The following is a 144,179-nucleotide window of genomic DNA, read 5'->3' on the forward strand; positions in this document are numbered from 1 at the left end:
CTCATCAGGGAGCAAACACTGCTGCTATTCCTAATCACAAAAGGTAAGTTCCCTTTTTTTTAAAAAAATGCATCATATGAAAACTAAGAAAAAAGCACAATGTGAAATCTAGATAGAAGAGCATTTCCTTTCATTTTTATGTTACTATGAAAGCTTGAATATCAATACACCACACTTATAATTAAGATTGTTTTAAGAGGATGTGTAAAGATCCTAGTCTACCTGCAGCTGAAAGAAAAATGCAGTGCTGAACTTGCTTTTTAGATAACAGTGTAAAAGCAAATAATGATTGTTACTGTCTTAAACAGTATCCTGTGGGGGGGGGGGTCACTGAGTAGTCTTGAGTAGGATGTTGAGAAGATTTGCTTAGGATTGTACTCCAGGTGCCTATTTACTTACTTATTCAATTTTTATCCCACCCTTCCTCCAAGGAGCTCAGGGTGCCATACATAGGCCTCCTATTTTATCGTCACATCAGCCCTGTGAAATATGTTAGACCGAGAGTAGCAGAATAACTTTGCCCAAGGTTACCTAGTCAGTTTCATGGCAGAATGGGTAGCCTGCATTTCCCAAGTCCTTGTGCTATCACCATTACACCACACTAGTACTACATGGATGTAACCTAATCAGAATCACCAGTCGACACATTTACCCATAGCAGAGCAGAACACTGCAACATATATATGAATAGTATAAAATATGTAATCCATATTTCAAAGAAGAAACTCTTCAGATTGGGGGTTAGATCCAACTAACTTTTCTGTTGGTGAAAAAAAGGAGAGGTCTCCTTTGACTACCAAAAAGGTAGTGCTGGGGATCATGTTACCTACTTGGACAAAAACCATGTGGGATGACACTGTAGAAATGAGAACTTGGTGATACTGAGTGGAAAAGCTCAATCCTTTGGATTTATCATCATGATTTTAAGATGTAAATGTATAATTTGGGTACACGCATAAGTCTTAGGACAGAGACTCAGCTTCAACTTGTATTAAAATATGTTGAAACTAAAGCTTCCAAGTAATAAAAGTTTTCATATTTGATTTCACTTCAACAGAATAGAAAATAAAAGTTATTGTTGGAACCTTTATATCACAAATATTTATGAGCTAAACTGTAAATTCTGAACTCCTAATCTCCTCTCTTTCTGCCCAGATTCTCATACTAAGTACAGAAATGTAGAGCAGAACCATTCCAGATGTTTGTAGATGTTACAGGCTGTCTAAATTAGCTTGTTCTGCTTAAAATGCAAATATGATAAAATCTGTGATGGTATTGGAGATGCTGGCTGATTATCCATTGTTTGTTAATGGGTATAAATGATTAGTTGATATCACTTCAATTAATAATCCATTTTGCTCCTGAAAATAATTTTAATATGGCTTGGGATTTTTCAGAAGGTGACAGACACTCCTCCCTGACTACCCCGAGGGTAAAGCCAATAGGTGCACCATCTTCACCTGAAGCATTAGTACACCACACCTAAGGACTTTTCAAACAGGCTTTTTAATTTGTGACATGACAGCTTTTATTTAAAGAACGGGGGGTTGGTTTTAGAACAGGGAAACTGCTGGTTAAAAATAACGTGGCACCTCCCCCCGCCCCCCCGCCAAAGGTAGTACTTCGAACTCCACTGACCTGGCCAAGCCAGTTATGGTCACGCTAATATAGAGGTTCCCACCACCCCCGAAGTTTTTCACCCTAGGGTTCAGCAGTTTTTTCCCCACTAGCTAACTGTCCACCTTGTCATATTTAAATCCTGGAAAATAATTTTTAAACTTAGACCTTTGTTTCCTTCTCTTATCTCAGCGCAAGCAATGTGTAGATTTGAGATCTAAGGAAAGGCCTGCATTAACAACAATGGTTGTGAGAACAGCAGGGTATTTAAAGAAGATAAATTCAACCAATGTTTCCAACTTCTGCCACCTTGGGGCCAGATCGTCTCTAGCCACGGGGAACAGGAATCCCAGCCAGGGCACTACCACCATTCTACTTCTAGTGCCTACTATCTTGGAAGGCCCTGGCTCCCTGGCTGAAAATGCTGGACGTCATCTCATTTAGCATTGAGAGTCATGCGAGCCTGCAAGGAGGGAAGCTTGAGGGCAGTAGCAATGACAAGGGAGGGCAAAGTACTGAGGGATACCTGAATGTGCTTTAAGGCATCCCAGCTCCATTTTCTTTGCCATTTTTTCTGTCCTCAAGCTTCTTTCCCAGTAGACCTTCCCCCTTGCAATGAAAGCACACCCCAGAGGCTTCTGTGTAATAGCAAAGACTTAAACAGGCATCTACAAGTGGGCAGCACCTCCAGCTGCAAAACACCACACGGCACAGTTTCCAAAGGTTATGAGCACTCTGCCCATATGCTATTATCATATAGGGTGCTCATCACTTCAGAGTAGGATTGCCAACCTCCAGGTACTAGCTGAAGATCTCCTGCTATTTCAGCTGATCTCCAGCCGATAGAGATAAGTTCACCTGGAGAAAATAGCCGTTTTGGCAATTGGACTCTATGGCATTGAAGTCCCTCCCCTCCCTAAACCCTCCCCTCCCCAGGCTCCGTCCCAAAAAGATCCTGGTATTTCCCAACCTGGAGCTGGCAACCCTACTTCAGAGGCAACACTTCACAAGGTGCCTTGCAGCCTATGAGACACTGCTTCTCACTCAGCACAAAATGAGAAAATGTCCAAGAGTATATTGTCATTTTCACAGAAGCCCCCAAGCCTCACTCTCACCGGTGTGGGGGAGGGATCCCAGGAGGGACGCCTAATGGAACCAACAGTGGAGAGAGAAACCGAAGAGTGTGGTACTGACCAAACAGAAGTCAGCACACTCTGGAGCTTCCTTCCTGACTGGTAACTCTCTCAAATGAAGTAGGGTACACATCACAGAATATAGGCCATGGCTGGACAATCTGATGACAGGAGGGGAGAAAGGCCCCACCAGTGGGCAGGAGAAGACAAAGGAGAGCAAGGTGCAATGTTGAGAATTTATTTAGCTCTTCTAGATCCCTATGTGTTTTGCAATTTGCTTCAACATGGGACATTCTATAGAAATTTCTCTGGTTCCACTTGATTTAATTGTTCAGGGTGGGAACTGAGAAATTTCTACAGAAGATCCCCTGACAAAGCAAATTGTGAAATGTGTAGGGATCTAGAAGAGATAAATAAACTCTCAAATAAACTTTGTACCTTGCTCTCCTTTGCCTTCTCCTGGACAACCTGATGAGCGACCTGCACAAATGTTATTATCGTTTAATGCCAGTTCACCAGGCCACCATGGACATTTTTTTTTAAAAAAAAAATCATTTTAAGTTACCCACAACACCCCTATAATCACCACACCATACACATAGTGGGTAAATGGCAAAAAAGTTGATTATTTGTCAAGCTCACTCACGGTTGACAGTGATCACAAGGATGATTGCAGAATATTAAGAATGAAGAATATTGTTAAATATTTTGTTAGGACATTCATAATTAATTTTTCCATTTCACTTGACATTCAAACTGCCTGCAGAAACATCATAAAATTATCCTTTTTGTATAAGGTACTTTTTAAAGAAAGGTGTTCTGATCTTAAACAAAAGCAGACTATTCAGTTTATACAATTCTGACTCCAGCAATTCATAGGCACTAAAGTACACACATGCATTTGAGCATGGTTACAGAATTTTCTCTGGTTATGAGGTAGAGGAAATGCTCTCCCCCCTTTCAATTCTTTGAAGCCCCACTTAGAAATGTGGCAGCCTGTGTGGTATAGTGGTTAAGAGCAGAGGACTCTAATATGGAGAACCAGGTTTGATTCCCCACTCTTCCACATGAAGCCTGTTGGGTGACCTTGGGCTAGTCACAGTTCTCTCAGAACTCTCTCAGCCCCACCTTACCTCACAAAGTGTTTGTTGGAGGGAGCGGAAGGGAAGTCAATTGTCAGCAGGTTTGAGGCTCCTTAAAGATAGTGAAATCGGGATATAAAAAACCAACTCTTCTTTTTCTTCTTCTTCTCTCAGAGCTAAGAGGGAGGTGCAGAGAAACAGTCTGGAATGAGTTTGCAGTTTAATGTAACAGAGACTGCAGTCTTGTGGGTGATGCCAGAGAAGCTTTCTGGGGATATGACAAAACATCAATGGATTTATTGCCTGTTGACAGAGTGTCTATTTGTTTCCAATAAGCCTTGCTTGTATATTGGTAATTAAAGCAACTACTACGAAGTTACCATAAGACGCCTGGCTCTCTCATCCTAAGGAAACTAAACCCTGGAAAATATTGGTATGCTTGCTTTATTAGGGGCGTTTCCTTGCCCTCACATTTTACATTTCCCAGCATCTCTTCCTGCTCTTCCTGCCATTTTCCATCCACAGGTAATTTAGAAGGCTCCCTAGAGCTCATACATAAGATCACACTCTTTCATATATGTAGAACCACAGTGACCACCCCCACCTTGTTTATAATCTCTAACAAAGTCTGTAACGTGAACATCTATATGAACATATGCAGCTGCCTTATACCAAGTCAGACCACTGGTCCATCTAGCTCAGTACTGCCTTTTCTGTCTGAGGTTCACCAGGATCTCAGGCATAGAAAGGTCTTTCCTAATACCTGCTTTATTTGGAAATGGTGAGGACTGCACCTGAACAAAAATTACATGTTCTGCCACTGAATTACACCCTTCCATGAGCCCCAACCAACATGAATATGAGCAAGGAAAAATTAGCATTTTCAGAACACTATTAATTTATTGTGACTGTACCAGGCTAGTTAAATGTTCACTAAAGGGTGATTAATCTTCATGAAGGGATCCTCATGCACCCTTAGAATCGAGTGCTTTCCTTACCTTCCCCAGAAGCCTGGCACGACAGACAATCAGAGGCTTGATAGAACGTTCAATTATTCATGTCACTTAGAATTTGCAGCATTGCTGCTACAGCGCATTGCAAGAAAGGGCTCCAGTGCTGAAATGTTGTCTGTGGAAGTTCTTATTAAAAGACAAACCAGAAAAAAAGAAGGGATAACATCTAAGCAGGCACCACTGGAATCAGCATCTCACCAAGAGCCTTGAAAAATTCAGCCGCTTGTTCGCAGTGAGTAGATACTTTTCCAGAAAGACCTGCACATGTAAAGCTTTTGCTTAACTGGTACCAGACGTTTGTGGGGCAATGAAATTCTCCCCAAGGCAAAATAAGAATATTGTTGGAAAGATCAGACAGTCATTATGTGTCCTTTCAAAACCACTTGGTGCAACTAAGAGAGGACGCAGCCTTTTAATTTGCAAGTGTGGAATGCTGCTGGATTGACTTTAAAAAAACCTACTAGTGAGGAAGAGTTTATACACAAAACAAAGGTATGAAGCAAGGTCCAGGATGCTAACTGGTGGTAGGAATCTCAGCTGCGACATTTTCCTACTGAGCCGAGTGGCTTGGAGCATGGCAGGCATCTGCAGAGAAAGACATCAAGTTGGTTCCTCTAACAGTACGTGACTCAAGCCTCCTTCAGGGCATTCCCCAAATAGCCACAAGGGCTGTGTAAATTGACAGGCATCATCCCAATATGTCAGAGTCTGGGAGGAGCAGTTGTCCATTCTGCCCTAAAAACCATATGGCCAAACAAAGGAAATTATTTTATTTTTATTTATTTATTTTGCATTTAGCTCTGAACAATCATTGAAGGACCTCAAGGACCTACCACCCACCTCTGCACCACCTCATGGACCTACCACCCATCTAATCTTCTTCAAAGGCTTGCTTCTTCTTCTCTGTTATGACAGAGACATATATAATCAGTGAGAAAGAGCCATGTCTAGAAAGAGCTTGAGCCTGTCGAGCAACAGAAGAAAAAAACCACACAATTCACAGCGGATTCAAATTCACTTTCGGCATTCTGTCCCGCAATTGCACCCACTGCAAATGTGAAGGGGAGACATTAAATCACCTAAGCATTAATTCCCTAAGCATGGTAGCTTAGGGAAAGAAAATCTCTTAGCATTTTTAAAAAGAAAATGAGGGTAAGGAATTTGGTCAGTGCTCCTGCATCCTGAAATGTCTGCTGGTTTTCTCTCTAGAATTTGCATTTCCAGGATTTTGATGGATTTCAGATCTTTTGTCATGGCTTGCAAATATCTAGTGGAGGGATCAAGGCCTCTGTACCCTCACAGTAATAAAATCAAATGGAAATATTCCTAAGATTCAACCAGTGCTAGCTGATTCCTTCCTTCTCCATATACATTCCCCATTTTTCCAGCAAAACTGAGTAAACTCAAAACATTTTAAACATGGCTCCTTATCCCACACCATAATTCAAAGAGCACTGTCCTGGGCTTAGGAAGAGATTGACATTCCAAATAATTTGAAGTTTATAGATCACAAAACAGCAAATGGTATATGTGTGTGCGCGTGTATGTAAGAAAGGATTTTACTAAAACTTCTTATGTTTTTATTAAGATCAAAGGTTCAAGAAACAGTCACTATGCTGAAGGAGATCCGGCTGTACCTGTGTATCTTTTTCGTGTTTGCATTTGGGATATTTTATGAGCTGTCCATTGAACCTGGTTGCATTTTTGACTGCAAACCTATTTCCAAGAAGTTCTTGACTCTGCAAGAAGTAATGACCCAGGGCAAAAAAATCATCTTTCTGGAGACAACCAATCGTTTACAGCCTTCTCAACTGGTCTTATGTTCTGTGGAATCTGCTGCCAGAATCTACTTTGATAGGCCTGTTCTTTTCTTTATGAAAGGATTGGACAATAACACATTGGTGGATGTCAAGTCTTCCTGTCCGGCCCTTTCAGCCTTATCTGCTATGGATAATGTTTTCATTTTCCCACTGAAGATGGATATTTTGTTCCAGGACACCCCTCTACTGCCATGGTACCTTCAGGTGAGATGCACTGGGTAACAGTTTTGGTGGGCTGACGGAAATGGGCAGGTTTGTTTATACTAGATCACTGTGACAACACTGAGAACCAGTGTTGTGTTGTGCTTACAGTGCTGGAGTTGGACTAGGATCTGGGAAACCCAAGTTCAGACCCCCCACCCCCACCCTGCCATGGAGCTTGCTGGGTGATCTTGGGCCAGTTATACACTCTCAGCCATTGGAGACAAAAGCAAGGTATAAATGAAGTAAACCAATAAACAGCAATGACAAATATTGATCTTTCGGGGGGGATTGGTGCTTTATTTACTAGTTCAAAGGGGGGGGGTGTCTTTTTCTACCAGGATAGACCTTCTCCTGGCAAGAGTCATGGCTCAAGGCTGGAGCGTGTGCTTTGCATATAATAGGTCCTAGCTTAAATCGCTGGTACCTCCAGTTAAAGTAGCAGATGTTGGGAAAAACTGTGGCAGGGAGCAGCTGCTAGAGTTGGACAGCAACTTCTCAACACGTTCAGCCAAGCTGGATGTTAGGCCACAAGTTACTTTGGGTCACCAGCAACAGAGGAACCATGCCCCCCCCAAGTCCCCTGGGCACATTGGGGAGAAATGCAGGGGTTCCCGGGACAGGAGTGGAGACTGCAGTCAGTCTAGTGTCTGCTGATGGCTGTTGCCAGTGAAAATGGTTCAGTGGTATAGAATACCAAGAATCAAGCAGACCAGAAACCTGTAAAGGGAAGGATAATATACTCTCTGTGAGCGACACTGTACTATCATTCCTTGTAAGGGAAGAAAGGATAAGCAATGAGCAGGATAGTCTTTTCTGGTGGGATACGTGTAAGAGAGAATATGGGGGACGTCTGCATTGATGTTCCCCATATCTGAAGCCCATCGCTTTACTACTAGCCAGAGACACAACTCATGGCAGACATCTCTGCCTGAGCCATTGCCCATCAGGGCAAGCAATACTGAGCAAGATGGAATGGTCTAACTCAGTGTTGATGAGCAGAATGCATGTATCACAGCAGAATTTGTGTTTGGTGTTGCTGAGGAAATAAAGTTCACAGAGCCAGAGTGGTTAAGAGCGGCAGACTCTAATCTGGAGAACCGGGTTTGATTCCCCACTCTTCCACATGAGCATCAGATTCTAATCAGGTGAACTGAGTTTGTTTCCACACTCCTCCACATGAAGCCTGCTGGGTGACCTTGGGCTAGGCACAGTTCTCTCCAAACTCTCTCAGCCCCACCTACCTCACAAGGTATTTGCTGTGAGGAGGGGAAGGGAAGGTGATTGTAAGCCATCATGGTGTAGTGGTTAAGAGCGGTGGACTCTAATCTGGAGAACTGGGTTTGATTCCCCACTCCTCTACATGAGCAATGGACTCTAATATGGTGAACTAGATTGGTTTCCCACTCATACACAGCTGATAACCTTGGGCTAGTCACAGTTCTCTTAGAGCTCTCTAAGCCTCACCTACCTTATAAGGTGTCTGTTGTGGGGAGAGGACGGGAAGGAGATTGTAAACCGGTTTGATTCTCCTTAAAAAGTAGAGATAATCGGCATATAAAAAACAACTCTTCTTCTATCTTCAGTAAAGAAATATGAAAACTTTATTTCAAGGAACTCCATTCAGGATAGGACAGAGGAAAGATAGCATTACAATCAAACTAGCTACAGATTAATCTATTTGTTGTCAGATAGGGACCCGTATATTTCCAAAAGATTGGCACTGAATAGTCTGGCGGCCAAGAAAATTAGGGAAAAGCAAACTATGAAGGTTGGCAAAGTTGGTTAGAATCGACTGGGCATATTTTAATTTTTTAATTTTTGTATTCTTCTAAAGATTCTGGTTCTGCCTATTTTAACCTGTTACTATACTGTTTTAGATTGTAATGGCCTATGGCAGTGATGGCGAACCTTTTAGAGACCGAGTGCCCAAACTGCAACCAAAAACCCACTTATTTATCGCCGAGTGCCAATGCGGCAATTTAACCTGAATACCACCCCCAGAGGGGGCCCAGAGGGAGAGGCTAGGGTTGCCAAGTTCCTCTTTGCCATGAGTGGGAGGTTTTTGCGCCTGAGGGGGGGTTTGGGGAAGGACTTCAGTGCCATAGAGTCCAATTGCCAAAGTGGCAATTTTTTCCAGGGGAACTGATCTCTATTGGTTGGAGATCACTTGTAATAGGAGGAGATCTCCAGCTAGTACCTGGAGATTGGCAACTAGTTCCTTAGTGTTTTCTCTCTACATATCAAGACAAATGGAAAGGTGTTTGGAGGATGGCTTGTGGGCACTTCAAAGGTGGAATAGGACTGCACGCCCCTCCGCCCGCACAGACCCAGAGGGCGCCGGAGAAGCCGCTGGAGGGAAAGAAGGAAGGAAGGAAAGAAGGGAAGGGAGAAGGAAAGGGAAGGGAGGGAGGGAGAGAAAGAAAGAAAAAGAGAGAGAAAGGGAGAAGGAAATGGAGCAAGGGAGAGAAAGAAAAGTAGGGAAAGAAAAGGACAGAGGGAGACAGAAAAAGAAAGAGGCCATTTATGCATGGGAGGTTTTGCCTTGGATTTGCCACTCGGTGGGGCGTGGCGGCGGCGGCAGGCTAGTGAGAGGCGAGCAGGGTAGGGCAGAGGACGCCTCCTTCGCACCCACCGGCCAGCCACGCCCCTCCACCCGCACAGGCCCAGAGGGCGCCGGAGAAGCCGCCGGCCATGCCGAGTGTGGGCGCTCGGCTTCTGTTCCCCGCTCTCCCACCCACCTGGCCGGCCACGCACGCTCCAGTGGCGGCAATGGCGGCAGCTTCTGTGGGAGAGTCCGGGGGCCACCGCCAATGATGTCGGAGGTTCCCCACCCCTGGGCTACAGCCTCCCTTATCCGGGGCAGGGCAGAGCCGGAAAGGCCAGCGGCTTGGAGGAACCGCGCGTGCCGGCAGAGAGGGCTACGAGTGCCGGAAGTGGCACCCGTGCCATAGGTTCGCCAACACGGGCCTATGGCCTTATACAATAAACTTGACTTGAACTTGAACTAGCTACACTAGGATAGATAAGAGATGCACAAGGCATGTTCTGTCCTCATGGTTGCAAGATGGAGAGAAAGAGAGAAGGTGTTAGTCAGCAGTAAGGAAGTAAGCCTTGACAGTAGCAATTTACATATCAAAGGGACAGTGTCAGAGCAGTAGTAAGGAAGGGTTAGGATACACTAGTCCTGACCTGTTTTATCACTCTGGCATTCTATATTCCCCCTCTAAAATCTGAGCAAGGAGAAGGGGCAGGGGAAACATGATCCCATACCTTGACCCCTAACTCCTAGGTCATGCTACATCTACACTGAGCCTCAGAGATTCAGTTTCAGAATTTCTGTTTTCCGTTGTTTTTAAATTCTGTTAAACAGGGTACAAAAACCTAGTAAAATGGTAGCTTATCATTTGAGAAACTGTTATAAGTACTTACAAGAAGTAAAACATTTGTCTCAGAAACTAAAGGCTATTTGTGATTCTCTGTCCATTTTGAACCTTGCAGATCAATACAACAAAGGAGAAGCACTGGGTCTATATTAGCTCTGACGCAAGCAGACTTGCAATGCTCTGGAAATATGGTGGGATTTATATGGACACAGATGTCATTTCTATCAGACCCATTCCAGTAGCAAATTTCTTGGCAGCCCAGTCTTCCCAGTTCTCCAGCAATGGAATCTTTGGTTTTCAGCAGCATCACTGGTTCCTCTGGGATTGCATGAACAATTTTGTTGAGAACTACAATGGAGATATTTGGGGACACCAGGGCCCTTATTTAATGACGAGGATGCTGAAAGGGCTATCTAATCTTACAGATTTTCAGAATCTGGAGGATCAAATGTATCACAATATTTCCTTCTTGCATCCCCATCGCTTCTATCCCATCTCCTATCCAGCATGGAGGAAGTACTACGAAGTGTGGGACTCAATGCCAGACTTCAATTACTCTTATGCTTTACACCTGTGGAATTTCATGAACCAGGAACAGAAGAATGTGACCATTGGAAGTAACACACTAGTGGAAAACCTGTACAAAACATATTGCCCAACTACTTACCAGAGCCTCGTTCAAGCAGCAGAAGGAAGTGAAGCAATGTCTCTAAATCAAACCAGCTGAGTACTAAAACAAGACAAGGTGCTGTTTAAAACCCTGATAATATAGATCATCATATGGGCTTCCATATTAGCCTCTGGTTCCAAAGCACAAAAGTTATACAGATTACCTTGCAGCCAAGAAGTCAAAGCAAAACCAAACCCAAAAACAAGTTCATAGGCGTTTACTTCTCCCCCAGTGAACTGGAAGTGAACCTAAACCTAAAACCTCTCCATTGCTTTGCACCCAAGCTAGAAACAAACCTTTAAACACAAAAAGTGGTAGCAGGTTCAATATAAGAGCTTCAATAGACAGGGACTCAGGAGATTATGTTAAGGCCTGATTCAAGACAGTAGCACCATAGAGACCAGCAAGATTTTGGGAGTATAATCTTTCTAGAGTCAAAGCATTCCTTTCTGCTTCAGCTTTATGTGCAAACTATATTTCCCAGTGAGCCATCTGAAAAGAAGACTGATAAGCGTTACCCAGGATTGGTAGTCCTCTTGGCATTAATGTAGAGTCCTGACTACCCATGGTGATGGTTCAAACTTTAAGAGCAGCTGAAATATATTTGGCAACAGCCAAAGTGGTGTGAAGAATTTCATTTCCAGACAGGACATCAAGTAAGTGATAATCATCTGAACAGTCAGGGAGTGTTATAAGAGAGGGGCTTTAAAAATAAGAGGAATTTTATTTTTGTTTGGATATTGTTTTTTTTTTTTAATCAACCTGTAAAGAGGGGTGGCTAAAAATAAATAAGTTATGATGTAGAGGTATGAGCATCATTTTAAGTATTTACAAGAGCACTATTCTAAGCAGGTTAGCAAGAAATCCCTCTGTCAAGTAGAATGGTACAATTCCCCATTTCAACAGCTGCTTCTTGTCTCTAGGCTGGCAATGGATTTCGTTCTAGGACTATCAGTTGCTAATTACTACTCTAGACTATAGAGTTTTTAACAGTTATTTTTAATGGCCACAAAATGATGAATATTGCACACTTGACTTATACAGTGAAAGATGGCTAGTTTTCTAAACTGCTGCTGCTGTTGTTAATAATAATAAATAATAATAATAATACTTTTAAATCAGTTCACCAATTGGCACAGGCATGATGAATGAAATGGTTTAATAATGTCATAGGCACAATCTAGTAAATCATGGATGATGTCATAGGCACTATTCAATAAATACCTATTCCACGTGCACAATCGCATTTCACACATCAAATGAGTAACAAATACTTTTTTAAAAGGTTGTTTGCTTGTTTTTTAACTGGTAACCTTTGGGGAGTGGAATAAGAATTATCATTTGCTTCTCTCCTTTTTGGCTGCTGTTTCTACTATAATTACATATTACTTTGTTAAGAATAATATTGACTGTACTGATCAGATACGTTACTGGAAGCTTTTATGTTTTTCCAAGCCAATAGTCTTTTATACATCTATTTTGTATTATTTTTATTGCCCTGTTGTTAACTACTGTGAAGATCTTTGGCTATAAGATATATTGTAACGAAAAAAATAGGATCCAGGAATATTGTGCTTTGAGATAATGAACTATCTAAATTCCCCCATAAATTCCTTTTTCTCTTATAAGTGAGAAGATATAAACCTTCAACTTAATTTCACATATACAAATTTTCTAATATCTTGTTTTTCAGGGTGGAGTGAAGAAAAGAACTTCCATACTTTACGAAAGAGCACTGAAAGGACAGGATTCTTTTCAGACCCATACAGGCTCATGAAACTTGTACTGGTCATATTTAATGATGGCAGGTTGCCAGTTCTGCCATACTCAATTTATGTATTTTATTAATCAGGCTAAGGAAGCTACTTTAGCTACAGCAATTGAAGTCACTATTTGAACTGCTACATTAGGGCAGATCTTTAGTAAATTAGCTCACTGGAATGCCCTGAATCTTTCCAAACTTGATATTCCAATATCAAGTTCTATTTCATTTATTTTGTTAGCCCCATACTCAGTATTGGTAAGGAGATTAGTGAACTAAATGCCCCAATGAAAACAAAGCAGGCTCCTGGTGAAATAAATGGTACTGCGGCTCAGTGGCAGAGCATCTGCTTGGCATGCAGAAGATCCCAGGTTCAATCCCCGGCACCTCCAATTAAAGGGACTAGGCAAGTAGGTGATGTGAAAGACCTCTCCTGGAGACCCTGGAAAGCTGCTGCCAGTCTCAGTAGACAATACTGACTTTGATGGACCAAGGGTCTGATTCAGTATAAGGCAGCTACATGTGTTCATGTGTACTATCCATACAGATTGGTTTATCAATAGTATTATGCCACTAAGGTTCTTATTAAATCTATAGGACTATACTTAGCAACACCAGCAGAGCAATCCTAAGAACACTTTCCTGAAAGTAAGCCCCACTGAGTAGACTGCAATAGGATTCTAATTAGGACTGGCCAGTCAGGATGTAACTGTTCACCATATTTGTGGTTGGGATTTAGGAAGAAGAAGAGTTGGTTTTTATATGCCGACTTTCTCTGCCACTTAAGGCAGACTCAAACCGGCTTACAATCACCTTCCCTTCCCCTCCCCACAACAGACACCCTGTGAGGTAGGTGAGGCTGAGACACAATGACTTGCCCAAGGTCACCCAGCTGGCTTCGTGTGTAGGAGTGGGGGAAACCAACCCAGATCACCAGATTAGCCTCCGCCGCTCATGCGGAGGAGTGGGGAATCAAACCCAGTTCTCCAGATCAGACTCCATTGCTCCAAACCACCGTTCTTAACCACTACACCACTCTGGCTCTCATTCTCATGGAGAAACCCTCTCATATCTACTGAAGGAATTTCCCCCTATGCCAGTGACCACAAAGGAGGAAGAATGTGTTGCCTTTCTTTCCAATGTGTAATTTGGCTCTTTCAGAGGTCACCTCTAGGTTTTTTTTGAAAAAAATGTTATTAATATTACTGCTAATGTCGGCTGATGAAGGTCCAGAGAACTATAGGCAGACGAGCTGGAAAAACACTGGTTACCTTACCTACATGGTGTTGTGACATCCCTATTCTTCAGGAATTGACTACTTCCCCATTATGCAGCCTTTACACTGGCCTTTAACACTGTCAAAATATTGCAAAGAGCAATGGGTCTACTCCCACCCTGCCATTTTCTAAGCATTAGAGTGGGTTATCTGTGGGAGGGGGGTTGTAGGTTTTAAATTGTGATGCTTTTAGTTGTGATTTGTAAGACTCCTTGAACCACGAGGAAAAGCAGAATATAAATAATATAAATAATTTAATAAATACATTTCTTTTCCTTTTGGGAGGTCTTTTATAGATGATGTCTTCCCCCAGCATGATCTTCAACACACAAGGACCAGGAAGAGACACATGGACAAACAGCAGCATTAGTTACCCTTATCCCCATATCCATCATGTGCAGAAATCGTATGATGCCACTTTCAGTATTGTTTTCCCCTGAACATCACACACTTTCAGGGCACTTTCACCCAGCCCAAATAATGCCCTTCCCAAGACCACGGTCCCACAGCCCGGATAACCTACAAGAACCAACGAACTCCGCCCGTGAAAGCCTTCGACAATATAATGCACTTTCAATCCACCTTCATGATCGTTTGCAAGTGGATCTTGCCAGTTGGCACAGGAAAATCCACGTTCAAAGCACGGTTGAAAGCGGATCGGAAGTGCATTGTTTGGGCCGGGTGAAAATAGATAAAACTCTGTTGAAGGCTTTCACCGTCAGAGTTCATTGGTTCTCGTAGGTTATCCGGGCTGTGTAACCGTGGTCTTGGTATTTTCTTTCCTGACTTTTCGCCAGCAGCTGTGGCCGGCATCTTCAGAGGAGCAACACTGAAGGACAGGGTCTGAGAGACACTGTCCGTCAGTGTTACTCCTCTGAAGATGCCGGCCACAGCTGCTGGCGAAACGTCAGGAAAGAAAATACCAAGACCACGGTCACACAGCCCGGATAATCTAGGAGAACCAGATAAAATGCTGTTACACACAGGCCCTTGGGGGGGGGGGGATCAACCCTGCCTCCTCTCCACAGCTGCACCTGAAGGTCTGATTACAGCTCCATGGAGAACCCCTCTCTCATCCACGGAATGAAACCTGAACAGTCCCCCGGGTCTCAATGTTTGGAAACACTGCGGCGGCGGCCCGACCCTCCCCCTCCATCGCTGGGAGGCCATGACGCGACTCGCGAAGCCAGGCAAGCCGAGGCCGCTGGTCCCGGAGAGCCCCGCGGCGTTTGCAGAAGTTACCAGAGCAACAGCTTGCCTGCGGGGAGGGCTTCGCAGCGGCTCCCCACCCGCGCTCCAGAGAGACCCGCGAAGCCTCTCCGCGGCCAATTAGACGCAGGTGATTCGCCGCTGCGGGGAGGGGAGGGGGCGGGGGTTGGGGTCGGGCGGCGGTGCTTCGGAGGGGGGCCTCGGCCCGAAGGAAACCCGCCCGTTCCGGCCGCGGCCTTTGGGGCGGTCTGGTCTCCCGCCCCCACTTCCTCGCCCCCCACCTAAAAAAAAACATGACTTCTGAGGGCAGGTAAGGATTTCCTTTGTTTGGGCTCTGAGTTTGGGCTGAGCTGCGCGGCGCGCGATAAAGGGGCGCGGGGCGGAAGGGGAGGAGGAGCCGGCCGGCGGGGGCTGGGAGGGCGCGGGGCTTGAGCGGGAGGCCGGCCGGCCTCGCCTCCGTCCGCGTTGGTTGGGCTCGCAGCCGGCGCTGGGGGTCGCAAAAGAAGCAGTCGTGGAAAAGGGCACGAGCCCAGTGGCCCCTGAAAGACTAACAGAAATGTTTTCTGGTAGGGTGTGAGCTTGCGTGAGCCACAGGCTCACGCAAGCTCACGCCCTGCCAGAAAACATTTCTGTTAGTCTTTCAGGGGCCACTGGGCTCGTGCCCTTTTCCACGACTGCAGACAGGCCAACACGGCGACCCGCTGTGAATTCTCTTCGCCAAAGAAGCCTGCGGGCGTTGAGGAGCGGGCGCGTGAAGCCGCTCCTCGCCGGGCTCCGACGGGGGCTGCTCGGCGCCGAGCCAGGAGCCCCGGGAGGCGGCTCGCGCTGGAGGCGCGTTCCCAGCGCCCCAAAGCTCCTGTTGCTTTTCTCCGGGAAACCTTTTTTTCTTTGCCGGTTCAGAGCCGTAGGCAACGGCCCAGACAAATCGGGAGCGATGAAGGGAAGGTTGGAGGGGCGGCCGGGGGTGGGTGGGGGGGGAGAGTTGGCAAGGGAGCCGCGCCAGGCGTTCCCACTCTGGGGTCATAAAGGGGTTATAAAGGAGTCGGCTCAAACAAGCAAACAAAAAAAAGGAGGGGGGGAGGCGCTCCACAGAGCCTGGCTCGTTCCTTGTCGGCCGGCCGGTCTCGCTGCGCCGCGACGGCTTGGGAGCCAGACGGCTCTGCAAGGCAGCAGGGCCCGGGGAGTGGGCCGCGTTCCCCCGGCCTGAGTCACCGACGTTTCTTCCGCCTTGCAGATTCGGGGCCAAGTTTCCACGTGATGGGGGGCTTGGGAGGGAGGAATGCAAATAAAGGTTTTTCCTGGCGCAGAACCGCTTTCCAGTTGGGCGCCTGGAAAGGGAGTCGGGATCTATCTATCTTCGCAAGGGAGTCGGGATCTATCTATTAGGGACGGAAACCAATAACGGCTAGCTTTTACATTTTCAAGACTAGGGTGGAAATCACCTTTGTCACTGAAAGCTTTTGAATACAGCCTGGGATTGATTTTATATATATATATATATTGCCATAAGCAATACGTAACTCAAAGCTCCACAACATATCTTCCATAACTCTGTTTTAAGCTAATTTGTTACGACAGTGATGTCCTCTTGCCCTACAACACCCTACAACATCCTTCTTCTAAGAGGCCCCATGAGGAAAGGGCCTTAGCCTGTGTGCTCTGTATATTAGCCCTCCAGGGCAACTGGTTGACAGCTGTGCATCAGGATGCAGGACTTGGGCTGCTGGTCTGATCCAGCAGATATTGTATGTTCTTACCATGTCTATCCTTTTCTCTCTCCCCCCCCCCCATCCATCCTGGTTGAGTTTTGAAAAACTCAAAAATTGGCTCACTGTTCTTTGTAACGCCTCATTAGGTCTAAAGCGATGCTGTGATTAACCAGTAAGGTAGAGAGCTGCCTGTTTAATACCTTTGCTTTGTTCAGATGACAGCTTCGTTTCAATTTTCTGCCATTCCCAGTCTTTTTACTTTGCTTATTAGATGTATCAGCCTATTGATTGCATTGATTTACGTTGTGTAAACTTCCTTGAGTCTCAGTGAGAAAGGTAGACTATAATAACATAAATAAAAATATAAATTTCTGGCGAAGCTCCCACAGCTTGGAAGAAAAGCAGCATGGGTTTGCAGTTACAGGAAATTTTTCACTTGGCAACTCCATTATAATTGACTCTCCAAGAGAAAGGTGGAATGTAAATGAAAGGAGGAAGTAAATAAACAATGAATACAGTAGTATTCTATAATAAAGTAAAGGATATGCAGCGTGGGAATTATGGACACCAGTATCTATAAATTCCAAAATGGGATACATACTATCTTTTTTACTCAGATACCATGAGGTGGGTGAAATTTTGTATCCTGTATTTCCTAGTCATCCCAAGGCAACATGCAAGAATAATGCAAAAATTGCAGTATAGAACCCAAAATACAGCACAATATGGATTTGTTAACTGTCTGAAAAAAAAATCTAAATCAGTGTCCTAATTTTGAGCATGCACTCTTCAAGCGTGAGCCTGATCTCCGGCAGAGGTCTTTCACACCACCTACTTGCCTAGTCCTTTAACCGGAGATGCCAGGGGACCTTTTTGAATCTGGGACCTTTTGCATGCCAAGCAGATGCTCTGAGCCACATCCCCTCCCCTTCTGGGTTGACTTTAGACCACTTGCTTTGGACTAAACCTCGCTGAATAGACATGAGTAGGACTATGAATTGACTTGCTCTTTATTTAAATTCTTTATCACGCTTTTCTTCTGCAAAGCAGGACTCAAAACAGTTTACAAAAACAAAATAAAGAACCATAATATAAACCCACAATTCAGTAATAGAAGAGGGCCAGTAGCCAGGGGGTGAACAGGCAGAATTGCAGCGACCTTAAGGTGGCTTTCGTATTATTATAGTTCTCTTTTTGGTCTTCTCAACTATGTGACTGCAGCTAAAATCCTATTAACATTTTTTTATCTAGTGACTTGTGTTTAGGGTTGCCAGCCTCCAAGTGGGGTTTTGGAGAACTCTCAGAATTACAGCTGATCTCCAGACTACAGAGCTCCATCTCCCTGCAGGAAATGGCAGCTTTGGAGAGTGGACTTTGTATCAAAGCAGCTGATATCCATTTTTGTTGCTGGTGTGTTTGATTCATTTGTTTCGTTTCTGTCATTTACATACCACTGATGCAAAGCCACGGATCATTGTTAATGATAATCTTTCTATCAGATGTTGTTAGTATGGTCAGGGAAAAAGAGGTCACTAGTTTCATTCCAAGTGGAGAGAACCCATGTCAGAAATGAATCAAAACAGTATGTTCACAAACTTCAGTAACATCTCTACAGAAAATCAGAATAGTCAAGAAAACAACAGTCTTAAAAACCTGAAGTAAACAAATGGTTTAAAATGCCTGAACAGATGGAGATAAATAGATTTCATTGGGAAGAGCATTCCAGAGTTTTGGGGTGAATACAGAGAAGGCTCCGTTAAACAAGGAGGCTGATTTTGCCTCCCTGTGAGATAGAACTCAAAGCTGGGTCTGTCCAACTGATCTAAAATATGGAATTTTCTCGGTAGTAAGACCCATTAAATTCAGTGGGATTCATTTCTGAATAAATATTCTGAAGATGAGGATTAGCCACGGTCTTTAAAGAACCACTTGCACCCATATGAGCATGCCCATCAGTTACGAAGTTCTCTGAAGTCCCTGCTCGGTGTGTCCCCAACCACCCGAGTTGGGTAGCTATATAGACAGGGCATTTTCAAGGGTAGCATTTTCAACAATGGAATTACCTCTACAATACTGTTTGCCTGGCACCCAGTCTCTATATCAGGGGTCCCCAACATGGTGCCTGTGGGTACCTTTTCTGGTGCCCGCCAAGTGTTTGTAGGAAGTGGGTGGAGCTAGGTAGGGCTTTTGCCAAGCAGAGCTTCTCATTGACTATTGGATATTTGCCTGTGTAGTTTTTTGAAAATCATAGAATCAAAGAGTTGGAAGGGTCCTCTAGTCCAACCCCCTGCACACTGCAGGAAATTCACAACTACCTCCACCACACACTTCCAAATGTTGCTTCGGTAGCTGCTGCAACCATAGCACAAGGATCTGTGCTACTGTGTTACTGAAGTTAAACTGTGGCAATTATTTTAAACAAAAACACACAGATACATGGTTCCTCCTCATACTCATGGTCACACTCATGGTCTTCTAACATCATCATGATGATGATGATTTTATTTGTATCCTGCTCTCCTCTGGTAAACTGGGCTCAGGGTGGCTAACATCATATAAAATACAACACAATTACAAAAGATTTAAATACAATACACCATAGCCAACCTAAAAATTAAAATAAATTCAATCCCACCCCCGATGACACCTAGATTTTGCATTTTTAGGGAAGATGTTATCTTGAGGTGGCTGTGCATCCATGCCCCTTTATCAGCCTCAACAATCCTGGGGGGTGGGGAGAGGATGGAGATGGAAGAAACATAGAAACAAGGTAATATCACACAAGAAAGGGAATGTAAAAAAGGAAATCAAGTCCTATAATTGGTGAATGTTTACTTGTCTGTTTAGTTTCCAATTTGAAATAACTCAAGCCAGAGACATAACATCAGGGCCAGTAACTTCAGAGAGAAAATAGATTTGATATAAACATTTTATATGTTTTCTTTATATACTTCAGGCAGTAAAAAAACTGTAAGTCCAGAGACAATAAAAAATATTTCTTTTGTTAGACTTCTCTGAACATTTGTTTTGATTTATTTGCAATTTTCTGTTTCTAAAATGCAACAGATTTCTATCTATATGAAAGCCACTGCATCTTAGAGCAGCCAAGAAATAAAACCTAACTTTCCCAAGTTTATTGAGAGATGTCTATTTCTCATGCAGAAGAAATAAAACCCAGCATTGGGCATTGCAGATATGAGGTGGAAGCCTCATACATAATGGTTGGGATCACATGGGAAGAACCAGATTTAGTTCCAATATGACCATGCTCTAATATGACCAAGAAATAAAGCTCAGACTATGCAGATGATGAAAATGGGTACTTAATTAGTGTTGTGCACATAGGAGCAGAGTCGATTCTCAGTGCCTCCAGTCCCCAAAGTATGGAATTAAATCTACAGCGTACACCCAGTTAGGATTTCCAGTTCCAGATTGGGAAATACCTGAAGATTTTGGGGGTGGAGCTTGAGGAGGGCAGGGTTTGTGGAGGGGAGGGACTTCAATGCCATACAGTTCACCTTCCAAAGGGGCTATTTTCTCCAGGTTAACTGATCTCTGTCACCTAGAGATCAGTTGTAATAGTGGGAAATCTTCAGCCACCACCTGGAGGTCGGCAACTCTATCCCAGGTGGAAGGGTGCTTAATATTTGATACTGCTGTGGTAAGAGCAATAGAAATGTTACCTATTTTCAGCACTCAGCCATTGAAAATGATTTTCTGTCCACAACTGACACTGAATATTCTGGCTGAATGTACATAGATCCAACAACAGTGGGACAGGGAATGAGTTCTTTGTGGTGAGTGCCCTGTGGTCGTCCTCCTACAATATAAAAGATTTCCCTCCCTTTCTTGTCATAATGGTTAACATTTTACCAATTAAGATATAAAGGAAAGTTTGGACAAAAGCACAAATGGATGTGATGTGCAAATGGATGAAAATAAAAATTTGCACAATATAAAAATTAATTTTTTGTACACGTATGGAAAGGATGGATATTTGACTTAACTGATTTTCTCATGGCAGTAGTGAGCATTTAAGTTGCCGTTGTAGCTGATGGCTGTTAACATATTATCTAGCTTGGTTTTTAATTTTTTTTAATGAAATTAATTGTTTTATGCCAGTGCTTGTGCTTGAATGGTAGCATAGAAATCTCAAATTGGGACTAATTAAACAGTTCTGTTTATTTTTGCACTGTCTCGTAGCATTAGGGAGTGATAAACAAAAGAACTTTGTCCTGTATGATATATGCTGACCCCCATGATAGGCCTGTGCCCCCAGGTTACCTGGCATTCTCCACCTCTTGGTAGCAATTCAAAGTTTATCTGACATTAAAGTAATGGGGCAGAAATAGCAATTCCAGCATATTTAATGATATTAGAAACAGGTGATTTTTAATATTTTCAGCTGATGGTTATCTTAAATATTATCTCTTGCATTGCAATAGCTGAAGGTAGTTCAAAGCTAGATTTCTGTTGGTACGATGTATAATACCTCATATAATGACCATTGCTCAGGGATACAGTCAACATAGGGCACATGGCAGGGGAGATGGGGAGGATAAGCCCATATATAGGCCAAGATTTGTTATCCAGCCAAACAGATGCTAGGGTTGCCAACCTCCAGGTGGGACCGGAGATCTCCTGGAATTACATCTGACCTCTGTTCTAAAAACAGTTCCCCTGAAGAAAAGGGCAACTTTGGATGATGGACCCTAAGGTATCCCATTCCTGCTGAGCTCCCTCAGCTCTCCGAACTCCACCTTCCCCAGGCTCTGCCCCAAATCTCCAGGAATGTCCCAATCTGGAGTTGGCAGTCCTAGCAGATGTTAAAACTGAGATAGTGTGTCGCCAGTAGACCCTCTACCAGGAGTTTTATTCACAGAGGTTTGCATACTTAGCCTAATTTCATTTGTGCAACTAATACTGAACATTATGGCTTAATTAGACTATTACGGCAGAGTTCAGCTTTTCTGAAATGCATCCAGAAATATATCACTCAGTTGCCTGTCTTGATAATTGTTTGCTCACACTGGAGTCTCAAACAAATGCACACAATGCAGAGAATGAATATTTAACCACTTGGAGCTTTCTGCTTAGCTATGGTGCATTAAATCTACGGAAGACTAAACTTTGGAGTCCTGTTACCATCTCACAAGACACACCTAGTAACATACTGTTGTTCAACACAACTGTGTGTTGTGAATATGCTTCAGGTCGAGATCATATCGAAATGCTGTTCTAAATTGAAAACATGGTATGTATAATTTCACAAATAATATAATTTGTAAGTAGAAAAGAGCAAGAGTCCAATAGCACCTTAAAGACTAGCAAAATTTCTGGCAGGGTATGAGCTTTGTAATTTGTAAGTGACTTTATACAGTTGCATAATGTACATTAAATAATAGCTGTAGTAAAATATTAAAAGCAAATATTTAAGATAAAGGTGCAGTATTTTAAAACTTATGTTTCCTGTAACAACATCTCAATCTTTATTGGGCAATAACAAAAAATTTTCCCTGAAACGGGTTCATATGCCAACATATTACTATTTAGCTAAGTATGCCTGTTTTAAATAGAAGTGGGGAAAAGAATGATGACAAGCATTAGTGTCAAATGACAATTAGAAACAGGAAGTTGTTTTAATATGAAATAAATTGAAAATCTACACAACTGTGAAATATTTATCATGCCCTCCCAATATTTATCATGCCATTGTGAATGGGGAAAACGCAGCCCTTGAACCTGATATTGCTCTCAGGGAGATGTTGTCATATTGCCTTTGTCACAGAGTTAAAGATGTTAATAGCATTGAAGTACAATTTGTTTCTTAACAAGCTGTTAATCTTCTACAAATTAAAGTAACTCTGTCCTCAAACTGAACATAACCCGAACGAGATTCCTTTCAGTACTTTAAAAGATCCTTTACCTCCCAATGCCATTGAGGACAATCTATTATAGAAACAGTTTCTTCTGTGTATTAAAGAGGTTTCTCGTGAGTGTGTGTGTGTGTAAATTGGATTTGTGTGTGGTTGACATGGGTTGCAACCTATGGCTTAAATCAACTTGTGTGTATTATTCTGCACAGTGGTTGTATTAATGTGTCAGTCTTCATTCATATAATAGATGCAGAGAAGTGCTGTGTCTCTAGTGCAAAATGACTGGGTATACACATAATGAACACAAAAGCCAAGTTTTCCAAAATTAAGCTTGTAAAAATATATGATATAATCTGTCAGGAGATTGATTTTCTCGCTAGCTGTCTAATGCTATAAACCTGAAGGTAAGGGTATACACAGCAGAAATAATGATGTACATTTTTATAGTCTTTTAAGCCTTTGAGAGATCAATGTAAAGATCTATGGACAGTGCAAATATGCTTTGTGTATAACTGTTTACTTTTTTCAGGAATTGCCACACCCACCTGCATTTGAATTTGAAAGTAAATTTTGAATTCATATCATTCATCAGCCCATTCAGGTATCAAATGACACACAATAATGTCATACTAAAGAACTGAATACTATCTGGACCAGTATCGAGGTTCAGCTTCATTGGGCAGCTACTGAGGCCTGAGCATGCCAGGAAGGTTTGTAGGGTTGCCAACCTCCAGATACTATCTGGAGATCTCCTGCTATTACAACTGATCTCCAGCCAATGGAGATCAGTTCCCCTGGAGAAAATGGCTGCTTTGACAATTGGACTCTATGGCATTGAAGTCCCTCCCCTCCCCAAACCCGCCTTCCTCAGGCTCCACCCCAAAAACCTCCCACCGGTTGCAAAGAGGGGCCTGGCAACCCTAAAGGTTTGCCACCTTCCCTTATTCCCAAAAGTACAACAGCACCTACCATAACCTGCTCTTTTTCTCTAGTTTGTGGTGGTGGCAGTGCCTCCCAAGGAGGTATAGAGCTCTGGCACTTTTACAGAAATCTGACATTTCCAGTGGTATGATACTACTATCTGAGGTGGCAATGTAGTACTTGATTAAGTTATCCCATCCTTAAGTCCCCTTTCTCCATTGTGACTATGACAAATAGATTTTCAGTATAACCAAACCCTGAGATGTCTGGCCAGCAATAAGGCCCATAGTGAGAAAGACAGATATAAAATCTCAGTAACATAGCAAAAATCTGACAGTTCAGGTACTTTACATCTGTCACTTGGACTGAGCATCAATATACTTGCCAGAAGTGCCAGGCACCGGGAACTTCAGGGGTAAAGCAAGGGGGTAGATGTGATATTGGGTTGATGCCAACATCACTGGAAAGAAAGCATCTTAGGGCAGCTCCAAAATTATATAAATAACTTCCCATGGAGGGTGTCTTTAAGCTCAGGAAAAAGACTGGGGGAAAAGAAGGAGACCCATCCTTCTTTATGAACCCAGAGCCAACTTGTAAATAAATGTATCATGCGGTTTAGCCCTTAAGATATTGGCAGTACTGGCTAGTTCTTATTTTTTTATGCTTTTATTTTATCTATTTTGTTTTTGACTATCAATTCTGGCCATTAAACCTGTATGTATTCCAAACTAGTATTTAAAACTAATATTATTTTTATCCCATCTCTTTTCCTTGTACATAGATTAATTTCTTAGTTTTTACTAGGAATAAGCACGCCACTTATTTTTGTATTGGACACAGGCAAAGGTCTAGAAAGCTTTTTAGGCAAGCTACTCAAATAGGCAGAATTAGGTGTTTGCTTACTGTGTTTGCTTACTGGGAAAGCGATATCAACAGCCATTGCTACCTGCCCTTTGTGTCCATCTGGCTGGGAAGTGGGCTCAGAGGAGGAGGAGGAACAACCACTTCAAGCAGTGCCCAGGGCCACCTAGAACCTAAATCAGCCCTGAATGCTACATTGGAATGCTATGTTTCAAATCTATGGAGTGTCAAATGAAGTGAAATTTATACACATCATAAAGTTTTTTTGTTATATCTTCAAATGTAGAAACATACTGTGTTGCAAACTGCAGATATCCATTTGTTTCAGCTCTAAACCACTTGTATTTCCTTTCCCCCCCCCCCAGCCTTTTGCTTATAATATTTACTACCCATTACTACCACCTGTAGCCAGATGCTACTGGTCTGGTATTCCAAGACCTGTGTTTCCTATGAACTACCCAAGCAGTGGAGATCTCTTTGGTAACATGCTGGCCAGTCCTGGTGGAATCCCAGCCTTTAAATTCCAGTCGCGGCGAGATGCTATTGATTGGCGACGTTTCAGTGCCATTGATGTGGAGCGGGTGGCTCGCGAGCTGGATCTTGCCACCCTACAAGAAAACATCAACAGCATCACCTTTTGCAACCTAGATGCAGAGAAGTGCCCCTACTGTCAGCAGCCAGTAGACCCTGTTCTCTTAAAGGTCCTTAAGATGGCTCAGCTGACTATAGAATACCTGCTGCACTCCCAGGAGTACTTGAGCATGAGTCTGGCACTACAGGAGGAGCGGCAGCAGGCTGCCCTAGACGACCTCAAGCATGTCAAACATGACTTGGATAAGCAAGCCGAAGAGCTGAAGTGTGTAAAAGAAGAAAGCAGGAAACGGAAGAAGATGATTTGCACCCAGCAGTTACTCTTGCAAGCTGGGGCTAATAGCTACCACAAGGTGAGTTCTGCTGGGGCAGATGGAATTCAGCCTATGCATGTATAGCTTCTTTCAGAGGTGGATTTATACACAACCTAAAGCCAGCATGGTGTAGTGGTTAAGAGCGGTAGTTTGGAGCGGCGGACTCTAATCTGGAGAACCAGGTTTGATTCCCCACTCCTCCACATCAGTGGTGGACACTAATCTGGTGAACCAGGTTGGTTTCCCCACTCCTACATATGAAACCAACTGGGTGACCTTGGGCTAGTCACAGCTCTGTAGAGTTCTCTCAGCCCCACCTACCTCACAGGGTGTCTGTTGTGGGGAGGGGGAGGGAAGGTGATTGTAAGCCGGTTTGATTCTTCCTTAAGTGGTAGAGAAAGTCAGCATATAAAATCCAACTCTTCTTCTCCTCCTCCTCCTTCTTCTCCTCCCCCTCCTTCCCCCTTTCCCTCCTTTCTCCCCTCCTCCCTCCAATTATGAGGGCCTTTTAATTTTTTAAAAAACTACTAAATTACAATTTTGGGGTAATGGTATGAGGTAGCATTGCCAACTCCAGGATGGGAAATTACTGGAGATTTAGGGTGATGATGGGGTTTGGGGAGGGGGACCTTGTGGGGTGTAATATCATAGAGTCCACCTGCCAAAGCAATCATTTTCTCTAGGGAAACTAATCTCTGTAGTCTGGACATCAGCTGTAATTCCAGTCCCACCTGAAGGTTGGCAACCCTAGATACTAAGAGACTTCTTAAATTTTGCATAGTTTAGAGTTAAGCATATCTTATTCTGTTCCTGGCTGCTTTATTCACAGTCAATTCTGATCAATGAAACATAAATAATTTTTGTTTCTCTTCTATCTACTCCAGTTGATAGGCCTAATTGTCCAAGTAACCCTGCAGTCTTTGAAGGGTGGAGGCTGGTGGGAGGTACAGGTTGAGTATCCTTTAACCGGACATATAAAAAACAGAATGACCTGAAAACTGGATGTTTTGAGCTGACACGCAGGCCACAGGACCTCAGCAGTGCCATTGATGGTTCAATGTACACAAAATTATTTAAAATATTGTTTCAAATTACATTCAGGCTATGTATATAAAGTGTATATAAAACATAAATGAATTTCATGTTTAGAGTTGGGTCCCATCCCCAAGATATCTCATTATGCATATTCAAATATTCCAAAGTACAGAATGATCCTAAATACGGAACACTTCTGGTCCCAAGCATTCCAGGTAAGGGATACTCAACCTGTAAAGGTAAACATGGAGAAAAGGCTACATCAGACTAGATGCTAACATTTCACCTGAAGCTGGAGTATCCTACAATATAACTGGGGGTTGGATCGTTGTGTTTTACTGCATTGTTCAGCCATTTAATTTATGGCATGTCTATAGCAATTTTGGAGCACTGGGTCAGCTTTGAGCAATAGCCAGTTGTTGCTTTTCTTCTGAAGGTCCAGGTGAGACAATAGGTTGAAAGACAAGTGGGAGTAAAACAAGCATTTTGTTGTTGGTTTTACTGCTCTGAATTTTTCCAGATACGTTTTTGTAAACAAACAGCTCCTTGTTAAGAACAGAGGAGTCTCAGATAATGTGTCTGCTGTTCCCATAACACTGATGGTGGTGGAAAGTGCCATCAAGTCAGAGCTGACTTATGTTAACCCCATAGGGTTTTCAAGGCAAGAGATGTTCAGAGGTGGTTTGCCATTGCCTGCCTCTGCATAGCTACCCTGGTATTCATTGGTGGTCTCCCATCTAAGTACTAACCAGGGCTGACCCTGCTTAGCTTCTGAGATCTGACAAGATTGGGCTAGCCTGGGCCACCAAGGCCAGGGCCCCAAATACATTGGCTTTGGGCCCAGTCAGTTCTATAGAAGCATGGAGAGAGGGGAAATGACAGAAGTAGTTTGGGGAGTTTTTTCACGTTGGGCTATTATACTCAATCATATTTTCTTTTCTCCCTCTGTCTTTGCCTAGTGCCAGCTGTGTGACAAGAGCTTCGTGAACTATTCCTACCTTCAAGCTCACATGAAACGCAGGCATTCTGAAGCCACTGAAGATGGTGAGCACTGGGGGCTTGCCCAGATATTTCCTCCTAAGCCCCCCTGTGGAGGGGAATTCAGGCCAAAGGTGGTAATGAGAAGTTGTTTTCCCTCCCTTCGATCTCACTTAATTCTGCTCCTTACTACAGCCACTATCCCACATGAGTTTTGTCTGTGCAAGACCCATAATTGCTGGCATAGATTTTTTTGGTGGTCAAAGGGATCACCTCCTCCCTTTTTCACTGTGGTGTGGAAAAGTGGGTGGATTCAACCCTGTGTTCCTGGAGCTATTTCCAGTGGTTTCCCCTTATTATTCTGTCAGATATTTTCTGATCTGAACTCATAGAGAAAGGGTTGGAGAAGTTATCTTTATTTATATTAGTTTTCCAAATGATCTAATGTTTGAACTGGTGCATAATAATAAGCTATCACTGTATAATAAGCTCTCACTGACTCAATTAGATATTGTGGTATATGATTCTGAGAAAATAGTCCACTTATTTAATTGCCCAAAGTTGGATTCAGGGATGTAACAGAGAATACCCCACTTTTAGATCAGCATACTACCTGTTGTACATAAGATCTGAAGATATAAACAGTTGAAAATGTATCTTGTAACTGAATTAGACTACCAAATGATAAACATGATTCTCATATTTGTCAAAACAAAAATTATAAACTTAATCACTCAGCAACAAAAACATGATTTACAGGAAACCTGTTGAAGTTGCACAGGGGTGGCAGGGGGTGGCAACTGACATCAACACAAACATACAAAGGTTAGGAGGAAATATAAGCATGATAGGTGTTTTCCCCAGCATAGGTAAACCACCCTGAAAGTTTTATATGTTCATTCACTATACGTTATGGTCACCGTCTAACTTAACCTATGTTTAAGTGAGAAAAATCAGTGGAATTAAACACACAACTCTGGATTGGATCCCATAAATCTGCTACCAGTGATGTTTTCCTCTGGCACAAGGAATCTCCTGAAGAGAAATTCTTAAGGAGAAGGCTCCTTAAGGTGGAGGAGAGTCTCGCCTCACCATTAGCAAAATAGATCAGCAGGATCCAGCTTTCTGTGGTGGCTTAGAGCGTGTTATTTATTTAAATCATTATGTTTTTGACATGAATTAGGACTTGAATAAAAAAGCCAAAGTTTGGAATTTCAGACTCATCATACTTATGCAAGCATTGAACTATTTGATATACAATGCCAAAAACTTAATTGATTCCCCCACCCCCAAAATGTTAAATTTAAAAATGGAAAGTGTGGATAATCTTGAGCAAGGTGCCATTTGAAATATAATATTTTTGTTTGCTTTTCTTGTCGTGACCAAATTTGTCCTGTCTTGGGTAAATAACTAATATTATTCTAAGAATGCAGGTATTCCATTCCAGAGGAGCTGTGGTACCAAGCTGATCGCAACATAAGCGTATGCAGCTGAGGCCCTCACTAATGGCCTTCTTTCTGAATCAATTTTGTAGAGCTGAAGAAGAAGAAACAGGTGGAGCAAATGGAAAATGAGATTGAAGCATTGAAAATCAAGCTGAAGGAGACCCATGCCCAACTGGAGGCTGAGAGCCAGCGTAGGGCCCAGGTATGAAACCATGAGAGTGTTAAGAAAACCCCTCAAACCTTAAGACCTTTCGGCTTGCCAGATTATAGATTTTGGCTTGCCAGATTATAGATTTCATAAGCAAAAATGTGGTAATTACCAAGTGGATTTTGCCTGTCAACCTCTGAAATCGAAGTAGTGGAAAAGAGTTATCCTTCTGTTCTTACAAAATGTCTGCTTGAATTCCTAAGACTGTCTCAGCTTTCCAACAACATAAGAATATCATGGCCATTCTTCTGCTCCCAGGTATTGGTTGGTGCCATACTGAGCACCCTAATGAAACCAACTTGGCAAGCACTAGCCATGACCATGAGGCTCCATTTATTACTCCTATAGGCCTTAGAGTAGTTATTGTCTTTTTATACAGTTTTGGTCCTTTCCTGCTTCTGGACGCTGTAAGTATAATATTTGTTTAGTATTGACCACTAGATCCTCCAGCAACATAGACATACATTATGTATCAGCCACTGGATATTTGATACCTTGGATAGGGCAACCTGTGCCTGCAGATGATTGCCATGCTATTCTCTTCTGCTTCTGGCTGTTGGTTGGTGCCCTACTTAGGATCAAACTAAATGTTACAGTTTTTTTAAGAGTTGGGTGCAGGTTCCCCAGATCCAGGTTTCCTGGACTCAACTCATGTTCTACACAGTGACTGCAAGAAACAGTTTCTAAAAAGAGGCGGGGGAGAGACAAGGGCTCCTGCCTGCCCCACCCCCAAACCAGTTTCCCATTTGAAAATTGTGCTGGGTGGGAGCCATTTCCCTGATTTTGCTGCTCCATGTGCACAGATACTCCACGTGCAGAAGTAAAATTGGGGGGAAGGGGAACTCCCCCAGCATGGTTTTCATACAGGAATATGATTTTGGGGGAGGCAGGAGTCCTTCCTCCCCATGCAGTGCCTTTTTAGAAGCTGTTCCCTCAACTGCTGTGTGGCTGCAGGTAATAGGATTTGGGTCCAGGGAACCCACACCCAACTCTTTCAAAACTATAATGTTTAGTTTGGTCCTGAGTACCCAAATGGAACCAACTTTGGAACTCCCTGTCCAGGAAGATTCATTGGTCTGTCTGTCTCAGTGTCTTCCAGCAGTGGATGAAGACTGTTTTCTTTCATTTGGCATACCCTTGATAACAGTTATTAGTCCTCCTTCCTGGTTTTGTTGTTTACATGTTTTTATTGGATCATTTTATAATTTTAAATGTTATTGTTCAGATGTTTCAATGTTTTTATGTTTGCCACCTTAGAGACCATGATCAGGTGGAAAGGCAACATAAAAATGTTTTAAATAAATAAAAAAACATAGTAAACACTGGCTCTGAGTCTCCATCCCCAGCATTTCCCTCAAAATACCTCCAGCAATTTATTTGAGTGCCTGTTGAGATGAGGTTTCTGGAAGCAGCTCCAAACTAGTCTATAATTTCAGTTCTTCCTAGCCCATTTCTCATTGTTATTTCCTTGACAGGAAGCAGAGAATATTCGCCAAAGAGAAGAAGAGGGAAGGAAGAAATTTGAAAGCTGGAAAGAGGAGGAGAGGAGAAAGTTTCAAAAGGAAATGGAGGATCTCCGGCAGCTGTTCCTCACTGAATTCAAGGACATTTCCAACAAGAATTCCAACTTGGAAGAGGTATGGTAAATGCATGGCTTTCTCCTTTCAGCATATTCTCCACTTTCCTTGAGAGCCAGCATGATGTAGTGGTTAAGAGCGGTGGTTTGGCTTGGTGGACTCTAATCTGGAGAACCAGGTTTGATTCCCCCTTTCCTCCACATGAGCGGCGGACACTAATCTGGTGAACTGGGTTGGTTTCTCCACTCGTACACATGAAGCCAGCAGGGTGACCATGGGCTAGTCACAGCTCTGTTAGAGCTCTCTCAGCCCTGCCTACCTCACAGGGTGTCTGTTGTGGGGAAGGGAAAGGAAGGTGATTGTAAGCCGGTTTGATTCTTCCTTAAGTGGTAGAGAAAGTCAGCATATAAAAACCAACTCTTCTTCTTTCAGTAAACAGGCATGCTGTTTTTAAAAATCAGGTTGCTACTAAAGTTCATAATTTAAAACTATTAAAAAATTTCTTTTGAGGAAACCTGCATTATAGGTTTTGAGATTTATGCATGGAAATACGGAAAATATATAAAGGAAGGGTTGGATTCCTATAAAGGGCTATGAATTCTCAGTCACACATAAACCACGTTCACTACAGCTTGGAAAATTTAGCACTAAACCAGAACTGCAAATGCAGAAGTCTAACAGTTTACTCCATAATTGGGCATTTAGCCAGTTTCTCTGCTGGAGTTACTACGTGGAGGAAGGCACCGGCCAACCTCCTCTGCTTGTCTCTTGCCTGGAGCTGCCCCGTGGATGGGCATGCTATGAGTTGGTTGCAACTCAACAGCACCTTCTTCTTCTGCTAATCTCCCTTGTGTGTCATTTGAACTAATAGGGATTAACATGGGCATGGAATGTGGCTATTGGGTACAATGAAATACCTGAGTAGTATTCTTCCTGGAAGGGCTGGAAGGTGCAGTCACATTATGGCTAGAATTGTGCTTCATTTAACATATGGCAGTTGCAATTCATGACTCTAGGGCCTGGCTTCTTGGACCTATTTTATTTTTTACTAGGGGCCACCCCCTGTGAGCTCCTCAGCCTAACCCCAAAATCAGCATTTGGCCATCTATATTTTTTCTGCTATATTGATATGTGTTTTCAACACAATTTTGACAAATCACTTAAGAGCCCCGTGGCGCAGAGTGGTAAGCTAGAGTACTGCAGTCCAAGCTCTGCTCACGACCTGAGTTCGATCCCAACGGAAGTTGGTTTCAGGTAGCCGGCTCAAGGTTGACTCAGCCTTCCATCCTTCTAAGGTCGGTAAAATGAGTACCCAGCTTGCTGGGGGTAAAGGGAAGATGACTTGGGGAGGCACTGGCAAACGACCTCGTAAAAACAAAGTCTGCCTAGTAAACGTCGGGATGTGATGTCACCCCATGGGTCAGGAATGACCTGGTGATTGCACAGGGGACCATTACCTTTTAAAAGAAATCAGTTACAACACCACATAGTAAAAACAAGCAGCATTTGGATTTTAATTTTATTCATAAATTTTAAACAAATATTATGGGGTTTGGGGATATAATTTAACATAACATTTCAGGTTAGCTAATATATTTATGCAATGTAAATCATTTTATTCAACAGTTTTGCATTTACGCAATATATGCTAAAGAATTATAACTAATAACAACTAATTAAATTAAAAATATGAATTAACAAATATCAAAAAATTAGCTATGGGAATGAAAGAGCAAAATGATTAATTATGGTAGTAACAGTGCATTCCTGAAGCTGGAGGCGTGGCGGCCAGGACAGCACAGCTGAGAAGCCTCCTCATAGGCTTCCCGGCCGCTGCTGAGGGAAAAAAAGCCTTTTTTCTTATATAAAAATCGGAAAAAAGGCTTCCCCCCCCCATAGGGGGTGTTTTCTTGTATAATTTTAGTATTACCGTATATACCCGTGTATAAGCCGACCCACGTATAAGCCGAGGTGCCTAATTTCTCCCCCAAAATGAGGAAAAATTAGGCACCTGCGTATAAGCCGAGGGTCGTCTTATAACCCCTCCCCCCCCCAGCAGGCTTACCTTCGCTCCAGGCCCGGCGAAGGCGGCGGGTCCCCCCCTGCGGCCGCAGAAGGCCCTCCCAGGCCTGTCCAGCCCGGGGGGAGCCGGCGGAGGTGCGGCCTTCCCGCGGCCGCAGGAGGCCCTTCCAAGCCGGTCCAGGCCGGGGGGAGCCGGGCCCGCCCGGCTGCGGCGGAGGCGCGGCCTTCCTGCGGCCGCAGGAGGCCCCCCCCCCCGGACGCTCCTGGCCGGGGGAAGCCGCGCGGGCCCGGCGGCGATAAGTTCCCCCCTCCCTCCTGCCTCCCTCTACTGTATTGACCCGCGTATAAGCCGAGGCCAGCTTTTCCAGCCCTTTTTTTGGGCTGAAAAACTCGGCTTATACGCGAGTATATACGGTATCTCAACATGACCTATTCTGTTAGTGTTTCTGGCAGTATTTTCTGTTAGTAAATGTTGTTATTTTATGTGAGTGATGGGTTTTTTCCCCCCTTAGCTTTTGTTTTTGGTTGTCCTGTTATGGTTTTTGCCTTGAATGTTTTTAAGTTCCTTTTGTTAGGAGTATCTCTGTTTATATTGATGTGTACAGTTCTGAGGGTTTGATAGCTTGGGATAGTTGTCCATTAACCGCTGCAAAGCTTTTTGGATACTTTTTTTTTTTTTGCTTAAGAGGATGGTTGCTCTCGAAATGTAATGTACACAAAGGTCCCCCCCCCCCGTGTATTATCTGAAGATGGTTTTTTGGCTTGTTGACTGCTTTCTTTTCAGGCTTCTGAACCACGGTAGAGATACAGGTTGCTGACTTTGGAGTGGCCTTTAGAGATCCTGTTAATTTAGTCAGGTACTGGTTATTTTGAAAGAAATGTCCCTAGGAGTCTCAGTTGTGGCTGTTCTTGTTGGCAACCCTGCTGGTTGTAAAGAGGAGACACAGGGTACTTTCATTGTACAGGTGGTGTCTATCATCTTTTTAAAGCTGAGGCAGATTTGTGACTGTTGGTGCTGTTTGTCCTGTCAGGTACGTTTGGTTTTATTTGAGACTGGTTATTGTGACAGTAACAGTGCATAGCACCCCTCAGCACCGTCTGTAGGAAAACATGTCTGCCTTAGGCACTTCTGTTTTCTTTCTTTTACAAGCCTTTCAAACAGCCCGCCATCTACATCTGTGTAGGAAGATGCAACGTACACCTCAAAGAGTTTCAGTGGTTGCCAAGACAACTGTTGACTAAGGACACTGTAGCAAAGAAAGGAGTGGTTTTTGAAGTATAACTCAGAGATTTTGTTAAACCCCCTTCGTTTTGTAAAGGAGGGGATATTCTGCACTCTCCCTGTCTGTGCTGCCTTTACCTTCTTGGCTTCTAGCAAGTAAACCACTGCTTCCACTGCAAATAACACAGGAACGTTACAATTCTCATTTTTGGCCCTGCAGCTCCTATGATCATCCTGAAAATGGTGGCCAATTTTGAAACTCGTAGCTTTACTCTCTGATTATTTATGCCTGTCACAAACAGACATGCACATCCCTTTATTATTATAGATTTTATTTTTTTAATATGGTTTGTTTTTAACATGTTTTTGAAGCAGAGTGCGGGCAAGTTGATTAAAATATGCAATAAATGCATCAGAAAAACTGTGATATCTATATTAGTCCAGCACCAGTTCTTGTTGTACTGGTGCTCTGTCCCTCAGGAGTTCTCAAACTTTGTCCCAGCAAACATCTCTAAGAAACAGAACCAAAGGAAGCAGACTGTATACTAAGGAAGCTTTTCCCTTGGTCCCTTACACCATTCCTAAGTACAGAAAACTGGGGAGGCATGGATCCAGTTATAATGATATTTGTGGAAGATATCTACATTCAATCTCTTTTCCCAATGAAGAGAGAACCTGAAACAGGCTGTGAAGTGCTTGTGCCCCCCCTTCTAGCAAATACATCCATAGTGAGGCCTGCGTCACACAGCCTCCCTGGCTGTTGTGTTTCAACTGCAAACCTACTTCAGAGATGCCCTCTGACACTGGCACTTTTTACATATACCATCTACACTTTCTCCAGAAACTTCATGAACTGCAGGTCAAAAATATAGAAGTCTCCAATCTGGGAATATTGAAGGAAGATGACTCCAATGACAAGCAGCAATGGAGCAAGACACAGAGAGAACTAGAGGAGGTGAAGACCAAGATAGAGCAACAGGTAGGAAGGCACAGTGGATTTGATCTACTATGTGGTCTACAGGGTATTCATTTCCTGCTTTTTTTGTGTATAATGATTAGCTAGGCTAATATATGTATATAAATGTCATGTCAGGGGAGACTGTCACCCTTCTGAAAGGGAATGTTACACAGCAGGCAAGTTGCCAGTGTTCTTCGTAGGGGCTGGATGCCATGGATTTGTTCCACTAATGGCAGCGGTTACCTCTGGCACACAGATCCTTTTGCAAACGAATGAGGACCTTCCACCTGAGGAAGGCTCCGTGCATCAGAGGAAGGTGCCAGCAATAGGAGAACCGATCTGCATGATCCAGCCCACTTTCTTCAGAAGATTGGTGTATCAGAAAGGCATGACTGAAAAAGATTATCTGACCTTACATTAAAGTAGCTTTACACTGTATGTCAGACTTCATTCATATTTCAGATTCAATGCAAAGACTGGAGAACTGAGGTAGCATATATTTACGCACTCTTAGTGACAGAGGATACCATGCCGTAGCTGTGAATAAAAATTGGGGCATTTTTTACTTTGTCAGAAATTACAGTGGAAGAAAAGGTTGAATGAACTTCAAAAGGCACACCAGATGGAAAAGGAAGAGGTATGTACACCATAGAGGATTTTACATAGCTTTCTCATCAAAAGGCTGTACCCAGGGCAGATGGGTCAATTTGCGCAGCTCGCTTTTTAAAAAGACACATCCATCTTGGTCACCATCCACATCAGACTCCCAAATGCAGTGCCTTTCCATCATTCTCTAATATGATTTAACTGGAATCTGGTGGAGAGGGAAGCTTAGTAACAACTTATACTTTTAACAATTGTAGTCTACCTTTTCATACTAAAGAAGCTCAAGTTTACAAAAATGAAGCTGAAAAGGCGTTTCAAAATCTAAAAGCAAATAATTCAAACATCCTCATAGTACATGTATACTAGTTGTTTATGCTAAATATGTTTATGCAAGGTGCATTGTTAGTGGAGAAAGACAGACTCAAGATATTATTTAATAAGTACATAGGAAATACATTGTATGTGTACATTTGGAATGTTGAATCCTCACTGGAAAACCAAATGCCAGTGCAGTCCTATTTAGCTGTGAATGTAGTAAATGTAGATCATTATACTGTACCAAGGAAGTTTTATTAATGCAAAATGATAATTCTCAAACCTCTATATTACTTGCTTTCTCCTTCCAGCTGACGGGAGAAAACGAGAGACTGCGGGCCTCCTTGTCCACTGACCAGTGGAAAATGGCTGAGCACAACAAGCAGCAAATTGCAACATTCACTGAAAAACTCAGGGAACAGGCCAAGATCATCCAGTCTCAGGAGAAAACAGTAAGTTTACTATGATCTCCTGGCCACAGCCATGTTAAAAGCTCTCTGTTTCCCCCCTTGAGGCTCAGCCATGCAGAGTAGGGCTTTTGAATCTTGATCTGCAACCAAAGTAGGTCATGGCTTTTGAGGCCCATTCTGCTGTGAGAGCCCCAAGCCACCCAGTCAGCAAAATCACATGATGCAGCTGTTGCAGGAATGAATCTGTAGCCACTTCAGATTACAGGTGGGGAACCCACATGTCTGAATGTTCCCTTGGTACAAATTTGTCCCGTATCAAACTGATTCTGGTAATCAGGTTGCTGTGAAGGAAAGAACATACCACACTACAATGGGTTTTATGCTGGAGCACCACTTAGAGATTCTGGCCCCTTTATCCCATTTCCTAGCATAAAGTATACAGCACACATGAGGATCACATGGGGCTCTGTTTTGAAATTATTCTTGATTGTATAAATGTTGATAATAAGTTAGCAGTTACTATTGTAAACAAAAGCTGGTCTTCTAATTATTATTTTTTGCCTTGCAGATTAAACGTCTGTCTTCTAGCAAAGCCAGAGGTAATGTCCAATAATGTGGAATTCCCGTCAACATGAGACTGTTCTTTCTGTCTCTTTATCAGGTGTATAATACATGGGCAAGTTTAGTCAGGTGGATAAGGAAATTCTGCAATGACCATATCTTCATTCAAAACACACAGTGGAGTTAATTATCCAACTCTTGTTCGAAGGCCATTTCACCTCTGATCTCAGTGTCTGAGGCATTAAAATTGAATCAGAAGCCTAGAAGCAAGAAAAGCCCAATTTATTCCAGAGTTACTTGCTGTTATAAATAGTGACAACTACAGATTGTTTTCTGGAGACTAAGGTTTCTTGCAGCACCAGTACAAACCACACATCGAGGATTAATGATTAATAGCGGCTCTACAGTTGCACACTATTGGCTGATTAAAAGGAGAAATGTCATTAGAGCAGAACTGTAAGGGCGAGTTTCTTTAGTCAGACTTTTCATTATGATGCTAAGAGGCTGAAAGTCCTTAATTGTCTCTAGAGGTTTAGTAGACAATAAGGATTATTTCTGGAATGAGAGCAACCTCTCCTTTCTTCTCTGTTATTGGTAGAGCCCAGCATATTGACTGGCAGAAAATGCAGTCCAACGATACATTAATCCTTGATTATTATTTTTTTGCACTGTAAAGAAAAACTGAAAAGTCTGGAAATAATTTCACATGTTGCCAATTTAAAAGTGTTTTGTGCCCTCTGCTGCTGGTGGTAGGCATGTATGAAAGACCAAAATATTAAATCCACTTGTATCAGGTTTCAAAATCAACTGATAGCCCAGCAAGGAGTTGGCTTTACACAGATATTTTTGTTTCACCTGTAGGCAAATGCATTTATGTTTGCAGCACAGTTTTAGTCCTCTGCTCATCATTTCCTTCCATACAACTGTACACATGTGTTGGGAGAGGGGCACCAAATGCCTGGCCAGCCTTCAGCTATGTCTTTTCAAGGTCCAGTGTGGACAAGAAAGAAAAATTCACGCCTCTGGTCTGCTCGGTTGGCCTGACTCTGTCAGCCTGTCCCACTATCATACAGCGAGCCAAAGGTGGTGGGGCTATCACTAGCAACATGGGACCCATGGTCATCCCTATCTTCTTGCTCCCCTCCTGTTAGGCCCCCTGCTTATTTCAAGGAGCTGGTTTTAACTAAAGTGGGTGAAAGTTCCTCAGTGATCATTAATGTGCTTGAAAAAGCATGTGATTTTTGACCTTGAAGAATTATTATTAGTGCTGTTCCCAAGATTATGTAATAGCAGAAATCAGGTTTGCTTACTGTGATTCTGTCAAGTAGGAATTTCAGTAAGAAGTGTTTACTGAAATCTGCAATCATTGTTTTCGTTCCTCAAAGTTCCTCATCTAGGAACTTTTTAGTTATTTCATGCCTGTTGGTGTTTCAAAACCCAGTCCTGCGTATTTGTTGCTTAATGATGAAGTGGTTTCATGTCATTGTGTTTTAGTTCTTAATGAAAAGAAGTGGATTTTTTCTGGAAGATTGAAGATGTGCTATGCTGCATCCAAGAACAGGTGTACACAGTGCTGGCACCATCAGACAGAATTTGAATAATGCGCTTCATCTTTTTTTGCAGAATTCCAGGAGGCATCTGAGGCTCAAAAAACTGAAGAGTCTACTGAAGAAGGTATTTTTCACCTGTTTTCGTTCTTGGTGTTAACCAGGTGTTTTATTTCAAATTCAGCATCTCCCAGCAAAGAAAAAAGGAAGGGTGCTCTAACTGTAGGGTTTCCAGCAACACAAGAAAAAGTATTACATGCCAAGGCTTCTTACAGATTGAGAGTTTTGCTCTGTGCTCCCCACTCCCCAAAAAAGGGGTAGTGGTTTTGGGGGGGATTCCACACAACATCTTCATGCAGTTGCCCACCTTTCAGATTTTCCCTGGCTTCAATGTGTTTTTTCCCACACCTGCTTTAGTACTACCTTTCCAGAAAGCTCATACTCAAAGCAAGTTTGGGGAGAGTTTCCATGAGAAGGTGTAAATTTCTGCACCCACCTGCCCACATCTGATGCCATTTTGTCTTTTATTTCCCCTCCTTCCCACCATTCCTCCCCCATTCCTCTGGTGGGCTTTTTGCTGGGTTGTTTTTAAATCTACAACCCCTCCCCATGCACAGTGTCAATGAGAGCACAATGGGGAGTTGTCCTTATATGGAAGCAAACTTAATTGTAATAGTCTTGCTCCCTGTTGATTGACTTGCTCCCTGTTGATTGACATTTAAGGGGTAAACTGATAGCCATATTTCTTTCTCTGAAGTGATAAAGCTGGCTGAAAGAGATCCAACCAACAGATATGTAATCTTCCTTTATATTAGACCTGGTAAATAAAAACAACTGTATTTGAGTTCTGTGGGACAAACAGCAGAACATTTCAAACACCTGGTTGCCTGAAATAAAATTTTAGATAGTAGCTTTTTTCAGGGATATGAAAATAATACCAAAGCTTTGGAGTATTACAAATCACTTGAGATTTCCCCCTCCCATTTTAGCCATTTTCCCCCTCTGTAGAACTGGAAGATACTCTGGATAGGAAGAAAAGGGTACTAGAAGCATTGAGGAGGAATCCAAACTTACTGAAGCAATTTCGGCCAATTCTGGAGGAGACGCTGGAAGAGAAACTGGAGAGCATGGGAGTGAAACGGGTAAGTTCCTAGACAGTGAGAAAGGATAGCTCTCTTCCCTTTGGGACAACTTTGGACTTCTAATGGCAAACTTTACCAAGGACCACAGTACCTGCTTAAGTATCCAGCAGTTAAGAGTGAAATCTTATTACAAGTCTGTCCCCTCCACACTGGCTGCGCTTCCTTCCTTCAGCATTAGGAATCTTCGTGTGTGAGATATGGCTTGTGAAAAGGAGACAATATGTCTCCCACAGACCCCCACCCCCCAAGCAGGAAATCAAGGGAACCTGATACTGCATAATTTATTTTCATGAAGTACTAATTAAGCAGCATTCTGTCCAAGTTCCTCTGGGGTCCAAGAAATGCTTTTCCTCAGAATACTTGCAATGACTGTAGCATAAGAACATGTTGTAATTTCTCCTTGTGTCTGAATTCATAGAATTATAGAGTTGGAAGGGACCACCAGGGTCATCTAGTCCAACCCCCTGCACAATGCAGGACATTCACAACTACCTCCCCCACACACACCCAGTGACCAGAAGATGGCCAAGATGCCTTCCCTCTCATCATCTGCCTAAGGTCACAGAATCAGCATTGCTGTCAAATGGCCATCTAACCTCTTCTTAAAAACCTCCAGGGAAGGAGAGCTTACCGCCTCCCAAGGAAGCCTGTTCCACTGAGGAACTGCTCTAACTGTTACAAAATTCTTCCTAATGTCAAGACGGAAACTATTTTGATTTAATTTCAACCTGTTGGTTCTGGTCTGACCTCCTGGGGCAACAGAAAACAACTCGGCACCATCCTCTTTATGACAGCCTTTCAAGTACTTGAAGATGGTTATCATATCCCCTCTCAGTCTTCTCCTCTTCAGGCTAAACATACCCAGCTCCTTCAACCTTTCCTCATAGGGCTTGGTCTCTTAAGACAGAAGAGTTGGAATGAAGAAACAGAAGATCAAGCTGCCAAAAACAGGCAGTGTCATAAGTATGTGAACTCTAGGGTAGTGATTCAGCCTCACAAATTGGCAATTATACCCTGATCCCCTGGGCTGCATACTGATGTTTGCCAGTCTTCCCTTAGGAAAGCGAAGAGCCTGGACAGAACTGTTCACCCATTCACTTTGCCAGGTTAATTCTGTTGATACAATGGGGCTGACATTTGGACACTTTAGATCATCAAGGCCTGAAGGAAACTAATGAACTTGGAAAACTATATCCCAGTACACTAAACATGGAAAGGAGGAGGACGCACAGAGAACTCTCTAAAAGTATATAGTTTGTGCACTTTATTGATCTGTTTGTGGATTGAGACTCCATATTGGAGGATGACAGCAATGACAGACCTTTGTTTAAACACCAACCAACCCAATCATGCCAACTACATTTTCGCTCAAATCCAAGGATCTGCTCACAAAGCATGCATGGCATAGCCTCCATCATCCAGCTTGGAAGGGCTTGTTCAGCAGTAAGTGAGTGACTCAGTTTTATATCCAAACCTATACTGACTGACTGCATATAAGTCATTAATTCCCTAGCAGTCAAATACAGGGGACGATGAACAACTTCTAAAGCTGTTTTCTCCAGGTCTTGGGAAAAGATCCTTTGACCCATATAGAACAGTCTTAATTATGTTCCCCAAAGAGCTCTTCATTCTGCTGGAGAAAATCTGCTGGTGATCCCTGGCCCGAAAGATGTCCAGATGTCCTCAACCAGTGGAATGCTCTTCTAAGTGAGATCTGGGCCCTGCGGGACTTAAATCAATTCCTCGGGGCCTGCAAAATGGACTTGTTCCGGGTGTATGGTTGAGTGCAGTAACAGTTTCTATCCTGCTAGCCTCCCTTCTCTTCCTTCCCTCGCTTCTTCCTATACTGCTGGGATGTATAAATGTTGATTTTAATTTATGTTTTAGCTTAACTTATATATTGTATTAGTTTTAACTGTGCAACAATGTGTAAGCCACTCTGAGCCCGACTCGTCAAGATAGAGCTGCCTAAGCATCTAATAAATTGTTGTTGTTGTTGTTTAACTGACAGTTACAGTCACAGATTCTAATTAATGCATATTACTTAAGTAATTGACAATGTATCCTATGCACAGATTTTTCAGGGTAAGCCCACTAAAATCAACTGGTTTAGACTGGACTAACTGCACAGGGTTGCACTGACAATTTATGTTAAAAATTTTGACTAGCCACAAAAACATTAAAATCTTGTTATCTGAAACAATCCACGACAGCTGTACCAGTTGCTAGCTCAAAAGACAAATACATTATTGTTGACTAAGGGTACATATAAATTTCAATTTTATGTTGTAACGTACATGAGAGGATCAATACGTGCGTTGTCAGGGACCAAAAAAGTTGTATGGAGGGAACCTATTATAAATTTTCCACAAATTATTTTTGAACATTTTTGGGGGTAGGAATTGAAAATAAAACTGTTTTTCTCCTGTTTGGCTATATTTTTATAATGGTGCATTTAACATATTTTTCAGTGGAACATTTTAACAAGCTTGTTTCTTAATGTTATAAATGCAGAGATAGCACTAGTAAACTGAATAGATGAACTGGGGTTGTATTTAATCAGTTAAACGTATTGTGAGAATCGGGAATGAAAAATAAATAAATTGTTTGGAAATATTCCCAGTCTACATAGCCCGGAGTCACTGAATTAAATGAAACATTAAGCTCAATAAACTGTAAATTGTACTTTCAGTTTGGAAGAGCAGGGGCAGATAATAGGTGGTCAGCATACCTGAAGCTGCCTATGCGGAGTCCCTCTATCTTGTGACTGTATAGAATGACTCAAGGAACAAAGAACCCAAACAGTGTCATTGTAGGTGATAAACTAATCCTTCCTGAATTGTCTTGCTATGCCTGAAGAAGCAGTAAGGAGGACAATTGGTGATTTTCCCAAAATAAATAAATTGAGTTTTGAGTCTCTTCTGCTGGTAATGGCTAAAACTTACTAGGTTTTCTCCAATGAAAGGTACCTGAAGTTGCTATTAAGTTATGTCCCTTGTGACTTAAAGGAGAATTATGCCACATGATTTATGTTGATCATGATTAGTTTTCTTACAGGGTATGAAAGGTATCTCATCTCAGAGCTATAAAAACTTGAAAGGTGTGATAAAAACCCAACAGCAGCAGAAAGCCAAAAATTTTCCACATCTCCTCACACTAAGAGGCAAACTTGAGCAAACACTGAAAGAGAAACTTCACTGGAGTCAGAAGGATGAAAATGGTATGTCAGTGCCATTCTCTGGAATATCAGGTAAAGTTTCATGATACGATTGTTAATTCCACAACTCTAAACACATTTTATTTTGTGTATACTACTCACTCTTCTACAGTTTTAAAGTGGTTTACAATATTTTTAAAGAATAAAAATGCTTTAATTGGTAGATTAATCTGTTCAGTGGAATCTAAAGATGCAAATGCTTCCCTGAATAATAAAAGTTGATGGTCCACCCTTTTTTATGTAAGTATTAAGCAGGACTAACTCTGCTTAGCTTCCAAGGTCTGACAAAATTGGGCTATCCTGGGCTATCCAGGTCAGGGCACAGAAATATTAAAGCACATAAATTTACTAATGTGGGAAGTACTCCAAAGCATTTAGGGTCAAATAACATTTATATTGTGGGATCTGTCATTGGATCTCTTGTACTTATACAACAACCATGACAGATGCTATTTGGATTGGAGCTACAACCCTAGGATTGGGAAGTAATGCTTTTCCTCATGCCATTTCTCCAGAAGATATTGGCTCATCCGAGTGCTGTTAGTCCCAGTAAGTGGGGGCGGGGGGGGGGAAGCAGATATGATATGGTAATCTGTCTTTTTCCTTATAGGGAAACAACTTGATTGTAGGGACAGTATTTATCAGGGTAGAGGAATTGGCAGAAAATAGTGAATATTGGCAGAAAATAATGAAGATTTGAAACGACTACTGCTGAAAGTTAAAAGAGAAAGTGCCAAAGCAGGACTACAGCTGAACATCAAGGAAACAACAGTAATTACTACAGGAGAATTACACAACTTTAAAGTTGACAATGAGGAAATTGAAATTGTTCGAGACTTTCTATTCCTTGGCTCCACCATCAACCGAAAGGAAGACTGCAACCAAGAAATTAGAAGGAGATTGAGACTGGGAAGGGCAGCATGAAGGAGCTAGAAAATATTTTGAAGTGTAAGGATGTGTCACTGGCCACCAAGATTAGATTAATTCATGCCATCGTATTCCCTATTACTATGTATGGGTGTGAAAGCTGGACAATTAAGAAAGCTGAGAGGAAGAAAATAGATTCCTTTGAAATGTGGTGTTGGAGGAGAGTGTTACAGATTCCGTGGACTGCCAAAAAAACAAATCAGTGGGTTATAGATTAAATCAAGCCTGAACTGACCCTAGAAGCTAAAATGACTAAACCGAGACTATCGTATTTTGGTCACGTCATGAGACGACAAGAGTCACTGGAAAAGACAGTCCTGCTAGGAAAAGTGGAAGACCCAACAAAAGATGGATTGACTCAATAAAGGAAGCCACAGCCTTCAATTTTTCAAGTTCTGAGCAAGGCTGTCAAAGATAGGACATTTTGGAGGACTTTCATTCATAGGGTCACCATGAGTCAGAAGCGACTTTATGGCACTTAACACACACACACACAGAGAGGAATGAGGAGAGAGAATTAAACCACTCAGTTATCATGGCACTGATTCAGATTGAACTCTTGTAATTGTAGCTGCTTCTAAAGGATAAAGCAAAAGACAGGAGAGCCAATCATGGATCTCCAGTGTAACATATAGCTTGGCCATTCTTTGAATACCTTAGGGGAAAGGGTACAATTGGTAAACCCTACACGATCCAGAATATTCACTAAAAAAAATACTTCATTTATACTGTGCCTTTTCCCCCAATGGGGACCCAATTTGGATTACATAGTTCTCCTCCCCTCCATTTTATCCTGGCAACAATCCTTTGAGTGAGATTAGGCTGAGAGAGTGATTAACCAAAGATCATCCAGCAAGCTTCCATGTCAGAGTAGGAATTAAACCCTAGGTCTCCTAGTTTTTAGACTGACACTCTAACCACTACACCATGCTTGCCTCTATTCTGGTTCTCTCTTTTACATTAATCATGACAGGATATTCTCATAGCTCAAGGGAAATGTAAGCTTTGCATATCAAAATACACTTGGCTCTTCAGTGTCATGATGACAATAGTCCTTTCCACTATGGTTTCTAATATACTCTCTTTCTTTTCAGTTAAAACCCAAAGGAGCCCACGTTCCCCACTTCGCGTTACATCTTCTAAATCCAAAAAGCTGCAAGCTGAATTGCAGCCATATGCCTTTGAAGTGCCTAAACCAGCTCCTCGGAGCAAAGTCAGCTCCATGACTAATTCACTGGAGACCCCCAGGCTATCTTCTCCAAAGCAAGTCAAGAGCAATCCCCTTTCCCCTCAACCCCCTGCTGTCCACCATCATAGGTGAGTTCCATGTTACCCTGTGCCCTAAAAAGAGCACTTCCCCTCAGACCTTGCACTTAGCCCTCTGGGATCTGACAAGTTGCCATCATGGCGTAGTGGGAAGGCCCACCACCACCAATCCCATACAGCAGCACAGTTGAGAAAATTTGTTTCTCTTAATTTTTCATCTGGTACATTTCTCCAGCACTTCACCTTTCAGCTCTGAAGAAGAAGAAGAATCAGAGGAAGAATCGAGCTTTACCTCTCCAAAGCTCAGAGCCCTCAAGACAAAACCAGATCCTCCCAAAGTGACACAGAATGAAGAAAGTGACTGGGATTCATCTGACATAGAACCGTCTCAGGGGAAAAGCAGCACAGGAAAGGTTCTCTTCACTGCAGCTACACCTTCAGGTGAATCATAATAGTGTCTCGTAAGCAAAGAAAGTCAAGACAACTCCCCATGGTCCCTTCCGCAGGGTTTGGTATTGATGCTGTGGCCTTATCACCAGTGTTTGGCCAAGGCTGTTCTTTAGTTCTGCTGTTGTTGCCTAGACGTTCTTTGGTATAGTCTGGTAGAACAAAGGCTCTCTGTGCTAAAGAGTTGGAATGGGATGCAGTTATATTATGGAGTTGAGTGGTAACTTTGTTGGAATGTTGGCAAGGTCAAGATTGTAGCATATATGAAATGCTGACGAGGCTTCTGCTTCTCTGACATATCTCTGATATGAGGTTTTTCTAGTGTGTGAACTTAAGCAATGGTGAGATGGTGCCCTGATGAAATTCTGAGACTGACCTGTGATAGATATGAACAATTTAATCTGCACAATGCTTTGCAAAGAGAGCAGACTGAGCTGCTATACCATCTTGGCTGTCATCATCCAGAACCAAATGTAGGTTCATGCTGAAAATTTCTGCTAGCAGGAGTGGGTAAGTTTTCCCATTACCTCCTCCTACTGCAGATCTCTGGCTTTTTGCTTATGCTCTTCCTGAGGATCCCATTTCATAGATTATCTGTGGTTGTGGGAAGGGGGGAGTTCTATTCTACTAACAGAAACCCTTTCTGTCAGAACATAAGAAAGGCCCTGCTGGATCAGACCAAGGCCCATCAAGTCCAGCAGTCTGTTCACACAGTGGCCAACCAGGTGCCTCTAGGAAGCCACTAATAAGATGAGTGCAACAGCACCAACCTGCCTGTGTTCCACTGCACCCACTAACAAGACGAGTGCAGCACCACCATCCTGCCTGTGTTCCACTGCACCCAAAATAATAGGCATGCTCCTCTGATACCAGAGAGAATAGGTATGCAGCATGACTAGTATCCATTCTAACTAACAGCCATGAATACCCCTCTCCTCCATGAATATGTCCACTCCCTTCTTAAAGCCCTCCAAGCTGGCAGCCATCACCACATCCTGGGGCAGGGAGTTCCACAATTTAACTATGTGTTGTGTGAAAAAATACTTCCTTTTATCTGTTTTGAATCTCTCCCCCTCCAGCTTTAGCAGATGCCCCCGTGTTCTAGTATTATGGGAGAGTGAGAAAAACTTTTCCCTGTCCACTCTCTCCAAACCATGCATAATTTTATAGACCTCTATCATGTCTCCCCTCAGCCGCCTTCTTTCCAAGCTAAACAGCCCTAAGCGTCTTAACCGCTCCTCATAGGACAGTTGCTCTAATCCCCTAATCATTTTGGTTGCTCTTTTCTGCACCTTCTCAAGCTCTGTAATATCCTTTTTTAGGTGTGGTGACCAGAACTGTACACAGTATTCCAAGTGTGGTCTCACCATAGATTTGTACAAGGGCAATATGATATCAGCAGTTTTATTCTCTGTTCCTCGTCTAATTATGGCCAGCATGGAATTTGCCTTTTTTACAGCAGCCGCACACTGGGTTGACATCTTCATTGAGCTATCCACTACCACCCCAAGATCCCTTTCTTGGTCTGTTGCTGCCAGCACAGATCCCATCAGTGTATATGTGAAGTTGGGATTTTTTTGTCCCAATATGCATCACTTTACACTTACTCACATTGAATCTCATTTGCCATTTTAATGCCCATTCTTCCAGTATGCAGAGATCCTTCTGGAGCTCTTCACAGTCCGATTTTGTTTTAACCACCCTAAATAATTTGGTGTCATCTGCAAACTTGGCTACTTCACTGTTTAACTAGGGCTGTCGATTCAGTTTGGCCCGAACCAAAAAACAGCCGAATTTCCCCCGATTCGGCGGTTTTTCGGTTCGGATTGAACCGAACTCAAAAAAGGGGGGAAACGGGGAGCCTAATTCGGCGAGTTCGGGGTGTTCCCGAATAAATTCAGCAAATACGGGCCCTTTAAACAGATCTGTGCCTTCCAGCTGGAAGGCGCAGATCTGTCCCCCCCCCGTGCGCCTTTAGGCCTCCCTGAAGGCGTGCAGGGGGCCCTTTAAATAGATCTGTGCCTCCCGGCCAGGAGGCGCAAATCTCCCCCCCCGCCCGCCTTCAGGGAGCTTCCCTGAAGGCGTGCGAGGGGTCTTTAAACAGATCTGCGCCTCCTGGCCGGGAGACACAAATCTGTTTAAAGACCCCCCGCGCGTCTTCAGGGGGCTTCCCTGAAGTCCCGGGAAGAGGGGCAGGGAGTCTTTAAACCCCTCTGCCCTGCCTGCGCAGACAGCGCAGAGGGGCTTGACAACCCATCCCCCCTCTTCCCGGGAGTCCCGGGAAGAGGAGCAGGGAAGCTCCCTGAAGGCGGGCGAGGGGGAGATTTGCGCCTCCCGGCCAGGAGGCACACATCTATTTAAAGGGGCCCCCGCTCGCCTTCAGGGAAGCCCCCTGAAGGCGCGGGGGGGTGAATTTCCCCCCGAACTCCAGATCTCGCCCGAATTTCGGGGATCCGAAGCGGGGGAGTTCAGACTTCAGCACGGCCCGAATCAAAACGGGCCGAATTTTGCCAAATCCGAATTATACCGAATTTTTTTTCAACAGCCCTATGTTTAACCCCAACTCCAGGTCATTGATGAACAGGTTGAAAAGCACTGGTCCCAACACAGATCCCTGAGGCACCCACTGCTCACATCCCGCCTTTGGGAGAACTGACCATTGATTCCTACTCTCTGCTTCCTATTTTTCAGCCAGCTCTCAATCCATAAGAGGACTTGTCCTCTTATCCCATGACTATGAAGTTTGCTTAGCAGTCTTTGGTGGGGGACTTTGTCAAAAGCTTTTTGGAAATCCAAATACACAACATCCACAGGCTCATTCCTGTCCACATGCTTATTGACGCTTTCAAAAAACTCTAATAGGTTAGTGAGGCAGGACCTACCCTTACAGAAGCCATGTTGGGTTTTGCCCAGCAGACCTTGCCCTTCTATATGCTTGACAATTCTATCTTTAATAATGCTTTCCACTAATTTACCCGGAACAGACGTTAAGCTAACTGGCCTGTAATTTCCTGGGTCCCCCCTGGAACCTTTTTTATAAATGGGTGTTACATTGGCCATTCTCCAGTCCTCTGGTACAGAGGCTGATCGAAGGGAAATATTACATATCTTTGTTAGAAGTTCAGCAGTTTCCCATTGCTTGAAGAACTTCAATTTCTTGAAGAACTCTAGGATGAATACCATCTGGTCCCTGTGACTTTTTTTGCATCTCTAATTAACTGCTTGCATTTCCTTTGTGCAAGTTTGTGTTTGCTTCTGTTCGCCTCGTTTGGGCAAACCTTCCAGTCTCTGAAGGAAGACTTTTTTCTCTAATTGCTTCCTTCACCTTACCCGCAGCCATAGCCTGCGGTATACAAGCTAGCTGAGCCTCTAGTGATGTGGACTTGAGTAACCCCCAAGCCTTTTCAAGAGATTTAACCCTGCTAACTGTTCCTTTCAACTTCCTCTTTACCAGTTTTCTCATTTTAGAGAAGTTCCCTCTTTTAAAGTCAAAGGTAATTGTGTGAGATTTCCCAGTAACTTTCCCATTTGCATATAAATTAAATTTGATGCCATTGTGATCACTATTACCAACTGGCTCAACTACATCCACATCCCGCACTAAATCAGTGGCAGCACCACAGAGTATTAAATCCAGGATTGCCTCCCCTCTGGTTGGGACTATGACTAACTGTTCGAGGGCACAGTCGTTTAGGATGTCTAAAAAATGTATCTCTTTGGCTTGACTGGAGCATACATTTATCCAATCAATGTGAGGGAAGTTGAAGTCTCCCATTATTACTACTTCATTACCTTTACATGCTTCCCTAATTTCATTCTCCATCTCAAGATCACCCTGAGCCATTTGGTCAGGGGGCCGATAGAATGTCCCCAGTACTAAATCTCCTTTGGGGCCCGGAATCGTTACCCATAAGGATTCTGTGGACGAGTCTGCCCTTTTTATTGTCTCTAGCTTATTAGACAGTATGCCTTCCTTGATATACATAGCAACACCCCCTCCAATATGCCCTTCCCTGTCATTTCTATACAGTTTGTAACCAGGGATGACTGTATCCCACTGGTTCTCTCCCCTCCACCAGGTTTCTGTAATGCTCACTATATCTATGTTTTCTCTTAAAACCATGCACTCTAATTCTGCCATTTTACTTGGAGGCTTCTAGCATTAGCATAGAAACACCTCCACACTGTTTCTCTCTTTCGACTTGCCTGGCATGTGCCTTTGGGCATCTTTCCATTCCCTTTCATGTCCAAGTAATTCCCATGTGGGAATCTGAAGCAATTTTCCCTTTGTCCGTGTGCACTGAGTTTGCCCGAACCGGATGCTTCTCAGCTCCTGTCGGCTTTCCCCCCAGGTTCAGTTTAAAAGCTGCTCTGCCACCTTTTTTATATTACGCACCAGCAGTCTGGTTCCATCCTGGTTCAAGTGGAGCCCATCCCTTTTGTATAGGCCCGGCTTGTCCCAAAATGTTGCCCAGTTCCTTACAAATCTAAAGCCCTCTTCCCTGCACCACCGTCTCATCCACGCATTGAGACTCACCAACTGTGCCTGCCTAGCTGGTCCTGCACTTGGAACAGGTAGTATTTCTGAGAAAGCTACCTTGGAGGTCCTAGCTTTTAGTCTCCTGCCTAGCAACCTAAATTTGGATTCCAAGACCTCCAGACTACATTTCCCCACGTCGTTGGTGCCAGCATGCACCACAACCACTGGCTCCTCCCCAGCACTACCTACCAGACTACCTATATGACAGGTAATGTCCGCAACCTTCACACCAGGCAGGCAAGTCACCATGCGGTCAATGCACCCACCAGAAACCCAGCTGTCTACATTCCTAAGGATTGAATCCCCCATTACAAGAACCCCCCCTCCCCTCTGAGGCATATCCTCGGTACGAGAGGTTATCTGTTCACCAAGGAAGAGGTCCCTTCTAAGATACCACATCCCCCTCCCTCAGTGAGATGGCCTCCTTCCCCAAGGGCTCCATCATCCGTGACTGGCAGGTTGCCATCACCTTGGGACTGGGATGTGACTATTTCATCCCCGGAGTCCTTAGTCACCTTTCTTGCTGCCTGCCTCAGCTCCTCCAGTTGAGCTACCTTGGCCTCGAGGAAGTGAACTCGCTTCCTGAGAGCCAGGAGCTCCCTGCACCGAGCACACACCCATGACTTTTGTTCAGCAGGCAGATAATCATACATGTGACACTCCATGCAGCACACTGGATAGTCCCCCTACCCCTGCTGGCTTTCTACCGTTATAACTGTTATTTTATTAATTAATTAATTATATTATATTATATTATTCTTTGGTGTTGTAACCCTGCCCTTTACTCTCTTGCACTCTTCCTGTACCAAATAAGAACTGAGTGTCGAAGTTCCTTGCCCTGCAGCTATCTGCTGCTAATTCACATAGATATTCAAGTTGCTCGGTACTCCAACCTGATGGAGTTACTCTGCCAAGATAAAAATATTTTATATTTACCTACAGCTCCCCAGTCAAGAGCCACAGGGCTCGTGCCTCTGGTGAGCAGGAGCTTTGGAATTTAAATGCTCACAGACACAAGCTCCAATCACAACAACCCCACTTAACAAGGGAACAATCAAGCTTTCAGGCAGCAATCAGCCTTAATCACCCACTGGCACAACAATCACAACCCTCTCCCAGCAAACCTCAATTAAATCCTCAGTTTAGTTAGGCTTCCCAGCGTTTTAAAAAAGGCAAAGTTTAAACTCACCCCTGCCCGTAGTCCTCAGCTCAGCTGAATCAAAATGCCAGAGATTTACTGTGCCAGAGATTTACTGTGGGATACAATTTGCAGAAGCCACCTCATCACAAGGTACAGCTCTGCTTTGCACACTTGCAAAAGTGATGTGCACCATTACCACCACAGAACAGACATGAAAATATGCTCTAGACTGTGGCTGATTATATCATAGAATCATAGAGTTGGAAGGGACCACCAGGGTCATCTAGTCCAACCGCCTGCACAATGCAGGAATTTCACAACTACCTTCCCCTCGCACCTCCAGTGACCCTACTCCATGCCCAGAAGATGCCCAAGATGCCCTCCCTCTCATGAACTGCCTAAGGTCATAGAATCAGCACTGCTGACAGATGGCCATCTAGCCTCTGCTTAAAAACCTTCAGGGAAGGAGCACTTACCACCAACCGAGGAAGCCTGTTCCATTGAGGAACCACTGTAACTGTTAGAAAATTCTTCCTAATGTCTATACAGAAACTCTTTTGATTTAATTTTAGCCCATTGGTTCTGGTCCGACCTTCTGGGGCAACAGAAAACAACTCGGAACCATCCTCTATATGACAGCCCTTCAAGTACTTGAAGATGGTTATCATATCACCTCTTAGTCTTCTCCTCTTCAGGCTAAACATACCCAGTTCCTTCAACCTTCCCTCATAGGACTTGGTCTCCAGACCCCTCACCATCTTTGTTGCCCTCCAGCTTGTCTACATCTTTCTTAAATTGTGGTGCCCAAAATTTACTGCAGGTTTTCTCCCGTTTACACTGGAGTGGTCTGGTAGCCTGCTTAATTGCCCACAACTCCTCAGTAAGCCAAGGAGAAGAATGGGCTCAGTGAGGTGATGGAGGATATCTGACTCCTAGTCTTAGTGCTAGTGTAACTAAGCCTAGTCATGTTAGAGCCATACAGCTTACAATGCAAACAAACCTGTGATCTAAGAGAAAAGTGTGGTTATAGTCCTGCCAGCAGAAGGCAGTGCCTGTTCTAAATTAAGTGTGGAGGTCACAGCTTACCAGTTCTTAAAGATCTTCACTGACTGGCTGTTCAAAGTGCTGTTTATCACCTCTAAAGCCTCACACAGTCTGAGACCAGGGTACTCAAGAAATCTTATCTCCTTTTTTGAGAAAGTTACTACCTTGCTGGATCAGGGGAATGCTATAGACATAATTTATCTAGATTTCAGTAAGGCTTTTGATAAGGTTCCACATAGTATTCTAGTTGACAAATTGGGGAAATGTGGGTTAGATCCTATTATTGTTAGATGGATCTGCAACTGGTTGACAGATCGTACCCAAAGAGGTGCTAGTTAATGGTTCCTCGTCCACTTGGAGAGAAGTGACTATGGAGTTCCTCAGGGATCTGTGCTGGGCCCTGTGTTGTTCAACATCTTTATAAATGATTTGGATGAAGGAATAGAGGGGATGCTTATTAAATTTGCAGATGATACTAAATTGGGAGGGGTAGCAAATACGGTAGAAGACAGAGCCAAGATGCAGGATGATCTTGACAGGCTGGAGAAGTGGGCTAGAACTAATAAAATGCACTTCAACAAAGACAAATGTAAAGTTCTCCGTTTAGGTAGGAAAAATGAAATGCATAATTATAGGATGGGGGAGACTTGTTTGAGCAGTAGTGTGTGTGAAAAGGATCTTGAGGTCTTAGTAGACCAAACACTGAACATGAGTCAGCAGTGTGATGCTGTAACTAAAAAGGCAAATGCAGTCTTGGGCTGCATCAACAGAAGTATAGTGTCCAGATCACGCGAAGTGATGGTATCGCTTTACTCCGCTCTGGTTAGACCTCAACTAGAGTACTGTGTTCAGTTTTGGGCACCACAATTTAAGAAAGATGTAGACAAGCTGGAACATGTCCAGAGAAGGGCAACAAAGATGGTGAGGGGTCTGAAGACCAAGTCCTATGAGGAAAGGTTGAAGGAACTGGGTATGTTTAGCCTGAAGAGGAGAAGACTGAGAGGGCATATGATAACCATGTTCAAGTACTTGAAGGACTGTCATATAGAGGAGGGTGCCGAGTTGTTTTCTGTTGCTCAAGAAGGTTGGACCAGAACCAACGGGTTGAAATTAAATTGAAAGAGTTTCCGTCTAGACATTAGGAAGAATTTTCTAACAGAGCGGTTCCTCAGTGGAACAGGCTTCCTCGGGAGGTGGTAAGCTCTCCTTCCCTGGAGGTTTTTAAGAAGAGGTTAGATGTCAGCAATGCTGATTCTGTGACCTTAGGCAGATGATGAGAGGGAGGGCATCTTGGCCATCTTCTGGTCACTAGGGGTGTGGAGGGGGGAGGTAGTTGTGAATTTCCTGCATTGAGCAGGGGGTTGGACTTGATGGCCCTGGTGGTCCCTTCCAACTCTATGATTCTATTACCTACTGCATGATCCTCCCTGCCTTTTTTCTTATGAGGTCCTGCTGTTTGCCCCTACACATAGAAGTCTGGTGGGTGGGCACCTGGGATAGGGCCTTTTCTGTTGAGGCACACTGAAATTCCCTCCTTCAGAACTTCACAGATCAGGTACCATGATAACTTTTTTACCGTCCAAAGTATTTGAATGAAGCTTCTAACTCCCCCCTCCCTAGCCTTGAAATGTTTTTATTTCTGGTGCCTACATGTGCAATAAACCCTTCTTCAGTTGTGACATAGCTACTCTTCTGAAACTACTTCTGATGCAGCCTTTCTCACTTGGTGCAGCTGTCAGTTACTCATTTGCCTGCAGCTGCCAGCAATGTAGACTGAATTGACATGTGACAAGACTGCATGGAAAGGATTTACCTAAGCAGACATTCCCATGGCTGCCATCTCATTTAAAAGGTTCTCACCATGTATTTTGAAGCAATGGGGTGCAGTGTTAGAATGCCAAAAGCCCATGACATATGTGGGTGTGCCACCAGTATGCTAACATTGCACATGAATGGCCTCAGCATATTTAAATCTGGCCCAGTCATTTGAAGAGTAGGAAGGGTGAATCTGTCTTGTGCTGTTGGCCACGGATTCCAATGGAACATCTCTTTGGTCAAACACAACCAGCCTGTTTCTTAGTTCTGTCCTGCTGGGAGCTTTTACTGTCACCATAGACCTTTACAGAAGCCATATGTTATAATAATCAAGCCTGCTTGTCTAGATTTTGAATGATTCCGTGCTTCATACAGAGACATTGGTGCAATCAATGGCTAAAAATCTGGAGAGGACTCTCGCTGCTCCAGGAAGAAAACCTGTTGGTGGAGTGAAACTCTTTTCCATCCAGACCAAAGAAGATCTTAAACCCAGCAACTCCATAAAAAAACTTCAGGTACCACCTATATTTCAAAATAGCTTGAAAAGTCAGATTGTATGTGGTATCCTTGATCTCTACAGTCAAACTCTCAAAAACACAGATACAGCTTCTGCTCATGTATTGTATGCTAAGAACTGTTTTGGTTGTGAGAACAACCTCATTAGTCGTTATTTCAAAAAGGGACTCCTTCAAAGAAAAATGTAAGAGTCAGTCTGCCGGAACTATTTAACCTCCAGTAGCATTCCATAGTAACTATTTATAAAGTACTTAGAAATAGAGTAGCTGTACATATTTGTGTAAAGCCTTGAAATGCAAGAGATAGTAAACTCACGGGGCAGAACACAAGGAGTCTCTTTAAAATACTAACAATGTTTATTCCAGCTTGAGCTTTCATGAGTCAGCACTCACTTCTTCAGGTACAAATTAGAGGGAAATCATTTTCTGCGCATTTATAAGGAAAATTACAGTGGGAGGAGATGGGGCAGAGAACGGCTTGGTGTGGAACCTGTTATCGTTATTTTGCATGTAATTCTCTATGTAAGGGACTGTAAAGGATTAGGTTGCTACACCTCATGGATTACGAGAGAGGTCAGAGGTTTCAGCCTCTCATGGGGTGCAAAGGAACCAGAGTGTAATTAAGTTGGATAATCAAGTAAGAAGCAGTCAGAAGCATTAGAAGACTGACTAGCCCGGATGTCCTGGCTGGGAGGTAAGCCTGATTCATCTCTCAGACAGAGAGGTCCTTATATAATGTAAGTGATATACCATGAGATACTGTATTTCAGTTTATTTTCCTATATTCTGCATACTTTTTATATGTCTGTAATTTGTCCTAAATCTCTGTTTGTGTATAAGTGTGGGTGGGTGTGCATGTATGTCTGTCAGCAATAAAAATAGTAAAACCTGATACTTGTACTGGAGAAAATTCCTTGATGAACGTAGCCATGTCCCTGCTGCTCTGAAGCACTCTTCCTTATAGTCCTAGAGAAAAAGAGGTGGAGAGTTCAGAGCCTTTTCTCACATGCACTCACTCAGTCATATATCCCGAAGTGGATCTTTAGAGTGAGCTTGGAGCAGCTTGTTTACTATTAACATTGAATACAGAATTTACTCATATGCAAGAATAGTTTTTTTTCAAAGGTATGCCATCAAAAGAGGGGGTCATCTTACATTGCATGCAAATTAGAGTTATGCCCAATAATAATTGTGTGTATGTGTATATATATAATACTTTTAAGGGGGTCATCGTACACTGAGTGTCGCTTTTCTTTCAAGTAAATACAGGTATCAATTTGTCCAAGTGGTGACTGCAGTTAATTAAAGGGGTTTGTATATCAAATGCACAGCTAGGGTCAGAGAAATACCCAGAATCTTTATAAAGTCCTCCCTCTGAGTTGTCTTCGTTGCTAGACAGGATGGACAGGCCATTCTTCCACTGCTGTGTTTACACATTGCATCTCTCTGCTGTCATAGTGTTTGCACTGATCTCTTCTCTGTTCTCTTCCGTTATAGTTTGTTGAAGAGGACAGTGATTTGGACATTTCTTCCTTTGAGGAAATCACCCCGCATCTGGACACCAACATCATGCCAAAGAAGCAGCACGCTGTCAGAGGTAGTGGAGACTCAGCTGGATCTCAGACCACCAGTGTCTGGGGTTCCAGCAGCACAAAGGCTGATGCCTGGTGATTCTTGGTTCTGTAGTTGGGCTGTGTCAGAAAATTCAAGCCATTTGCAATGGAACTTTACCCTGCAGCAAGCAGGAGAAAAGAAAAACCAAAGCAGCAAAAGGAATGCAGTACTTACAGAGGGATCTTGGGAACACAGGTCATGCATACTCAGAAATCATAGTGTTGACACAGATGTTTCTACTATGAGCTATGAGTTACTTTCTTCCTTTGCAATCATTCATATGATGAGCCTCAGAAGAACAAGATTGAACTACACTTTTGTCTGGGAGAGGTTTCCTACGTAGGCTTGTGCCCCCGTGATCCCTTGGGTGGATGCATCTCATCCCACATAAGCTGTTACCTTTTGGATAGAAGGTTGTGGCATCATTCTTCAATACAGAGACTAAAGAAATAATCCATATAGAAGAGGAGGGAGTAGATATTTTTCACCAGGTTTACAGAATTCGCTATAAGAGGATAAACCAGGTTCAGCATTTCTGGAGGAGGCAGTGAGCAAGGCAACATCTATCATAATTGCTGCCGGCAGAGTCCAAGCTGAGTGGCCCCTACAACTTGGTTTACTCCTGGCCACCAGTAGCCCTCCAGCCCACCAGTAGCCCTCCAGCCCAGTAAGTTAAAGGGCAAATCTGGCCCTGCAAGTGAAGGTGCACTCATGATTAACAGTGCAGTCCTTGGCAGCGTTGCACCTTTCTAAGTCCATTGAAGCCAACTCTGCTGAGGACAGCACTGGGCATCCACTTTCCAAAGCATTCATTGTATGAGCCCCTGTGTGCATTCTGAAATGTGATAGCCCAGGCATCATTTCTAAAAAAAGAAAAAAAAGAATGAGGCCTAGTTAATTCAGGGCCAGTTCAATCCTGCTACATCTTCCCAGTGCCTAACAACGCCTGGGCTAGGCAATGCCTAACAATGCCTGGGCTACATCTTCCCAGTTCCTTTCGTCTCTTATGTTTTGTACAGCAATGTTACATTCATCGGAAAACACAATAATGCTATGAGAAGTTGAAGGTGGTAAGGAAAAAGGGAAGACCCAACGTGAGATGGATTGACTCAATAAAGGAAGGCGTGGCCTTAAGCTTCCAAGACCTCAGCAAGGCTGCCAGTGACAGGACACTTTGGAAGTCATTAATTCAGTAGGGCTGCCATAAGTCAGAAGTGACTTGATGGCACGTAACACATACACCATTTGCCATTCCATCAATTTTCACTGTCAGAATCATTTTGCTGGTTTCAAGGATCACTTCAGAATACATCACAGACCACCAGTGCCATGTTAGGCCTCCATTCAAAAATCATTGACATTGTGTATTTTGAGGAGTGCTTTAGAACATTTTAGAAGTGGTGACCAGGGCTGGCCACTTGATGGCACCATAACTCAAGAAACAACATGTAATATTTCTGCTTCAAATGGCACCATTTTGATTCAAAGTCTTAAGAAACCACGTAGAGCAAGGCTCAGTAATCCTATTTGTCTGAAATTAATTGTACAAAAGTTCATCAAAAGTTTATTTTTTCTTTCTGCTGTGTAAATCACTTTAAGACAGTTTTGAGTTTTCTTGTCCTTCAGTAAGAAAAATATTGTTACAGAAGTTTAGTTACAACAGTTCACATGATTATTGGGTCCATGTGTACTATCTGTAATTCAAAAACACTGCCAAACTCTGGATTTACCATATGCTTCTGAATTGGAGAAAATAACCCAGATTTCTGGAAAGCTGACTTTGAATATAATTTGGAGCAATGCTAGTAACCTACATAAGGGGAAATGGGTTGCAGACCCAGGGCTAAATGGGAGGGAACGCCGACACACTAACATTATAAGTGAAGGACATTAAAGAGCAATTCATGCAACATAACTTTATTAAACAACAATATACATAACAGTTAATTAGAATTAAATTGATAATTGGAAGGTAATAGGCCACAACTTGGAATTGGCAACAGCTGCGACCCCTTGTGGCGCAGCATGAACGATGTGTCAGGTACCAATGGCCGACCCCAATGCGGCTTGGTATGCCAACCAGCCCACAGTGATCCCGCCGTGGGCAACCGGTGCGGGTGCAAAGAAGACACCAAAACGATCGCCACTGGGTGCTTTTTTGCCTGCCGCTTATCAGAGTTAAGAAAACGACCCCTCAAGTGTCAGTTGGAGGGAAAAGCGAACATCTCCATGCCAATTCATCAAGCCCCCTCGAATGTTCTGAAGCCAAAGATCCATGCCCCAGCTGATGAGGTGCATGCCGTCCAAACGGTATAAAGCCGCCATGCGGAAGGAAATGTCCCACTGCCGAATCACCGCTCCGCCCAATCTGACCACCTCTCTGCCAATTGCGTTAGTGACCTTCCTCCTTGCCACATCCACGTGCTTGACGTTGCGGGCACCTCTCCAAAAACTCCTTTCGAGCCAATCTGACCAGCAGATCACCATGTGTGGGCATGCTGCCGCCAAGGCTGCCAGGTCCCGGCAAGCCTCCTTTTCCAGTTCTTTGCCTCGCTTGCTGCAGAGGTCATTCTCCCCCAATTGGAGAACCCTTGAACCTGAGGGCTTAATCAATTATCCCCCCAATATCGCCTCCACAATTGTCCCCCACAATATCGCCTCCAACAGGAGGAGCAATCACCCCCATGGCCGCCTCCAACAGGAGGAGCGGCATACCCTGAGAGGGGAAATATGCCTGGGGAAAGAGGTAATTGGCAGCCCTGTTCATGGCAAAATCTGTAAGACTGCCCCTCTGAATATTGGGGCGACCCAAAGTCACGACCCAAAATCGCGATGGGGGGGGTTTGGCGTGGCGCAAGCCTGTCTGGCTCTTGTTTCTGCGCCCCTATAATAGCCCCAGCTGCCCGGTCGACCAACCGGTGACCTGAGATTGGCCCCCCTTGCCCCCTTTTTCTCTTCGTCTCTGTGCTTGTCCGCTCCTTTCAAAATGTCTATCTCTCTTGCTTGTCCACTCGCTCGCTATCTCTCTCGCTTGTCCGCACCCTCTCTCTCTCTGCTCTCTCGCAACCGCTCGTGTTCTGTCTTCAAAAAATGGAATGAGCTGAGGGCGGGCCATCCTCCCCGCTATATACTAGTGTGGGAGGGGTAGCCCCGCCCACCTACAGCTCCCGCCCATAACCCCCATTGGCTCGGAACCCAAGGGCTCCAGCCAATGGGAAGCTGTTGCTGGGGAGACAGGGGCCGGCACGAGCCTGACGATCACGCACGAAAGCACGCATTGGCCAGCAATCTTATCTCCCCGCTCCCCGTGCACTCCGGCTTTCCTCTGGCTGCAAACCTGGCTCCCATTTTAGGCGGGAAACAGAGCTTTCACTCAAAAATGGCACAATTTAAAATTTTCTCCTAATTTATATCAGGAGATTGAATATGTACACATTAAGTTGTGTTTAAAAAATCATCTTCTGATCCTAGAGTGGGGGGGAAACTTAGGGGTGAATGCAAAATTCTGTTAGGGCAGATTTTGCAATCAAATTTTTGTACTTCCCTGGCAGTTTTCTTCCGATTGAAATCTGGTCTGAGGAGGTGAAGAAGGAGCTATGCTTTATTTCCCCCCATTTTTTCCTATTATCTAAACTAGAAATATTGGGGAAGGGGAATTCTTTAAAGCTTCATCAGTACACATTTCTTTGACCCTGTGGTTCAGCGATAGCTGAAGAAGTACATCTGTGTACTGCAGTACAAAAAAAATATTAATGCCTTCAAAATTAGCCCCTTTGTGTGCCTTTAATGGCATCCAAAATTGGCCTCCTTTGAGAGTGGACCCTCCCACAGAACAGTGTTGGAGGTAAAGTGGGGAGTCTGTGGGTGGAGGGGAATGGGTTGAATGAGAGTGAACAAGCTGAAACAATTCTGACAAATCAGAGTTTCTTTGGGTTAGTAGAAAGGCTGGGATTTGAGTTATCTCTTGTTTAGATGAGGTTATACTCCCCTTGAAAAGCCAGGTTCGCCACTTGGGAGTGGTACTCAACACAGCAGTCACCTTAGAAAACCAGGTGTCTGCATTGGCTCGGAGTACTTTTTGCCCAGCTTCAGCTGGTGCAACAACTGCATCCTTTCCTGGGTCAGTCAGATCTAGCCACAGTGACCCATGTTTTAGTTATATCCAGACTGGACCATTGCAGCGTGCACTACTTGGGGCTACCCTTGAAGAGTGTTTGGAGGCTTCAGCATGTGCAGAATGCTATAGCTAGGCAGCTGATTGGAGCCAGCTATCGGAAGCATGTGGCCCTGATGGTATAGCAATTACACTGGCTACTGATCCACTCCCGAACCCAGTTCGAGATGACCTTGAAAGCCATATATGGCTTGGAACTGTGGTATCTGAAATACCATCTTACCCCATATGTTCCCACCCAGGAATTAAGATCACAGGGTGAGGCCCTCCTGACTATCCCATCAATCAAAGAAGTTCATTTGGTAGGTACATGAGAGAGGGACTTTTCAGTGGCAGCCCCACGATTATTGAACAACCTCCTTATCAAGCCTGAAGATTTAAGATTCTATTACACCATTATTCTTGCTTTTAAGTTGCAACACAGGCTGTATACTTTTTCATAATCCTCTGTTCTCAAGGTTGCAGAAGTGGGCGTACGTGGGACTTGATTCCCTCCCCCTACTTTGTCATTGTGGAAATTGGAGGTGCATTCTCACTTCAGTCTCTGGGTCCTGCTCCTTGAAATTCCATGACATTTAAAGTAAGATCATAGTACTGAAACCCCTACATTAAATATGAGACAAATCCTAATGGAAAAATTGGAGAGATCCTTTTCTTTTTTTCTTTTTTAAAAAAAAGGAGAGTAAAATTCTACTCTTAGAAGCATGATGGAACTTTTCAGTATGGCGCATGTTTGCATATTTATAATAAAGGTAAATAATTCAGACCCTAGAGCATCAGGGTATAGACATAATTGGTGGGATGTTCAAATGTGTTATCTCCTAAAAATGTTTCTATATCTTTTTTCTAATATAAAGATATAAAAAATTGTTTGCAGAGGTAAGTGCACATATGCATGTGATATTTGACTTTGAAATCCATTTTGGTGGAAGGGACTGGCAAGATGAAAAAAATTACAAGAAAGCTGAATTTTAAACACTTTATAAGTTACTGTTTCAGCAGTGTTGATAGTGAGAATTGCAGGGAGCGTGGTTGTTTGTATATGCATTTTGTATTGCATTTATATTAAAGTATAATTTATTTTTGTAACTCCATGCAGCTGCAGATAATTATATTTTTATTATTTTAATATAGACTACATATAATATGTTTATCAATTCTAATATCTCTCAGGCTGTAAATAAAATGAGTGAGTGAACAGTAAAGTAGCAATAGTCTCAGTCTTGTAAATATGTCTATTTCTTTGCCTCAGATTCTCCTGCCATCTGATCTTAGTCGAAATGCAAACCTAGACTGGTATCCCTATGGTAGATTTCCTATATCACAGCTGTAAATGTGAATTCTGTGTGTCAATCAAAGCCATTACTCATCAGTGAGTTTCTCTGGCCACACCAGTAGATCAGGACTGGAGCAAGAAGACTCGACATGTAACATTTAGATCAGCTTCACATAATTTAAGTGTCACCATTCAGTTTTAAGACTAGGGTTTTTTGCTGCAAAAAAGTTGCATAAAGTTGCACTGTATTCAGGAACTTCACCAAATGTTGTAAACTGGCAAGTAGGGGCCAAGTGACATTCTTGGCAGGCCAATAGAAGCAGCCTTCTTTTCTCTCCCTCCTCTGCAGAATCTTCTGATTCCCTGAATATTGACTGTCCGGGTCAGGGGTCCCCAACGTGGTACCTGAGAGCACCTTGGTGCTGGCTGGCCCCTTTCTTCCTTTCTGCCACGTGTTTCTAGAAATTTGGGTGGGGCCAGTGGAGCTTTGCCCAGCAGGGCTTCTGACTGACCACTGAAGATCTCATTGGCTGTGCAGATTTTTAAAAAGCTGCTTCAGCAGCAGCTGCCACCACAACACAAGGATCTTCACTGTGTGACTGAAGGTAAGCTGTGTGTACCGTATATACCCGTGTATAAGCCGACCTGCGTATAAGCCGAGGTGCCTAATTTCTCCCCAAAAATGGGGAAAAATTAGGCACCCGTGTATAAGCCGAGGGTCGGCTTATAACCCCTCCCCCCCGGCAGACTTACCTTCTGGGCTCCTGGCAGCGGGAAGCGGCGGATCCGGCGGGGGTGGCCTTCCTGCAGCTGCAGGAGGGCCCCCCCCAGGCCGCTCCTGGCGGCAGGAAGTGGTGCGGCCCGGCGGGGGCGGTGGAGCAGCCTCCCCGCAGCCGCAGGGAGGCTCTGGAGGCCTCTCCCGGCCGGGAGAAGGCAGTGGGGGCGGCAGAGCACCCTCCCCGCGGCCGCAGGGGGCCTCTGGAAATCTCTCCCGGCCGGGAGAAGGCGGCGGGGGCGGCAGAGCGCCCTCCCCGCGGCCGCAGGGAGGCTCTGGAGGCCTCTCCCGGCCGGGAGAAGGCGGCGGGGGCGGCAGAGCGCCCTCCCCGCGGCCGCAGGGAGGCTCTGGAGGCCTCTCCCGGCCGGGAGAAGGCGGCGGGGGTGGCAGAGCGCCCTCCCCGCGGCCGCAGGGAGGCTCTGGAAGCCTCTCCCGGCCGGGAGAAGGCGGCGGGGGCGGCAGAGCGCCCTCCCCGCGGCCGCAGGGAGGCTCTGGAGGCCTCTCCCGGCAGAGAAAAGATGGCGGCGGTAAGTTTCCCCCTCCCTCCTTCCCCCCTCTACCGTATTGACCCGCGTATAAGCCGAGGCCGGCTTTTTCAGCCCTTTTTTTGGGCTGAAAAACTCGGCTTATACGCGAGTATATACGGTATTCAAGAAAATATTTAAAAACAGGTACCCTGTTAAACAGAGCTTCTGCCTGAATGTTGAAGAATTACTATTAGAGTTATGCATGACCTCACTCCCTTATGTTTTGTGGTTGGTTCTGCCTCCTGTGGCAGCCATTTCATAGTTGTGCCCACCACCCGGTGTCATAATGGAAAGGTGCCCACAGGCTCAAAAAGGTTTGGAACCCCTGGTCCAGTGCATGATAAAGGGATAACATTTCCAAATAATAAAGAATTGGAGTTAATGAATATGTGGCTCTAAAACTGAATCAGTAAGGACTGCTCTTGAAAATGGCTCAAGCAATACACAAGAGCTACTAGTTTAGAAGTATTAATTGTTATGCAGGGCTTTCTGTGACGACACTCACTGTAAACCAGTACTGGCATCTTTTTTTGGGGGGGGGCTCTCCCAACTCCTGATCTTTGTGCACTAGCCCACCCTAATCGGTAGAAATCAGCTCAACCTTATATGTGAGTACTGGCAAAAGAGTTTCCGTCTAGACATTAGGAAGAATTTTCTAACAGAGCGGTTCCTCAGCGAAACAGGCTTCCTCGGGAGGTGGTAAGCGCTCCTTCCCTGGAGGTTTTTAAGCAGAGGCTAGATGGCCATCTGTCACCAATGCTGATTCTATGACCTTAGGCAGTTCATGAGAGGGAGGGCATCTTGGCCATCTTCTGGGCATAGAGTAAGGGTCACTAGGGGTGTGGAGGGAGAGGTAGTTGTGAATTTCCTGCATTGTGCAGGGGGTTGGACTAAATGATCCTGGTGGTCCCTTCCAACTCTATGATTCTATGATTTTACTTCTTGTTTTGTTTTGTTTTTACAAAAAAGCATTATGTTTATAGTTCTCTTCATAAATTCAGTGTTCAGAATATGTTCTTCTGCAGATGTATTAAAATGAACCCAAATCACAATTTTATCACTTTAAATAGCTAAAGAGTAATCATATAAATCTTTCATGAATATTCAAAGTATTAAAATTAGTATCTTTCAAAAGACCATTTCTAAAATAGCATGCTATAAATGTATAAAAACAGTTAATATAAAAAAGCAGTTAAAGGGATGTACACATTTTGCTGGATTTGCTGTTTTATATCACATATTTGCAAGGTAAGCTTTATGACACTCATATACTATAAGAATTAAAGAAAAAACAATGTTTCAAATTACCCACATGGTGGTGCTGTTTTCTGTTACTTTGATGTGCAGCTGAAATCTAATAGAGTGGGACACTGTGACTGTGTAACATTTTTTATATAGAGGGAAGAACCCTAAAAAGTATATGACCATTCTACGGTTGTGCATATTGATATACCTGAACCGAAAATAAACCCAAAATTAGCCATTTGTGCAATATTTAGGTTTCAGGTCGACCGAATACCAAAACCTGGGAATCTGCGTGAAGCCGAATAGGCAATTTCCAAAAAAGCCAAATAGACATTCGGCTTTTCGGGTTTTGGCTATTCGCCTTTGCTCAGATGCACAGCTCTGTGCTATCTCCCATTTTTTTGTTCTTTGACTGGTTTTGTTAGGGCCCCATAGTTGAGGCTCTTTTGAGGCAGGGGTTGTGTATTCGGAGCCAACTTGGGTCTGACCAAACTATCCACCACCATTCAGTGGAGTGATCTGGATCAAGATAGTCTGGAGGCAGAAGGGTCATTTAAAAGACTGGGCTCACCCAGTCCCATCCAGAGGAATATACCCTCCAACTAAAAAGCACCAGCTTCAACAGCTGCTGAATAGGCTTCATTCTGAAGAAGTCTGCTCACCTGCGCAGATGAGCAATTTCCTTCACAAGAGCTGCCTTGGTTATGACTTCAGTTGGCTCCGATATCACCACCACCACCACCACCCCTGAAAACCTGCTCTCAAACTGAAGGTCGCCCCAAATAAAGCCTTTGTTTCCCCGCACCATGACCATCTCTTGAAATCAGATTTTTGATGACTATAATAAAGGACTTTGGTTCTTGTAGGTTATCCGGGCTGTGTAACCGTGGTCTTGGAATTTTCTTTCCTGACGTTTCGCCAGCAACTGTGGCCGGCATCTTCAGAGGAGTAACACTGAAGGACAGTGTCTCTCAGTGTCAAGGGTGTAGGAAGAGTAATATATAGTCAGAAAGGGGTTGGGTTTGAGCTGAGTATTGTCCTGCAAAAGTATTGTCCTGTAAGTATCAAGATAATGTGCTAATGAGGGTATGGTATGTTAATATGGAACCATTGTATCCTGAAGTGATCTGTTAATGTGTGTAATCCAAAGCTAATCTGTATGGCTATTGTTGAATGTTGTCTTTGTCTGGAGGTTTTTCAGGGCAGGAAGCCAAGCCTTATTCATTCTTAAACTCTCCTCTTTTCTGTTAAAGTTGTGCTGATGTTTATGAATTTCAATGGCTTCTCTGTGCAATCTGACAAAATAGTTGGTAGAATTGTCCAGTCTTTCAGTGTCTTGGAATAAGACCCTGTGTCCTGTTTGTGTCAGTCCATGTTCAGCCACTGCTGATTTCTCAGGCTGGCCAAGTCTGCAGTATCTTTCATGTTCTTTTATCCTTGTTTGTATGCTGCGTTTTGTGGTCCCGATGTAAACTTCTCCACAGCTGCAAGGTATACGATATACTCCTGCAGAGGTGAGGGGGTCTCTTTTGTCTTTTGCTGATCGTAGCATTTGTTGTATTTTCTTGGTGGGTTTAACTCACACAGATCGCTACTTACACAAAAACTCCAACCACCACCCCCGACAGAAAAGAGGAATAATCAAAACATTAATGGACCGTGCAAGACGGATCTGTGAACCACAGTTTCTCAAGGAAGAAACTAATCATCTAAATCACGCACTGCTAGCAAACGGCTACTCCAAGAATGAAATCAGAAGGGCCATTAAACCAAACAAAAATCAGAAAACTCAAGAAAAACAGTCTCCCATAGGAAAGGTATTCTTGCCATTTATTAAAGGAGTCACTGATAGGATGGAGAAACTTTTGAAAAAACATAACCTACAAACAGTGTTTAAACCCACCAAGAAAATACAACAAATGCTACGATCAGCAAAAGACAAAAGAGACCCCCTCACCTCTGCAGGAGTATATCGTATACCTTGCAGCTGTGGAGAAGTTTACATCGGGACCACAAAACGCAGCATACAAACAAGGATAAAAGAACATGAAAGATACTGCAGACTTGGCCAGCCTGAGAAATCAGCAGTGGCTGAACATGGACTGACACAAACAGGACACAGGGTCTTATTCCAAGACACTGAAAGACTGGACAATTCTACCAACTATTTTGTCAGATTGCACAGAGAAGCCATTGAAATTCATAAACATCAGCACAACTTTAACAGAAAAGAGGAGAGTTTAAGAATGAATAAGGCTTGGCTTCCTGCCCTGAAAAACCTCCAGACAAAGACAACATTCAACAATAGCCATACAGATTAGCTTTGGATTACACACATTAACAGATCACTTCAGGATACAATGGTTCCATATTAACATACCATACCCTCATTAGCACATTATCTTGATACTTACAGGACAATACTTTTGCAGGACAATACTCAGCTCAAACCCAACCCCTTTCTGACTATATATTACTCTTCCTACACCCTTGACACTGAGAGACACTGTCCTTCAGTGTTACTCCTCTGAAGATGCCGGCCACAGTTGCTGGCGAAACGTCAGGAAAGAAAATTCCAAGACCACGGTTACACAGCCCGGATAACCTACAAGAACCAATGAACTCTGACCGTGAAAGCCTTCGACAATATAATAAAGGACTGTTCACAGGATGTCATTTGCAACCAAAATAAATGTTTTCAGTGCCTTATTTTTCTTGCATTTAAGCCGTTTTCCTCGGTTTGGAAGCTAATTTGCATGGATAAAACATAGATTTGCAGTTTCTGAACTCTGGGTTGCATGGTCAAAAGTCTTTTCCCCCAACTCAATCTCACCTAATTCCCTTCCTTACTAAAGCCTTCATTCTATGTGGCTTTTGACCATGCAGATCCCATGATCCCTAGCATAGCTTTTAGGTGGTCAGATGAGACTGCCTCTTCCCTTTTTCACTATCAGAAAAGCTAGTTTTTTCCAACCCAGAGTTCAGAAACTGCAGCCTGCCTTTACCTTGTTCTTGTTTTGTTATGTTTTCTTCTGCAAATCTACATGTTTTGTGTTTATTCATCGATCTATCTACAGTTATAGTAAGTACCATGCAAGATTATACAAATGTGACTTTGATTTCACCAATTCATAGGTAAATACTAATTTTTTTAAAAGTGAGTATAATGGGTCTATTTCCTATACATCTAGAGTATGAATGGCAGAATCTTACAGAAATATCATAATCTTGGGGCTGCTGCCTTCACATCCACAAACCACTCTTTTGTGTATAGATTTCCTGTGAAATGTGGTACTGCATTAATTAAGCATCACTAAGGGTTGCAAGATCCATCCCTTCAGATCAAAACAAATAAGCGTGACACCTCTGAACACTAATTTGAAGCCAGAAAACAATACATAACAGATGTTAAAGAGATTGTGCTACACTATGGTTGATTAGAGCAAAATGGCAGATATTATCACTGGCTATCTCTGCTGCTTGCTGATGAACAAGATATGTTTTGAGTTAGAATACAACTCAGTAAGTGTCAGTCTTTCTGGATATCAGCCACAATACAGGAATGAATGCAAACAACAGTCATATATTTGCTGGTATTAAACATCAGAATAGAATGATTGTCTCAGTTTTAGTCATCCCCTGTCTGGTTTTGTCCATTCAAGTTCCAGCATTCTTTGTTCTTCCTCACAACCTGCTAAATAGCAGCTGATAGCCATGGGCCTGTGTGGCCCTCATAATCACATGTGGCCTTCTAGTATTTAAATGGAGATTATTATCACCAGCCAACTTTTCCACAGCAGGCTTCAAGAGACAGAAACTACAATTGCCCAGAAACTACAGACATGAAAGGAAGGACATTCTGGACTCCATCTAAATGTCCAAGAGGTTGCACCCTCCCCCTTCCCAGAAGAACACCATCTCTAGGGGAAGACCTGACCAGGGTCTTGCTTCTCTCCTCCCTGCAAGGACAAACACTGTCCTCAAGTACCAGTTGCCCAGAGACAGAAGATGAGAGGGGAAGCATATTCTGGCATCTGCTACCAACTGGAGGTCCAAGGACTGTGGAACGATGTGTTTGGCTTTTTTACAGTATTGTATTTAAACTACCTGGATGATCATTTGATTGAAAAGCTGGGTATAAATTTTTTAAAATACATAATAATAAACTGATGGGAACATGAAAGTTGTACCGACCATGTTTCCTGCCTGCTTCTTCCCTTCCCACAAAAGGCCATCCTGGTACTCTCAGTCTCTGCCAGCTATGGCTATAATATCTTTAAATGAATGAGAGGTTGGTGAAGCAGTTCAATCTGTTGCCCCTCTACAAGGCTGTGGATTGTCCTGTTGCCAATCTTGTTGTTGACTGTTGGCTCAACCTCAGCAGCAGCCTTCATTCCTACATTTTTAAAATGATTCCCTGCCTCAGAGAAGGTTTACAGAGCTTCACCCAGAGGGCTGACATTTAACCAGCTGTGATGAACTCAGAGGTTTAATCAAACACTGGAAAACACGAAGCATTGGTAAAGCCATCTGAAATCTTTCCACCATGCGCTCATCTGCAATGTGATGGTTGACCGAGCCCTCCCTTAGACAGTCATGCTCTACTTTTCTCCAAGACTTTGAAATAGGTGGTGTGCATGCAGATATTTCTGATCTGAAATAGCATCCAAAATTGTTTAGTTTTAGTTTGACTTCTGATCCAAACCTGAACTAGGAATTTTGGGCACTATTTTACATTGGGAATACCCAATGCACAACCATGGGGTTGCCAGATTACAACCTGGAGATCCATGCTGTACCTTTCAGTTCCCCAGTGGAATGGAAGACAAGACAACCATCCCTTCCCCAGTCCATTCCTTCCTCATCATTTCCCTTCTTTACCTAGAATCTGTCTTATTTAGAGCAAGGGGGAAAAGACTGAAACAAATGGGAAGGGGATGAGCCAAAGATGCTGTAGTTGTATTAGGAAATTGAAAAGCACTTTGTGGGTCTCTGGGTTGCAACCTGACACCCCTGGGCTGCTCTAGGCTATTGTCCTTGGCAACAGAAACCTCCTGGTGTCAGTATCCAGATTTCATCATAATTTGAGTTTCCTTTTTACAAAATTAGGCTTCTTAAAATTGGTGGGTTCAAGGAATGCTACTTGTGATTCAGAATTCAATAGTACTCATTTTAAAGCTGATATCTTGCACGTTACAATTATTCCATGTTCTTGGTGTACTCTGCATTGATAACACGTCAGAGAAAATCAAAGGGAAGCAAAGGGATTACAGAATTCAAAAGAATAACAGGAAAGAATTATAAATGTGAAAATCCATAGGAGACAATGTCAAAAAAGTAGGCATTGAAGGGTGGGAACTTACTTTTAATCGAGTTTAAATGGAGAAACAGGTGCCCTGATAATTCCTTTACACAAAGATTTGTTTGTAATGGCATTAGAAAACAAATTTAGCTTTCCCACAAGAGAAATAGACAGGAACAAAAGCTTAATCCAAAATGAATTTCCTTCTTTCTGCAAAGATGAGATTCCAAAACAACCACAAGACAATGAAATCCTATTACCAGCACATGCCACTGGGATTGGGGTAGGCCAGCACTCAATGTGCAAACACATTTAATGCAAATTGAAGATGCTAATGTGTGGTGTGACTTGTAGCCTATTCTCCACTCAGTGACACATCAAAACACAAAATGCAGAAAGCTGAAACATTTGTGGGTCTGATCCTCCATTGATGTAAACTGGCAGAGCTCCCATTGGTCATGAATGATGAAAGAAAAGGAAGGCCAAATTGGATCTCATCCGGACCAGAAGACAGAAGAAAAGGAAGCTAAAAGAAGCAGATAGATGAACAACTGAAAACAGATGAAGTGTTTCCAATAAGAAAATGAAAGTCACTGCAACAGGACTACGGCAGAAGACCTCCAACCACACTATAGGTTAAGGAAAAACATCTTGTATAAACGGGATTGGTGACTTGAGGAAGCAGCTGATCATTTTATTCCATTTCCCCCAAGCACATCCTGGATAGTGCTTTCTTCTTCTTCCTGAGTAATCCCAGCCAATTAGAGATCATATAATGAATGGAATGACATTTCAAAACTGCATAGCCAACTAGGTTCAGTGATCATGTCACTAACAGCAAGCAAAATCAGTTGCAAATGGAAGGCAATGTTCCCTGGATTTGTCTAATGAGTGACATCAGCCATTAGGGCTGTCAATTCGGTTCGGTCCGAACTGAAAATCAACCGAATTTCCCCTGATTCGGTGATTTTCTGTTCGGACGGATCTGAACTCAAAACTGGCGGGCAACCGGGGGGGCCGAATTCAGCGAGTTCGGGAGTTCGTGAATAAATCCGGCAAATTCGGGCCCCCCTTCAGGGGAGCCCGCTGAAAGGCACGGGCTGCCCTTTAAACTGACCTGCGCCTCGGCGCAGATCAGTTTAAAGGACAGCCCGCCCCCCTTCAGGGGAGCCCGCTGAAGGGGGGCGGGCTGTCCTTTAAACTGATTTGTGCCTCCCGGCCGGGAGGCACAGATCAGTTTAAAGGGCAGCCCGCGCCTCTCCAGCGGAGCCCGCTGAAAGGTGCGGGCTGCCCTTTAAACTGACCTGCACCTCCCGGCCGGGAGGCACAGATCAGTTTAAAGGACAGCCCGCCCCCCTTCAGGGGAGCCCGCTGAAGGGGGGCAGGCTGTCCTTTAAACTGATCTGTGCCTCCCGGCCGGGAGGCGCAGGTCAGTTTAAAGGGCAGCCTGCGCCTCTCCAGCGGAGCCCGCTGAAAGGTGCGGGCTGCCCTTTAAACTGACCTGCGCCTCCCAGCTGGGAGGCTCAGATCAGTTTAAAGGGCCCCCGCGCGCCTTCAGGGAATCCCTCTGAAGGCGCGCGGGGGCCGAATTTTCCCCCGAACTCCGGATCCCCCCGAATTACCGGGGATCCGAAGCGGGGGAGTTCGGACTTCGGCACGTACCGAACCCACAAGGGTCAAATTCGGCCGAATCCGAACTGTACCGAATTTTTTTTGTTTGACAGCCCTATCAGCCATACAAAGATCTTGCAGTGAATGGGATGGCAACAAAATATGATGTAGACAGCCAGTCATATTAGGCTATGTGATGACATTACTTAGAAGAAGCAGAACCAACTGAGAAAAGGAGCAAGACAAGGGCAATGTAAATTAATAGGCAAACATTTCCATGGGCATTGCTGATAAATCATTGAAAGGCTTGGTATTTTTGGACACTGCTGAAAAATTCCCAAGGAAGTGCATGTGATTTCAGCTCAGTCCTAGATATGTATTAGCAATGATAAATGGCTGATAATGGAAGAGAAGGGAAACAACAGGGTCATTCAGGTTGAAAAGTAAGTGATTGTAACAGTGCATTCCTAAGGAGAGTTACTCCAGTCTAAGCCCATTCATTTCCGTGGGCTCAGACTGGAGTAATTCTCCTTAGGAATGCACTGTAAGTCTTTGAATGAAGATGTGCCCTTAAAGTGGGAATATCAGTCCAGTGAAAACTTCTGTCGTTGTTGGTTCTGCTACCTTCCACACTTTTTGCCTCCATTCCTAACTGGCTATTAGTGAGTGACAACTGACTCCTGATGTAGGAACTACGGTGCTGAATGTTCCTACTCTTTCTTAAATTTGCAGATCAAGTGCTAAATATAGTACGCTGATCACAGGTAGTGGTAGTGGCAAGCTACAGTTTGCCACAAACCCAGAAATAACTACTTAGGCTGTGGCACTTGAAGGAAGGGGAGAGAAGGGATTGCATGAGAAACTCCTAGGCTCCTTGACATAGTGCTGTTACATGCTTTGAGTTGCATCTACAGTAGAGGAAGACGAGTTGGTTTTTATATGCCAACTTTCTCTACCACTTAAGGGAGAATCAAACCGGCTTACAATCATCTTCCTTCCCCTCCCCACAATAGACATCCTGTGAGGAAGGTGGGGCTGAGAGAGCTCTAAGAGAGCTGTAACCAGCCCAAGATCACCCAGCTGGCCTCATGTGTAGGAGTGGGGAGACCAACCTGGTTCTCCAGATTAGCATCTGCCACTCATGTGAAGGAGTGGAGAATCAAACCCAGTTCCCCAGATCAGAGTCCACCGCTCCAAACCACCGCTCTTAACCAGTACACCACACTGGCTCTCCATTGCATATGTGTGTAAGCCACTGCATGTGTGTTTTGGAACTGGAGACATATTCCTGTCCAGTGCAGATGGAGCATGAATGCATGGAGGACTCATCTTAAGGCCCAATGGAATTCTCCTCCCTCTTCCTCTCTTCTCATCATGTGTGTGTGGACACGTGTATTACACAAAGGGTTGCCAACTCCAGGTTGGGGCATTCCTAGAGATTTAAAGGTGGAGCCTTTATTGCCAACATCTATCTGGATGTTGGCAATCCTAGCATGTAGGTCATTACCCAGAATGGAAAGGCAGTGCATTTTCTGTTCCCTGGTCCAACCCTCACCTCTAATCCAGTCCCTGGTATGGTATTTACTTGGATGAAATTTGAGCTTAAAGTTCAAAAGAAAATCTCCTGCCTGATCCAAAGTTCAAAATTAAATTTCCAGGCTAGATGTCAGGAAAAGAATCATTCTGGACTCCTCTTCCAGCAAAACAACTTATGAAGCAGTTTGGCAGAGTTGCTGCATCTTTAGGCAGATCCAAATTCAGAACATTATGAGACAGTCTTCTCTTGGTATATAGTGGCAGAGGTTAATAATCAAAACCAATTAACGCCATACTGATTTGCAGTCAGTGTGAATCTGCCTGGCTGTTTAACCGTTTTTTGTATGCATTTTGTTTTCCCAATTGACATTTCTTTCTCTTTAAACGTAAAGCTGGGTCTACCAATGAAGCCTTTATAGAGAGCATAAATGACGGCAGCAATTAAGAAATAATCAAATGGCACCAGCATCTACCGTTGGAAATGGAACAAAACTCACCAAAATAACACAGACCCTGAAAAATAAAGGAAAGGGGAAATGATATCAAGTTTCTTCAGCTGAACTATCTCACCAGGAGAGCTCTGCTCCCATAATATTTGGGCCAGAACCATGTCATAAATCCTGGAGCTATTTAACCCAGAGCATCATTTATCTCCACTCCGATACAGATGAGCAATAACCTTGTCGCTACAGAAAGGGAAATAGGGCTTTTAATTGCATATAGATTACTGGAGAGCTCTTATCTTACAGTCCAATTTGTAGCTCCAGAAGGAATTCTTTGCTTCATTTGATCAAAGTCAGAACCAGTCTATAACACTCCATAGTATAGATATACTTGGGAGTCTGCATCCTTGCATTAATGACTAGTACAAAGTTGTGTTACAGGCCAATCTATTTGCTGCTCTGTGCTTCCTTAAACCCAATCCTACGAAGTCTCTTTGCTGCAAGTGATACAAGCAGAGGTCAGTGCCCCAGAAATGAAATGCATTACCATGGAAAGAGGGGCAGGTCAACCTCATTTTAAAATTACAGCACCCTTACAGGATGCTTAGAACCCTTCGTCTTGCATGTTGGTGTTTGCTGGGGGCTGGCAACCTGGAGGTACACAGTAGGCATTCAGTATGCAGCTCAGTAGATGTTCAGGCAGGGGTGTAAGCAATCTATGAGTTGATCGGTCTATGCAGATTACCAGACTGATTAAGTGAAGCGCCAGACCAGCAACTGAATAAGGCCAGATGGGACCCTTCTGCCCTTTCAGATCACCTGATCCCCATTGGACTAGCTGATCCCTGGCTGTTACAGTGGTGATAGTATAGTGTCACAAGGTTACTGGCAGCGCAAGCCTAAGTGTAAAAAGGTGTAATTCTATTTAGGATTGCACTGTAAATGTCTCTCCTTCAAGGATCTGTCCCAAGAAGTCACATTTTTAATGTATCTTGTGGCTAGGGTTTAATAGCTTCCCCAGAAACAACAGGAACGGAATGATTTTTTAAAATATGTGTTTATTTTTATGTAAAATACAAAACCAAAAGTGTAGTAGTCACATTTTCTATTTTTTATTGCTCCATTAGTGAGTGATGGTAGATTGACCCTTCCATGAAACGAACTCTTTCTAAAGCAATGTGGCCAGCAGAAACTCAAAACAAGTAAAGATTCTCCCTAGTCCCTAGAATAATGGCAAGTGTATTGTTTTTGTGGCTTACAACCAATGCTGATGAGGAGAGAGAATGGAACAGAGAGAACAAGTGGACGACAGCCATGCTTTGCTAGGACTTGATAGCACCAGAGCGAGAGATTTGTCAACTACATCTTTTACTATTTAAAAAGGTTACTATTGAATTGCCATCCACTTCACTAAAGAGGTTTAATCTTCATATCTGTAGGTATAGAAGGACATATGATGCTGCCCCTCTGTCAATAACGGCCTCTTTGCACCTCATTCCATGAAATCCTTGTTCAAAATATAATTCTAATTCTTCATTTGCACTTCCTAGGGTGTCGTTAAAGATGTATCTAAAAAGCAGCAAAGTCTTTCTGCTACTAACTCCCAAATATGCATCAAAAGTGTAACAATAGTTTTAGATTCATTCCTCAGTGAGTTCAGAAGAAATAGAATCAATTTGGTATCATTGGCTCAGATCAGATGCCTAAAGGCTATATGAACCTTAGCATGCTCATTCTAAAGTTCATTCCAATGCTCTCTAAGGAATTTCATCCATGCCTCAGAACTGGTGTGCCAATCCTTCATCTTAAGTGCCACAATGATTCAATTTCAGAATACAGTATAAGGTAATAATAAGCATCAAGGCATTGTTAATGTCTAATTGGGGGGATGTCTGTCTCCAGGGGGCCTTAAAGAAAGGCAAATGATTTTTGTTTTAAAAAATGAACAGCTCAGAGCAACGGTTCAGGACTCAGATGTGAGAGTGGCACTTAACGTTCCGCAACAGTCCAATGACTGTTGTTGATGTCCTATGGCAGAAAGGGAATTCCAAAGTAAAGGAATGGTTTATGAACATATGATATATTTTTATTATACTTTTCTTCTAGGAGTTCATATTTGTTTTTACACAGGATGAATTCAATGCAATAAGGAGAAAACAAATTGCAACTTTATTTTCTCTGAAATTCTCAGTGATATGGTTATGGGGATTTTTCCTCCCTAAATCCATCTTTGATCAGCTTTATGTGTGAAATGGAAGTCGTTTCCTTTTTATTTAACTTGGGTTAGGCATCCAAGCAATCGTTTTTTTAGTGGGTTTTCTTTGTCAAGGACCGTCAAACACGGTAAGATTTACCAAAGCACAAAACTCTCATCCGCTAAACATTGTTCGTTGCAGTGACGTTGTGCTCTAAAATATCTACTGGCATCTAGAGACAGCAGTGCTTCAGCTGCCTTTGATTCTCCTTACAGTCAAAGGCAGTTAACTTTATAATGTGTACAGGAGGAAAATCACAATTCTTTAGCAATGGAGCTCATTACAAGGACAGTATCTATTCAAAGTCTCATTGAGCATATTACTAAACATCGACAGGTCTCTAGACCAAACAAAGAAGGAAAGATTAGACTTTTTAAAGACCTCTAAGATTAGAGGCTTAGTAAGCTGAGGGTAGGATGACACCTTTCTATACATAGTCATGTTTTGAAGGATAAGAGCGTCTCCCATCATCACTTTTAGCAATATCATATGCTGTAGTCTTCTTGCTTTCATACCCAGTTCCAGCCTTGTAGGATATATTTTTTCCTGAGGCATTATAGGATACACCTTTATAACTGAAACAGAAATAAAACGGCATCAGTCAGTGGAACTGACTGGAACACTCATAATTAGCTACATTATTTCCTGCCAGTTAGTGGATATAATGCAATTGGCTAAACTCCATACATATCCATTGTGTTATCGTGCTACGGTATCATTTAGGGCAGGTTCAGCAGTGATGAAAATACAAAAGGTTTTTTTTTATATTCCAAGTGGTGATCCTGCCCCAATTTTCTGAACTGTTTATTATTGGTAAGACAGTAACAGCCCAATCCTGTGTTTGTTTACTTAGAAATATGGCCCACTAAATTCAGTAGGACATTCCTGGGGAAAGTGTTGCTAACATTGCATCATCTAAAATAACAATGACTCCAAAGCTGATTTTCAGTGATGTGTTACTAGCAAAAGGCAGACTAGGAAAGAGAAGGAGGAGGGAGAGGGGGAGTTGGTTTTTATTTGCCAACTTTCTCTACCACTTAACGAAGAATCAAACTGGCTTACAATCACCTTCCCTTCCCCTCCCCACAACTGACACCCTGTGAGGTAGGTGGGACTGAGAGAGTGTGTGACTAGCCCAAAGTCACCCAGCTGACTTCATGTGTAGGAGTGGGGAAACAAATCCAGTTCACCATATTAGCCTCCGCCGCTCATGTGGAAGAGTGGGGAATCAAACTCGGTTCTCCAGATCAGAGTCCACCGCTCCAAACCACTGCTCATAACCACTGCACCACGCTGGCTCTCTGCAGATATCAGTATTATAAGTGACAGATCCCTCAAAAACAGAGCTTGCTATTAGCAAATAGAAGCCATCAATGTGCCACTGTTTCTGATGTCTGCCCATTCACATGAAAAAAATCAAGCTAACCCTGACCCCCTCCTTTCCATACCATGAAGCATTTTCTCCCAGTCTGCCCTAGAAGGAATCCAAGAAAATGGCATCAGGCTACAGAATGTATCTCTGAATGTGTGTCTATACATGCTCATTTCCCTGATTTCTCTGTGAATAAGTGGTCATGAATCTCATGTCTAATTTGCCCCTAAGTAGGAGACCCCATGATGGGTGTGTGTGCATGAAGTGCTGTCAAATCGCAGCCAATCCATGGTGACCCCAGCAAGGGGCTTTCAAGGCAAGTGAGAAGCAGAGGTGGTTTGCCATTGCCTTCCTCTGCAGAGTCTTCCTTGGTGCCCTCCCTTCCAAGTACCAACTCTGCTTAGCTTCTGAGATCTGGCAAGATTGGGCTATCCCAGGCCATCTTCCCTCCCAGAGCCCATGATAGAAGCAGCATAATTTATTGGCTTCTGAAATAAAGTATCCACCTTAGGCTACCCCATTATGATAACAGTTTCATGAGTAAATATAGTCACTCACTGGGTCTTTTCTGGTACCAGTCCTCTGCAGGCAATGCACATCATGATGCCTCCAACCAAGGCCAATCCCCCAGCAACCCATCCCACAAAGAGAGCAGAACCAAATGTATACCTACAAAATAAAGAGTAGTAGTGCTAAGTGTTAACATTCTGTTTCTCCAAAAAGGTCTTTAATGTAAAGCTGCCTTTTAAGCCCAGCACCACTCAGACCTGGTAGATGTCCATCCTCAATGATGTTGGAAGATTTCCATCAGTTTAACTGTGTCATTTAAATGATTGTGAGTCCACTTTTCCTAACCTCACCTTCTATATCACAGTAAGAGCCAAATTACACGTTACATTTTTTGCTTCCCTGGACCTAACTTTCTGTCCTCCCAGTCACACAGCTAGGGTTGCCAGGTCCTTCTTGGCCTCCAGCGGGAGCTTAATCTCTGTGGGGCTAATGGGCAGTGATTTGCACATGCGCATGGCATGATAGCACCACTTCTGGGTTTACCCTCGAAGTGCTGCACACACATGGGATGCTCTAGCAATTCCCTCTGAAAACTATATGGAAACCATAGAGTTTTGGGGGAGGTTGCTAGAGCACTGCCGGCACTTCTGGCGTAACCCAGAAGTGATGGCGCCACGGTGTGCATGCACCGCAGGTGTGGATTACCACCACCCCTCCCCAGCTGGCCTACTTCTGCCTGCCAGCCAGCTGAGGGGCAGAGGGTATCTCGAAGAGTTAGTCGGCAATTGCCCGCCATCACTAGGCAGTTGAGAACTCTACACACAGCAGTTGTGGGGAAATGATTTTAAAGTCCCTGATTGGGCTTGGGGAAAGGGTGCAAGGGAAGGAAGGGCTCCTGCCTTCTCTCCCCATCCATTTTCCCAAGCCGCAATGAAGGAGGGGAAGTAATTTGCCGGCCAGGAAAGCCAGCCAGGATTAGCTCCCTATGGAGCAAAGGACTCTTCCTTGTGAGGAATGGGTTACTTGGAAGTAGGAGCAGAGAAGCAGGAACTAGGCATGGCCAGGGAGGAGGGATAAAAGACCCCAGCTGAGGGTGGTAAGGGAGGCAGGTAGCTGCTAGTTAGGAAAAATGCTGTGGGAAGTCAAGCTTGGCGCCATTGTAGGCTGGGGAGTACCAGCTTTTCTGGAGGCTCAAACAGTGCCATTTCTGGCCAAGAAGGAAGCCAGAAGAAACATTTCCTATATGACTTATGCAGATTGGCTTAACCCTTGCAGAAAGGGTGCAGCAACTGGGGCAGGAGCTCAAAGAACTGTGAAAAGGACTCAGATTGAGAATGTGGCCCAACACCTGAGGGGGGGGGGAGCAGGGGCAAACGGGAAGAGGTGAACTGGCCAGGCTACAAGGTGGTGGTTAAACTCTGAAACTGGCATTATAAAAACAGCTGAGCAGTTAAAGGCAACCTATACATTTCTGGTGTGTTGACTGGTCTTTGGGATTGTGGAAAGAAGATGGCACCCCCCAGGAGTATGAGGCCCCTGACCCTAGGGGCTTCACAGTCCCCCAAGAAAAGGGGAACGCCTGCCATACCAGTTATGTTCATGGTGTAGATATGCCCTAAGTCTCTCAGTAGGCCTGGCATAACAATGGCTAAAGTTCATCATTTTGCCTGGAAGCACCAAATAACAAGAGCTGGAATTACCTTGTCTGAAGTGTCTGCATCATTCCTGTGGGATACATGTTAGCTGTTGACATCCAGAAATTTGTGACAAGCATGTTGGCAAAAACAGACACCCCAGTGATGGCACACAGACCTGTCAAAGAGGAAAGAACATCACTCACTTCATGAATGAGATATCTGGAGACTCAGCTGCATCCAACTGAATTCCTGTTGCTGTCTTTTTTACCTCAGGTGGCTAATTGCCACAGAGTGTAAATACAAAGGTTTCATTGGGGGTGTTACTTTTAGAAAGCACAGTAATGTCCTAATGCTAATGGAAGGCAAAAAAAAAATATGTATAGAATCCAGTGGAAGATCCCTTGTATCAATGAAATGGCTTAAGTCATGGGTTTGGACAAAGGCACCTAGTTTGTTGTTCAGGAGAGTCCAGCATAATGTCATATATGGGTAAATTCTGTTGAGATATACTTTAAAATAATGCTATTACACATAGGGTTCCTCTTTGCTACTGGTAGGAGGTTTTTGGGGCAGAGCCTGAGGAGGGCAGGGTTTGGCAATGGGAGGGACTTCTATGCCATAGAGTCCAATTGGCAAAGCCGCCATTTTCTCAAAGGGAACTGATCTCTATTGGCTGGGGATCAGTTGTAATAGCAGGAGATCTCCAGCTAGTACCTGGAGGTTAGAAAAAACTGCACAGGAGTCTCCAAGTAGAAAGGTATCAAGTTACTTATTGGTGTTTAAACATATAACATCTACAGAACACAGTGGGATACATAAACAAAATTCGGCTACACTTTGAAGAGTATCCTACGTGGAACTGAGTACTGTGTGTGATATATAATTGAAGTTTTCATAACTGAAAATGGAACTTGGAATGGGGCTGAAGAAAAGAATTTGAAACGGCCATCCCCCATCGTTTCCCCAAGAAAAAAGGCACCTTTTGGGGAACTGTGTACCATTTATGGACTTGTTGAAGATCATTTAAGAGACATATACCCAGAAGATTTCAACACCTAATTTGATTTGCATAGAAACTGCATCAAACCTCATACGTGTATATATTGTACATATTTTCTAGGATTTTTGTTTATGTATCCCATTGTGTTCTGTAGATGTAATATGTTTTTTTTTTAAAGATTTTATTTATATAATTGAAGGGGTACAGGAACAAAAAGGGGGGATAAGTATTATAAGTATAAAAACAATACAAAAATAAGAAATAAATTCAACTGCACATTATGAAACAATCTATACTGAGAAAGATAAAGTAAAAAAGAACTAATACCAGGTGTCAGTTTATTATGTTAGTATTATGTATTTATTATGTTAGTATCTACTTATGTTAGTATTCTATTATGTGATCTGAAGTTACTTAACATTTTTTTTTATAACAAGTTAAATGGTACATAACCATAATACATAACCATCGTTTTCAATTAGCTGGAATTCATATAAATGTAAAATGACACCCACTTATCATGAAATTGCTCAGTAGATTCACTAGATTTTAAGTTTATCTCGAAAGTCTTCTTAGCCATAGTGGCATAATCCAGTAGTTTTTCTTTCCAGTCTTCTATTTCAGGTGTTTGAGCTTGTTTCCAGGTTCTTGCAAGAACCGTTCTTGCTGCTGTAGTAGCATATTTATAGATGTAATATGTTTAAACACCAATAAGTAACTTGATACCTTTGTACTTGGAGACTCCTGTGCAGTTTTTTCTAACCTTACGGTAATAGCACGGAGGTGCCTTTCTTTGGATAGTACCTGGAGGTTGGCAACCCTAACTACACATGAAGCTGCCTTATGCTGAATCAGACCATTGGTCTATCAAGGTCAGTACTGTCTACTCAGACTGGCAGCAGCTGTCCAGGGTCTTCATCCTTTTAACTGGACATGCCAGGGATGGAACCTAGGACCATCTGCATACAGCAGATGCTCTACCACTGAGCCATGACCCCTCCCCTGAAAGCAATAGGGTGCCTTGTTCTTCATGGAGGTTAGTATCTGTGAGGTAGATATCTTTATTGCACTGGCCGTGCCAAAAGTATATAAGTACAGAACATAAAGAGGAGGAAGATAATATTACAGAACTTCTTTGGAAGCCAATAAAGGAGCATTGTTCATCCTTGGATTCCTCTTTGATTTTGTAGCATCACCCTTCTGAAAATATCTGCTCGTCCAACTTCATTACTCTTTTGCTGTGTGTTCAGCACTTCCAGTCTCTTAATTTCATTTGTCTTTTCCAAAAGAGAGGCACCAGACCGCCCCAAACTTACCAGCCACAATAAACAGGACTCCAGCAGTCAAAGTCATATTTGCTTTTGCGGAGTCTTCCATATTGCCCATCCTCAAACACTTCAGAGAAAAAATGGCTACCAGAATGCCAAAAGCTCCTAGCACAATGCCCACAATCATCAGAGACCGCACGGCCTGGAACATTGCTGCAAAACACATAGGAAAATATCACATTTAATTAGTAGGAAAAAATTGTTCGCATCTCTTTATACAACAAAATGGAAACATTGCTCATTCTAAAAGAAATTCTTAGCAGAGCCAAGGTCCAAGGGTCCATCTTGTACAATGTTTTCTTGTGCCCCTTTAAAAGCATTGTGATGAATTATTACCCACAAACACTAAGACAACAGGGGCATTTAGCAGAAATAGTTTCATGCACACCGATTTTGCATTCAGTTCACTGTTTGCTTGCAGCTGCTTCTTTCCCCAGTCTACAACTTCACACATACCCTTTTAAGCTGGGGCTCCCTCCTGAGTTGAAACCAGCCAATCAATAGAGTTGCCAGGTGCCTCCGCCACCGGTAGGAGGTTTTTTGGGACAGAGCCTGAGGATGGCAGGGTTTGGGGAGGGGAGGGACTTCAATGCCATAGAGTCCAATTGCCAAAGTGGCCGTTTTCTCCAGGTGAATTGATCTCTATCAGCTGGAAGTTTGCAACTCTACCAATCAAGTATCATACATCCAGCATGATGATATCATACAGCTAATCAAATGTATTTATTTTATTTATTTACAAAATTTATATTTCGCCTTTCTACCTTTACAAAGGCAGTCAAGGAGGACAAATTTAGCTGTGTCACAACATCACAAAGCTACATCAGAGAGAGGTTAAGAAATATTTCTCAATCTGAATAAACTTCATTATACCAAAAAATCAATTACAGCCTTGACCTGTATCAGTGAAACTGAGACTTGAGTTCAGCCCAGGGGCTTTCCTGTGAGAACAGCCTTAGCAGAGGCTCAGCAGATGGGGATGGAGTTTTTCAGCTGTTAGAATAGTATTAGAATAGTATGGTGGCATGTTCTAGCCCACACATGCTTTATTCAAAACAAGGGTAAATTAATAATAGCATTGGAATCTACTGAATACCCACAGGTGTAGTAAGCCTATGGAAGTAGTGTACAATACTCCCAGTGCAATCCTAAACAGTTACACTCTTCTAAGTTCACTGAAGTCTAAGTTAATTACACAGTCTATGCAGTACTCAGTAGTTTGCACTATGCATAATGTGGTGGAAATATGAGTATTGGCAGAATTAAATCCCCTTGTTCACCACAACCCAATCTAAAATGTACATCTCACACTCCATTAAGGAACTAGTGGGAAGCTACTAAATTTGATTTCTCGGGAAAAAACTGTGAAATCCTGAGTAGTTTATATCCTGACTCATAGCAATAGTTGGCCTCGATATACATGGACATATCTGAGGTCTCACAGTTTTAGGGGTTTGTCCCAGTTGCATATGTTGCCATTCACATATATAATCATCCTGTGAACAGCTGTGGGCCAACTGGTCTAGGAGAATCAGTAGGGTTGCCAACCTCCAGGTACTAGCTGAAGATCTCCTGCTATTACAACTGGTCTCCAGCCTATAGAGATCAGTTCACCTGGAGAAAATGGCCGCTTTGGCAATTGGACTCCATGGCATTGAAGTCCCTCCCCTCCCCAAACCCCACCCTCCTCAGGCTTTGCCTCAAAAACCTCCCGCCAGTGGCAAAGAAGGACCTGGCAACCCTAAGAATCAGGAACCCTTCTAACAATTGGACTCTTTTTGCTGTTGTGAGTCATTCTAATCACAAGGTATGGTCTTATCAGTCAGTGCAAGAAAACAAACATTAACTATTAGAACATTTTCAGGCTCCCATTCATTTACTGAAGTGTGATTTCACTATTATGCATGAGGAAACAAGAGAGTTAATGAAACTGTGCTATCAGCACCAAAGAGTGGTCACTGTACATTGTGTACAGAAGGAAGCAAACAGAAAGGTATTATGTTCTACTTTCAGTTGCCCAAGATTCATCTTAGTGGTTTCTGTTTCTTCAAGGTCAAGGACGATCTGATCTACCACAAAGCAAATTACAAGCTTGCAATAGTCATTAGAAGAAATGGATATTCCTCATTAATTTCAAACTTGCTACAGAAAAGGTGGTATATCACATACCTTCTCAGCTGGTACTAACGGTGCCCTACCCTACACAGCATCTCCAAATATTTATTGTCTTGCCTTATTTCTTTTCAAAACTGCTAGGAAAAGTAAGTCAAATATAGACTTACAGATCCTGAGCATGTACAGAGGCCACACAAATGCTTGTATACAATTATTCTCATGTTTAAAAGCCTCTTATGGTCCAAATTTCTGCCCTATTTCCATGCCAGCACAACTGTTACCCATGATGTGCAATGCAACTGTGGAGATATTGCATGCTTTTGGAGATACAAAGAGCCTTTGATATGCTAAAATGGAAGTTTATTAGGGTTGCCAGCTCTGGGTTGGGTCATTTCTGGAGGTTTGTGGAAGAAGCCTGGTGAGGCTGGAGTTTAAAGAGAAGGACATCAGGGGGTATAATTCCATAGACCACCTTCCAAAGCAGCCATTTTCTCCAGTTTTGAGATCAGTTGTGATTCCAGGAGCCATTCAGGACCCATCTGGCAACCCTAAGAAAATATTTATGAGACCATTTTCAAAACTGACCTACTTTTAAAAAGAGAAAGACAGTGAATTGACATGTGTGAAATGAATTAATGATGAGTAGGGGTACTAGGTAACTTGACCATTTTTAAATTTATTATTTACCTTCACTACATGATATCTAACCATCATCATCAGAAACAACAAAATATACACAGAATTAAGATAGTAGAAACTGAATATACTAAACAATGTTCCTCTATGGTCCTATAATTTTTAAGGAATCCTTAAAGCACTTAGATATTTATAGCTTTGAGATTTTATTCACATGTTAAGAAAGGTCCAACATAGGCCTCTTACCACCTGAGAATGTGCATGATATCACATTAAAATGGACACTTCTAACAATAATTTTCTGTGGGTAGAAAGTGTGTAGAAATCTAACATTTCAAAGGACTACTAGGCTAGCCTTTTGCACGACATGTAGGGAGATTTTGTTATGAAAGCATATTCAAACACATGATACCCCACATCATTATGAAGTAGTGCAGACCTGAGAGATGACTCTACAAACCCATTTGTAAAGTATTTTATGGTAAATTAGAAGGAATCAGAAATGTTAACCATTTAATACTGAAGATTTAGATAAAATATCAGGAAGCAGAATAGCGTCCAAAAGCATAAGAAATTTGAAACATATTTAGGTACAAAAATTAATTGTAACCTTATGTATATGTATAAAAATGATAATATCCCAAACGTTTTAATGGGATATGGTTCAAATAATGTGCAACTGTACAGTGCCAGTTCAGTGTTTAGTCTAAGCACTGTTTTGATGGTTAATTTCAAATCTTATATTAATGCACCTGAGGCTGATAAGTGATCAAGTAGCACTCATTCAAGTCAAGCACTAGATTTGGGCGCAGCTATGCTTCTTTTCCCAGACTACAGTGGTATTCTGCCAGGGCACATGGTTGTGCACATGGCAGAAGTAGGGTGGGGTAGGGATAGGACTCTGTTGATTTGTCAGGATCCCTCCATTCAATGATGCTGTGCCCATATGCGGAAAGACCATACATTTTATTTGTAATTTATTTTAGAAACAATGAAATTTTAGAAAAATAGTCCATTTATACATTTTGAAGAAATATAAACAAGATGACTAGGAAAGCTGAAAAACCACTGGTTTTTCAAAGTACAGTATTTTATTGATTTTTTAAATGTTGGACCAAAGACACTATACAAATGGTTTTTCTCCAGTGTAATATATTAATCAACATATTGTTAAAATAGTAAACTGATAAGCCATAATTTATGAACTGATGGCAAACAGTCATGAATATCGTAAAAGTCTAGCAGATTATACTGAAATAGAGACCTATTTTTCCAAAAGACTTGGAACAGAGTATCAAAGATGCTGGGGAAAAATGCACATCGGGTCTGAGATAAATCCTGGAAATATAATAAGAACAATAATTCACGTGTGTTTGTGCTTAACCACTTGAACTAAAAGTGTCTATTAATAGGATATTTGAATATTATTAGGATATTTGAAGTGAAATCTAGGGATGTAAAATGATTGTTGGTAGAAAAAAGAACACTCCTAAAGTTTAGAATACTATGCACATGATTACACTAAGAGAATTATCAGAAAAAGCAACTGAAGAAAAATAATAGGAATATTTTACATGACTGAAAAAAAATTAACATGTTTAGAAAATCTGGATAGTATTCCAATATATGTTTTTAAAATAGAAATAAGAATAGGTATATATTCTTAATTTGTTATTTTGTAAAATAGCAAATCCATTTTCAGAATGGGTATAACTCATTTTGAATGTATGCTATAACTTCTATAGAAATACATAAATCATTCTACTTCTGTTAAATAGTACACTTTGTTGTATGCACACAGAATCAGGTACATAAAACTACTGTAATTATGTTGTGGAACATGAAAATACAAGCAGGCACCTTATTGAGATTTGATATATCCTCTATTAGTAAACCTTTGTCAGCAACATTCAAGTTAATTATAACAAATAATTGTATCCTAGGACCGAATAGAATTATTTATGTAGATGTGGAACCTTCTCAAATCCAATGTCTTGAAGCAAGTAAGAACATTTACAATTTTAATCAAATACAGCCCACAGGGAAAACATTTTTACTGAAATATATAAAATGGCTTCATACTAGTCACTTACAGGGCGATCCTAAGCAGTTATACCCTTCTAAATCCATTGACTTCAATGGGATTAGAAGTGTCTAACTGTGTTTAGGAGTGCCCTGTTAAACTGAAAACATCATTGCAAAAATTAGAAAGATAATTTAATTTTAAATACAGATTTTCCAAACATGGAATCTGTAAATCCTATAAATTTGGTATGATATTAGATTTACAGCAACTGTATCTACACTTATGGCCACAGAAGTCAAGGTGTGGTCTTCATTTATATTAACATACTGGTTATACATTGTCTCATGCTGGTCTGTGAAAAACTCTTCCTTTCATTATGTTTCTAAGGTAGCCTTGACCAGCCCATGCCCCTACCTGGTAGCCCAAGAATTGTGAAATAAGGCCGACACTCCGTAAGCCCCGAACTTTGACTGACACAGCTCCTCCAGAGCCCCTGATACTGGAACACAGATGTCACTGGGTTGTCATACAAGTCTTGGGTACTCCACATGTCCATCCCCGTGGCGGCAATGCAGCCAGCTAAACCCAGGGCTGACACTAAAAATCCCATCACTTGGCAAATTGTTGTGGACATGGTATCTCCCGTGTGGCCGGGAGCTGAGATACCACTAGCAAAGCATAAGGGAACACTGAAATCCCCTTCACTGTACCAGCAGACTGTTGCTGCCCTTATCAGATGGTTTCCATTAATAGACTTCGTTTGCTCAGTGTGTTTTTGCAAGATAGCTCAGTTTCACTCCTGTTGGCTAACATTGTATGCTTTGGGGTTGGTGGGTCTGGAGATTGGAACTTTTGTCTTTTAGAAGCCCTTGTCCCCTTAGAGTAAAACAGGCATAATTGGTCAACTGCAGGGTAACCTTCTCTGGAAAAAACACATTGTGTTTTTTGTATGATAATTTCTTTACACATACATCCCTATCCCCATGTTGAAGACATATTCGGTGTACCTATGTTACCAAATACAAAGAAAAAGAGAGCTAAATCATCATTACAAGATAGAGATTATGTACTGGATTCGTCAGTACAAAGGTATTTCCATCACTGGAGGAGGGGGCCCCTCACCCCCTGCAGATCTCCATACTGCACCCAGCATTGGTCCTGAGGAGTCAGTCCCCTGAACCCCAGGGACAGCTTTTCAGAAGACATAGGGATGCCAGCCTCTTGGTGGGACCTGGGGATCTTCCAGAATTACAGCTCATCTCCACAATACAGAGATCAGTTCCCCTGAAGAAAATTGATACTTTGGAGGCTAGATTCTATGGCATTGTACCCCACTGAGATCCCCATCCTCCCCAGGCTCCATCCTCAAATCTCCAGGCATATCCCAGCCTAGATCTGGCAACCCCATCCCCTACAAGTGGCCAAGGGGGATCTGGCAACCCTAAGAGGACATGAGCATATACAGTGGAAAGAGGAGATCAAAAAGTTCCATTTCACAAATCAAAACCCAATGGATTGGATCCCATGACTCCTTTCTGCAAAGTGAAGAATCTTTCTCCAGAGGAAGAAGTCTCATTCTAGAGGGGAAGACTCCTCACTTAGTAGAAGAAGAACAGAGGAACCAACCTATTTTCAGTGCTTCCTGAAGTGACCTCAGTAATGCCATCTAAGAGTGGTTTTTACCCTTGCAATGGATACCAATGTACACTTTTATATTTATGAAAATATTATCACTGATTGTCTAAGTGTACTTTGGTTTATTTATTATTATTATTATTTTGAAACATTTATATTCCGCCTTTCCTTGTGGTTCAAGGCAGCTTATAGTTGAAAATTTTTTCAGTTAAAACCAAAAATAAAATAGCAAACCTCAAATGTCTCATATTTAGCATTTTCTGCCTGCAATGCGACATTTCTACCAAACCTTCACAAAGAAGATTAAAATTTGGTAGGGAAGTTCAGGACATAACTCTGCATTGCATGCTCAAAAGCAAGGCTGAGCCGGCCAACCATTTTCAAAGGGGAGAGGGAAAACGTAAAACCCTTCCATTAAAATCACTCTGGAACAGTTATACTTGTTTTTAAAAGTCTGGAAAAGAGAAGGTTTCTACCTTGAACAGGCAGTTTCAGTTATAGCAATGTTATTGCAGGATAGAAAGAATGCAGATGGATAATTTCCCAATTTACGTATGTGCTGTTTTTAAGCTTTTGTCGTACACCCTATACTAACTACAGATGAACACAGGGTAATGCTCTAGGCCACTGGCCTGGCATAGCAGCCTCAGGCTCTTACTTTTTTTGTAGATGAGAGGTTCCTTTGGCATTATGGGCCAAAGTCAACATGGAAGTGGGATAGTCCTTGTGCTAATCTACAAATTTGTAACACAGTCTGTGAAACCATGAGTCATTCCGTGAAATTAATAGTGAGTAACTGTATTCTAGGTAGCACACCTAGAACAGGAAATCAGTCCCTTACCTAACCGCTAGCATTGTACAACCCCTTCATGCTCAGAAGGTCTGCTTTTTAATTTTTAAAAAAAATTGGGACTTTGTAGATCTGGCAAGAGAGGGGAAAGACAGTTTAGTGTTGTCTAAACCTAACACAAACCCATGAAATATGTGACATTTTAATACAGTCCCAACACCAAGCACCAAAGGCACCAGAACAGAGTGTAGGCTCTGCATGGCTTGTCCTCAACAGAATGAAGAGTTGAGCTGAATCTGATGCCACTGGTTCTCCTGTTGGGGAGTCATTTTCCAGTGCAGGTAACCCTTTCTACTCCTGCTGCCCAAATGAATCTTTCTGCAGTCAGGCCTGAGTCTCCTGTTCCCCAAACACTTGCTTTGAAGAGCAGTCTTTTATGAAGGACTAGAGAAGTTGCACGGAATCCTGGCAATATTGCAGAAGATCCTGGGGCCCATCACTGGGATTGAGACATTCAGTTTCTTGGTACAGCAAAATATCCTGGGGCAGCCTTCAGGGAGAGGAACCTATGAATACACAAACTTGAGTGGCTGCAACAGCTTTATGCTGTCTGAGAAATCATTCTAGTGTAAAACTTGATGGAATATTTTGATTAGTTATTGGTTCAACTGGGAGAGCAACCTACATAAATAGGTCACCCATCCATATCTTTATTTCAGTTATTTCCCAAGGAACCATGCTTACGGTACCTCAGCCCTAATCAGGCATGTTATGTTATGCCCATTGACTTCAGTTAGAAATGCCACACGACGGGAGAACTGTCACTTTATCGTCATTGAGAAAGGAAGAAGGTCTGTGCGAATGAGGAAATTAATCCTGTTTCTCCACTGTGGGGAATAGCTTGGTGGTGATATAAATTTGCCAGACTCCTCTGCCAGATGCACAGCAGTGAGTTACAGGGACCTTCTGGACTCCAGCCTCATCAATTCCAATCTAACACACTGCTGCACCTGATTTACTTCAACTCTGACCTAGAAACAAATTCAGCTTTTATCCAATCATGATATCTTGATTTGCAACAGACACAATCAATACAATATCCTCCTTGTGAACCTGAATGGAAGCCATCATTAGGAACTATGAGTTACAGTTTTACTGGGAGCTTATTATTCATAGGCCCCTGCATGAATGTGATGTATAATAACTGTGTGGATTGGCAGGGCATCCTAATCATGCGGATATTTATCTGAGAAAGGAGAGAAATACACCACCTCTCTGTGTGCTGTACCCTCATATTACTGTTTCCAAAGAAGCTTAACACAATATCAAACAATAGTCTAGAAACACTGAAGGACAGTGTCTCTCCTTCAGTGTTACTACTCTGAAGATGCCTGCCACAGTTGCTGGCGAAACGTCAGGAAAGAAAATTCCAAGACCACGGTTACACAGCCCGGATAACCTACAAGAACCAATGAACTCTGACCGTGAAAGCCTTCGACAATAGTCTAGAAAGGTTTGCCAACCTCCAGTTAGTAGCTGGAGATCTCCTGCTATTACAACTGATCTCCAGCCAATAGAGATCAGTTCACCTGGAGAACATGGCTGCTTTGGTAATTGGACTCGATGGCATTGAAGTCCCTCCCCTCCCCAAACCCCACCCTCCTCAGGCTCCACCCCAAAAACCTCCTGCCAGTGGTGAAGAGGGACCCGGCAACTCTAATTCTAGCACTTGGGTCCACTGTACAAATCCTTATGGCAGTGTGGCAATACAGCTATCCTTATCTCTTTCTAGGGAAGAGAAGTTGAGATGATCAACTCAGAGGAAAGCTGCTAAAGCTTGCCAGAATGCTAGAGCAAACCCTCCTGGTAAGGTAGACAGTGAACAGTCTGATCTGCTGCTCTGTCCCCAAAGACTGTATAAGTCAAGAAAGCTGACACAGAATCTGACATTTTAATCACATCATAGGAAGTGTCATGGCTCAGTGTCACAGCATTTCCTTTACATGCAGAAGGCCCTAAGTTCAATCTCCAGCATCTCCAGTTAAAAGAATCAGATCGTAGGTGATATGAAAGACCTCCACCTAAACCCCTACAGAGCTGCTAACAGTTACAGTAGACAATAACAATCTTGATAGACCAATGGCTGACTTTATATAAGGCAGCTTCATATCTTCATACCAGAAGGGTCATGTTAGACTGCTATAGCAAAAACAAAAAAGACGTATTAGGACACTTTATAGCATAAGCTGTAGTGAGCTATATAGCTCACTTCTTGCATCTGATGAGTGAGCTTTCTCCCATGAAACTACACTATAATACATCTTGAAATCTTTCTGGTGCTACAAGACTTCTTTTTGTTTGAACCACAGTAGATACTGATGGTGACATAATAAAAATTGCCCCCACTCCACATGGGAACCACTCCTTATTCACTACCAAGTGTGTGCCATGTGCCATTGAATTTCATTATTCTACTCGAACTCTGGCTGTGGGACTTGACTCCTTCAGGTCACTTCATGGTAAAGTCATCACTGCAGAAGGTGGTGGTGAATCTCGGAGGAGATTATGATGTGAAGACACCACAGCAGAAATTGTCCTCAGTTGTGTAGGACTATCACTGCCTGTTTTATTAGGAGTGTGGGTATTTGGAGGTAAAGAGTGTATTCTTTGTCCTGAATCCAAACTTCTTCTGCTGATTTTTGAATCACTCCTAACTGATGAGATGGTTAAATTACTCTTACAAGGTTAAAAAGCACACTTCAACTTAGAAAGAAGTGCATCTTAGCAACTTATGAATCTTCATATAAAATAGATGTACAAGTGTACATCTATCAGTAAGAAAAAGCCAACACATGTTCCCTTTACAAATGAATTTGGAGACCAGTAACTGGATAAATGTGGCGTTTGTATCATACATTCAGCTTTACATGCATTGACAGTAACATGAGGCTTACTCAAAGCACATAGAAAGAACAATCAAGGGTACACTGTACATAGGTTGTATGTGCATTCATTGTAACTTGTGAACAAGGCTTATGTCAGCTGCTTATGTTATGGGGGTCGCAAACCATCTTCAATGAACTGACCCCATGGCAGTGGACATCATTCTACAGAACAAAGGTTACTTTTCCTAGCAGCATTACTATGTATTACAAAGTAGTAATTTCTTTTGAAGAAACACCAGTTTCCCTTTGGAAAGACAAAAAGCATTTGACGAGGACTCAGCATCCCAGACAAGAATTTGTATTGCCAAACTGCTACTGGCTATTTTGTGCTGTGTTGCAGCACAAGGAACCAAGTATATATTATTTGTCACTGAACAACACCCTAATCCCAGTTTCAGCAGCTCACGCCTCTTTTATCTGCTCTTTCCTCGGACAAATGGGTCTTTGACATTAATCGCTGCGCCCCTTTGGAACATTTGAATGTTATCGTTGCTGGTTCTGCAAAATTACCTGTAGCTAATGTTGACTTAATTTTTTAGCAAATACAGCCTACTCCCACAAGGAAATATCCAACTAGTTCAAACTGGAAAATAATGAAAAGACAACCACACCCACTTCTATACAGTAGTTCTGCAGAGAAAATGATATTAAAAAGTGAATCATTGTAGACCCTAAGTTCATCAAGCATCTTACACCCCAACTAGATGATACATGTGACACAAAACATCAGGGAACTAATGTTCCCAAGCTCTGATAGGCTGGCTTCAGCTTGTCAGTGCAGCATAAGGGGAAGAGGGCTTCAGCTCCCCCCCCCCTTGCCGTTTTACTAAGCCGAAACAGCCATAGGGTGGGGCTATTTGCCCTGCTGTCCATGCTTGGGAATATTAGTTCCATGAAGTTACATGTCACATGAGTAATCTACTGGAGTCCCTTCAATGCTGAATTTCAGATAGGGGTGTGCATTTTTTGAGGTTTGGGGGATCAGAATAACCAACTAGCATAGGGGAATCTCTGATGTGTATACAGCTTTCCTTTCCTTTTATCCCTTAGAAGCTCCTTGATCAGTTGATCTTGAGCAGCATAATTTTAAATCTAATGTCTGAGGGATATAAGCACTGAAATATATGGCCTACCAGTATTTGGTGGATATTTTCCGGGTATTACCAATATTTTGGGGGTATTTTTTCAGCTCGGATATACTAAATGCAAATCCCTAATTTCAGAGGATGAGCTTGAGAGATACATTAGTCATGAAGACCATGAGAAAGTTTTGCTTAGGGCCGATTTTCTTATTATGCTTGGGAAGTTTTATCATTACATCGGAGCATTTGCTCTTCCTAAAGAAGGGGTGCACATTTAAATTTGGATTGTAATAAATATAGAGAAACGATAGAATATAAAGACGGGATATGGGTGTTGAAATCCCAAGAAGAACTTCAAATTAAGGATTGGTTTATGTACTACAAATTAAGGGATGTATTTAGTAAAGATAATAGGTTGGGTTTTAATCAAACCAAATCTAAATTTGAGATTATATTATCTAAGGGCAATAAAGGATTGATAGGAAGGATTTATAAAGTACTTATAGAAATGAATTTAGAACAGGAAAGGATTAAACCAGTGATGGTGAAATGGATGAGGGATTTAGGTTACAATATAGATTTGGAGATATGGGAAAATCTGTGGAAAAAGGAATTTAAATTTACTATTACGAATGAAATAAGAGAAAATTTATATAAAATGTTTTATAGATGGTACATAACTCCAGTATTATTAAGCAAAATGAAAAAAAGATGACAAGGCTCTCTGTTGGAAATGTGGAACAGATATCGGCACATTTATGCACGTTTGGTGGACTTGTAAAAAAATTAGGAGATTTTGGTGTTTGGTTTTGAATGAAACTAATAATCTGATTAAATTAAAAATAAAAAAAATCCTGCCTTTTGTTTATTGGGTATTCCAAAAAAAGATTTAGATAAAGGTGACAGAGTCATATGTCAATATAGTTTTGCCGCAGCAAGAATTACTATTGCTAAAAAATGGAAGCAAATAAATAAACCTTTAATTAAAGAGTGGAGAGAAAAACTATGGATGTATATGCGGATGGCCAAAATTACAGATTCTTTACATGGTAAAGATATGGATGAATTTAAACACATATGGTTAAAGGCCGCCGCATTTTGGGATAAATTGGCAAAAACGGACTTTAAAGGTATAGTTAATGAATTATAGTTCAATGTGATTTTTAAATAATGACTATAATAATAGGTTTCTAAATACTGTCATAACACTTCGCCGGAAGTCCAATGGTGAAGGGCACATAGGTGGGTGGTAGGGTATGGGGCACTATAGGCCTTTTTTAAAAAAAAGAAAAGATAGTAAATATTAATGTATTAGTATTGGTCATAATAGTGCGCTGTATATGTTTTTTGTGTATTTCATGTTTTTTTCCTGTATTGGATTATGATTTTATTATTATTACTAAATATTTTTTTCTTTTTCTTTTTTTCTTTTTTGTATGTATTATTATAAAAGCAATAAAAAAAAATTTTTTTAAAGAAGAAGCATCTGCACAGTGGTTGTTTTGGAAATCCGATGTGTGTATGCAGAGCACCTGATCCTCGTAGTCTACATGTTCGGGGGCTTCAGTCCACACTGGTGTGACATATAGCCACACAGTTTACTGGTATATTCAAAGTGCAATCTTAAGAACTCTTTCCTGGGTGTAATGCTAGTTGCCTAGGTTTCTAGGTAGACCTAATTAGAATTGTTTTCTTAGTAAATAAGCATCAAACACATCGCTGAATAGAGATTTAGTGCTGGTGATGGCTTTAAGAAAAGCAGAACAAATCACTATATTTATCCAGCATACAATTTTTATTTAGTGAAATAACAAGTATATACAATAATTGTGCTGGAGATTGAGTTGCCATAGTACTCATATTCATAATTTGCACTTAAACCAGCCAGAACACATTTTCTAATTTGGATGGGTGGCAAGGTAAAAGGGTGAAGAGGAAACTTTAGGAGCTCTCAAATGTCTATCTCCTCTGCAAACACTGAGATGGGAGATGGTGGTATAACTTGGCTTAGCAATGTCAGTACTGAAAGGAATGTACCAATGTTGGGGCATTGTGGGTAAATCTTGGTTAAGGAAAGGCACTAGAATATGCTCACTTATCCTTATGATTCATAAAACATCTGTAATTTCTAATAACGTTTGGGTCACTGTTGCATCCCATGTGAGTAACCATGGAAGTATCCACTATAGGTTCAGAAGTAGGCTCAAATTTATGCTACATCCCAAATACTTACATGCAAGCAAACAGCATCTCCATTTTCTGACATTTTTGGAAATATAATCTGATATGGAATTATGCAATGTTAGGGCACAATCTGTGTGGAAGTTCGGTTGGAAACTGTGCTGCTCCCACTAATTTCAATGGGGCTTGTTCCAAAGATCTTCCCACTAGACTGTGACTATGATAACTAATCAGGTCTATAGCAATTCTCATTATACTGTTTTATATTTCTAATTTTATTCTCTTTACATCTTTATTTTACTACTAGCTATATGATTAACAGATTAGTCCAATACATAATTAGGCATGGCCAAGTCTATTCATGTCAGTGGGTTTAGGATTGTTTAACTCTTTATAGGATTGAGTTTGCCTGACAATCAAAATAACATATTTTTTGACCAGATAGTTGAGAGTAAATATGATATCTTGGCCAAATTGGGAGGAAATTGTATGAGAACTAGATTTTTGATGCAGGACCTGAACCCCAGCTATATTTTCATAAGTGATCAATATTTCGCAAGCCACCCTTGAACAGTTCTATTGAAGTCACTGTATCTACTATAATACAAAAGGGCTTTAGCAGCACCACCTTGAATGACATTTTCATCATCTCATTTCTGATATTTTGCATTAACCTACATACAACTACTACTACTACTACTACTACTACCACAATAACAAATCCCAAGGGCCCTTTGTTTTTTCTGCACTTGAGGGTTGAAGAGCATAAGAGGGAAAAGAAATACAGAAACAAAAATGTCAATGATGCATTTGAGTTGCCTGGCTACTCCACACCAATCTTACTGTTTTTATTCAGTATGACACTATTGTTCATAATATAAATTGCTATTGTCAGAATAATAAATAGGGCTTTATAATGGAAATGCTGGCAGACCCATTAACTATGTCCAAGCAAGTGAGGTGGCTGTAATGCAAAAAAGAGTAGGGTTCAGCGAGAGGAAGTCTATCCCTCAGTACTGTAATTTTCAGCTGTGCCGAAATACATATTGGTATAATTTGGTTATTTATACTTATTTGTTCTTCTTTAAAAATAGCTTAGTCATTTGAAGCGGTAGAAAGATATCTCTATCACAGCCATGGGAATGTGCCATTGGCAAGGCTGTTCTTCTGAGGTTGTCCCCAGAGACTACCAATGTCATACAATATATAATAAGAGAAAAAGTGTTTCCAGTTCTCTTACCCTTACGAAAAGCTATATCCTGCCAGTTTAAAAAATATATATAACCCATCACTCTTCCTGGGATCGTGCTGATAATGTTTACCAGCTATAAGCCACTAAGAAGTAAGCATTTATGTCAACGTGTATATACTCCTTGAGCAAGAATACAAAGATTTCCCCCCCCCCCCAAGATTTTCCCCCTTTCCATGAGGCGGAATTTACATGCTAATTGATTTGGTCTGTTAGGACTTTAGGATGACAAGTTAATTAAAAATGTATACACAGTGCAGAATCTTGCATAAAACCATTCAGGGCTTCCAGACTGATTTTATTTTGGCCAAGCAGGCTGTGATAGCTTTGTTTCTCACGCCTCCCGATGCAAGGTCTATTCCCAAGTGGTTCTTTTTATTTTAAAGTGCCAGGGGAGGATAGAATATTTTAGATTAGAGCTAGCAGCTTTCTTTGTTTTCCACATCAGGTGAAAATTGACTTTTCCTGATGATGAATGAAAAATTGCCCCCATTAAAAAACAACAACAAGGAAACCACCTCCATGCTCAAAATCTTTCTCTGAGAGTTATAAATAAATATCATTCTAGGTACTAGATGGAGCATTTGTCCTTGCCAGTACAAAATGTAAATGCTGTCCAAGCTTTAATTCAACAGTTCATATAACAACTCTGTGACTACTGGTTTTAAGGGATCGTGAATTGTCTAGGACAGCCCCATAAGGAATTATTCACTTCCTGCATCTTTAGCCATGCATTTCTTTGTCCAACTGGGGGCACCTTCCAACCCTATTTCATATGCCCACATTCATCATCAACCATAACATGCCACTGCTTTTCTCCTACTGGAGACAGGCTACCACTATGTGTACCTTGTCAAGCACTGGACATGTTGCATAGAGCTGATGTTGCTCACCGCTTTTTTTGAACCTAAGACATTTCTTGACATTTTCCTGTTGTGCTCAGTTTCACAAAAAAAGTCTTTGCTGGTACCAGATAGTGGGAGACAGGTCAGATCCCGAGGATGGTGCCTTTTGTCAGACCACACTGAGCAATGAACAAGCTCTATAAGGTTTAAGAGCCAGCATGGTGTAGTGATTAAGAGTTGAGGTTTGGAGCAGAGGACTCTGATCTGGAGAATGGGTTTGTTCCCCACTCCTTCACATGAGTGGTAGATGCTAATCTGGTGAACTGGATTTGTTTCCCCACTCCTCCACATGAAGCCTGCTGGGTGACCTTGGGCTAGTCATACTCTCTCAGCCTCACCTACCTCACAGGGTGTCTGTTGTGGGGAGGGGAAGGGTAGGTGATTGTAAGTCAGTTTGATTCTCCTTAAGTGGTAGAGAAAGTCATCATATAAAAACTAACTTTTCTTCTTCCTCCTCTTCTAAATGTTTATACACTTAGCACTAAAAATTAGTGTAATGTTTACAGTGCAAATGTAATGAAAATATCACACTATCTACTTGGAAGATAATTCACTGTTTTCAAAAGAGACAAAGGATGTGTAATAATGACAAGATACAATTACTTATTCTTCTCTTTTCGATCTCACTGTAGAGTACAGATACAATGCATGTCTCAATTAACATTCCAAAATAGTGCATTGTTAGCAGTTGTTTGCAAAGAAATAGGCCATTTCACACATTGCATAGTTTATGTGGCGTTGTATAAAGGAAGAATAGAAATGTTTTAAGTAAATAAATATAATACATACCAAACATACACATATCATTCTAAATACAGACTTTTCATAATGTCTTTTTTGACCGCATATGCTGAGAAGTACTTAATGTCGATTCTCAACAGTTCGGTTTATTTTTGAGGCAACTCTGCAGCAAAGTTTTTTGAAAATTAAACATCCACCTGGCCCAGGCTGCTGGTGGCAGAAAGTGCCATCAAGTCACAGCCAACTTATGGTGACCCCATCGGGTTTTCAAGACATGAGACTGGGCCGCCGCTGCTTAGCTTTTGAGATCTGGTGAGATCAGGCCAGCCTGAGCCATCCAGGTCAGAGCTGATCCATGTTAGACATTGTTAACTAAAAGGCAGTGGCAAAATAGTAGGAAAGTATAATGGGATTTGCACATTTCCAGTCTTGATGGGTATTTTTCTTTACTCGTCCCTACACAACTGTTCTGTATACAGATTTTATTATTAATTATTAATGTTCAAAATCCTACCTTATCATTGCTGGCAAGAACACAAAGGCCAAAATTAACATTTATACCTTTACAGTCTATTTAAAGTTATCTTTAGAGACCTGTGTGGTACTGACTCCCCCAAAATCAACCTGGTATTGGTACAAACCACTTATCAACAGTTTTATCAAACTCAAATGGTTCAAATGCTTCCCCCCTCGTCGCCGCCAAACCTACTTCTCAATCATGAGAAATAATATTGAGACAAGGAATGCTATACTTTCTTTGCTTGCCTTCTATTTTCTCATCCCTTTGCATAGGTCTGTGCATCCCATTAGCAAAACTGGAGTCCTGTTTTGCTTTCAAGTTACAACAGACTGGCTCAGAATTTGAAGAATTGATGCTATAATCACGACGAGAAAAATCTCAAGTCTACAATAAGTGGAAGTAAAGAGCAAAATCCAACAGAAGCCTGTGACCATTTGCTAACCACTTCTTCCCAAAACTGTCTTGATAACAGCATAGCCAATCCTTACCTGGTAGTCCAAGAATGGTGAAATAGGCACGGCATTCTGTGAAACCAGAGCTCTCCCTGACACAAGTGCGCCATAACCCCTGGTAATTGAACACAGCTGTAACTGGGTTATTTTGAAGGTCTTGGGTGCTCCATTGGTCCATGCAGGTAGAAGCAATAATTCCACCTAGCGCTAACAATGAAACCACAAACCCTACAGACTGGCACATGGTTACAGACATATTAGTGACTCCCTTTAAAAATGGGCTTGTAATGTACACCAGTGGTACCAAGACTGCCTCTGACTATCTGTCAAGCACAAAGGGGCTTTTACCATTAGGCACTGGCACACGTCACTAATAGGGAGGAAACCTGGCCTAGGCCACACAGGCTCGCCCTGTTTCATTTTATCTCTTTCAGTTAGATTATTTGCCTCTGTTGGTACCAAGAGTCACTTGTTATCCATTTTGCAAGGGCCTCATTCTCTGTTTACCTTTGAGCACAGTTTTCACTGACTAATTCAAAGGACTGGAACCAGTCAAGCCTGGCATACATGATTCTAACCTGTTGGAGAAATGCCATGCTTAAAGAAGCATTTGAAAACTAAAGGTGAAACTGGACAAAATATAAAAATCATGGATTGGATCCAAGGGCTTCCTTTTGATAAGTTCACAGTCTTCCTGACAAGAAGATGTCCATACTTAGCAGAAAGCAAGAAAACTCCACACTTAGCAGAAAGGAGAGCTATGATTCAATTCTATGTTATTTAGAACAGAACACTCATGGGTAAGCCTCTTTTGATTTGGAAGTGAATGTATTGTGGTTGCTATTAACATTGGGATAACACAGAAAAATGTGTTGTTGTTTTTCAATATCTCCCTTGAGGACATAAGAATAGCCCAGATGGATCAGACCAGTGGCCCATCAAGTCCAACACAACTCATTTCACACAGTGGCCAATCAGTTGCCCTGGAGGGCTAACAAACAGGGCATAGAGGCCAAGGCTTTCCCCTGATGCTATCTCCTAGTATTCGGAAGTTTGCCGCCTCTATATATGGAGGGTTCCTTAACTCACTACGGCTAGTAGCCTCTTCTTCATGAATCTGACCAATCCGCCTTAAATCTATACAGGGCCACTACAATATGGGTCATTTGATTTTAAATTCCTTTCCTAAGGATCCCCTTGGCTTTGCTCCAACTGATTTTAGAAGTATCCATTTATATGTCCATATTTGTGAAGGTACGCACGTAGGAGCATGAAAAGTCAGTGTGCTTTTGTCACAAAGGTTCTGGGGGAGGAAAAGAGGCTATTTTGAAGAACCTCATAGCCAGTCAGCAGAGATCAACAGTATCAAATGGAGGGAGTTTGGAGAGGAGTGCTGTTGGTAATCATTGGTTAGTGAGGTTTTCTTTTGTTGTTTTTAATTAGTGTTTAATTTGAGATTTTTGACATTTGGGCAGGCATATAACATCTCATGGTTTATAGGTCTGCGAGAAGTGATCTAAGCAACAGGGGAGATGTACTGATGCATTGTGCCTAATCTCTAACCCACTTCGACATCCCCCTTCTTTGACCCTGGTGTTGCCTGTGAAGAACTCCATACTCTGTTATTGGAGGAACACATAGACCTGACACATCTGAGAAAAAACTGGCTGGATGATGCTAGCAGTTTTGTCTACAATGACACCAGCTGGGTATGCAGTCCTTCATCAATCCTGTACAGAGGGGTGGGAACAGGAGTGGAAGTAGCCCTCTATAAGACTTTCTCATTTCACAGGTTCCCAATGTAGATGGTATCTAATCTTGATTTAGTACGTAAGTTGTGTTTAGTAACAGAGATTGGTTAGGGACCTTTCTGCTGTATCATCCATCTAGCTGAACTGGTAGAGATAGTCTCAGATGTAGTTTTGAAGATTTCCAGGATGATAGTCCTAGGTGACCAATGCCAAGGAACCCTTATCTGGCTATGCTCAGGACTTTATAGCCCTTATAACAATCAGAACAACCCACATTGTTCTGGTTCTGGATTTACTTTCTGCACACAGCATTTTCAGGTGATCTGGTTGAAGGCATAGAAGTCAAACCTTTGACATGGAACCTGCTGAAGGCATGATTGGTTCTTGATCTCCCCTCCTGCAGGGGTGGAGGACAGGGGCTGCCAAGAGGGGGGAACTGAGGGGACAAAATTCCTGGGGCCCCAAGTAAATTGGTCTCAACTCCTTCTCATCCCTAGCTGGCAATTTAGAATGAACTTAATAGTAGTATAGCAGCAAACCCTTGTTAATATTATGATCAGAAGTGCGGAGAAGGAGTTAATATTTCCCCACGATCTATCAATGTAGTAAAAGGATGCTTCCCCCCACCTTACATGGTAATGGAATATTAATCAGTTTTAATACTTTAACACTCTTCAGACAGTGGGTTGTTGTATTGGTGGGATGTCTAATATCCCTTTTTAAATGCTACTTTGCTATTGTAGATGTTTTAATATCTGATGTTTTAATATGTGGATTACAGATAATGTTGTTGTATGCTGATCGCCCTAGGCTACCCTGGTACGCCCTACAAGATGTACAGGACTGGAGGTAGTATGCAGGAATGGAACACTGCTGTATAGCCAGAGACAAAAAGGGGTCTCCTGGCATCAATCTTGTTTGTGCCATGCTACAGAAGCCAACTGGCAAGTGCAGGGTTGTTTACCATGCTTTCCCTTGAGAGAACATCTGGTGTTCCTTGGAAGACAATGGGATAAAAGACAGGCTCCTTTAGCATTTCTTTAGCTCTCCTGAAGCAGATACAACACAACTAGCTAAATCTCCTTAGGAACAGAACTTCATTCAGAGAATCAGGATGGACACAAATAATCTTATCAAGTTGCTAGCCAAGCCCTCTGACACACCTTGGCAGATCCTTTCCCAGACCTCGCCTTCATATCCAATTCTATAACCCAGTGCTCAGATATTTAGCTAAGAGTACCTAGGTATTGTTTCTGATCTGCCTCATCTTCTGCTGTATTCTCCTTCCTGCTCCTAATCCAATCTAGAGCAATCAAACCTTGTTTCCAATGGCAATGACAAGCCATTTCCAGATATTGCCAGGCCCAATGAGACCAAACCTCCTACTCTTCTCCTGGGTATAAATATATCCCCATTCACCATAGGAAATTGCTAGCATTTTTCCTGGATCCAAAATATCAGCCATGTTACTTGCATGTATCATTTTCTTTCCCTTGCGAGTAGCGCTGGCCATTACTTGTCTACACGCAGCTGCCTCTTTCTGGACCCTCACTCCCGGGAATGGTACATATAATTTCCCGTAGGAACCTTCAATCCTTGTGTCCACCCCCTCATACCTTTGTTTTCTTAGCTCTGTGTGTATTGGGATTTGTGTGTGTGTGTGCAAACAAATTTGACTATTTTTAATAAAACACTTAAACTTCACAAAAAGCCTCTTTATTGGGACCTCTTCCACTGATGAGCTCATCCCTGTAAAATTTGGTTCAAAGATTCCCCATGCCAACCTCTTTCAAAGCTCTACCAGTCTCCAGCTAATTTCCTCCAATAAAATGGAATCCCTTTAATTGGCATAACAGAGGATTTTAGACAAGATGGTTTCTATGTTGTGATTTTTTAAAATTTAAGTTGTTAGCCACTCTAAGCTTATAGAAGAAGGAGGAAAAATGTTTAAACATATCCATCATATTTTCAGCTAAGATTAAGGTTGTTCCAGGAAATGATTCAGTGGCTGTGTAGGCATCCCATGTTAACTGATACTGAGAGTCACTTCATCCAGTATGCACTAGATGGCTGCTGGTGACTCTACAGTATGTGTCTGATGTAAGACTGATCTAAAGCCTAGCCATGGCTAAAGCAGTGTTACCATTTGTTAACATGACTGAGCTTTAGATATGGTCTAAAATTGTTCACACCTTCCCAAAATAGTTAGAGGGAAATATTCTGAAAGCTCAAGCCGTTGCAGTTTCCCCAAACTCTCTCTTTACCCTCCATTGCTCTCTCTCTCTCTCTCTCTCTCTCTGTGTGTGTGTGTGTGTGTGTGTGTGGCTTCTTGACAGTGCTTGATTGCCAAGCTTAATCTGAAATCTAGCGAAACCCACGGCTTTCCAGCAACCAATGTAGTCCATGTTCACATTTTTATTTCCCTTTTTCTTGGCTGTTTGATCCTGCTTTCCTTAATCATAGCTTTTTATGATATCCCCTTCTTCTGCCTTGAAATATCTCCTACATTAAGGACGTTTTTCGGCTGCTAAGGTGACCTTTTCATGACGAGTTATTTCATTCACAGACCGGCAAACTTGAAAGAGATCTTGTTGACCTATCTAAAAATGGGAGAATTGCTTTGCCTGAAGGAGCCACCTTCTTCCTGATCCCGCTTGGGACAAAGTGTGGCTGGATGGCACAGGGGAGCTGCTGCCGGGGTAATATCTGGCTGGACAATAAGGAACACTTTGACAGAGTGTTCACATTATTGGCTGATAGGACTGCATCAGTCACTCATTCACAGGCACAAGGTCTAAATTGCAGAACCAATTAACAGCACTAATAGCCCTTGCCTGAATTAATCTTTGAGACAAAAGGAAAGAGAAGTGGAAGTGCTATTAGCAAATCAAGCTGTACCATCCCTGCTTTATTGCAGGAATCTAAGTGTCTGTATTTGGCTATTATGAACTGACTGCAATTACAGCCCTCATTTAAAATGATTAAGTGGTTATAATTATTTTTCAATTAAAACTTAGATATTCTATTTATGCAACATTGAGGGCTTCAATTAAACTTCTTCTTTCTTTTCTTTTTTTTTAAAAAGGGCCACTGCCAAAAGAGTCTTGATTCCTCTCTTACCATCAAGTGCCAAATAGGATTCTAATAAGGCTTCTGTTTATATCCCTTAGCCTCTCTGGAAATGGTACCCAGTGAGAGGGATTAACTACCATTTGCAATATTGGAAAGAACTAGAGGTAGATGAATGATATTCATTCTGTACCACATTTGCTTTCTAGTTTTGCTGTGTCAGCTAGACGATTTTGCATTCTTGCAGTGATCTGCTGTGAATTTCTGCAGACTTTGTTGGTATGGACCCTGTACTTGATGCTCACTTGGATATGTATTTGATACATGTTCTAATTCACACTTCCAGAGTGCCTTCATAATGATTCACATGCCTATCCACTGTGTACCCCTCAAAACTGTGCACTCCTCCAATGTGCACCCCTCCAGGACATATCAGCGAACGATGGGATTACAGGAGAGTATAGACTAGCAGCTTTATTCCGCAACATAGACAGATCAGAATGGCATATTCAGGAGAAAATTTCTATCAAAGGCATCTCTAAGGAGAACTTTGGAGGCACAAACTGTCTTGCTAACCAGACAATTCCACATGGCTCCTTTCAGCTGAATGTCACGGCAATTGCTAATACAGCGGTCCTCGAATCAGAGTGCTGCTCACTCAACCCGAGGGACACCTCCTCTTAACCTAGAAAGTTACGAACAGGGTAGCCGTTTCCCTGTGGCAGTGGGCAAAACAAGCTGGGGGACATTAGTTAGCTTATTCCAATCACAGCCTAATTAGTCACATCACTGTAATTACTTACATTAAGGCAAAGAGTTTTAAATTGGATATCACGAGTGCCTAATGGTCATTATATCCCCTTATTGTCCTAGGCAGGATTCAGCAAAGCAATTGAACATTCCCCAGCCCTGAAGTGATGTGAGTTGATATAGACTGTGCGACATGGACAAAGGACTATCAAGGTTAGGTTGAACTGGAGAATGAACGGCAGGACATAATTAAGGATGCTGGGGAAAGGGGGAGCTTGACTGCTCAGCATGACTTCCAAGTTACATGGACAAAGGACTATCAAGGTTAGGTTGAACTGGAGAATGAACGGCAGGACATAATTAAGGATGCTGGAGAAAGGGGGAGCTTGACTGCTCAGCCTGACTTCCAAGTTACATACCTATCAGTTGCTAAAATCCTAATATTGGGCCACCTATCTACCCTAGATGTAGCATGGCACCCACTGGGGAGTGGTACAGGAACAGAGTGAAGAACAAGAGCAGGCACTGTTGTGCTGCCAGGGACAAAATGGAAGTCGCTTGGCACCCATATAGGGATAGCTCTGAATAGGCTGAGAAGGCAAGATCAGGCATCCTTCATGGCTCACCCCAAGCCAATGCCAGGTGCAAACTTCACACAATAGGGAAGATATTACCTCCTTTGCATTTGTGCTCACATTCTCCTTGCAATAGGTATGCTAATCACACCGGAGTTTGGATATAATCAAATTCCCTTCAGACTTCCAGTACCTCCCTCCTCAAGGCTGGAGGGCTAGGTAATCTCATCAGAGTTGGTAGTCAACCACCCCATGACTCACACTCTGTCCTTCCTGGGAACAGGTCCCAGAATATCTTTCCCCATTTAAAAATCTATGGCGGATACTTAACCATACTTAATCATAACCACTAGGATATTGTCTCACACCTTCCCTCGTCTCCTGCCTTTTATTACTCAAATGACTAATCCAATCCAGAAGCAATCAGCCTTTGTCCACTCTCGATGACCACCATTAGCAGTGAAGTCACCCTGCTCCAGGGCAAAAATTTGGTATAAATATAGCCACCATTTGCTATGGTTCCTTGTACTTCTTTTTGGATCCAAACACTGTGTCCCTGTACTACTACTGTGCTGCTTTTCTTGGTGAGAGACACTGGCCGTTGATCGCTCCATGCAGCTGCTACTCCAGACATCGTCCTTCTCCTCTGAAAGGTAGATATAACTCCCCTCTATCCCTTTTGCCTATAGATCTTGTGTGTGTGTATGCTCTCATACTGAGCTTTGTGTGCGTTTGTACCCCTTTTAAATCCCTTCAATAAAAATACAAACTTTTGATACAATCATTTCTTTATTGGAAAGCTTCTCCACTGATTTCCTCATTCCCCGTAGACACTGGTAAAAGATTCAGCGTAAAACCTCTCATAGTGCTCTAAGTGTCTCCGTAGCTAAATTCCCTCATTAAAACCAGGAGACCCTCCTCTAATTCCCTTAATACTAAGGAATACAAGGTTCTGTCGTACTGGCTTGAGACCACTACTGAGAGAAACACAGTGCAGCTTGATGTCAAATCTTTTTTGAAAGCCATGTAAGAAACAGATGTGAGGCCAGGATTATTACCAGGTCTGCCCCCTGGCCAGATCTACTCTGGCCCTCAAGAAGGGAAAGAGAAGAAGTGAAGCAAAAGGCCATTGCTGCCAGGCTTGCTACCTTGCCACATATTTCATACAAAAGGGAAGAGTCCTTCTATTAAGCCTGGTGCTAGCTCCCATCACTGTTGCAAGGGACACCTGAGATGGGTCATTTGCTCCATTCAGTAATCCATAGCCTTGTAAAATGGACTTGGCTTCCCTTGCTCATGGCTCAAAACTAACCCACCTTTAGAAATCAGCTTCCACCCTCACTGTTCTCTTTCCCCTTTTCCATTATCAGGTCAATATACATTCTTGTACCACTTTGATCACTTTGGGGGCTACTTCCTTTCAAAGGTTTCAGTAGACAGTAATATTATGATCTTTTATGATCTGTCCTCTGAAGGTGAATGTGACACGATCTCTAACAGTGCCACCCAAGCAAAGTTACACCCTTCTAAGTCCACTGAAGTCTGTAGCATTGCACTGTCAAATCTCTCTTTCTGAGTCACACTCTCCAGTCCCTTTATCAAATGTGTTGTTTTTTTTGTTGGAATCCCTCCCATGTATTAAATGAATAATTAGATGCAAACTATATCCTAATGAAGCATTAAGGATGAATCTTGCACCCCACAAAGTTAGGGGGATTTGATGTTAAGGCTCACTGCCCTATTTATTTGTTTGTTTGTTTGTTTATTTATTGCATTTATATCCTGCTCTCATTCCCGGCAAGCCGGGCAATTGTAGTGCAAGGCCTGCCTTGTTGAAGAGCAGGTGGCTAAGAAGTTGAGGCCAATAGCTTTGCTGTCACAGAAAATGGAATGTCACATCCTGCCATCTGTCTTGTGGTGCTTACGTAGGCACAAGGAGCCTTGCAACTCCCTCCTTCTCTTTTCTTCACACTCTTAAAGGAGTTTCCATGGCATCCATACAAACAAAGGGAGGGGGAGTGCAGGTAAAGAGAGTAAAGGTGTCTTGAGTGGGGTAGCCTTTATTTGAACGTGTAACACTCTAGGTCTCCCATCCCTCGTTCCACATTCAACTTCTTTGTTTCCTTGATGTACAAATATGTATTTTCTTCCATTTCTTTTAATGCTCATGCGTGTTTAGGAAGACTATTTTTATCCCATGCACTTTCTTTTGCCAATGTCTTGGTTCTGTTCATTTGATATCATTTTATGCCATTTATATACCATATACATGCTACTAACACAAAAATAAGCCTCAGTTTCAATTATAATATTTCCATTGAATTTAAATAACACATTTTCTTTTTTGGGTGTGTGTGTGATGACTACATTTTAATTAGTTACCTGGATAGCCCAGGCTACCTCAATTTTGTCCAATCTCAAAAGCTAAGCAGGGTCACAACTTGGATAGGAGAAGTCCAGGGTTGCTACACCGAGGCAGGCAATGGAAACCATCTCTGCACATCTCTTGCCTTGGAAATCCTATGGAGTTGTCATAAGTCAGCTGTGACTTGATGGCACTCTACACACATACACTTGAGTTTCAACCCAAGTGTAGGGAAACCCATAAAAGAAAGCTGAATTTTCAAACGGATCTAGAATTCAGGCCAAAAACACACACTCTTCCTTGAAATACAGCTTTAAAGTATGGATGTGTTGCATGGGTTTGGGAGATAGAGTGGCAGGAGGAGTGCTGGTAACGAATGACACAATGTAAGACATAGAGGTGCTTACCTTACACACATCCCATACCATCCCAAAAGATACAAGGGAGGAAACTCCTGATGGGCCTTGATATGTGATAATGCTAGGTTAGTTACAAAACTTTTGCAGTCAAGTGAGGATATGGAAAACATGTGTCAAATCTTCCTTTTGGAGGCTGCAAGAAGGTCATCAAGTTAGGAGTGGCTGAACAACCTTGGCCTTACATGAATGACACCTCTACCTTTCCCACCTCTGGTATCTGATGAAGGGAGCTTTGACCCTTGAAAGCTTGCACATACACCCAAATCTTGTTGGTCTCTAAGGTGTTACTGGACCCCCCCCCCCCCACAAATCTTGTTGGTCTCTAAGGTGTTACTGGACTTGAATCTAGCTGACCTAATGCAGACCGACATGGCTACCCTCTAAAACCTCTGCCCTTGACACTTTTTATTCAGGCTTCATTTCTAGGTTTGGGACAGAGACTGCATTGGTTGCTCTGAAGGATAATCTCCATTAACATTTATTACAGGTTGAGTATCCCGTATCCAGAAATCCAACATCCAAAATCCAAAACTATTTGAGCACCCAAAAAAGCTAATAAAATGGCACATGTGCAGGCAGGTTCCCCACGATGCCCGGCATGCACAAAATTATTAAAAATATTGTATAAAATTACCTTCAGACTATGTGTATATGGTGTATGTAAAACATAAAGGAATTTCATGTTAAAACTTGGGTTCCATCCCATCCCTTCCCCATCTTATTATGTATATGCAAATATTCCAAAAAATTAAAAAAAAATCTGAAATACTTCTGGTCCCAAGCATTTTGAATAAGGGATACTCAGCCTGTATTTGCTTTATTATTTATTCTTATATCCAACACATTCTGCATCAGGCTGCCCTCGAAAACAACTCAGAAGTTTCAAGCAGTGCAGAAATGCAGCCACCCTCCTTCTTATAAGGCTACCTGCATATTACACTCGTTCTAAAGCAACTGTACTGATGACCTGTTAGCTTGTAGGTTCAATTTAAAGCACTGGTTCTTACCTTTCAAGCACTTTATGGCATTGGACTCAAGTACAAATCCCTACACTCCCATGGAAACTTGCTGGGTGAGTTTGGGCCAGTCAGACACTCTCAGCCTAACCTATCTTCAGGGTTGTTGTGAGGATAAAATGGTGGAGAGGAGAATGATGTAAGTCTCTTTGGGTCCCCTTTGGGTAGAAAGATTGGGGATAAATGAAATAAGTAAATCAAATGCATATCTGACGGACTGCCTCCAGCTGTTCTACTTGCATCAGTTTCCCATCTCAGTCCCACCTCAGCAGCCTCCTCTGGGGTGTGTTCTTCCGCCATCTGTCCCTAGGCATCGTTGATTGCTGCTGCTCCTTGTATTGTGGAGCAGATTTCCAGAAGAGTTCACTAGGCACCACCTCCACTGGCCTTTCACAAGGTTCTTTTTTCTTTTCTTTTTTGAGTTCTGACTTTCAATGTCATTGTCAGGGTTGACCTAGGACTCTTCGTTCTTTATTGTGTTGGTTATTTTGTCCTTTCTCCCAAGACTAGGGTTGCCAATCTCCAGGTACTAGCTGGAGATCTCCTGCTATTACAACTGATCTCCAGCCGATAGAGATCAGTTCACCTGGAGAAAATGGCCGCTTTGGCAATTGGACTCTATGGCATTGAAGTCCCTCCTCAAACTCTTCCCTCCTCAGGCTCCACCCCAAAAACCTCCCGCCAGTGGCAAAGAGGGACCTGGTAACCCTACCCAGGACCACAGGGTAACGTGCGCATTTTATTCTCAGGTTAAGCCAAGAAGTCGTGATTCATCCAGGGCCATGCAGTTAACCTCACAGCATTTTACCATCACAACAACACTGTGATGTAGCTTAGGCTGGGAGAAAGTGGCTGGCCCAACCTCACCCAGTGAGCTTCAGAGCCAAGTAGGGATTTGAACCCTGGCCTTTCCAGGTCTAACTAAACACTCTAACCATTAGGAGACTCTTCTTACTTTCTTTAGCAAGGGCTTCGTCAGTGCTGAAAGGGATAAGGGCTTGGCAGCCCAACTAGCTCCAGCAGGGTCTAATTCCAGAACTGCTGTAAGCCTAACCAGCAGTAGAAGGAAAAGAGAAAAAAAAGGAGAGAAGAGCTGTCTGTAATGCCACTCCTCCAACAGTTCCAGGGATGTTCAGCTGAGGCTGGGGCAGGACTCTTCTTCCTGTCCTAGCAGCAACAGCCAATGTACTGGTAGGTCACTGTAAGACCACAGGAGTCCACGAACAACCCGACAAATGCGCTACCCCAGTGAGCGTTGACTTGGCTTTATTTTTCATTTCTATTGTTGAATTAGAAAGGACAGTCTCTGTTTGAGGATTTGAAAATAGGCTATACAAAAGCTCAAAGCATTTGTCACTCAAGTTTGTACTAGGTTGTTGGGTTTTTTTTTTTTAATATGAGCTTTTTATTTTCAGACATTGCTTTGGCACAGCTGGAGTCCCTCTGGTAACTTAGGAATTGTGCAAGCAAATCACAGAGCTGGAGCTTCCCCGAGACCTTATGCGAGCTGCTACTGTGTTGAACAATAGCTTTTGTCCCACTGCTCCCTTCGAAAGACAAAGTTTACCTCGACATTGCGTTCAAGCAACCAAAAAGTGTTCAGTCTACTAAAAATGCCCCGATGATAGTGATCTCACATTTGCAAGGAAGTTGATAAGATACTAAACTACAGAAGCCCCAACGGAAACAATACATTTTCTCTTCACTCGCTGTCAAGGACTCAGCTTTTGAGAAGTATGGTTAAAGAGTACGAAATGTATGAAAAAAGATTTTAGGCTATTAACCTACTGCTGGCTGTTATGAAAGGCAAAAAAAAAAAAAAAAACCCAGGGCTAAGCTGAAGCATATGGAATAGGGTTGCCAGGTGCCCGGTGGTGGCGGGCAAACCCCCACCAATCCACCCCCTGCTAGCCAACCACTGAGGGTCGGTGGGCAAATGTGCACGCACACCTACACTCCGCAGCACGTCACTTCCGATTTACACCCAGAAGCGCCGCATCGCAAGGGGCCTTATACCCCAGTTTGAGTGGTAAAAGGCTCCTTGCAATGCGTGTACACCCAGAAGTGCTGCATCGCAAGGGGTCCTTTGCCACTCAAACTGGGAGTTTGAGTGGTAAAAGGCCCCTTGAAATGAATCACTTCCGGGTGTAAACTGGAAGTGATGAGCGTGCTAGCGCAGCAGAGTGCACTCACGCAATCCCCTCAGTTCTGCCCCAAAAGCCTTCCGCTAGAGGAGAGGGGCCCCCTGGAAACCCTAATATGGAATGGTGTTCAGATTCCAAAATGAGAGGTACAGGGTCTCAAAATTGCTTGGAAAGTTTACTTTCTAATCTAGATATCTTTCCTCTTAATCCCAGATGTCCGGAGGTGAACTGTGATTGCTCACTAGGTTCTGTGCCTGATCAGAGATGCTGTTCTTTCCATTAGTACTTCTGAAAGACCAGGTCTGAGTCCTGGTTGTCACTGGTTAATGTTACACACATTATGCACTGCCTCGGAGGGTGGTGGAGTCCCCGTCTTTGGAGGTCTTTAAGCAGAGGCTGGATGGCCATCTGTCGGGAGTGCTTTGATTGTGGGATCCTGCATGGCCGGGGGAGGGTTGGGGTCACTGGGGACGTGGGGGGGAGGTAGTTGTTAATTTTGTGCATTGGGCAGGGGGTTGGACTAGATGACCCTGGTGGCCCCTTCCAACTGTATGATTCTATGATTCTACATCCAGAAACATGGATAATTCTTATACCAGATGCTTTTGTGAGCAAGTTACCATGCTGCAAGGCCCATGGTTGGAGTTATTAGTTGGCCACACAAGTTACAAGGTTTTCTAATTTCAGATATAATACCTTGTAAGATGTATTTCTGGGGGTGTTTTCAATAATCATGTTTTGTATATATGACCAATGAGGAAGGCCCAAGAGGCTGAAATGTGTATGGTTTTGTATTGGTCATTTATAATAAGTGTATCACCAACTGTGTTTGATATCTTTGTAAAAGTTTTTACTGGTGGTTTTATATATAGCTTGGATTCCAAGCCCAGTGTTTTTAAGAAATCTATTGTGTACACTATATATTAAAGATAATTAGTGTATAAAATTTTATAGTTTTCAGCTCAACCTTTGAGGCTCCCTGTACTTTTCTAGTTGATCTCTTTCTCCCTTTTTTTTGTTGTCTATCTGAGTCCTGCCCATCAAAACAAGTTCTGTGGTATATGTAAAATCCTGCTTAGAATATTAACATAGTGTGAGTGGCAGTGAAGAACTGTGTGTTATGAGAAAATCAGCCTTACAGTTAGTCCTAAGGACTGTGTAGGGTTTAAAATTTTTACTGTAATTTAGCATTGGGGACTATCAGAAAGGAGGGGGAAAGTTTAAAAGAATCTCATCCCAATGCCTTTCCATTTGATAAGTGAACCTCAACTTCCCATTTGCACCACTAGATGGCAGCAACACCTTAATTATTTAGCATGTTCGTTCCTGTTCCGGATCCTCCCCGCTCCCCGCCCCAAAATCAGTTTCTACCAGGAATAACTTGCTTTATTATAGGCAGTAAATTGAACCATTTCATTGTCTGGAAGTATTTTCTGCAGCTTTCTGTCCAGAGGCCTGTGATAACAGTCATCTCCAACATTCCAAAGAGAGAAAGCCTAGATAAAGGAGTGTAATAGCACCAGCCTGCCCCATGCCCAGTGGTGTGTCTCTCTCCTATCACTTGGAAGCAGTACATATTAGGATCCTGTGAGAGAGGGCAGAGGGTTAATTGATGGAAGTTGCTGAATACCCTCAGCTGAGACCGAGATGTCCCAGCATCACTGAAACAGCAGGCAAAACAGATTCTCTGGGTCACCTTGTTCTTTGTGCTGCTTTATATTCACTAAATCCGGATTGCTCTGTTAAGGATTGTTCACACCAACGCAAACCAGGATCTTGGCACGGCTTCACACTCTTCTTGCAAGGAAAAGAGATTCTTTGCTGCTGCTTTTCTTAAATCTTCCATTGTAAAGCATCCCCACCCTGACCTGGATGGCCCAGGCTAGCCTGATCTCGTCAGATCTCAGAAGCTTAGCAGGGTCAGCCCTGGTTGGGAGACCACCAAGGAATACCAGGGTTTCTGTGCAGAGGAAGGCACTGGCAAACCACCTCTGTTAGTCTCTTGCCATGAAAACCCCAAAAGGGGTCGTCATAAGTCAGCTGCGACTTGAAGGTACTTTACACACACACACCAGGCATCCCCACTCCCCCCACCCCGGTATGTTCAATAGAATCTAGGGCTGGTCCAAGGTTGCTTGGGGGGGGGGTTGAAGCCCTCCTGCAGAGCCACCTGCAGACTACAAAAACTAACCTTGCCAACACATGTGCATCTTGCCCATTCAGACATGATGTCTTCAGCCTAGATTGCAGGCTGACACTCAAGTATTTGGGAAAGAGGGTGGGGGTCTTTGATCACAGCAGAAGCAGAAGAAGAAGAGTTGGTTTTTATATGCTGACTTTCTCCACCACTTAAGGGAGACTCAAAATGGCTTGCAATTACCTTTCCCTCCTCACAACAGACACCCTGTGAGGTAGGTAGGGCTGAGAGAGCTCTAACATGGCTGTAACTTGCCCAAGGTCACCCAGCTGGCTTCGTGTGTAGGAGTGGGGAAACAAATCCAGTTCACCAGATTAGCCTCCGCAGCTAGGGCTGTCAAAAAAAAAAATTCGGTAGTTTGGATTCGGCCGAATTTGGCCCTTGTGGGTTCGGTACGTGCCGAAGTCCGAACTCCCCCACTTCGGATCCGTTCAATTCGGCGGGAATTCAAAGTTCGGAAAAAAATTCGGCCAAATAAAGCCATTAAAAACACAATCGCTCCTTTCCGTGGCTCTGGGGGGGCATTTTTGGGGTTAGAGGTCCCAAACTTTTGGCAGAGCTTTAAAGGACATTTATTGAAAGACTCCCCAAGTTTTGTAAAGATTGGGTCAGGGGGGGCTGAGATATGGGCCCTGAAAGGGGTCCCCCCACCCTTAATGTGCATCTTTCAGCAGAGCTTGCCGCCCACGCACAAAGCTCCCAGCCCCGACAACAGCTGAGAAATTAGCAAAACAACTGCAAACACAACCTTGTTAAACAACACCTTTGCAACACACAACTGAAACCTCCCCCCTCAAACCAGGGAGCGAGAGACTCGAGGGGGAACACACACCCCAGGCAGAACCGACGAAAGCCCCCTTTGGCTTCCCCCCCATCCACAGAAACTGCTCCCTCCCCACACACACACAGACTCTGCTTTCCCCCCCACACACACACATACACAGGAGAAAAATTATAGATTAAAGCCCCCAAAGGGGTCTTACTGTGGCTGTCTTCTGTTCCATCAAGAGGGGCTGAAGAGAGGACTTGTAATCCAAGATGATTCCAATTAGGCACGGAACGTTTTGCTCTGGTTTGGAGAAGATGCACAGGATCGGCTGATCCATTCATCCCAATAGGGAAAAGGGGAAAGGGGAAAGCCCATATCTCGGGACCCCCTGACCCAATGTTCACAAAACCTGGGGGGTATCTTAAGAACACTGGTCTGAAACTCCGCTCAAAGTTTGGGATCTGCACCCCCAAAAATGCGCCCCCTGAAGCCATGGAAAGAGAAAAGGGGGGAGGCGATATTTCTGCCCCCACTGAACCCATCTTTACAAAACTTGGGTAGTATCTTAAGAATAATTCACTGAAGCTATGCTAAAAGTTTGGGGGCTATATCCCCAAAAAAGCGCCCCCTGCAGCCACATAAATGGAAAAAGGGGGGAGGGAAAAGGGGGAGAGCCCATATCTCGAGACCCCCTGACCCAATGTTTACAAAACTTGGGGGGTATCTTAAGAACACTGGTCTGAAACTCCGCTCAAAGTTTGGGATCTGTACCCCCAAAAATGCGCCCCCTGCAGCCATGGAAAGAAAAAGGGGGGAGCCCATATCTCGGGACCCCCTGACCCAATGTTCACAAAACTTGGGTAGTATCTTAAGAATAATTGACTGAAGCTATGCTAAAAGTTTGGGATCTGCACCCCCAAAAATGCGCCCCCTGCAGCCATGGAAAGAGAAAAGGGGGGAGGCGATATTTCTGCCCCCACTGAACCCATCTTTACAAAACTTGGGTAGTATCTTAAGAATAATTGACTGAAGCTATGCTAAAAGTTTGGGGGCTATATCCCCAAAAAAGCGCCCCCTGCAGCCACATAAATGGAAAAAGGGGGGAGGGAAAAGGGGGAGAGCCCATATCTCGAGACCCCCTGACCCAATGTTTACAAAACTTGGGGGGTTTCTTAAGAACACTGGTCTGAAACTCCACTCAAAGTTTGGGATCTGTACCCCCAAAAATGCGCCCCCTGCAGCCTTGGAAAGAAAAAGGGGGAGCCCATATCTCGGGACCCCCTGACCCAATGTTTACAAAACTTGGGGTGTACCTTAAGAAGCTTCATCTGAAGCTCCAGTGAAAGTTTTGTGTCTGTACCCCAAAAAATACGCCCCCTGCAGCCACAGAAAGGAGCGAATGTGCACAAGCACCCCCCACACATACACGAGGATTTCGCTCTCTCTCTCTCTCTCCCTGGCCGGGCCGCACATCAGCTGATTCCTCCAGTACTCAATCCTGACTGATTGGCCAGAAGAAGACCCAGCTTGCCCACCGATTGGCAGGGGGAGGAGAATGCTGCTTACTGACGGTTATGCTGCTTACTGACGGCCGAATTTGCCGAATTTATTCGCGAACTCCCGAACTCGCTGAATTCGGCCCCCCCGGTTGCCTGCCAGTTTTGAGTTCGGTTCCTCCCGAACTAAAAACCACCGAATCAGGGGAAATTCGGCTGATTTTCAGTTCGGGCCAAACCGAATTGACAGCCCTATCCGCAGCTCATATGGAAGAGTGGGGAATCAAACCTGGTTCTCCTGATCAGACTCCACCACTCCAAACAACTCTTAACCACTACACCACGCTGGCTCTCAGTCAGAAGTAACTGTTCCTTGTATCTTGTAATGAGGCACACAAATGGAAATACCAAACTAGCTATTAGAATGTATCTTCCCAGGGAAAAGAGCTAAACACATTTTTTTTCTTTACTTACTGCCTTCTGCAGTGTAGAGAGGGGACAAGCATGTCTCTCTGCCAATGACATCTGGATGGTGGCAGCTGTGCATGGAAGGGAGCGCTGGTGAAGTCAATGGCTCTTAGAATGATATTTCCTTTCTGGGACTGATCTCGGCACTTGATGCAATTAACTCAATAGTTGCTTCTGCCCTTCAGGTCTAGGAATCTATCAGTCTCCCTAACAGTTCTCAACTCAAAGTTTCCACTTTCCTATCCAGATCACTCAACACTTCCCATCTCACCTTCCACTACAGTCTTCTCAAGGCTCTGAGGGAGCCTCTCTCTGACTCAGTTTCCCACTTATATGGGGTCAAACTGCACATTATGCTGGGAGATCCACAGCTGATCCCAACTCATTTTTTTTTAAAAAAAATTTTTTTTAATGATGCTGGAAAACTATATTTTGCTTTTTGAAGGCACCAAGAGCAGATAGATGCAGTCATTGGGAAAGGTGTTAATTTGGTCAGGGGAGCTGTGGAGCAGCTTGAAGTGTTTCATGCATCCTCACATCCATTGCCTCTCGCAGCTGCGATTTGTTGAGGAGAGGAGAATTACATCATGCCTGTAATTCCCCCTTCCACTGAGCAACCAGCAGCTGGGGACCTGACTTCTGGAGAGGGAGGGTTTCAACACCACTCACTTACACACCATGTGTCCGAGCTAAATAATCACACCTCACTGCATTTGGTTAAAAGAAAACAGGCAGCTCAGTCATGGATCTCCTGGTGTAACAGTAATGCTGCCATCCTACGCAGATTTACACTCTTCTAAGTACATTGAAGTCACCCTTAGGCGGGAGTAGTGCTGCTTAGGAGAGCAGTGTTATTCTTAAATGACCTTCCTCTCAGATTTTTGTGACTTGCAAGGGCAAACATGATGCAAACTGTAAAGCAATTGGCAAAATCAAAAGGCCAGCAGGATGATGAAGACTCAGCGCAATGGAGCCAAGTCACCATTAACAATAGCCTCCCTTACTATTGAGGGTGGCATCCTGCACTTCTTTTTTTGATGTTTCAAGCTTTCCTGCACTCCATCATAAGATTACAATCCTACCTGCTCATCTCTGAACATTCTCAGCCTTTGCACAACAAGATGAGCTTTTGCCCTAACTGTGAAATGTTACATGTTGTAATAAATAATATCTGACAACAATGCTCAGAACTTCTTGGCAGTTTGGCAAGCTCATCTTCAGAAAAATAGGCTCTGGCCATTTATGCATGGCTGTTTCCTTGCGGTCTCCCCACCGACTACTTTGGGGCTTTGCTTTGATTATGTATGCATTTTCCGACCGTCAGAGGTCGCCTCACTCTCCCTGTGCGTTTCTACATGTTTTGCCTGCATTTTCTGGATTTGTGTTTAGCCAGCATCCAGAAAACACGGAGAAAATGTGCGGAAATGCACAAGAAGAGCAAGGTGACCTCTGACGGTTGGAAAATGCATGCACCATCAAAGCAAAGCCCTGAAGTAGTTGGGGTGACTGCGAGGAAACAGCCATGCATAAATGGCCTTTGTTTAAGAAACCCAATCTATATCCAACTAGCTCTGTGATCTATCAAGGTTAATAATGCCTAATAATGTCTGGCATAAGCTCTTCAGGGTCTTAGGTGGAGAAGCTTTCATATCACCTGCTACTCTATCACCCTGACCTGGATAGCCCAGGCTAACCCGATCTTATTAGTTCTTGGAAGCTAAGCAGGCTCAGCCCTGGTTAGTACTTGGATGGGAAACCACTAAGGAAGTGAAGGGTTGCTGTGCAGAGGCAGGTGATGGCTAACCAAATCTGAATGTCTCCTGCCTTGAAAACCTTACGGGGTCACCATAAATTGGCTGTGACTTGATGGCACCTCCTACTACCACTAACTCTATGATTTTACCTGGAGATGCCAGGGACTAGAACCTGGGACCTTCTGCATGCAAAGCAGATGCTCCACCAATGAGCCACAGCCTCTCCCAGTAAGATGAATGTGTATGCACTATTGGCCCCTGGGGCATGGAGCCCCTGGGTTAGCGAGGCCTGATATAAATACTGAGAGTCTGACTTTCTTGACTATGTCAACAGAACAGGATGTTCTGATTGTTGCACTTCAGGCACAGGCTGCTGACATCAGAGTCCCAAAGCTTGAGATGACACCCTACAGGTGTATGGCTAGCCTAGTCCTGAACATTGTAGGCAGGTAGTTCCTGTTTTGGATTTCCGTTGTTATTTGCATTTGGGTAAAGAAGTAATAAGGAACATTACATAGTGGTTAGAGTGTCAAAGTAAGATCTGAAGAACCAAGTTTAAATCCCACTCTGCCATCGAAACTCTCTGAGTGACTTTGAGCCAGTCATTCTCTCTCAGCTTAATTTACATCACAAGGCTCTTGTGAGGATAAATTGGAGAGGAGAGGAGAGGTCAACCTCTTTGAGTTCCATTGGGGGAATAAGTGGGGGAATTATTTACCTAAATAATAAATAAATAATAAAAGAGTTTAAAGTCTTTGCTTAGGTTAACTTTAATTTCAGTTTTTGGGCCAATCAACAAATGCAGGTAAGAGACTGTGTTCACAAAAACAAACTAGGAGAATCTGTTTACTCTTCACTGTTCCTGGTAAGTGGAAGGAGTGCTTTGGAGGAAGAAAAACTAGCTGGCCATTTAGCAGTCAAGCGTCAGGTTTTAAGTATTGCCTCTCGTTATAATTGTTTGCTGAGGTTTCGTACAAAGAAAGCTGAGGAAATTGTCCTTTTTGGAGATCATTGTTGCTGGGATTGTCTCATAGATTGATGCCTTGTGGAATGATGGAGATCAACGAGTTACCTGCAGCTTTTATCTACAAAGGACACCGGGGAGACTTTTAAAGACTGAAAGATTTGCTGGATGTCCTCGCTGGTGCTCCCTTGCAGTGTATTCTGGGTAGTTGCTGTTAATGTTGTTTGGAGGCTTTTTTAGTTTAAAGCATTTTGGCACCCTTAATCATTTCTCTGAGGAACATTGTGGTGCAGTGGATAGTGTGCTGGATTTCGCTATAGAGAAATCTCCATACTGAGAGGCTTTCTTGGTAGCCTTAGTCCATTGTGTACCTGAAAATACTAATTAGCAAACCTGTATTTTTATTATAAAGGTAGGAAAGTACTGTATTTGTATCTAGGTAACTTTTGCCCAAGAAATGACAAATATTCCTTTTTTTCCTTTCAGAGTTCTTTTGTTTATTTTAATTCAGGACTGACATTCAGGGCCATTGCTGTTTTTAGCAAATCTTTGTTTAACCAGCAGCAGTGTGCCAAATGAATACTCGTGTATTTTAGCAGTAGTCAAAGTGGATTCACTAGGAAGCAAATCATCCTAACCACTGAGGCGATAATGATTTCAAAGTATATATATTACAGGGGGCTCCAATCTTGTTGAGCCTGTTGGCACTTCTGGAAGTGGGTGCCTCCACAAAATGTTTACTTCCAGAGGTCAATCAGAAATGGCTGCCACAGGGTTCTGAGGTCTACCACAAAATATTGGGAAGTTGCAAACTAAGCATCCTCCTAGAATGGAAGGAGCTGTTTCTGAATAGCTACTCCCTGCCAACCCAAACATGATGTCTCCTGGGTTCTTCTGAAGCACCATCTGCTCCAGTGAGGCAGAGGAAAGTCAGGAGTGGCTCTGTGCTTTGGGAAAGATACAAATTCTATAATAAATTATAACAGCATGCCATTCTTTGTATTTTTAGGCAGTAAGTCCCAGGAGAAGTATGAGGAAGAAACTTCAGGAAGATCAGCTCTGGGCTTTTTCATGTCCTTCATTAGGCATCTAGTAGTACCTAGTCCTCCTGCAATATCCACAGCTGCTACATTGTCATAGTTTCCACTTTTCAATACGTTCCTTAATTCATATGGTTTTAATTGGGTGGGGGAGGGGAAAATAACACAACATGTTCTACTTTTTACTCCTGAACTATTGCATAAGCTTCTTATCACCTTATTTCGTTTTAGGTATATCACTGTTTCAATTTTACTAGCTTATGATATCGTAATATATTTGCAAATTCAAGTTACTTAATAATAAAAGCAGATTACTAAATCAGGACTTCTCTTATTGTGTACTTAGGGAAAAGGAGCGCCAATATCCTGTATTGGCGGGGGATGGGGGGTGAAGGCAGCATTGAAAATCCCACATACTCCAATCCAGCTAAAGAATCCTGCATATTAACGCAGACTTATGCATGCACATCACTTGCTAGAACATGCAGTGTAGGCCCAGACTACATACACACCTGAAGATACATCGGAATATGGGATCCAAGTACAAATTCTGTCTATCTGCACTATCTTGCTTTCAAGGGGATGCACATTCAGCTGTATATCCCCAAGCACGTTTTGGCATCCTTCCTAAGTACCTTTCAAATGTATGACTAAAGATAAATCAGGCTATGTTGAAAATGCACGTTGGCTTGCCTCTCTGACTCCATCATCCAAGAACATTTGAGGATGAGTAACATACACATTTTCGTCTTTCTCAGCCTATATGAAAACAGCTTTCATATGTCAAATGTCTCAACTAGAACTTGCCTATCACTTCAGCAATAATGTTCCCATTTACATTGCAAGCCATCAAGAGATAAGACAACAATATGATATCCACTCGTATGAATATACTCATTTTTGAGGTAAGGTGGGGCTGGAATTTTTTTAATCATCAAACATAGTTTAGAGTTTAAAAGGAGTTTTGCAAATATAGGGGGATTACCTTGAACATATACGGGTTGGCCTAGAGTTATTTCAGCAGTGGAGAATAAGTCCCTATTTTGGTTAGAATTATGTCAGTGATGTTTTCAAATCTCCTAAGATATGTTCTAAAGATATGTGGTGTAATATTAGAAGAAAATTTTTATTTGTGGGACCAGCATCTAAGGGGAGACAGGAGAATGATGAGGCAACAACCAAGCATAAATAGATAACACCTTATTAGTAAAATGGCCACAACATTATTGGTTACAGCTGACAGAGCCTTGGAGCCGCCTAGGGTCAACGAATCAGAGCATCGGCCAACCTGCCAGCCAGCAGATGAGTAAACTATCCAGCTCCCAGCCTGCCTGCTGGGGGAATTCCAAGGATGGCAGTATGTGGGACTCCTCATGGGCTTTAGCCACTGCGTAGGTTATCCTGCCACTTGAGGCAAGGGTGCCCTGACTGCCCCCGAGCTGGGCATGACCACTGCAAATCCTCACCCCAAAATCCCTAAAGGGGATCCACAAAGATGGGGGGAAATAGGCACTCAGGCTGAGTTTTCCCCAAAAATGGATCTGACTCCATGATGACTCTGCCAACAAGTTGTGACAAAGAAAGTAATGTGATAATGGGAGAGATGGGTGGGATGAAGCCACAAGGCAGAATGACCTCAGTGGCACATCTGCCCAGATGTATACAGGACAGGTGGACCTGAGTGAAAACTCCTTCACTGAGGTCTGCTGGCCCAGGTCCCCACCCCCACATCAGGCCACACCTGATTGGCCAGCCTGGGGGAAGAGGCACCTGAGAGCCTGTGCAACCGTGAGGCTCCCCCAGCCACTGAAGCAGCCATGCCGCTGAACCTCGCAACTGAAACCCAGCATCGCTGCTTTCTCCTGTTCCCTGCAGACCTGCAAACCAGGGCTCTAGGTGAGTCCAAATCCCATGCTTAATGCAGTTTTGTTTGCACAAGACATTGCAAAAGAGCTACTATAAAAGATTAGGCCCTGATTTTCCATTTCCAATCAGTGCTGCTGTGTACAAAAATCAAAAAGGCAGAAGACTGATGCAATCATTACAATCCAATTTGATAATGGCTGTCTTTGATCAAATCATATTGGACACTCAATCATAGGTGCTGAGTATACTGTCTACAATGTCTTGTGCAAGTGGAAGTGCAAGACAGGCTGCGGGCAAGTTGACTGAGTGCAAGGTCTGCTAGCAATGATGTTTTTATGTTGCTGCTTCCACAAGAGTTCTTGCACATGCAAAAATGTTCCATGGGAACCTATGTTCTAAAATGACAAAATGTCATGGGTCAGCCTGAAACTTCCTCAGCTACCTGAAACCGACTTCCATTGGGATTAAACTCAGGTTGTGAGCAGAGCTTTGACTGCAGTACTGCAGCTTACCACTTTGCACCATGCGACTCCTATGACTGGCATAAAAATCAAGAACCGTGAGGTTTACTACTTTAGCAATTTTATCATACTGCCTGCACCACCACCTCTGTAAAATGTCATCATAAACTAGTGAAATTTCATCATCCATGTAGTTAATCCAAAATATTTTGTTTTAAGTACTTTCATTTCTACTGGAGCAACTCCAGTTTAGATCTAATGGGTTTATTAATCAGATTCAGATCTATATTAGCAACATATATAACATTCTAGAGAAATTCTACTAGTCTTATCAAAACATTCCAAAAAGTGGCTCAAAGAGTTCACCTGAGATGGATGCTTCAAATTCATTTCAAAGATCGCATTAGATAAAATTTGGAGAGATTCTAAGTATGCACAGGACACCCATGAGAGTGTAGCTAATTTTACCAGAACATTTGTAGGTTCTTGTGAAATGTTTTGCCAAAAGAGCCACACATTCTTCACTTTAAATTTCACCTTACGTGAAATCAACTGTAGAAATCAAACACATTGTAGAATTATATTTTACTTGTCTGAGAGAGAGGCCATTCAGATTCTCAACAGATAAAATTGCAAATAAAATTGCGAAACGTCAGGAAAGAAAATTCCAAGACCACGGTTACACAGCCCGTTATCTTGTAGGATAACCTACAAGAACCATTGAACTCTGACCGTGAAAGCCTTCGACAATATTTTGCAAATAATAAGTTTGGGTTTCCAATTCAATGTGAACATTTAAAATGCCATGCCTTCTTGAATTTTAAAATTCAAACATGAGTGATTTTGGTTGTCCACCACCACCATTTTTGTAGTGTGTCTGTTTCTGAACATTTGTGTGCATATTTGTGTCAACATGAAAATATATTTGACCATTCCAAAATGATGTCAAATGAACTGCTGTTTAAACGAACCAGGTAAAATTGCATCTCCAACCTCTCAGAGCCTACTTAATAGAATCTTTGTATGTCATTGTAGCCAAGTATCTCAAACATGTATCACCGTGCAACATTAACTTACCTAAAAGGGATCATTTGTATCATCTGAACAGACAAGCTGATGTTTCCGTTTAAGCACTGAGAAGTTTATTTTGGAACAAATTCTGACTGATTATTCCCCCCTCCCCCAAAAAAGCCTTTAACTCATTCTGGTGTCTATTCTGAAATTTGCTTCCATTAATACAAGGCAATTTGTTGTAGTGGCAATATCACTTTGTAAATATGTTAAGAAACTCAACAAAGAGCACTGTGATAATAGATCATCATTAGCACCAGCACTAGCATTGTCCATTGTGCATGCACACAGTGGGTTCACCTTTGTACCAAGGGACCCAGCGTGGAGCAGGAGCAGGAAAAGAGCCCGCCATTTCTGGAGCAGTGGCACACCCCCTGGTCGCCTCCCTGCCAACATCCCCCGGCCACAGCAGTGGCAGCCAGGCTCCATATACAAAGGCTAGAAGACTATCGCCCTTTTCAGGGGCACTTTGGGGATTTGCTGCCCCCCCCCAAAGGTACCAGGGGAGCTCCAGCTTCTGCAGAGGGTGAGGCAGCAGTCCTGTCCATCCCCTGGATTGAGCATTGTTCGGCGGGGTTGCAAGGGTGAGTCAGCCTCTGTTGGCCTCTCCAAGAAACTTTTATGCATTGCAGCTTTGCTCTGCCAGCAGCCTTTGCAAAGGCGCAGGCTGGGTCTCCCAGCTGGCAGCATCAGGCGAAGGGAGAGCCAGCCAGATGCTCAAGGGGGGGTTGCCCTCTTCCCTTGCAGGGGGTGTTTGTGGAAATATATAGTGCATGTGCACCCTGTTTGCAGAGATGACAAGATCCATGCATTACATTTTTGGATCACGGGATAAAAAAGTGTGAGGCATGACAGGGACAAACCAATGGCATCCTTGCCGTGCATTAGCACCCGAGGACAAGGATAGAGATCTTCATCTGGGTAACAATGAGAAGCATTCTTACTGGATGGGGGATTACACTTCTGGGGAACACTTTGTGTGAACATCTAGGGGTACCGATGTCCTGTAAGCTGAATATGAACAGCCAGTGTGATGCAGTGGCAAAAAAGGCTAATGGGGTCTTGGAGTGTATCAGCAGGGACATAACATCCAAATCACAAGATGTCATAGTACTGCTGTACACTGCCTCACCTGGAGTACACTGCCTCACCTGGAGTACTGTGTGCAGTTCTGGAGGTCTCATTTCAAAAAGAGTGTGGACAGAATGAAGCAGGTGCAGAGGAGAGTGACAAGGATGATCAGGGGCCTGAAGACCAAGCCCTGCAAGGAAAGGATGGGAATGTTCCATCTAGAGAAGAGGAGGTTGAGAGAGGACAGGATTGCTCTCTAAGTATTTGAAGGGCTGTCACTTAGAGGAGGGCAGGGATCTGTTCTTGTTAGCAGCAGAGGATTGGACATGCAAAAATGGGTTTAAATTACAGACAGAAAGGAACCGTCTGGATATGGGGGGGGGGGGTTATAGTGAGAGTAGTTCAACAGTGGTATCAGTTGCCCAGGCAAGTGGTGAGCTCCCCCTCTCTGGCAGTCTTCAAGCAGAAGCTGGACGAACACTTGTCAGGGATTCTCTAGGTTGACCTTGCATTGAGCAGGGGGTTGGACTAGGTGGCCTGTATGGCCTCTTCCAACTCTATGATTCTATAAATATGGAGAGACAGGATATAAGTATTTTAAATAAAATAAATAAAATTGCTTTGCCATCTTCCTATCTCTCAAAGATGTTCAAAGATCTCAGAGATTAATCTTCAGTGCTCATTTAATAGTTCGTTCATGCAGAGTTTCAAGTCTCAGATCCGGTCAAGGATGTGCTGCAACCTGCCACTGCTCAAAATTCTCAGGGAGAAAAAAGACTGGGTGCCACAAACTGTCACACAGCAGACCTGAACAATTTTGTTGGCCACTCATCATTGTGTGCAAACAAAGAAGACCAGAGGAGGGGCGTCAACCCTCCCACTAATATCAGCTCAATCACCTGAAAAATAGTCAGACAGGACCCGACCCTTCTTACCAGGGTTCATGGACTCTACCATCTCAAAGAACTATTCAGCTCTGGAGCATCTAATGGATAACTTTGCAAAAGGGGGGGGAATAAGCTTGCTTGCCTAGTTTTTATTACAAAGACAGTCTTTGCTTTTTCCAGTTCTATCTCATTTTTTTTAGCTTCATTTCTTTTCCCCCCAAGCGATGCCTGTTCTTTCTTCCCGCCTCTTCCTGCACTTCTTCTCTTTAAGAGTGAAAGCAAGGACAGGTCACTTGCCTTTTTAAACAAGTATTTGGAAAAGATGTTCTGATACACACATGCACAAAAGACAAAAACACAAAGGGACCTTTTTAATTGGAAGCATTTTTGTTGTGTGGGGTATTTTTTTTCCCTCCTATGTTTTTAACTTTACCGAGAGGCTCACAAATACAATCTCTGGATACCCGGCTAGGTTGTATTATTTTGCAGCAGGAAGGTTTTCAGAGTGCAGCAGAATAGCTTTTGTTTCAGAAGTATAGGGCAACAAGGACCTTGTATACCAGAGGTCTGTATTATATCCATAACGGTAGATTGGGATGGTGGAACGGAGGTTGGGAGAAAGTGTGAATGAGCGATTTCTCTATTGTACAAATGGAGGCCTTCCGGCAAACACGAGCACAAAAGAAAGCACATCCTTAAGAGCTGAGCAGACTCAGGATAAATACTCATTTTGCACATAATGGTCCCTGTGATTTAACCTTGCACAGCTGCTATGACACCTGCCTTTCAGAGTCATTGTTGAAGAACAAGCTGCGCATTGTCTGCTGTATACATACCGAGCCATACAAGTTAACATTTCTCTCTTTTTTTGCTACTTTTGTTCCCGGTCTTACGAGCTCTTTTTCTCTCTTTTTAAATACAGCACTATTCTATGAATGGATGGGATTCAAACAAACTACAGCCTTGATTGCCACTGCGTGGGGGCCCTCTTTGAACTCCTCTGCCCCTGATGGCACAGCTCCTTCTGTAGCTGTTGAGGAGAGCTTCCTTCACATATGTTCTGCCCAGGTACCTTTAGCAACAGAAGAACATTCTAGTCTTTTACATCACAACAGCGGTTATGTTCACTGAAGTCAGATAATATCCCAAAATTTCCTTTTACTCCACTTCCTGGAGAGAAGAAAAGGAGGAGCACATGCAGGGAGCCAAGTTTTAGAGTACTGCTAGTGTCCAAAAGCTGATGTACTCACCTCTCTAATTCAGAAAAGAGCTGTGATTGAGAAGCTTGGTCGGATGTGAAAACAAGTAGGGGTTCTTTATAAAAACACACCATCTGCATTCTCTGGTTCCAATCTACTACATAATAAGTCTTATATGGTTTCTGCCTTGAGACAGGCTGACCTAATAACCTCTACTTTGTAAAAGGGATATTTATTGGATTTTTTAAAAATATATATCACATAATAAAACAAATTACTACTTTTACAAATGTGTTCCTTAGGTCAGTTCCTCTTGAGGAAACACAGATGGTGGCTATCAGCGTATGATGGTATTGCAAACAGTAACGTTTGTGGTGGTATCAAAAAAAGGAAATAGAAGTAGTATACCTCTGTGTGAAAAATTGTAAGGATGGGTGGACAAAAATGATCCAGTTATGAAAATCCTGCATGCATTCATAATTGTGGGAAATCATATAAAGACTGCAAAACAACTATTCTTCTGCAATGGATTAACCCAGTACTATACATCTATCCAGCACATGAAGAGACAAACTCTGGAGCAAATATGCTCCTCATAGCCACACTAATTTGGTAGCAAATATGGTTCCTCAACCTAACATAGATTATTTTTTCTAGAATAATATCCAGCTAGTCTGGTAAGAACTGTTCAGGGGGTCTTAACTTAAGGTCAAACAATGTTGCAGTACTAGTCTAACTACTTCACGTGAATCCTTGTGCATATGCTGCTACTTCTAAGGTATTTATTTATGTATTACAATTAAATGCCCTGCCCCCCCAGGCTTACCCGGGGCAGCATTTGTTGCACAGGGGTGGGGAGCAAGAGGACGCTACCCCAGATTGAGGTTGCTGGCAGTGTAATACAGGCAAAGTGGGAGGCCGTCAGCAGGAAAGGGTTTGGTCAGCGCTTGCCTTGAGCTTGGGGGTCAGGCAGAGACCCACGTGGTTGGGAAGTTCAGGCTCCACCCTGGCCTGCCCCCCCCCACTACTTAGCCAGGGCACCACCAAGTACCCGGCCTCATTTACAGTGGCTTTTCCATCCTTCCCTCCCTTGGCTTTGGTTGTTATGGGTTGCAGTTCAGTTCATGGTGCTGGTTTTTTTATTTCATCACAGCTTAGGTGGGTGATTGGGCATTGGGATGGATCCATTTGGGAGGAGGCTGTGCCTGTGCACCTGTCTCCCCCATTTTGGGGACCCTCATAAGGGGTCTTGGATGTGGAGCCTTTCAGTACCACGCCCAGCTCGGGGGCTGTCAGCTGGCTCTCACCAGGTGAGAGGGAACCATGCAGTGGCTGAAGCCCATGCAGCTCCCAGGTATGCCACTCCACGGTTTTCCCCCGGCAGGCAGGGTTGGGCCCATGGAGTTGTAAATGCCTTTTTTAGGGTTGCCAACTTCCAGGTACTAGCTGGAGATCTCCTGCTATTACAACTGATCTCCAGCCGATAGAGATCAGTTCACCTGGAGAACAGGGCTGCTTTGGCAATTGGACTCTATGGCAGGGATGGGGGAGCTCAGGCCCGGGGGCCATATGCGGCCCCCAGGAAATTTTTTGCGGCTCTCGGGAGCTCCGGGGCCCTGCCGCGGAGGCCCGGTGCAGGGCAGCCCTCCCTGAGCATGTTCCTGGGGCCACAGCTTGCAGGGGTGCTGCGGCGCCCTTTGGACCTCCTCTCGCCGACTGACGGCTGTTGGTCGGCAAGAGGAGGGGGAGGGACGCTTCCCCCAAGGCTGCCGCCTATAGCCACAGCGTGCAGGAATGCCGGGGCACACTGTAAGCCCCTCTCGCTGCCTGTCAGCTGTTGAGCCGTGAGAGGGAGGGGAGAAAAGAGGCCTGCGGCTCCCGGCAGCACAGCATGTGCGCAGGAGCCTATCGGGCTTGGGGGGGGGCTTTTGTGGACTCTGGGGGGGGAGGATATGGAGTCTGGTGCCAGGTCGCGTGGGGCCGGCGGGTGTGTGTGTGGGGGGGAAGGCTTCTCTCTCTCTCTCTCTCTCTCTCTCTCTCTCTCTCTCTCTCTCTTTCTGTCTCTTTCTTTGTCTGTCTCCCTCCATCCTTTTCTTTCTCCCCCCCTTTCCATTTCTTTCTCCCTCTCTCCCTTTTCCTTTTTCTCTGTTTTCCTCCCTTCCTTCCTCCCTTCCTCCCTTGCCGATCGACTGTGGGCTGCGCCCCCCTGGTGCCTCATTTGCTCGGGCCCACCGCTGGCTGCCCTCCCGCCTAGGAGGGGGGAGGACCGGGGGCACCCTCCAGGCCTTCTTTGCATGGCCTGCCTTGGGGTTGCCAACCTCCAGGTGGTGGCTGGAGACCTGGCAACCCTAGCTTCTCCCCCCCACACACCGGGAGATCTACACCTGGTATGGCCCCCGAATGATGTTATAAATGGGCATATGGCCCTTGGCAGGAAAAAGGTTCCCCACCCCTGCTCTATGGCATTGAAGTCCCTCCCTTCCCCAAACCCTGCCCTCCTTAGGCTCCACCCCAAAAACCTCCTGCCGGTGGCAAAGAGGGACCTGGCAACCCTATATATAGATGTATCTGATAAGAATTCTACAGGCAGAATAATCCATTGCAAGAATCTCACTGATATTAAAAAGAACAGCATTCATAATTACCCTGGTAAAATAATTCATTCAATGGGAACATCTCATAACATGCTTTTGTGTTCCACACTAGCCCTGTACCCACGACCCCTCCATGTGCTGACTGAACACTCAGGGAGGGGCAGTGGGTATGAGTGCACTGGCCTCACCCCCTCAATTGCTGGGTCTGCACGGTGTGAACACATGGAGCAGTCATCCACAGGTACCCTCCTTCCCTGTGACTGGGGATGCTGCTTTCTGAACATTGCCTTTTGGGGTTTAGTGAAAATAGAAAAATCTGTTACATAGTTAATGTTTTTTCATTTTTGCCTGGATAAATTGTGTTAGTGCTTAAACCATGAGCTTCCTTAAGCTGCTTAGTACCATTTTTTTCCAAATACCAATAGTAAGTTGTTTGAAAGCTGTTTCCTCTTTTTTTGCCATTCTGAAGTCTTTTTAAAGTCTTTTTGTAGGTGCCTTTATCTTACACCAGCTTGTGCAGGGAAGGGGGAGGTTTTTTTTTTTTTTTTTTTAAGTTTAGCAGTGAGAAAGGTTACCTTACCTAGAGAGGTGTTTCTAACTCCTGTTGAGACTGAAATATTGCTGTGTGTGCATGCAGCCATTCTATTTGTATATATCTAATGACTTTATGTAATGTTTGATCTCCCTGAAGAAGATACATTTTGAAAAGCGTTCACTGACTATCATACTGCTGGAGTTAAAACAAATAGACTCAGAGATGTTTGGAGTTATCTGCAGAGAGCAATACTGTGATTTGTAGGGTTGCCAGCTCCGGTTAGTGAAATACCTGGAGATTTTAGGGATGGAGCCTGAGGAGGGCGGGGTTTGGAGAGAGGAGGGACTTCAATGCCATAGAGTTCAATTGCCAAAGTGGCCATTTTCTCCAGGGGAACTGATCTTTGTCGGCTGGGGATCAGTTGTAATAGCGGGAGATCTCCAGCCACCACCCAGAGTTTGGCAAGCTTAGTGAATTGTAATAATTATACTCCAGATATCTAATGGTGCCAAATGGTAAAATGTTTTGTAAGCCCGCAGCTGCTGTTTTACCTTTTGTTTTTGAAGAGGGAGGTGGGAACCACAGTCACATCCTAACCAGGTCTACTCAGAATCTTACTCAGTTTTATTCAATGGGCTTATTCCCAGGAAAGTATTCTTAGGATTGCCCTATTAGCTGGTTCAACCTGTCAAAAGACTGGCTTGCCTAACAGTCTCTTGGCTTTTCAGAAGCATTGGTTCTGGCTTTAGGCAACAAAATCATAGAGCTCTGGGAACTGGTGGTTGGTCATGCTTTAGGGTTGCCAGGTCCCTCTTCACCACTGGCGGGAGGTTTTTGGGGAGGAGCCTGAGGAGGGCAGGGTTTGGGGAGGGAAGGGACTTCAATGCCATAGAGTCCAATTGCCAAAGTGGCAATTTTCTCTAGGTGAACTGATCTCTATTGGCTGGAGGTCAGTTGTAATAGCAGGAGGTCTCTAGGTAGTACCTGGAGGTTGGGAACCCTATCATGCTGACTGCAGGTTCAGAGAGCAAGATAAGGAAAAGATGGGAGTCTGACACAGGTGATGGTGAAGTCATGGGGCCAGGATAATAGTGTCTCATCCAAGTCAACTAAATTGGCCCCAGTTCTATGACAGTGATAAAAGCCTAAACTATTTCAATTACAATAATAGTAAAGAATTGAAGATAAAGGACAACATAATAGTCATGATCCTGTGCAACTTCTCAAATAAATATAGCAGTTCTCACACTGCCAGACTGGGGGTGCGGGGGAATTGGCAAAGAGAACAGAGAGAGAATTCACATATTGACACCCCAACAACAATTTAAAATGGTTTTAGAAAAATCCATCTTTAGCTGCTGGCCATCATTTTGAAATTGTGTCTGATGCAGGCAGCCTTTAAATCCATTTACAGACTTTGGTTTTCAGAAACTTCAAGTATAACATGGTGTCTAGCAGATCGTTCAGTTCACAATGGATCCTATGCTGTCTCGGCTATCCGCTGGCTATTAGGAGAAGTGCCTTTGATTTCACCAGTGAAGGTCAGATATGATAAAAGCGCCCTAAGTCCATACGGCTGCAATCCTGACACTTTCCAAGAAGTAAAACCCCATTGAATAACATGGGACTTACTTTTGAGTAGACCTGCTTAGGACTGCTCTCTATATGCATATTTTAGGTTTCAACAACCTTTATCAGTTGATTTCTGAAGTACGTCATCCATTGGTTAATTGTTCATCTCAGTTTTTGTGTGTTTTTAATTTTGTTACCAAAAGCAGACTCTTCATTAGGCATGGGTGAGGGAAAGATTTAGGCAGAATTTTCTTTCTATATAATATATAATTATTATGCTGCTTAAAGACATCAAGAAAAATCCTATGAAAGGCTTGCTGATGGATTCTCTATTGTCTTTCTTTAACATTTTTTTGCAATCAAAGTGAAAACAAACCCACTAATTGGAAACTTTAAGTTGTCACTGTGTAGAAACCGTGAGCAAGTAATGCTACTTATCATTTATGTGTGCTCTTAAAATGATCAAAGAACTTTGAAGAACTGCAGATAGCAATCATGTAAGGTACAGGAATATCATAGTCCTGCTGTGGCACAGTGGCAAACAGACTGTACTAGGAATCAGGGACTTCTGTACATCTGTCTTGACTTAGCCAGACTCAGCCACCACTTCCCCATCTGCAATATGGGGGAGATCATTCTGGCTGACTTCATGGGGCTGTATGGATTACTACTGATATGTGAAATAGGGCTGTTGAAAAAAATTTTTGGTAAAATTTGGATTCAGCAAAATTCAGCTCGTTTTGATTCAGGAAATGCCGAAGTCCGAACTCCCCTGATTCGGATCCATGGAATTCGGCGCGAGATTCGAAGTTCGAGGAAAAATTCGGCCGTTTAAAGCCATTAAAAACACATTTGCGTCTTTCTGTGGCTCCGGGGGGCATGTTTGGAGATAGAGGTCCCAAACTTTCAGCATAGCTTGAGGGGACCCTTCTTGCAAGAACCCCCAAGTTTTGTGATGATTGGGGCAGGGGGTCCCAAGTTATGGGGCTCGGAAGGGGTCCCCCCATCCTTTATGTGCATCTTTATTCCATTCCCTCATTGGAATAAAGCCATAAAGCACAGTCGTGGCTTTCCATGGCTCTGTGGCAGGGCATTCTGGAGGTAGAGGTCCCAAACTTTCAGCGTAGCTTGAGGGGACCCTTCTTGCAAGAACCACCAAGTTTTGTGAAGATTGGGTCATGGGGTCCGAAATTTTGGGGCCCGGAAGGGGTCCCTCCCATCCTTAATGTGCACCTTTTTTCCATTCCCTCATTGGAATAAAGCTATAAAGGTCCCCCCTCTGAAACCAGTACGGCTTGGCCCCAAACGGGAAAAAAACTAAGGAGGAGGCACGGGTGCCGAGCAGCACCAGGGAGAGACTCATGCAAGCCGCACCATCTCACTCAACCCCAGGCTAGGGGCAAAAAAACAAAAGCAGAGCACAGCACACACTCCCGCAGAGGCGAGCGGGCACCCCCCCCAGGCAGAATAGGCGAAAGCCCCCCCCTCAAACCAGTACTCCTCGGCTCAACCCCAAACAGGAAAAAAATTAAGGAGGAGGAGGTGTGGCCTGAGTGCTGAGTGGAGAGAGACTCGCTAGCCGCCGCACAGTCTCAACTTTAAACTTCAAAACTTTAAAAGCAGATCACACACTCCCTCAGAGGCGAGCGGGCACACACCCTTTGGCAGAATGGGCGAAAGCCCCCCCCTCAAACCAGTACAGCTCGCTCAACCCCAAACAGGAAAAAAACAAAGGAGGAGGAGGCGCGGCTCGGGTGCCAAGCGGACAGAGACTCGCTAGCTGCCACACAGACTCAACTTTAAACTTTAAAACTTTAAAAACAGAACACAGACTCCCACAGAGGCGAGCGGGCACACACCCCTCGGCAGAATGGGCGAAAGCCTCCTTTGGCTTCCCCCCCACAGAAACTGCTTCCCCCCCACACATACACAGGAGAAAAGGTATAGAGAAAAAAACCCAAAATCAAACTATGTGGATTTCTTCCAGCAGGATCATGGAGGAGAAGTAAATCCAATCCTATTCCGGTAAGCACCAGCAGCTTGGCCCATAAGAAACATAAGAAAGGCCCTGCTGGATCAGACCAAGGCCCATCAAGTCCAGCAGTCTGTTCACACAGTGGCCAACCAGGTGCCTTTAGGAAGCCACAAACAAGACGAGTGCAGCAGCACCATCCTGACTGTGTTCCACCGCACCCAAAATAATAGGCATGCTCCATTGATACTAGAGAGAATAGGTATGCAGCATGACCAGTATCCATTCTAACTAATAACCATGAATGCCCCTCTCCTCCATGAATATGTCCACTCCCCTCTTAAAGTCCTCCAAGCTGGCATCCATCACCACATCCTGGGGCAGGGAGTTCCACAATTTAACTATGTGTTGTGTGAAAAAATATTTCCTTTTATCTGTTTTGAATCTCTCGCTCTCCAGCTTTAGCAGATAACCCCGTGTTCTAGTATTATGGGAGAGGGAGAAAAACTTCTCCCTGTCCACTCTCTCCAAACCATGCATAATTTTATAGACCTCTATCATGTCTCCCCTTAGCCACCTTCTTTCCAAGCTAAACAGCCGTAAGCGTCCTAACAGCTCCCCATAGGACAGTTGCTCTAGTCCCTTAATCATTTTGGTTGCTCTTTTCTGCACCTTCTCAAGCTCTGTGGTGACCAGAACTGTACACAGTGTTCCAGGTGTGGTCTCACCATAGATTTGTACAAGGGCAGTATGATATCAGCAGTTTTATTCTCTATTCCTCGTCTAATTATGGCCAGCATGGAATTTGCCTTTTTTACAGCAGCCGCACACTGGGTTGACATCTTCACTGAGCTATCCACTACCACCCCAAGATCCCTTTCTTGGTCTGTCACTGCCAGCACAGATCCCATCCGTTTATATGTGAAGTTGGGATTTTTTGCCCCAATATGCATCACTTTACACTTGCTCACATTGAATCTCATTTGCCATTTTAATGCCCATTCTTCCAGTACGCAGAGATCCTTCTGGAGCTCTTCACAGTCCGATTTTGTTTTAACCACCCTAAATAATTTGGTGTCATCTGCAAACTTGGCTACTTCACTGTTTAACCCCAACTCCAGGTCATTGATGAACAGGTTGAAAAGCACCGGTCCCAACACAGATCCCTGAGGCACCCCACTGCTCACATCCCACCATTGTGAGAACTGACCATTGATTCCTACTCTCTGCTTCCTATTTTTCAGCCAGCTCTCAATCCATAAGAGGACTTGTCCTCTTATCCCATGACTATGAAGTTTGCTTAGCAGTCTTTGGTGGGGGACTTTGTCAAAAGCTTTTTGGAAATCCAAATACACAATATCCACAGGCTCATTCCTGTCCACGTGCTTATTGACACTATCAAAAAAACTCTAATAGGTTAGTGAGACAGGACCTACCCTTACAGAAGCCATGTTGGGTTTTGCCCAGCTGACCTTGCCCTTCTATATGCTTGACAATTCTATCTTTAATAATGCTTTCCACTAATTTACCCGGAACAGACGTTAAGTCAGGCCCAGTCAGGAATCGGATCTCTCAGCAGCACCGCCACCAAATTGGAAGGCAATGAATACAGTTGGGATGGGAGGGGAGGGACGGGAGTTTTTAGACTCTTCTCCTGGCCATTTCAAAAGTGAGAATCCCTGCTCTGATTGGCCAGGAGAAGACCCAGATTGGCCACATTGGCCGCGGGAGAATGCTGCTTACTAACTGACGGTTATGCTGCTGATTCTGAGCCCCCGAATTTGCTGAATTTATTCGGCATGCCCCGAACTTGCCGTATTCGGCTCATCGTTTTCCTGCCTTTTTTGAATTTGGTTCCATCCGAACTGAAAACCGCTGAATCAGGGGAAATTCGGCTGTTTTTTCAATTTGGGACGAACCGAATCGACAGCCCTAATGTGAAGGACTTTGAACGTTCCAAAATATATGTGCAAAAACTATTGTTTGCTATACTCCTCCTTGGATCTCAAGTCAGGGCTAAGGATGAGCGATAATGGCTTGCCTATCAAATGAGTCCATCACTGAGCTGTTTTCAGCCTGTAGTTTAGTGGGCCATCTGGGAGAGATAACATCCAAACCAAATCATGGGGAAACCCCTTTTCAGGCATGTAGAAAAGGAAATATTTATAATATTTTAGACTAGTCTTAGCAAGTTGCTAATAACAACAGTGTGCATACCCCCTCCCAAACCACACTGAAAACTGACACATCATTAACACTAGTAATAATTCACAGCTTTGGTAGCATTGTTTTCTAAACAAACATTCACTTAAAGAAGGCTATGTGTGAACGTATGGCTTCTTACTATCCTACAAAGTTGTGCATGGAGACTTTGATATAGTACAGTGTACTATATAGTGTACTCTTTGTTCCAATTGTATTTCTGCCTCTTTAAACTATCTATTTCTGTAAACTGTATTTTAGTATATTTGTAAGCCATTTTGGTTCTCCATTGGGGAGAACAGTGGAATAAATGAGTAAATGTTTGTGTGTTTTTAACTGAGGGACTGTGGTGATAACACTACATTGTTGCTATTCTATTGGTTTGATAAAAAGGATAACTGTAATGAAATAGTTCTTATTTAAAATTTGTGCTGTACTGAATTTTCCTGAGGTTGTAGATTTGCTATTGAAAGTTTCCATTTTGGAGAAGGGGGGAGAAAATTGTTAGGAAACCCTTCTCACATTATTACATTTTTTCATACTTTTCATAATCATGGTTCCTCTGATCTGCTGCCAGTGTTTCTTACCAGCAGTCCCATCCCTTATCCAATGGCTAGCTGTTCTACATAATTCAGTATGAAGAATGATTAGACCATACATTCTGGTTGGTTGAGCATCAGAATGAAATGCAAGATTCAAGTACTATAAGGCTCCTACTGCCTGTGAAAAGTAATTAGATCTCACACAAGTACACATGAAGCTGCCTTCTACTGAGTCAGACTCTGGTCTATCAAGGTCAGCATTGTCTACTCTGACAGGCGGTGGCTCTCCATTGTCTTAGAGAGAGGTCTTTCACATCACCTCCTACCTGAATCTTAGGATTGCCAACTCCAGGTTGGGAAATACCTGGGGTTTTGGGGGTGGAGCCTGAGGAGGGAGGGGTTTAGGGAAGGGAGGGATCTCAGTGGGGTATAATGTCATACAGTCTACCTTCCAAAGCAGCCATTTTCTCCCAGTGAACTGATCTCTGTTGCCTGGAGATCAGTTGTAATAGCAGGAGATCTCCAGCCACCACCTGGAGGTTGGCAACCCTACTGATCCTTTCAACTAGAGATGCTAAGGATTGTGCCTGGGAACCTCTGCATGCCAAGCAGATGCTCTACGGCTGAGTCATCTCAGCCTCATGTCCCCATTGCTGAAAGAGTATAATAATAACATGCAAATAACAGTTACATTGTATTGGTGACCTATATACTGAGTATGGTCTTTTCCCCCGACGATATATGTAGGAATTTGTAGATCCTGGTATTTAGGATTCAGGTAGTCTGAAAAAAGCCAGTTTCTTTTCCAATAACTTTAGGCAAAGGCTGGGCTGGGATGATCACGTGCACGCAGCCATGCATGACATCATTATGTCACTTCTGGGTTTACCCCAGCATTGCTTGTGTTTTTAGGGTTTGAGTGCTAAAGCGGCCGTGGCGATGGAGCGCTTCTGGGGGTAAACCCAGAAGTGACATAATTGTGTTGTGTGCAGCCATGCACATGTGATCCCTGCTCCAGAGCAGCCCAATGGTTTGGCGGGCAATTGCCCACCGAAACCACTCACCTGGCAACCCTAAGGGAAGGCAAATGATATTGTATGCTGTTTGGTCCAATTAGGGAGGGAAATGGGTATAAAAGTAAACAAACATTCAGATTTTCACCTAGGGTTGCCAGGTCCTTCTTCGCCTGTGGTGGGAGGTTTTTGGGGCAGAGCCTGAGGAAAGCAGGGTTTGGGGAGGGGAGGGGCTTCAATGCCATAGAGTCCAATTGCCAAAGCGGCCATTTTCTCCAGGGGAACTGATCTCTATTGGCTGGAGATCAGTTGTAATAGCAGGAGATCTCCAGCTAGTACCTGGAGGTTGGCAACCCTATTTTCACCTGATGTGGACTTTTGAAAATTGTCCTGAGGATGAGTAGCCTGCATTCGGGAGAACCTTAATAGATATATCTGGGAGGCAGCCTCTTCCTCATTCCCACTGGGTTTCTAGAAGGCATCACTATGCCCAAGAATACCATGTTATTCTGAAAGGATAATGCATGATGATGCATTCAGGATTAGAGCTCATAATTATCATGAATGAGCAGTTTTTGTCCTTTGCCACCACATCAAAGTACTAACAACAGTTAGTATGGACACTGCTGAGCAGGATGGTGTGGGAGTATACCAGAAAGGAATGGAGCAAACCTAGGCTGGGTGGTTGCTAATTTCCACTTTGATGAAATGAAGGCTCCCCACCCCTCACCATGCAAACATGCAATTTTGTTTTAAGTCATTATCATTTTGCAACTTCCACTGGTAAACTCCTAGATGCTATCAAACATTTCCTCAGTTAAAACTATGATAGTTTTAATAATCAATGACTACAGAGAATTAAAAAAAAAAACAGCTTTCAAGGGCTTGAGACTTATTGCTTCCATTTTGTCAGCTTTCTTAACGAAAGAAGAGGTGTTGTAGAAAATGGTCAAATTTATCATTTATAGCAAAATATTAATGTAGCAGCAGGAGAGTTGATGTGGCCATCTATCTATAAGCATTCAGGTTTCAAAGGAAGCATAAACATGAAATTAATGGTTTGTCTACTGTAAGGGACAAATAAATGCAAATTCAGCCTCATTAATATCAAGTGGGTGACTTCTTGGTTTATGGGGTTTGGATTGATTTTGTCAAAGACCAATAGATTTATTTAAAAATGTCTTTTAAATTTAGCATCCATATACCCATTAGTTGAAAGAAATAAAACTCGGCAATTGCCCCCACCTCTTCTCCTCCACTCCCCCCTTCCTTGGACGTTGTTTTACCTAAATAAACTTCATGCATTAGAGCTCACTTTCATGCTGAAATATGTCTCTTATAGGAGCTACTATAAATGTCAGCATTTTCCACAGCATTAGTTTATGAGCCAAGTGAATTTTAATGGCATCGTAATCTCACTGCAATCAATTGTGTTGGAGGGGAGAAAAGTATTGGGAGGGTCCATTAAACAGAGCTTTGCATTGCTTTTCATGTTTAGGTGCCTTGACAGGAAGGGTTTGGGTTCAGGTGCATTTGGGAGGGAGTTGGGGGGTGTATTTTTTTTCTGCCTCTGTCTTCTTAAAGGCCGCTCTGGCTCTGGTTTCTGCTTTTCATAACAATCGCCTACAGAAATTGTACTTTTGATGTCTCCTTCCAACTTTTAAAAAGGTCTTTGTGGCATGACCTTGCAAATTGTTCAGGCTGCAGAACAGTCACAATGAATTCTGCCTCGTTTTCGGATGCGATCTTCCATTTTCTGAACAATTCTACACCATTTTCAACCCGATGCCTTTAACAGGTTCTCGGCCTGGAGACTAGCCTATATAAAACTGCTGTCCCAAAAGCTAGTATTTACTTCCTGGTGTTCCTTGATGTTTTCTTACTTCTGGGCCATTCTATTGTCATCTGGGAACTGCTCCAGCAAGGCAGCATTAAGATATTTCCCGATATCTTTTCTTTCAATGATAGTAGAACCAAATAAAGCCACAGGGAAGAACCTGCTGAACGGGTACTAATTAGCATGGCTCTTGGTAATAGTACCACTGTTTTAGGCCCCAGTGGCCATGCTGATGGCACTGGCGCACTGAGTTGATGTTCCTTTCATTCCCGAGCACTACTGCCTGAAAGTGCTCACCCTGTACCACACCGTACTTGTAATATTTGCAGCATTTGTAGTGTGGTATTAATTAATTAATTAATTAAAAAGAGCCCCGTGGCTCAGTAAGCGGCAGTACTGCAGTCAAAAGCTCTGCTTAAGACCTGAGTTCGATCCCGTCGGAAGTTGGTTTCAGGTAGCCGGCTCGAGGTTGACTCAGCCTTCCATCCTTCCGAGGTCAGTAAAAGTAGTACCCAGCTTGTTGGGGGTAAAGGGGAGATGACTGGGGAAGGCACTGGCAAACCACCCCACAAAGTCTGCCTTGGGACATCACCCCATGGGTCAGGAATGACCCAGTGCTTGCACAGGGAACCTTTACCTTTTAGTATTATTAATAAATGCTTATAGTATTAGAAACACTTGCAGTAGTACCCATACTGGGTGCATTGCCAAGAACTGTTGCCTGGGTCCATGTCCCGTACTGTACTAGTAGTATGTTTAAAAATGTGTTGAAAAGTCACTCTTGAAATCTAGTGAACGCAACCAAGCTCGTCATCTTATCTGTCATGCTATACATTGGGGGGAAATACCCAATAATCTGAAGTACTTACTTTGAAAATATGTCTCTCCAGGGGATAGAAATACAAATAGGGTACAGGAACCTAGAACAAAGCAAACTGTAAATCCCATTTTACTTTGTACTGCATGTACAAAATTAAGAGGAAGTTTATCATGTCTGTTGAAATTAATGGGTGACGATGAGTGTTGAAGAAGAAGAGTTAGTTTTTATATGCTGACTTTCTCTACCACTTAAGGAAGAATTAAACTGGCTTACAATCACCTTTCCTTCCCCTCACCACAACAGACACCCTGTGAGGTAGGTGGGGCTGAGAGAGTGTGACTAGCTCAAGGTCACCCAGCCAGCTTCATGTGTGGAAGTGGGGGGGGGGAAATCCAGTTCACCAGATTAGCCTCTGTTGCTCATGTGGAGTGGGGAATCAAACCCGGTTCTCCAGATCAGAGTCCACCACTCCAAACCACCGCTCTTAGCCACCACGCTGGCTGTGCTTAAGTCTCTTGAATTTCAGTGCTGTAGAGGCGAGTTTAGTTTTCTCTAGTTTGCACGCCATGTCTTATCTTAGTGTGTTTGTTTTTTGCTTGATTGTATTTTTATTGTTGATTTTCTATCTGTTGTTCACCCCCCTCCCCGCCCCCAGGAACCAGAGGCGTAGGGAGCAGCATATAATTTTTTTTTTAATTTACTTTTCTTTTATTTAATCTGGACCCCACCCTGTCCAAGCCAAGCCCATATAAACCCATCAAGTAAATAATAAGTAAATGTCTCTTCAAGGCTTGTCACATAGCAAGTTCCATTATCAGATTGGCTCGGTCTCCATCTGATGGAGTTATTGGCAGTTCCATCTCTTAAATTTTATTTTAAGTCTTTTTCCCCCCAAGTACAAACACCAAATTTAAATTCAAACTTTCAACCTTATGAAAAAATTGAATTTTGAAAATTCATCAGATTCCATTTTGTTTTTGGCAGCTAACCAACCAATTCTATCCTCTGTTAACCAAACTAGTAGATATAAATTGGGGAAAGTTTGCTAAAATGGTCAGATTACCATACAGCTTTGACAGTGGGAATGGTGGCACTTCATCAACTAAACAAATCTGTCCAGGGGGGACGGTAGTTCTGTATCTAGCTTTGTACCCCTACCAAATGTTTTAAATGTTTCAGTTTTCATTGAGCTCAACTACCCAAGTGAAAACTAATTTGTAATCACAGATCCAAGCAGGTAGTGAGCATCCCCCAAAATACGAACCAGGAACACAACTGTTCTCTCCCTTCTCACGTCTTTTCATCTGAAACTTAAACTGCTGTATTGTCACTCCTCCCATCTCCTCACACTGCTCCTTGTGTCATAACTATAAAGAACTGTGGCCACTTAATCCATCCTGTGCAGACTTCGCATCTTCAATCTGTGCATTTCAACATAAGCATCAAATAAATGACCAAAGATCTGCAAGAAGAGTGATGCCACCCAGACTGTTAATTTGACACTGGCCTGCTTTTGATCTGCTCTTTGAATGACAAACAAGGGGGTAAATGTACTTCCTTTTCATCTGTGCTCTTACATTTTAAAGGCCCTCAATAATGTTCCCACCAACCAGATAATTTTCATTTGCAACTCTAATTAATCTGTGAATAAATATGCTTTGAGGGGTGGATTGATTTAAATGAGGGCTGACTTTCCACCTTTAATCTACACTGCTGTATTTCTCTTGAGAGAAAATAGCTCCTTGCTTCTTCTTCTGTCTCTCTTCCAAAGTTCACACATGCTGCTCTCTCCCCCTTTTTATTATCATAAAATAATGGCTTTAGTAGGTGAATAAAAGGTTAGGCAAGTTTTACAAAAATGGGAGCCTATTCACCCTTGGTACCTTTAATCTCCGGCATTCTCCTCCTAATGAGTGCAAATTACCTGAGCTATTTGACAGGGTCTTTATGCTGTACAATGCTGCCTAGCAGACCATTCCCAGAAGAGTGTTTTTATATTATTAGTACGAGTATTATCTTTAATCTTTTGTCGTGTGAAAAATGAGGACAACATGAAGGTTGACACAAAGCAAGAGGCGGCAGAGATGAACCACAATGGACTTGGGATATATAATGGAATGATTTGCCGTTGAGGACCAATCCAGCAGAAATGTATTCAAGTTTTTCATGCCCAAGAACAAGGAGAAGAAATGTTGTTAAATCATGGGATGGGTGAAAAGTAAGCCTCCAAGTTCAAAAGAGATGGTATTCCTGCCCCAGCTGCAGACACAGTGCTCCCTCCAGGACAACTGGTTGGGCACTGTGTGAAACAGGGTTTGGGGTGGACTAGATGGATTACTGGTCTAATCCAGCAAAGCTTTCCTTATGTTCTAACAGAATTCAAACCCCTGCCCCAAGGAGCTCATGATTGAAAAAGTAACTATTGACTAGCATTTTGGGTTAAAAAAAAAAAGTTATGCCTCACTTAGGGCTCCCAGGCTGCTCACCTCCTCCCATCCCTGCATTCCAGGCTCCTGGCACTGTTTGATGGGCAGCAGGACCAAAAATGGGAGGGGTGCTGATGGCACATAACACCATGACATGAAGTAACATCATGGAATCACACAATGCTCTAGGGCTTTCCCAAATCTTGTTGGTTTTTACCTGTGAGACCTCAGTAACACGTTGTGTTTCTTGCAAAAGGGAACTTCACTCCAGACGTTGCAGCGAGTTACAAGTTTTATTCAGAAAGTCAGCGAGTTCAGCAAGTCATAGAAACTTAAGGCTAGAATACAGGCATGGGGAAATGTCGGTACATATATAGGGTAAATACAATGGGATTGAGTAGGTTTTTGATACAAAGAAACAATACAGAAGTTAACTGCCGGTAACGACTTAAGACAATGCATACAGGAAATTAACGTGTTCAATAACTGGCTGATCTTCTTGAGCTCCCGGCATTGTTCCGCGGGACCTGGTATCAGATCAGCGATTACTCGGGCGGGTCTTCATTGAGGTGCAGATGCCGGGAGGGGGACCGAGTGCAAATGGGGAGGGATGGAGTGCACAAAAACTCCATTTTGTTTGTGTGGGGAACAATCTTGTTTTTACCCGGGGTCGACAGAGAGCCTAGCTGACATTACCATAGAGATTGGTGGACTTCCAAGAGCATCACTGACACCATAATGTCATTTTCAGGCATACATCCAGAAGTGATGTCATGGTGATGTGCAATGCCATTTTCCAGTCTCTACCACCCAGTGTTCCTGGGGGTTGCAGTGGAGGGCTGGCAACCCTAGCCCACTTCAGAGGGTGTGCACATAATGAGGCATAAGTAGCACATATGAGAAGCAGCTGCCCACACATGCATTCACATATGGACAACTTTTCCTCACTTGTCTTACTAGGTTCTTTGTTCAACAACGCCCTCTACTAAGCCTCTCAAGGCATTCTTCTATAGTCACAAGTTGCTTCAGTTCCCTGCTTTATCTATTATATTACATACCTTCTATTTTTTAAATTTGCCACTTATGCTTATTATTCTTTGCTCCAAGAATGCCTCATATTCAGAGCCAGCTTTGTTTCTTTTTTATTATATACACCATTTATGTTCAAGGTTGCGGGTTATTCTATTATTCTAGCAGGCATTTTTTTCTCCCTTTATTTTTTCAGAATAGTCTCAGTTCAAGGTCTTATATTCTTTGTTCCCCCTCCCCCAAGTTTTGCCATTTCTTCTTCTTATAAAAACATTTTCCCTTGCTTCACATTCACCAGCAATTGCCATTCAATTTCATCCCTCCAAGCATCCATCCATAAGGAACACGGCAGACTCAGCATCCATAGCTTTGGCTGTCTGAAAAGAAACAAAGCTCTCCTTTTTTCATTACAGTTGTTAGCAATTTACTGAATTACAAAAACAGTCAAGAAAACATGCTTAGGATTAGCAGAGATTTTTGAAAAGAATTTAGCCATTGTAGAAGTAACACTCTGCCCAGGAGTCCAGACTGTGCAAGAACATGAGGATAGTTTAAACTGTGTTATGTAGCACTGGAAGCAGTTTTTTCACAGACTTTGGCTTTACCACCAGTGGAAAGGAAGAGGTGAACTTCTGCCTCCATGAAGACACAGGTAGGAATATGTTTATTTGTAGACTGATTTTTACAATGTATCAGCAACTTACTGCCAGACTGAGAAATCCCAGATTGAGAACCCAGAAAGCATATATGTGGTTTCAGTCCACTATAATAAAATAATTAAGAATGAATGGATCTGTCCAAATTAAGAATGGTTTCATCTTTAATCCAGGGATTTTGATCTGATGATCTTCCAGCTGAGTTTCACAGAACTTTGAAGAGCAGAAACTAAGAAAATGTTCTTCCCCATTTCCCCAATATCTGTGCAGAGTACCAACAAAGGTATGCACTTCCATAAGTTATAAGTGCCCCATACATAGGGCTTTTAAGATTCAAATCAGTAAACCGTGAGTCTGCAGAGCGGCAAATCCCTCAAAGCATAAATGACCTGACTGTATCAGCTGACAGGTAGGCAGGGCTGCAGAAGTAGGCAGAGGGGATAGAGGCAACCATCCTTTCCCTGATACAAATCCACTGCTACATCCTCTGCTTTTAGCCCCAGTAGGAAAAAGAGGCAGGTAACCACTCCTGTTCATATGTATAGTATGTTAGCGTAACAGCATCTATTTTTAAACAAAACCAAAATATTGGCATTTACAGGTCAAGGGAGCTAAACTTGAAAGCTTGAAGCTAGGGCTGTTGAATTTAAAAAAATTCGGTATAGTTCGGATTCGGCTGAATTCGGCCCGTTTAGATTCGGGATATGCCGAAGTCCGAACTCCCCCACTTCGGGTCTGTGCAATTCGGCGGGAATTCAAAGTTCGGAAAAAAATTCGGCCGAATAAAGCCATTAAAAACACAACCGCGCCTTTCCGCGGCTCTGGGGGGGCATTTTGGGGGGTAGAGGTCCCAAACTTTCAGCGGAGCTTCAAAGGACCCTTCTTGCCAGACCCCCCAAGTTTTGTAAACATTGGGTCGGGGGGGGGCTGAGATATGGGCCCCGAAAGGGGTCCCCCCACCCTTAATGTGCATCTCTGAGCAGAGCTTGCCGCCCACGCACAAAGCTCCCAGCCCCGACAAACAGCTGAGAGCAAGGGCGAGGCAGGTGCTAAGAAGTTTGCAAAGCAACACAACTGCAAAGCAACACTGCAAAGCAACACAACTGCAAAGCAACACCCACAACTGCAAAGCAACACCTTTGCAACCATGCAAAGCAACACCTGACACCTGGGAGTTTGCAAACCATGGAAAGGGACAGAGGCAGCTAGCTATGCATAAGGAGCAGGAGGGGGTGGAATTTCCCCTTTTGCATCGGACTCGGGACCAGGCAAATGCATTCTTTAAGTCACCATTTCAAAACCAGTTTTGAGCAAGCATCAAAATAGACCTAACCGATTTTATGAATGAGGGAAAACCTGAGGACACACTGAAGCCCCTCCTCAAACCA

General features: G+C 43.1%; 3 protein-coding genes across 3 annotated transcripts; 2 read left to right on the plus strand and 1 right to left on the minus strand.

The window, feature by feature from the left end:
- Positions 1-6,454: 6,454 nt before the first annotated feature.
- A4GNT (alpha-1,4-N-acetylglucosaminyltransferase) lies at positions 6,455-10,979 on the plus strand. The gene is made up of 2 exons (XM_056850261.1): positions 6,455-6,869; positions 10,368-10,979. The coding sequence occupies exons 1-2, from the start codon at positions 6,459-6,461 to the stop codon at positions 10,977-10,979; spliced, it is 1,023 nt and encodes a 340-aa protein (XP_056706239.1). The 5' UTR covers positions 6,455-6,458.
- Positions 10,980-15,016: 4,037 nt separating this feature from the next.
- On the plus strand, positions 15,017-56,050 carry DZIP1L (DAZ interacting zinc finger protein 1 like). Its single transcript, XM_056850422.1, has 17 exons — positions 15,017-15,150; positions 15,850-16,114; positions 24,902-25,480; positions 27,436-27,520; positions 28,989-29,101; positions 30,583-30,744; positions 34,770-34,907; positions 35,461-35,523; positions 36,119-36,259; positions 36,786-36,816; positions 38,402-38,452; positions 39,334-39,467; positions 42,525-42,717; positions 44,706-44,928; positions 45,113-45,318; positions 54,240-54,379; positions 55,877-56,050. Exons 1-17 carry the CDS (start codon positions 15,017-15,019, stop codon positions 56,048-56,050), a joined length of 2,832 nt encoding a protein of 943 aa, XP_056706400.1.
- A 19,514-nt stretch (positions 56,051-75,564) lies between these two features.
- On the minus strand, positions 75,565-86,395 carry CLDN18 (claudin 18). The gene is made up of 5 exons (XM_056850270.1): positions 86,176-86,395; positions 80,973-81,137; positions 78,720-78,831; positions 77,068-77,178; positions 75,565-75,712 (listed from the first exon to the last, which is right to left on the minus strand). The coding sequence occupies exons 1-5, from the start codon at positions 86,393-86,395 to the stop codon at positions 75,565-75,567; spliced, it is 756 nt and encodes a 251-aa protein (XP_056706248.1).
- Between the last annotated feature and the right edge of the window lie 57,784 nt (positions 86,396-144,179).

This window comes from Euleptes europaea, chromosome 5, assembly GCF_029931775.1.
Source record: "Euleptes europaea isolate rEulEur1 chromosome 5, rEulEur1.hap1, whole genome shotgun sequence".
NCBI lineage: Eukaryota > Metazoa > Chordata > Lepidosauria > Squamata > Sphaerodactylidae > Euleptes > Euleptes europaea.

What these genes read in the sequence shown, in the direction of transcription:
- DZIP1L (XM_056850422.1), top strand. Translation starts at nt 15,017, where the DNA reads ATGGAGAACCCCTCTCTCATCCACGGAATGAAACCTGAACAGTCCCCC. An exon ending in TTCTGAAGCCACTGAAGATG is followed by an intron (nt 27,521 to 28,988) that starts GTGAGCACTGGG and finishes TCAATTTTGTAG; the next exon opens with AGCTGAAGAAGAAGAAACAG. An exon ending in AGACCAAGATAGAGCAACAG is followed by an intron (nt 34,908 to 35,460) that starts GTAGGAAGGCAC and finishes TTACTTTGTCAG; the next exon opens with AAATTACAGTGGAAGAAAAG.
- A4GNT (XM_056850261.1), top strand. Translation starts at nt 6,459, where the DNA reads ATGCTGAAGGAGATCCGGCTGTACCTGTGTATCTTTTTCGTGTTTGCA. An exon ending in TACTGCCATGGTACCTTCAG is followed by an intron (nt 6,870 to 10,367) that starts GTGAGATGCACT and finishes TGAACCTTGCAG; the next exon opens with ATCAATACAACAAAGGAGAA.
- CLDN18 (XM_056850270.1), bottom strand. Translation starts at nt 86,395, where the DNA reads ATGTCCACAACAATTTGCCAAGTGATGGGATTTTTAGTGTCAGCCCTG. An exon ending in CACAATTCTTGGGCTACCAG is followed by an intron (nt 81,138 to 86,175) that starts GTAGGGGCATGG and finishes TGTGTTTTGCAG; the next exon opens with CAATGTTCCAGGCCGTGCGG. An exon ending in AGTCCTGTTTATTGTGGCTG is followed by an intron (nt 78,832 to 80,972) that starts GTAAGTTTGGGG and finishes CCTCTTTGACAG; the next exon opens with GTCTGTGTGCCATCACTGGG.